Consider the following 144,179-nt stretch of genomic DNA (forward strand, 5'->3'; position numbering starts at 1 on the left):
TATTGATATTAACTGTTAATCTATCTATTAACCAACATTAAGTTTGGTTTACCGGTATTAAGTATCAAGTTTGATTAAGTTATATTTGGGTTGAAATTAATAGACAACTGATTCACCCCCCTCCCCCTCTCTCAGTTGCCTCTGGGTCCTAACACTCTGGACACAATATGCCCATTTCCATTTGATAAAAACCTCTACATGCCTTTATTTCCTTCACGAGTGGAGATTCCAAAATTTGACAAATACAATGGCAACTCAAATCCTCAAGACCATGTCAGATAATTTTGTGCTTTATGTATGGAGTTCATGCACGAACAAACATATCTCATGCGCCTTTTCCCAAAAAGTTTAGGAGGGAAAGCTATGGAATGGTTCTCAAGCCTACCTATGGGAATAAAAACTTTTGAAGAATTAATCCAATTGTTTCTACAACAATACTCCTATAACATTCGTCACCCAGTCACTAAGATAGAGCTTTACAATACCAAACAGAAAACAGGAGAGCCCTTTCTCACTTTCCTCCAACGTTGGAGAAAGATGTTCTCTCTAGATATTCACGACCTATTCCAGATTCTGAGAAGATGGATATCTTCATCAACAACTTGATCCCTGAATTTAAATACAATATCCAAATGCAAGTATACCCTTCATTCAACAAAATGGTAGACAGTGCCCTTAGAATGGAAGATGTGCTTATAAAGAAAGGAGATATCTCACTTTGGAAAGAAACACAACAAGGTTCTAGTTCCAAAAAAAGAACAAAAATTGGAAATTTGGCAAAGACAACAACAAAAATGTTGTTAATGATGGAGTGGTAGACATTGTTAAAGAAAAATCAAAATCCACGATATTTAACTTGGCTAGTGGCACACAAGCACTCAAAGCAGCTGAAACTGCAGCAGAAAATCCTTCAAATAAAGTAAAAGAGTGGTTTAAAGAGAAACCTTGGCTTTTGAAACCTAAATGCGACTTCACTCCTCTAGAAGAATCATACGAATCCGCTTTCAAAACTTTATTGGCAAATGATCTGATAACCTTACCAGACAATTCTAGTCCATATGATCCCGAAGTCAAACCAAAATGGTGGAGAGAGAACAAATACTACGAATACCATTGAAACAAAGGTCATAACACAAACAAATGCATGAAGCTCAAGCATGAAATTCAAGATCTCATTGACACTGGCAAAATTGTTGTTGGAAATCACACAACTAATGTTGATCACAAAGATTTTAAAGATCTCTTACCTGTTTATGAACAAGGTGATTCCTCAAAGTCAAAAGGAGGTGCCAAAGGTAAATTACACCTATACCAACAATGACAATGTGATCAACATGATTGAGTCTTCCCAACCTGAATATTTCAATGTGATCATAATCAAAGATAAACAAAACGAATCAAGAAATGCAAATGTTGTGACCCACGTTCAAAAGAAAGTCACTCTCCAAGGAGATAGTTCTTCAACTCCCGCTCAAACAACATCAAACCTACCAACTTCTTCGAATAGACAAACAGATACAACCATGGCTAAATCCAAACAATTGGCTTCATCATTCTCTCCTGGTTATAGCATTGTCGAACAATTGAAAAGAATGAATGCTCAAATCTCCATCTTTGAATTGCTCAAAATCTTTTCTGCTCATAAAGAGATCTTGGACAAAGTGTTTCTCACTAATAATGTCCCAAAAGATTTAGATATCGATCGGTTTCAATCTATGGTGGGTCACCTGACTTCGCCTCATTATCTCACTTTCTTTGAAGAAGATGACAACTCACTGAATCACCCACATAACCAACCATTGCACATTGAAGCTATGATCCATAAACACCAAGTTAAACGTGTTTTGATAGATGGAGGCGCTGGGTTGAATATTTGTACCTATAATCTGCTTACACAGCTAGGCTTTTCTGAAAAATGTCATTGATTTGGCCAAGAAAATAACAATTAAAGCTTATGATGAAGAAGAAAGAACCTCTAAAGGTCTAGTACTATTACCAATCAAGGTAGGACCTGTAGAAAGAGATGTTATTTTTCAGGTGCTTGATCTCCCTCTTTCATACAACATCTTACTGGGCAGGCCATGGATTCACAAAATGAAGGCATTTCCATCTACGTATCATCAGTGCTTAAAATTTCCTTATAACGGAGTTGAAGTCAATATTCCCGTTGATACAAACTCCCTCTGTAATGCATTGACAAAGAGTGTTGATACCTTTATGCCTCATAATAGAGGAGCCTCTACAGCTGAAAGTTCAGAAACCTTGATGAAGGACTTAGAAAAGAAATTGAAAATCACAAATACTGGCATTGATGGATACAAGATAGAACCAGTACTTTCACTAATCTCTCTTCCTCCATCACCAAGACAGTCCGGAAAACCATCAGAGATTATGAAGCCACAGACTTCCACTCCAAATGTCATATATGAAAGTCTCTTTGTGCAATCCTCTACTTCCCTTTCAGATGAAATAGAAGAGGGTGATGTTCTCAAATGGCTTCTAAAAGAAGATAGTGAAAACAAAGAAGTAAGACATTGTGAGATTTCCCTGACACAATATGGTCCAGGATATAAGATGATTCAATGCATGGGATATTCAGGTACTAATCCTTTGGGCAAAAATCAAGAAGGTATTATCGAACCTATTCATCTACAAACTAAGTCTACAAATGATAAAGTTGGACTGAGATACAATCCAGGAAAGACATCAGACCAGAAACATACTTCCCATCATCAGTCTAAGTGGAAGAAAAAGATACTACCTTCAACATCACATGAAGTAAACACTCAACAGACTCAAGAAGAGTATGGAAAAGAGCAAGAAGAACTAGCAATCAAGAGAGAGGAAACAATGGGTAATCAAGTTCCAATGGTATCAGCTACAACACTACAAGGAGTAGAAGTCCCAGAGGATATGAGAGAAGAGGTAGAAAGAATCAGAGAATTGTTTGCACCACTAAAAATCCCAGTTACATACACTGGTAGACAACAAGTAGATGATTCATAAACTGACTCGAACGAATATGAATGGGGTCCAGATCATCTCTCAGATACATCTAGTATAGAAACTCCACAAGAGTCCAATGATATCATAGATGACACACAAGAGCTGATATGCTTAAAACTACAAATGGAGATAGAAGAAATCAGACTAAAAAGACAAGAAGACTATGAACAAAAGCTGAAAGAAGGAAGAACATGAGAAAATTCTTCACCTACTATGTCTCCCTCTAATAGGACAAAACAAATCAGGTATGGAACTACATAAGAAGAATTAGAAGCTACAGAAACAAAACCAGTCATTAGTCTAGAAGAAGTTGAATGGAGTAGAAGACAGAAATTCACAGAACCATCAAGGTTATGTCAATAGGTATGTCAGATACAAGTGATAAATGAACCAAATCATGAAGGAACTTGCAACATCAAAGATGTAGGTGTTGACACTATACATACATTCACTCAATCACATGAAGGAGAGTTGGAAACTTCCTCTTATGACTCTGATGACTCCGACAACAGTCCTATTGATGACAACACCTATTCAACATCAAACTCTGACTCCTCTGTCACGAATGTTGAGAATCTGTCTATTAATCTTGTTACTATCGAACCACGATATGTAGTCCAGTCTGGCATAGAAAACAGTGTTACGAGTAGGTCTATTGGATTTATTCAACTAAATATTAACGTGCACTTCAATGATCACGTTGTAACTCTTCCTAGTCTCGAGACATTTACGCAAGGTAGTCTTCTAGAACTCAACTTGTTGGTCTAAAGTTATGATGATAATACTGTGAACTCCCTCAAACCTGTTCAAACTTTATCCTTGGTACATCCTGAACTAATTGACTGTAGTCTCCAAAACCAACCTATGAATGTACCTATCTTTGCCAATGACTACATGTTAGCCTACTACCTTAATGTCGTTGAACCAATGGACTCTTCCACCAGCGAACACAGTGAGAACATGACTGGAATAGATATCAAGTATCTTAGTAGCAAAAAAATAAAAAAAATAAAAAATAAAAAAATAAAAGATCTGATGACGAAAACCACATTGTGGCAGTGTCAGAATCAAAAATAGAAAAAATAAAGGACATACCTAAGGGTGAAAACCTCTTTGAGGCTCCTGAAGGTGAGATACTTGATATACTGCCAAGTCACTTCCAGGAAAGGTCTTCTATATTGATTGAACCAGCTTAGCCAGTAAATATTGGGAGTCAAGAGACACCACATATCATCCACTTAGCTCAATCATTATCAGTAGAAGAGTTAAAAGATTTCAGCAATCTATTTTTAGAAAAGAAGATCAACTTTGCATGGACATACTCTGATATGCTAGGCCTAGATCCTAATCTTATCATACACCATCTTTCTATTACACCAGGAGTTAAACCCGTCAAGCAAAAAACTCTGTAATATGCACCCTCATGTGGCACTGCTAGTTAAGACTGAGCTAGAAAAATTGCTAGAAGTTGGATTTATTGGAGCTATAGACTATGAAGAATGGATTTCAAACATAGTACCTGTATCAAAGGCAGACAAATCTATTAGGGTTTGCACAGACTTCAAGGATCTCAACAAAGCATGTCCGAAAGATGATTTTCCATTGCCTAACATTGATATGATAGTGGATATGACTGCTCGATATGAGATGTACTCATTAATGGATGGATTCTCCAGTTATAATCAGATCAAAATAGCTCTTGGGGATCAATAAAAGACAACTTTCGCTTGTGCATAGAGAACCTTCAGCTGGAATGTCATGCCATTTGGGCTAAAGAATGCAGGAACAACTTACCAAAGAGCAGTAACTACTATCTTTCATGATATGATGCATAAAAACATGAAAGATTATGTTGATGATACCTTAGTAGAGACTATGAAGAGATCCACACATATTCAAGAGCTAGGCCTCATATTAGATAGAATGGAAAAATTCAAGCTTCAGCTAAATCCTAAAAAGTGTGCATTCGGAGTAATGTCATGGAAATTACTTGGTTACATTATTTCAAAGAAAGAAATTGAGGTTGATCCTGAGAAGGTCCAAGCTATAATGTAAATTCCACCTCCAAATAATATTAGTCAAATGAGAAGTTTACAAGGACATCTCCAGTCAATCAAATGCTTTATTTCTCAGCTAGCAGATAAAGCTCAACCTTTCACAAAAGTATTAAGGAAAGGAGTAACATACAACTGGAATCAAGAATGTGAACAACACCTTCAACAAATCAAATAATACATGTCTAATCCACCTATACCGATGCCACAAATTCAAGGTAAACCATTGATTCTATACATATCAGCTATTGATTAATCATTGGGGGCACTTCTGGCACAATAGGATGAAAATAAAAAAGAAAGAGCTATATATTATATCAGCAAAACCTTGGTGTCTTATGAAATGAACTATACTATAATAGAAAAAGCATGTTTGACATTAGTCTTTGCATCACAAAAAATTGAGACACTACATGTTAGCACATTCCATTAAGCTTGTAGCTAAGATTGATCCGCTCAAATATCTTCTCAGCAAAGAAACACTTACCAGAAGATTGGCTAAATGGGTCATGGTTCTTACAGAGTTTGATATTGAATATGTAGAACACAAAGCCATCAAAGGACAAGTAATTGCAGATCAACTTGATGATGCTCCACTTGAAGACACTCAACCTTTGCATATAGAATTTCCAAATGAATCTATCATGCACCTTACTCAACAATCATGGAAGATGTTCTTTGATGGGTCTTTCACCCAACATAGTTCCGGTGCTGGAATACTTTTTATTACCCCTCAAAAATATTCAATCCTGAAGGCTTACAAGATTCTCTTCCCTTGCACAAACAACATTGCAACGTATGAAGCTTTGGTAAACAAGATCAAGCTGGCTATTGAATGGAAGGTTCTGTAATTACACATCTATGGAAATTCTCAGCTAATCATCAACCAAGTCAATAATACATATTAGACTCAAGATGAGAAACTGATGCCTTATAAGAGAATGGTGGATGATCTCAAGAAATATTTTACTTTTGTATCATTCCAACAGATTCCCTGATCTGCAAACAGAGCAACAGATGCTATGGCTACCTTGGCATCTATACCAAAGTTACAAGAATCTAATTTTCGCTTTGAATTCCTGGTGGAAGAGTTACATTACCCTACCTATGATTCTCCTGAGTCCCATATGGTTTGTTCTATTATTGGACATGACTCATCTCGCTACAACCACATTTACTCTTATCTACGAGACCAAATTATCCCAGAAAATCTTACTCGTAATGAGAAAAGGAACCTAATCCGAAATGCTTCACGGTATGTCATCATCGCTAACGATCTATTTAGGCGAGGTTTGGATAGTACTTTGCTTAGGTGTCTAAAAACTTAAGAGTCCCAACATGCATTATCTGAAGTCCATGAAGGTATTTGTGGATCTCATTCAAATGGTCTAACTTTAGCTCAGAAACTACTAAGGGTTGGCTACTACTGGCTAGACATGGAGAAAGATGCTATAATTTTTTCTAAAACTTGTGAGAAGTCTCAGCTACATGGGAATCTCATACATTCTCCAGCAAGGGATCTCATACCCTTCATTACACATTGGCCTTTTCAACAATGGGCATTTGATCTCATTGGCCAAATATATCCTGCATCATATAACAGACACAAGTTTATCATAACTGCCACTAAGTACTTCACTAAGTGGGTAGAAGTGGTTTCGCTCATCAAAGCAACCGGTAAACAAGTAGCTCTATTCATCCTTAACTATATCATCTGCAGGTATGGGATACCTTCATCCATTGCGACTGATAATGGAGGGCAATTCAAGAATAAAGATCTAGATGAGCTCTGTGAAAAATTCAAAATCAAACAACACTAGTCATCCATATACTACCCTCAAGCTAATGGACAAGCTAAAGCATCTAACAAAAATCTGCTGACTATCTTACACAGAACAGTAAATAAATCTAGGAGGGATTGGCATCTGCAGCTCAATCCTGCATTATGGGCTTATGGAACAAGTATTAGAATACCTACTGGGGCTACACCTTTTTCTTTGGTGCATGGATCCGAAGCAGTCTTACCTATTGAGGTGGAAATACCATCTTTGAGAGTTTCTTTGCAAGGTCTTGTTACTGATGAAGACTATAAAATATCTAGATTGCAAGAACTCGAGTTACTAGATGAATGTCGACAAGTGGCATTTGATCATCTGAGAGTGTATCAAAAGAGAATGTCTAAAGGATATAACAAGAAGGTTCGACAATGAGAATTTCAGGTTGGTGACCTTGTTCTGAGAAAAAATCCTAAAAATCAACAGTTTCGAGACAACAAAGGGAAGTTTGAACCTAACTGGCTGGGTCCCTACATCGTTACTGCAGTCTTTGGCTCTGGTGCCTATCAGCTCTCAACATCAGAAGGAGAACAACTCTGTGAACCGATCAACATCATCCACTTGAAAAAATTCTTCACTTAGTATTCTCTGCTCCAACAACCCGTACAACTAAAAAGTCCTAAAAAAATAAATCATAAAAATCATAAAATGTCCTGAAAAAAAAAAAAAGAAAAAAAAAGAGAGAGAAAAAGAATCTTTGCCAAGCAGGTGAAAACCTAGCAAACAGGTGCCTCTTGTACTCAAGCGCTCCATCTATCAACGCAATGTTGGCATTTCCCGCTTTCTTGCATCTTTGTTTTTGCTTGTACATATCTTTTAGTCGCTTTTGTGACATCCTGGTTCTTTTAGAACCCTCGTGGATTGAAATTGATCAATGTCCTAGTCTTAGGGTAATCGATTGAGCATCCTACGTGTCCTAAGCACTATCAACCAAGTCATCATTATGTCAGTGATACCCGGTCGTCCAATTCGAGTCAGTCACCTGTCTCCTAACTACTGAAGAGTTTTATCACTGAGTACACAAGCAAAACAACATTACTAAAAACAATCACTAAATAGTTTGAGATATGCAATAAATTTTCTTTGTGTGTTGTCTTTTATATTGGTTTTCAATTATTATTCCTTCTGAGTAACTCGAGGAAGATTATCTTGACTAAGAGAAGCAAGGATTGGGTGCATAATATTTTCTTTGTTTTCTGCTTGTAGGAATGATTCCGATGATCTGGAAACATCTAATCAGCTGGGTGTTTGTGATAAGTGCCTTCACAATAAGGTGAAATCGCCACACATACCTCGACTCTGCTTATTTGTATGCTACAAGGAGGTTGGCATCATTTCTTTGTCTATTTTGAGGGAATTTATTTAAATGTGCAATCCAGATGCATGCGTAATCTGCCCAAGGATATGAACGTAAAAAGGGTCATTGCGGACAAGACAATTAATATTGCACATGAAAAGGAAGGAACTATATTCTACCTACTATGTTTGTAAATGCTCAGTGATGAAAATTAAGCATTTTAAATCCAGTGACTAGTTTTAGTTTGCATTCATTCTGCATTTTGTGCATTTTGAGTGATTTCTATATGATAACAATGATCTCTTTATCTTTTAAAGGAGAGTTTGAAGTATCATCATTTCTTAGCTGAGTGGTCTCTTTTTCAACATTTCTCCGATTGAGTATTTGTGTATTGAGATGTTAGCTACATACGTAAGCATCTTATATAGATCCATACATATCATTATACTTGTTTGCATTCATATTATTGCATAGAAAAACTTTTTTTTTTTTTTTTGCATTACTAGTTACTCATTTTCATCATTTATTTGCATATGAAAAGAAAAAATAAATGAACATCCATATTCATCTGCATTACATACATCCATACTGAAAAGATATGCATACATATAGAATAAAGCATATAGAAAAACATCTCATAATCAATCAACACCAGTACGACGAAATCAAATCAAGATCTCCTATATATCATCATAAATATCTCAGAGTACAAATAAAAGTCTTAGGGTACAAATGATATCAACTGTCATCTACAATCTCCCATCAGAGTAAGAATCGTATGGGCTACAAAAAAATCAAGAATATAACAAAATCTAAGAGCTATAAAAATATAGCTCTCTGCCTCTCCCTCATCACCAGGTGGTGGAGGAGGTGGATCCTACTGACCAACATCCTGCCTAGGTGCCTGAGCTCTCTCAGATCGAGCCATATATTGGGAATATGGGACAACTTATTGCGCTACGGAAACTACTACGCTATAAGTTGCAACCAAATAATCCACCTGACTCGTCTGGTGCAAAACCTCTCGCTAAAGAGCATCTCGCTCCACCCTAACCTCAGCCAGCTATCGATCTCTCTTTGCCTTGACCTCAGCCAGTTGTCAATCTCTCTCTGCCCTCATCTCAGTGAGCTGATGATCATGCTCAGCTCTGACCTCCGTCAGTTATCGGTCCTGCTCTACAAGCTATGTCCGAGCCACTATCAACTATGACTACAAACCTGCTAATCTCAATCTCATAGACCGTGTTGCATCAGCTGCCCTTGCTCCCTCACGGGCTCGAACACCATCTCCACCTTGCTCATCCCTTCGTTGTCGCACCTATCTAGGAGTTGCTTGCTCCTCCTCTCCTCCACCCTCTGTTGTCCTAACACCACTAGCCCCCACACCAATAGCTCTAAGGGATCCACCCTCCCCTCTTTGTTGTTGTCTCCCCCCAGCTGGTACTCTGCTACTGCTCGCACCAGGATCACCACCTGCCTGCCTAGGGCCTGCCACTCTCCGACCCTGTGCTTGTCCCTGTACCTATGTCTGTGCAAGGTCCTCATCCTTAGCCTCCTCTATGAGAGGCATATGCTCAACTGGATCCATAAATCTAGAAAAGGGATGACTCTGAAACCAATCCCTATACTGGGGCAATACCCCCACACCTGCAATATCCTCCAAACAGTCCCATCGAAGTTGTTGCAATCCGGCAAGCACCTGTATGCTCAACGTGTATGACAACCTAGGAGCCCATCCTCATCTCTCCTCCTCCCCATAACGGGCATAGGCTATGAAATCCCCTAAGGTCTATCATACTGCCTCATAACCCAAGATACAACAAATCGCTCAATAATAGTCACAAATATGTCGATAAGAGAATGGGTCATGAACATATCTCTCCGTTGAGCTCTCCAGTCATCCCACAACTCTAGACCCCTGTAAGGTCTCCATACAACAAATATCAGATCATCAAGCTATCATTGCCAATACTCTATATTGCCCAGATGGGGCTGAGTAAAGTATCCATAATATCTATAAACAATCAGCTGGTGTGGATCTATGACATCATCCACAATAGGTCTACAAACTAGGATATGCTCCCAGGCCCAAATCTGTAGAACCAACACTCCTACTGCCATGCTCTTCTTGTCCCTGTATGCAATCTCATGCATCTCATGATACATGTGGGTTAACAAACACGATCCCCACCTTAATATCTCAGGATGAATCAATAGTCTCTCTAGCATCCTGGCCCAACCACATAAGAAGCCCTATTGTCCCTTATCTGGCATAACAAAACAACCAATGAATCCTACCAATACACATGCCAGTGGGAACTGCTCACTATACCTAGCCATCATATCATCCCAACTGATAGCCCGTACAAGGATGTCCTCGTCATGAAAAATGCGTCTCAAGGCTAAGCTACCAGGACGTTGAGCAGAATCATGGTCAACCTTATCCCCAGCAAATGGAATCCTCAAAATCCTGTAAACATCCTCTAGAGTAATGGTCATCTCTCCCACTGGGAAAGGTGTTATGCTCTGAATGGAACCGCTCAACAAGTGTAGTAAGCATCTGAGATTCACACAGATATCCAACATCTGTAAAAGGTGAGTAAAGCCACACAAATCAATATGTACTCTATCTATATCAGATAACTCGTGGACTAGCCTCATTGTAAGAGGATAGACACACCGAAACAAGACATGTGGCAATCGAACCTGCAAGTATCAAACAATAGAGCATCAGAAAGTCATTCAAATTTCGCTACAAAACAAGTTAAACTTCACACAAATCCAAATATGTAAATTGTAAAATTAAATTTTCATGTTTTGACCCTTAAAAATGCTCATTGTTTTCCATACGACATTGCACAGTCTAAGCAGAAACTCGTACAAGTCAGGAATAGAAGAAGCACGACAAAAGACTCTCATACGACACATAACATACATTCACACGATAATATGGTCTCTCAAGAAACATTTTGTATGAGACGTGGGATGACCCTAGGCGACAAAACAAATAGCCTTAAATGACAAACCACTAAAGGATAGTTTATCGCACGAGAGACAATATCGTCTTGCACGACAAAACGACACTAACCGGTTTTGAACGACATTAAAAAGCAAAAAATTCAACCAAAATTCAAAATTGATGAAATGCAAAGGCTAAAAATTGATTACTTACCGCTGGCTTGTAGTTCCGTGGTCGATTATGACGTCTCTAGCGCTTGAATCGATGCTCCTGGATCGGAATGACCATTTTTCTTCACATAGGGCTTTTCAAATTGCAAACTTGGAGAGGTTAAAATGAATTGAAAAATGACACTTGGACCCCTTATATAGCCAAAACCCTAATTTTTCAACTTGCTCTAATGGACATGAAAATTATACCCTTAACTAATTTGCTCATCCTAATTCCATTTTTGGGATCAAAATCGAAATCCGAGATCATTCTTCTAGTCAATTTCGCACAACTATGACCACTTAGCGCTTTCATCACATTCTCATTCTTTTCTTCAATTTGTGCTCAATTTCACATCAATCATCACAAAATCTTCAAATATTCCTCTGACAAAATCTTTGTGCTCAAGTCATTATCATCACCAACAATTGCCTAAAATCATGTACCCTCGTTATCTTTTGATTTCACTCCCGAGGGGGTATACTCATGACCTCATATCTTCAATGTCAAGAAAATTTTCAAATCTTCATCAAAAGTCGAGCAAAAATCTTTTTAACTAAAGAAAATCAAATAAATTCTTATCGCTAGGGGTATCTCAGCTTCATCGCTTCATATCAAGTTGAGATTTCTCGATCATATGAATCAAATGAATCGCTAGGGGCATATCAGTTTCATCGCTTCAATTCAAGCTGCTATTGCCTTCATCTGAATCAGTCTCTTAACGTTAATTAGTTTCATCACTTTTCATCAAGCCGAATATTCGTTTAAACTTAATCAAAAGTTTAAAGAGTATCTTTGATCACACGTTCAATCTAAGTAGGTGTTCAGTTTTATCGCATCAAATCAAGCTGGATAGTTTATCTTCGCTCATTGTGTCTTGATCCATCAAGTTCAAGATCGATTTTATCTTCGCTCACTGTGTCTAGTTTAATCAAGTTCTTGATCAGTAAGATCCGCTTCTTGATCAATCAAGTTCAAGTTCGGTATCTTTGCTCTTCATCGGTCCTAGTTCAATCAAGTTCGGGATCAGTATCGCTTTAATCAACTTTGTTTAGTTTCATCGCTTCAAAATAAGCTAAACACCACGCTCTTCATCTGGTTCGTGATCAATCAAGTTCAGAACTGGTATTTCCTAGACATCAACTATTCTTTGAACCAATGCGTTGCTCGCACATCAATTCAAAGAGGGGCAAATGTAATACCCTAAAAATGGTCACCTAAACGATGGGCCCCTAATCTCGACAACATCACCAAGGTCCTAACCAAAGGCAATTAAATCAACTTTGAGCACACAATTAATTAATTCTTCGATCATTAAATGGCACATGGCAAGTGAATTATTCTATATTAATTAAATATTTATTTAATTAATTAAATCATTCCAAGAAAATTATTTTAATCAATTATCCTGTTTAATTTATTAAATATCCTACCATATTTAATTAATTAATAAATCACCATTAATCATAAAAAAAAGGAATTAATTTATTACAAAAGAGGAATTAATCACAAAGCAAGAGTTAAATTGAAAATAAAATAAAATAATTGAATTGAGAGAGAAATCAAACTTGAGATATTATTTCTTCTTCATAGTTGAGATAACTTGAAATCAGAAAAACAATTAAATGAATTATTAATCATTATCTAAAATTGGAACTCAAAGCTTTTGAGAAAAGAAGTTCAGTTGCATTGAAAAGACTCTTTGCTTGAATAAATCAAAGAAATGTGCATGGAATTACCTATTTTTATCTCAAGTGCGTGGAATTAATTGAATTTTATCTCCAATACAAACTCAAACTTATAATTTGAATGCATTTCAATCAAACTATAATTGGAATCTATCTCAAGGTTAACTGAATCTGGTCTCTCAATTATTTCAATTATCCTAAATTGTGATTTTTCTTGAATAATCTCAACCACTCGTTGCTAATTGATCTTAACTGTTGATCTCTCTTGTGATTCTCTATAAATTCAGCCTTCATCTCTCAATCAAAACACCTTGGAGATCTATTGTTATTATGCAGTTTTTGCTCTGGAGTCATTGAAGATATTGTGCTTGCTTTTTTAGATTATTGCATCTTAGTTTAGCTTTTTTTTGCATGTTTAGTTCAACTATGATTGCTTGAATTCATATAGCTTAGTATTCATCCATCTAGCATAATCTTGCATCCATTTAGCCTAATATCATGCTCATATAAATTAAATCCTTCGTCCTGGTGTGGTCTAGTCACTGGTATTGCTTATATAAATATGAGAGCAAGTCTATACTCACATCTTTTAGAAGGTAATTGGTCAATTTGTTATGGTTTTATTATTCATGCTTATATCTGTCTAACTATACATGTAATGACTTCATTGAAGTGTTGTGTCTTACAACTTGCAGATACTTATTCCACTTTTCACACACACAAGTATTAGCCATGGGAATGTTGTTTGAGTAGGTAGACAAAATTCTTAGCTACAATTATATAAGTAGAAACAATAAAAATCCTTTAATCTCCATCATAAAGCATCATCATTGTATTCGCAACTATAATGTGTTGCAATTGCTTTTACTCTTGCAACAATATTTTATATCATTGTTGTCGATATGCTCTCTATCTTGGGCTTACAAACAATGTGGATTTATAGAGCTTGTAAAGAAAAAATATTCCAATGATGGTTTGCAAATGGTTTGGTTTCTAAATTACACTAGTTACCAAAGACATGAAATAGGATCAAATTGTGAATTGCAATTGCATGGACTACTATAAGTGGAGAGAGAATTCAAAGTGATATGTGCAATATGTATCCAGTATAGTGATGTTCACAAGAGAATATCAATGTTGTGTATCCAAAAGTGGTCCAAAAATTTTCCTGCATGTGTTTTTGGCTTGTCAACAAGCAATGAAATTTTGTGCTCTTGCATAAATTCAAGGATTTTTGTTTGTATTTTTGTGGTTTGTAGCATGTCAATATTGAAGTCTCTAGCAATAATCAATTTGGAATTAGATGGCAATTAGTTGATAGTGTTTTATATTAGATTCAATAGGTTAGGTATGGGTGCAATTGGTGTCAAGTACAAGTTTGTGATGTAAAAAGTACTGCCAAGATGCAATAGGTCAACAATTATTGACTCTCAGTGCTTCATTGCAAAAGTTCCAGTATTTTGCAATGAGGCTATCTTTTTGCAGCATGTTAATAGGCCATGAATACTTAGTGTAGGTGAGAAGTATGAAAATAAAGATTTAACTAACTTCTTGAACATTAAAACCCAATGCAAACTAAAATCTTATACCTTTAATACTCCAGAGATAGAGTCAAAGTGGTTACACCCCTGACCACTTGATTTGGTCTTGCCGATGTGGCATGTGGATTGCTCTCCAATTAGCATGACAAGTGATGTTCTAAGGACAGATTTTGGACTCAAAATATCAGCATAATCTTAGCATGAAAGTGTGTTATGGATATGAATGAGGAGGCTCCAATTTTTAGAATTTTGGAAGGAAAATGGAGGATGAGGATTGAAAGTTGATGGAGGGTTGGGATTGTTTTGGCTAAATTGTTTACTAGACTGTTAAGGGATAAAGCTTTGCAATGGTATTGTTCTTTCCCTCCTTATTCTATTACTTCTTTTCAACAATTGGCTAATGCTTTCATTTAACAATTTCACAATAATATTGGTCTTAAGATCACTTTGATTGATTTGATGCATTGTAAGCAAGATGTTAAAGAAAAAGTGACTGGTTTTATTGGTAGATATAAGAATTTGTATTCTCAAATTTCTTTTCATGTGCCTGATCAAGATATTCAAAGAATTTTCATTTCTAAATTGCAAAAAGATATTAGGGATAACATTCTCTTTTCAGAGTTTACTTCCTTTATGTAGTTATGCGCAGTACTTCACAATTATTAGCTTACTGTGAGTCAATTGCAACAATCATCTTCAATGACTTTGAGTGATAAAAGTAAAAGTGCTCAACAACCTTTTGCAAAGTTCAAACCGAATAAGGGATTCATCAAATCCAATGGCAACAACATCACTTAAGTAACAGTCGCAACAACAGGTGTGTCTCCTTTGTCCAAATACTTTAGAAAATAATTCACTCTTCTTAATGAATCTTTGCATAGTATTATTTTGTAATTGTTACAAAGTAATGTGTTGAAACTTCCCCTTATTAAACCAATTGATACAACTATCCTCTGCCACCTCCTTATGATGCTAAAACCTTTTTCCAATACCATCATCAACCTAGACATGACACTGAAAAGTGTTATTCCTTGAGAAGTAAGATTCATGACTTTATTGATAACAAAACCATATATGTGGCTACTGTGAATGATAAAGGAAACAAATCTATAGCTCCTCCTAATCAAAACCTTCAAATTTTTACTAGTCCTTTACCTTCCCATTCCACTGATGCGATTGAGTCTGATTGTCTTGCCTTCTCTCCCAATGATGTCGGTCTTCAGTCTAATAATGTGGTAAACCTTATAGATCAAATTGAACCTCCTAAAGACTTATGTATTACATTTGATCCTAGTGAGACTATTGAAGCACCTGATGGCCCACTTGACATAACTCCAAAAATAAAAGGTATACCCTCTCAAGGGGTGCTTATTGATCCAACTTGCATGGTTAATGTGATAATTGAAGAATTTCTTTATACTTTGCAATTGCATTAGGTGACATATGATGAAATTGACATGATAGTTAGAGTTTTTGATGACTTCTCTTTTCCTGCTATTGGTTCTATCACACTTCCTATTTATGTTGTCACTAAATGCTTAGATGTTATCTTTTCTATCATTCCCACATCCGATCAATTTCGTGTGAAGTTGGGACATCCTTAGATCTCTTCCATGAAAGCGATCACTTCTACCGTTCATAAATGTTTAAAATTTCCTCATGATGATAAAATTAAAATAACAACCGTTAATCATAGCATATATCAACCTACGATGAAGCATGGAGATATTTGTCTTGATTACTTTTGGTCCGAACAATTCCAACCTCTTCAACCTAGAAGTGAAGCTCTTTTAAAATCATATCAAAAATTAAAAAATGAGATGATTTTATCCTTGAGTAAACCTATAAATCCAACACTTAATCTTCCTTCAACTGATGATCATGTGCCTCTTCTTATAGAAAAGTATATCCTTCCTCCTAAGAAAAGTGATATTCTTTCTCCTAAGGAATAATATATTTCCTCTCCTAAGGATAAGTCTATTCTTCCTCCTAAGGATAAACAAGATCTTCCTCCCAAACATCAATATATTCCTCCTTCTAAGGCTAAAAATATTATTCCTCATAAGTATAGACCTATTCCTCCTCCTCATGATGGACCTGGTCTCCTCCTACACTTCCCATTCCTCCTTTATATGGTGTGGTTCCACCTCCTACATCTTACAAAGGGAAGCAACCAACCTCTCCTATTGTTCAACCTAAAAGATCTTCCCCTATGCATCCTTCCTTCAAAGAAGAAAGTAAGCCTATATGCGATGGACCTAAACCTTCACAACCTTCAGCTAAAACTAAACAAAATCATTGTGCAAGAGAATGTCAACATAGACATTGTACTAGAGCTCGTGAACTTACGTCTAAAACCATTTCTTCCCCTAAGACACCAACCCTTGATATAATACCATTTTCTCAACATTCTCCTAACAAAGAAATTCAACCTAATTCTCCAAGATGCAAAATGATTAAGGCAAATGATAGTTCAAGTTCTATTCTTATTAGAGCTCCTATTTTTTTTAATCTTGATTAAGAAATAGGTAAGAATGTTGTTAATGATGAAAATTTTGATTATAATATTTATGAAGATTAATATGAATATGTTAATCTTGACAATGATTTATATGAGAAATTTTCAAAAGCATTAATCCTAGCTCCTAGTGACAAACAAAGTGACTCAACATTAGAGCATGGTCCTTGTTTGGAACTTGTGATAGATCCATCTATTGTGCTCAATGTAACTCCTCTTGCGTGTTGTCCACCTTCCCGAAATAATGATTAGCAAGATCGGGGGTGATGTGCTTGATTACCTTCATTAGAACCGTAGACTCTCTCTCTCTCTCTCTCTCTCTCTCTCTCTCTCTCTCTCTCTCTCTCTCTCTCTCTCTCTCCTCTCTTGCTTGCTTGTGACCTATTTTCTCTCTCAATTCTTCTCTTTGTTGTCCCTAGTGTTGTCTACTTGAGGACGATGCAAATTGTTTAGATCTCTTTTGGTTTCTCCCACATTGACTCAAAAGACACATGTGCCCTTCTTCCATGGTGGTTTCCTTTCTCTGGAGGATGAGGATGGTTCTATGTATATATATACACATGATATACATTAGTTATCATAAAAATCATACCGACTCCAGAGTTAAGTGAAACCACCTCATTTTTTGTAATTCATTATCCTTTGATTTGTCCTCTCTTGGGGGCTTATTATTGTGATAACGTGTTTTTCCTTTTTTGGGTGTATCCTACCTTGAAGCAATTGATCCCGATAAGGCATACACAATCACTTTAATGTGGGGGCATACACTCTGCTCAATGATTTTCTCTCTTGCATATCTTGATACTTAAAGTTACTTAGCGAACTTTGCCTTTTGCTTTGAAATTTTTGGTATTCTTCTTTTTTGTGAATCATAGTAAGAGACCCTTACTAGTTTGTAGTCATGGTTCTCTGTCTCTTTGTCTAATGATGTCCCTTTTATCTTGTTATCAAAGTTGTGAGATCCTAAAGTCCACTGGGGGCTTGGTATATCTCGCCTCCTTGATGACTCGGTGAAAGTTTTTCAATGTGAACCCTTTGTACTTTACCAAGAGTATGATTGACTTCATACTCCTGCTAAAGTGGGGGATAAATGTAGCATCCTAAAATTGCACCCCTTTGCAATTTTGATCGCATTTGGGTCTTCACCTTAGTGTTTGCACCCCTTCTCCTGATTAAAGACCTTATTATGCTCATACCTCTCATAAATTCCATAAAACTTGATTTGTACCCCCTTGGGCATGTTGATCCCCTCCCTAAGTTTGGTCCCCTTTAGACCCATTTTTGCAATTAAAAAATGAGCAGGATTCCCCCCTTTGTGTCGGCTCATGTCAGAAAATTAGCCAATTTTCCCAACGGGCAAGTATATAAAGAGGATTTCCCCTCTCATTTGACATCTATCAACAATCTAAGGCATTTGGCAATCAAAGAAAGTATACATGAGATCGAGCATTTAATCATTCGACAACAATTGAGCATTTTAAGTCTTCCTTCAAGCCTTGAAGCAACAATAAAGTCAAGATTCAAGCATTGAGGAGGACATCATTCATCCTACTTTGTTGAAGACTTCATAAGCCCTAATTTCGCGTGGAGACAAATAAAAATTCACAGGAACGTATCATTATTCAATTTTAGTCATAATTCAACATCTCCCTCAAAAGGAGAATCTTTCATTATAGTCATTTCAATTATCTTTATTTCAATTTCATGGTTAATTCCAAAACTGAGGTTTGACCTAAGGCAAGCCCCTATTCCCAACCTATTTCTCCTTTTCAGTGTGCAAGAAACATGTACAAAGTTACGATCTTTAGGATAAGCTTCATTCACAGAGACTAATCAACCCTTTTTGGTGTGTGAACAAGTAAGAGGACCATGGCGATGGGCATCACGATCCCAACTTTTTAGGACCTTTTTTGAAGATCAAATCCAACTCATCTTATACTGCTTAGATCCAGGTGCACACAAAAACCCCGCATTTGTAGCTCACTGTTTTCTTAGTTTTACCTTCATTTTTCAACAATTTACCTTAATTCAACATTTCAACTTACAAAAGAGAGGAAACCCCAAAATCAAATTCATCCAAACCATTCACTATTCAATCCTTATCTATTTTGTGACTAAATCTAGTGGACTCCCTTCCCTCTTTTGAATGTAATATTTCCTAAGTGAAGATATTTAGTGGTTTTCATCTCTCCAATGGTCGAAACCCTAAATCACTTTTCCACATTATAGTAACAAACAAGATGCCTACAATCAATCCATGTTGAGTATAAGAGCCATCAATATACAACTTCTAGAGAGTAGATTACATGACAGTTATGAAAATAAACATTTAACTAACTATTTGAACATTAAAACCTAATGCAAACTAAAATCTTATACCTTCAATGCTATATGGATAGAGCCAAAGTGGTTGCACCCTTGACCATTTGATTTGGTCTTGTTGATGGGGTATGTCAATTTATCTCTAATCAGAATAACAACTGATGATCTAAGGAGGGATTTTCAACTAAAAAAGGCAACATAACTTTAGCATGAAAGTGTGTTGTGGATATGAAGGAGGAGGCTCCAATTTATAGAATTTTGGAAGGAAAATGGATGGTGAGCATTTAAAGTTGATGAAGGGATAGGATCGAAGGAGATGATATGAGTTGGATTACAAGTGTCACAAGGTGGAGGCATTGGAAAAATACTTGTCACGGGGAAGAGGGCAAGGTGTGCTCACACATGTGTGAGCACATCTTGGGAAGAACACAAGAATGACAAGTGGACATAAAAATGACAAAGTGGAAAAGGTGTAAGAAAATGGAGATGACAAATGGATGAAAGGGGAAAGTGTAGGGTGACTTTGTTGGGAAAATCATTGTCATAGATGCGTGATCACCTTTTTTTTATTTGGTCAAAAGGTGAGGTGGAAGTGGGAAAGTGACTTGTGCATTCAAGTCATTTAAGAGGGGTGCCACATGTGGACTTGGGTAGGTGTGAGGAATTAAAAATTAGGACAAATGTTAATGAGTGTAGGAATCATGGAGATTAGTTAATTAATTAAAATTAATTAACTAAACAAGATTAGGGGAATTTTGGGATATTTGGCTAAAGTGGGATTTAATTTATTAAAATAAAACAAACCTCAAGGAAAATAGTGGGATATATAATTAAATATAAAGAAGGGAGAATAATTAATTAAATATAATATAACTAATTATTTAAGAAGAATAAGAGGCAAACAAAATTAATAGGATTAATTATGCTATAAGGGGTAATTAATAAAAAAAATAAATTAATTTTAGGTGTCTATAGTAGGATATAAATTGACTGTTTCATTGAGAAATTTAACATGTCCAAACACCCTTTCTTTGGTTTCTTGGAAGCAAAGTACTTTTTATTCAAGAAAATCATGGTCATTTCTCTTTCATGTTCATTCAATGCAAAGCTGTGTGTATTTAAAGATAATATGGTAAAATGATTGGAAGGTATAGGAGCAAGGTTGTTTTGTAGTCTCCATCGTGCTAAGGTTCTAAGGCGTTGCATCTTGTTATTCACTTTCTATGATACTTTAAAATTTTGATATTGTAATTTATGCATTACGTACAATGATTCTATGTTTCTTACATGCAATAAAGCATTGTAAACAAGGCCATGCTAATAGACTTTACAAGGTTCGAAAGCAAGTGCATGCATTATGAAACCTTGTGCTCTATGAATGGTTCATGCACATGCTAATTGCAAATGGAATTATGCTCAAGTGATTATTTTTGTAGTTGTTTTGATTTTTTTGACAATCCTTGTTATAGGCATCTATGAAGGATAATAAAATTTGTGTATAGACTTTGCATTCTTTTTCAATGCAATTTTCCAACCACGAGGTCATTTAATTGAATCCAAACAATGTCTTCTTTCTTAGTTGTATGCAATATGAAAATGTCATCTACATCATTGACTAGTTCATCTTGTGTATCAAGGTTACTAGCAATCAATTCAACAAAAATATCTTCCTTTACAAAGATTATGCTAGGAGTGATGACTTTTCACCTTGGAATCGGATATTATCAATGGGCGTGTCTTTTTTATCCACTACTTCTAATACACAAAGGCCTTCTATCATTTGTTTTTGTGGTCATCAACGACTGAATTTCTATGAAACCAATATGAGAATCTTGGATTATTGGGAGGAGTCTTGCAATACATTGTATTCAAGTAGCAAATGTCTCGATTAGTTTGTTGAGAATTTTTGGCATAATTAAGTATGGAATTGAAATGTTCATTTCTTTATTTGACAATAATGTGCAATCTAAAACATTTAACATTGTCAACACGAAATACATATGGTATTTTCTCATTATTTATTGTTGGTTCTTTGAATATCCAAGCATCACAAACAAGTTGTACTTGGTAGAAATCATAAATAAATATGATATCGACATTGACAAAGGGTATTTCACTGTGTGTTTGATTTGACAAAGTCTTTTATCAATATTGTAAAGCATTATAGAGCCAATCAATGAGGTTTCATCAACAAGTATAATTTGTAATTAGTAATTTTTTTGCTTAAACTATCAAGTGTGTTTGAATCCAAGGGTAGCATTTTTAAAGAATTGTGTTAAAGATGGAACATGGAATGTGCAATGGTGGCACCTACATTCGATGAAACTTTTATTGTGGAAGCGATAATAATGCCTTTAGGCTTGTGAGGGTCACTATCTAGTTGCTTATCAAAGAATCAAATTATTGCTTCAAAAATTACATTAGCTACGAAGGTTTTGTCTATGCCAGCTCCACTTGTCAAGAACAAGTACAATGGTTTTTTGAGTGCCAACCTTTTTGTCATTAGTAAATCCTTTTATATTGATTGTCATTCTTTGTTCAATTGCCTTCATATATTGAAGTATTCTTGGTTGCTAAGTAAGAATGGATGAGCTATTTTTGAGAATAATGAGTTACAACTAGTATCTATAAACTTTGTATTTTTTGTATGCTCTAGGCCAGTTTTGATGTCATGTTTCTCTATATCATGTTGCTCTTTGTTTTCATCAATTTTATTTTCAAGGTCTATTGTTGGATAGGTTTCATTGTTAGCTTTTGTCTAGTGGCCTCTTCAATGTCACCCTATCTAGAAGCAATTTATGCAATGAACCTTTTTACAATATTTGTAATTTGTGCTTTGTTTGCATTGAATGTTGCACTCTATGTTTTATAACCAATTAGAAAGGTTTGTTCACTAGATCTAAAAGGCACACATAAAACAAGTTTATCTTTGCAATACTTTTGATAATATACAAATTGTATTTGACATAGTGTATGATCTATGAATTGCTCTTTTTTGGAGCTTCATTGAATTGTTACAATAGAAGGTTGTATATTCATTTAAAGCAACAATTTGTCAAAACATTTTGCTCATTATGTGTATTTTTATATTACAAATGCATACATAATGTTTTTATAATTATATTGTTATTTTTCCAATAGTTTAAGGCTTTTTAACATAAAAAACACTATTTCACACCATGGTGCAATATTGATGAAAATGATTTTCCTCGAGCATTTACACGATGGAAATGAGAGAATAATGTGAACAATTTGACAACTGGACATTTTTTGATAGTTAAGCAATGCCTTGCCAAGTTTTTCTATAATTTGTATCTTTCCATCATAAGAATGAGTGTGTCGATAACACAATTGGTGAAATGCAAGAGACAATGTTCAATCTTGTTTTGTCATGTATGAACTACAATAAGATGCAACAACATATGCATCTAATATAAATTGTGTCTGTATTTTCATAACATAGTGTTGGCACTTGCTTTGCAAAGGCATTTATCCAAATAAAAATTGCATCTCTTTTTAGGATCACAATTTTGTGTGACGATGTTGATTGTTGCATAGCAATGCAATTTGTTTCATTCATTTGAAATTCATGCAAGAAAATTTCAAATGCCACTTCTTTATATGTTTGCTTTCCAACAACTTGAAAAAATTTCTTACTCGATCAAGGTCGTTGATTGAATGTGGTTCATTAAACCAATGTATAACTGATTCAATTATGGACACTTCATCATCCTCAAGCATTTCATGGTGCATACTATTTGGCTCACTATGTGTTGAAAGACATTCTAGAGTGACATCGAAGACCATCATGTCCTAACCATGCTTAAAAAGTCTAAAGTCTACATTTATTTAAAAAACATTGAAACTATTAAACAATTCTTTAATAAATTAAATAAAATAAGCTTAAAAACTTTTAAAATAAAAAAATAATATAAAAAACAAAACAACTCTAAATTTATATATATGAAAATTTCTTTAGATAATTGTAATTAAATAATATAAAAAGCAAAATAACTCAATTTATATTTATGAAAATTTCTTAGATAACTCTAGTTAATATATCTATACTAGTCGTAATAATTAATTAATTTATCTAAATATTTTGATAAAAAATACTTTTTAATTCTTTAAAATTTATGATATTAAGCGTCATAATATTATGTTCTAAATTTAGGTCTTCCATGGGACCATAGCCCTAAGCTTCTAAGAAATCGCGCTGTACCGGAAATTACAAGAATTAGAAGGATAAGCCATTCGTATCTGTTTCAAGCTCTGCAATTGGAAAGGGGAGAGAGAGAGAGAGTCGAGGGATTTCATCTGAGAAAATGGCTTCTTCGAACAACTACAAGAGAAAAATGGAGGGGTCAGAAAACGGGGGAAGAAAAACGGGGTTTTCTGATGGGCCGCCTGCGATGGATGAAGTAGAAATAGCGAAACAGAGGGCTCAGGAGATTGTCGCCCGTCTCGTTAATACCGCAGAGGCCAAACGTCCTCGCATCGAGGACGAGTCCGCCCGCACAGGTTTACGACTATTTGTGTTTTTGGTTTCTGTAACTTTCTTTTATCTCAAAACTTCGAATTTTTTAGTTCACGGTGAGAATTACTGGAGGAACAGTACTTCACTACTTTTAACTCATGTTACTCTGTTATGATTGCACCTTTTTACCATTACAAATGGACTTAAAAAGTAAGATCCCCATTGAATTTGAATATTTCAAATTCGAAACAGTGAATGACCTACTTTGATAATTTATTTAGAAAGACTCAATTTTCAATACTACACAATCTCGCTCACCCACTTTTCACTGAAATACCAGCTATGTGCCATATGTTCTACGAGTTATGGCCAGTCGCCTTAGTATAATTTGTTTATCCTTGTTTTTACTTCTCTTATTTTTTCTCTTCCCGGAAAGATAATGACACACTTTTAATGGGGTTGTTGAGAATGTGAAGTCCAACAGCCATCTTACCATTCCTTTTCTCTTCTTCCTGTCTCTTCATATCTTGAAAGTTAAACATTTGTATAAAAGGATGAGCAGATTATGTATTATGTATGAGAGTAACAATAAATTAAGATATTGACCTAGTTTTCTTTGGATGTAGTCTTTAATGCTGACCCACGTAACTCGCTGTGTTATGTTTATTTCTGTTTGCCTTTATTTTTTAGTTTTATTGTTTGATATTATTTTGTCTGTTCTTTAAACTCAACAATTGGTATTAGAGTGTGGAGAAGTTGTGAAGAAATTCAGGAAAGATGGTTGAGAATTTGGAGAATTGAAAAATTCTTGGGGCAAAGCTTTGTTGATTCAGAGAAAACTCTCAAACATGTTGGAAGGCAGAGGAAAGAAGCCAACTGCAATGGCTGATGAAGAGTGGGAGAAATGGACAAGAAGGCAGTGGCGACCATAATTCTTTCCCTCTCCAACAATGTGTTGTTCACTGTTGCAACCGAGAAGATGTGAAAGGTCTATGGGATTGTTTATCAGGCATGTATAAGATAATGTTGAGGCATTTATTCTAACCACGAGAATCTTGTAATGTCCCTACTTTGAAATATAATTTAATAATAAACAATAATAATAATAAAAAAAAAGTTAAATACAAAAAAAAAATATAAAAGAATATAATTAAATATAATTTGATTAAAGTTATGAATGGTCAAAAGGCATGAAATGTAAAGGGGGAGAATTTGGAAAATGAGAAGTGCAGATCTGATTGTGGAAGGTTGTGTCCCTTTCAAAGGGCAGAAAGAATGAAGAGTTGCACTGATTTAATTATATTTTAGTCACCTATATTTAGTTCCTTGTTTAATGGTCATTTAGCTTTTTAGTTAATTAGCTTTTAAGCTTTATTTAGCATTTAGCTTTTTCTTTTTAGTTAATTAGCTTTTAAGCTTTATTTAGCATTTAGCTTTTTCTTTTTAGTTAATTAGATTTTAAGCTTTATTTAGCGTTTAGCTTTTAGTAGTTCACTTTAAACGACTTGTTCTTAATTTAAAACGTCGTCCTCGTAATCTCTTTATATACGTTTGTATATTGTTGAATAGATTATCCGATTATTGAATCATTCATTCAATTTATTTTTCATGGTATCAGAGCGGGTCGATGGGATTCTTTAAAGTTTGACGAATTTTTATTAAAAATCCATGGCCTTCTTTCTGAAATATTTTCCAAATTATCTTTTATTGATTTTGCTTTTTTGAAGGCTTTTCTAGTTCGTGGGCGAATTTCTTTGTGCTGGGCAGAAGTTCATGTTTTTTTAGGGTTTTGGAGATTTTCGGACCTGCAACCTGGAGGTTTTTTTTGTAGATTGAAAATTTTCCTAGGGTTTCTGCAATTTTCGACTAGGGTTTTGACCCTTTAGTTCAAGTCGTAATTTTATTTTGGTTGCAGATTCTTGGTGGGTTTTTCGAGACCTCAACTGGGTCATCGTCATATTTCTATGGGTGCATCGTTTTTCGTGCCTCAATTTTTGAGCCATCGGATTTTCATTCTAATTTCAGATTCTTGGTGGCTTTTTCGAGAGCTTTTCTGGGTTGGTCTCATATTTTTTTGGGTGCCTCGTTTTCCATGCCTCAAATTTTGTGTCATCGAATTTGCCTTGGAATTTAAAAACAGTTAGTGATTTCTGCTAATTTTGTGGGTGTCAGGAATTTTGGTGTCTTTTGGGCACCGTTTATGTTGTACATTCGACCTAGGGTTTCTGCCCCTATTTTTTTTTGCGTTTTTTTGGGAAAAAAAATCGTCAATATTTTTCTGGGTTTTTTACAAAAAAAATTAGAAGTATTTTTTTATTTTCTGCAAATTATTATTATTTTTTTTGATTATTTTCAAAACAAATTTCAGGTTTTAAGTTTGCAGAAAATTTTAATTTCTGGGTTTCTTCCATACCTCAAAATTTGCACCTTGGAATTCGTGTCGGAATTCTCCTCCATAGGGTTTCAATTTTCGCAGCAGCTGCTTCTATTATGATTTTCAAAAACAAAAATCAGATTCTTCTGTCTCTTGCTTTCACTCAGTTGACCTCGATCAACCTCGGTTTCTGTGATGACATTTTTGACCAGCATCATGTTGGAACACAGACAGAAGTTCAACAACTGCCACAACACTTGGAAACAATGTATGTTCACGATATTTGAATATCGTTGCCTTGATCAAATTGATTTAGGCCAGACCTTGTCCTACAGGTCCCAGGGTTTTCACATTTTTTTTCTTCAAAAATTGTTCGCAGGGTTTAGAATTTTTTCCTTAAAAATTATTATTTGTCATCTGCAAAGCTTGCGTGGGTTTTTTGATTTTTCTCCAAAAAAAAATCATGGGAGGGTTTTGCTTGATTTTTCCTCAAAAATCAGGGAGTGTTGTTGTACCACGTGATGTTTGCTATTTTGCCGCATGAGGTTTATTGTTTTACCACGTGATTTCTGCTATTTTGCCGCGTGAGGTTTGTTGTTTTACCACGTGATGTCTGATATTTTACCATGTGATGTTGTTAGGTATTTTCCTGCATGATGTCTGATGTTTTACTGCATGATGTTTGGTGTCTTAGCACGTGGTGTTTTGGGTCTTGCCATGCAAAGTTTTGAGGTTTTGTTCGATTTTTTCCACAAAAATCGTTTCAAGGGTTTTTACCATTTTTTTTCACAAAAATGATGATTTGTATCTTTAGTTTCGGAGGGTTTGCCGATTTTTCCTCAAAATCATGGTTTCAGGTTTCAGGTTTCAGTCTGGTTACCCAACGTCAAGTTGGATGGATTTTGGTATTCTTGGTCATTAACACTTTTCAGATCCAGGGAGGGTCTCCACCACAACAGAGTGTTCTTTTCATTTGTGATCAAACGACTTGCAGTGTCTTTTGTAGGGTAGTTAGTAGATAGAATGACCATTAAGGGAGGGTATTAGAATATTTAATTATATTTTAGTCACCTATATTTAGTTCGTATTAGAATATTTAATTATATTTTAGTCACTTATATTTAGTTCCTTGTTTAATGGTCATTTAGCTTTTTAGTTAATTAGCTTTTAAGCTTTATTTAGCATGTAGCTTTTTCTTTTTAGTTAATTAGCTTTTAAGCTTTATTTAGCGTTTAACTTTTAGTAGTTCACTTTAAACGACTTGTTCTTAATTTAGAACGTCGTCCTTGTAATCTCTTTATATACGCTTGTATATTGTTGAATAGATTATCCGATTATTGAATCATTCATTCAATTTATTTTTCAGAGTTGCACTCTTTCAAAGGGTGCTAATAGTGAAAGGGTGTGTCTCTTGCCAAAGGACATACATGATGAAGAGGTGTGACCTCTCCCTCACATTGAGATATATAAAGGGAAGGAATCAAAAGCATCTAGTGATATCACCATGGATCAGATCAGATAAGATTAGAACTGTTATTAAGTTACAGGTAGCAACATCCTCATTCATGGTGGTATGCATGGGAATGTGTTTAATAAGTATGCTTAATATATGAAGCCTGATAATGTTCTTATGCAGAATTAATAGTAATAATAATATGAACTACAATATGTATGGCAGTGTTGTGACCATTTCACACATCGCCCCATCGCAAATGGGGACCCCCTCTTTTTTGCTTGTTTTTGTTCGTTTTCGCTTTCGTTTTTAGGGTTTTGTTAGTCCGTTAGTTGTCTGGATTTAGGGCTAAGCCTTAGGGTTTTAAATTTTGCCTTTTCAAGCCAAAATCCAGTCGCTTTTGAGAGCTTTTTGAGCTTCTTTCCTAGAAGCAAATTTTTGAATGCAATGAATTCGCCAAAATGGTCTAATTTTCAATTGGAATGTTCATGCAGAGCTTAAACTTGTCTAAAGGATGACCGTCAATGTGAATTTTTGTCTGATTGAATATTTTGACCAAATTTTGACTTTTTGAAGTTTGATCCTGGGCATTGGAATTGATTTGTTTTCGCCTCGTGAAGTGTTAAAATGTGAAAAATCTTGTTATTTTGGCCTGTAGGAGCAAAATCGCTCCTGTCCCTCAGTGAAGGACGGGAGCTCAATTTCAAATATCTCATTGTCCTTGCAGAGCCCAGACAAATTTTACGTTTGAAGTGATGAAGAACGACGAGATCTTTTCATTGAATATAAATTGAAGATTTTCATGAGCACAGAAAGGTCTCCAGAAGGAAAATCGCTCCTGTCCCTCAGTGAAGGACCGGAGCTACAATTCAAATTTCGCCATGCCCATGCAAGATTTTGATAGCTCAGCAACTGGAGGACGTCCGAAGGAAGATACTTTGCCAAATGAATATAATTTGAGATGCAAAAAATGAAGGAAAATGACCTATATTGACCAAATCGCTCCTGTCCCTCTCCAAGGGACCAGGGCGAGGTACCTAGTAGCTCTCGTCCCTCTCCCAGGGACCAGAGCGATTCCCTCCATTTTGCAAAAACCAGACAAGGGTCAAGACAAGTTTACGTTCAAAAACGAAGGAGAACATGGGATGAACGCATTGAATATAAATTGAAGATTTTTGGACGTCCATAACAGTGCTAAATGCCTAGTTCGCTCCTGTCCCTCAGGAAGGGACCAGAGCGATTTTTGATATAATTGCTCTTCTTGCAAAGTTACAAATGATGTCAAGGCATGAACGAATGGAGGGAAGAAGGACGAGTCCGTTGAATATAAACTTAGAGCATGGCAAAGTAAGATGAAAGCCACAGGGGAAAAATCGCTCCTGTCCCTCTCCAAGGGACCAGGGCGATACAAGGGTGAAGATACGTCCCTCTCAAGTTCAAGGTCGTCCCTCCAAGGTTCAAGACCGATCCAAGCCAGGACAAAAGGTGGCGAGGACATTTCAAGGCATTTCCACCAGGCGCAAACGTTACAAAGGTCATCACATGGAAGGATTTGTACTCTAAAGACCTAGATCGCTCCTGTCCTTTGGTAAGGGACCAGAGCGATATCTACATAATGGCGTAGATTTCAAAAGGCGAACAAAGTTTCGAGCAACCAAGAAGGTCGAAAGGACGTCATTTCACGCAATGAAGTTGATTGCAAGTTGGTACAAACAAGAACAAGCATATAATGATGAACTTCGCTCCTGTCCCTCAGGAAGGGACCAGGGCGATGTTAGATGCATTGCCCATTTTATGCAAAATTTACGTAAGGACAAAACATTGCAATGTTCTGGAGGGTCCATGGTATGACAACAAGGTGATAAACAAGAGAGTTGAACGTCCAAACATCGCCAAATGGTGTAAAGGCCCCACATCGCTCCTGTCCTTTGGACAAGGACCAGGGCGATCCTATCAAAAGCGCTCATATTCCTCCAAAATCGAAACAAGGCGAGGTTAAGCAAGACAAAGGAAGGCGTTTGGAAAACATCACAATGAAGGATCGAAGGTCAAAATGCATGTTGAACGTGAAAAAATCAAGATCGCTCCTGTCCTTTGGACAAGGACCAAGGCGATGCTATTAAAACACTCCCGTCCCTTCAAAGATCAAAGCGAAGCAAGGTTAGGTAAGGTGAAGGACGACGTTTGAAGGACATTACCATGAAGATCGAAGTACAAAGTTGACAAGGCCAAGGAAAACATGTGGATCGCTCCTGTCCCTCTTCAAGGGACAAGGGCGATGATCCTTATAACATCGAAAGTACCTTGCAAAAGCAAGTGGAAATAAGCGCAAAGGACACAAGCAATGATATTTCGAAGGTCAAAGAACGCAAGGTGAATGCGAGATGGACATGAAAACAAGAAGATCGCTCCAGTCCTTTGGACAAGGACCAGGGCGATATGCACTTAAAGGACACCCATATGCGCACACAAGGCGATCAAATTCGAAGGACCATCAAGGTGATCGATTTTTAACGTGGAGATGAAGGAGTTGGACGTAAGAAATGCAAGAATCATGCCAAAGATAGTGAATCGCTCCTGTCCCTCTCCAAGGGACCAGAGCGATGAGGTACGTCCCTTTGTTTTCCAATTTTGGCGCCAAACAAACAAATTTAAATTTCCTTAAATGCTAAATCGATTAAAAAATTGAAAATCCATTTTTATTTAGCATTTAATATGGCGTTATCTTTTATTAATTATTTTTTGCCTTTATTAAAAATCGAAATTCTCATTTAAAAAAAAACGCAAGGCATTAATAATTAATTATTTAATTAATATAAAAATCGATTTGAAGCGCCCAATTAGGCAAGTCGGCCTTGTTATTTTATTGCAAATCATTTAAAAATGGTTTTATTTGTCAAAGTCGGCCTAAGAGGTGAAAGGGTATGAGCGCTATTTATAAGGGGAGTGAAACGTTCATTTTTACATAATCATTTTTACCTTCCTTCATGCGAATCAAGAAGAGGCGAATATAGTGCGAAGTGTGTTCAAAGGTGGTGCGATTTCAAACCAAAGGTGGCGCTAGTATCATCTTGTGTAGAGTGCGAATTGCGTTGAAGGCCAAAGGTGGTGCGAATTTCATTCATCCAAGGGTGGCGCGCTTAGCTATCAAAGGTGGTGCGATTCCAAACCAAAGGTGGTGCGAATTTGAAGATCACGCCTAAGGCGAATTTGCTAAAGACTTGGAGATTTATTTGTGCGAATTTGAAGATCCATTTGAGACCACGTCCAAGGCGATAAGTGAAGATCACATTCTATCCAGAGGTGGCGAAGTATATTTTGAGGGAACCATATTGAAGATTATCTTATACCTCAAATTTTGCCTAGGCGAATTTTGTTTTTGCATTCTAGAGTTAGCTCTCTATCGAGGTATGGCGATTTAATTATTATTGTTTTATTCATTCATCGTCATATTTCAATTTTTGAAATTTTGATTCTTGAATTTCTCTCAGCTCAATCGTTGTATTTTAGGAAATGATAACTCTAGGGACTTATCATGAGGTTTCCTAAAATCTATCTCTCTTATCTACGTTATTTGTTTCAAAAATCTATTTCTTATAGTGAAATGTTGTGTAGGTATGGCGACCCCAAAGGCGGGAGCATCCACCAGTCGCTCGGCCCTCATGAAAGAAGATCAGAAGACCGAAGAAGTGGAGACTAAGATCGTGTCCAAGTGGAGCAACATTGGAGATACAAGCTTGGGGAACTTTAGCACGAAGAAGTTCCGAGAGGTCCCTTACATCGGCAAGCCATCACCTGTCGCCCGGAGAATAATAGAAAGTGGCATCATTAAGGCGGCCGGTTTTCCTCCAGCTATTCAGTGCCACGAGTTGATGATCGAGTGTGCCCGTCATTACAATCCACAGTCCAGGACAATTGTGTCCAATGAGGGAAACATTTTGGCGTACCTTTCAGAGGAGGCCATAAGTGAAGCCTTTCATCTTCCAGAGCACAGGGACATGATATACAAGAGCATTGAAGGAGCCAGATCAGTGTACGATGATGATCCAGATGCTTGCCTAAGCATAATCAACAAGAACTGGCTACTTAAGAGTCGTCCCCGTCTGAGCAAAGTACCGAACACACCACACAGGATTGATTTCCAAGAGGAGTACAGAGATTTGATCACCATGCTCAACAGAGTTACAGGAGCACCTCATGCCTTCTATTTTGAGAAATGGATGTTTTACTTCATCCAGGTGATTGTTCAAGGAAAGGGTACAATACATTGGGCTAGGATAATTAGCCATTGCTTAGACGTACAGTTGAGAAGACTCAGGGCCACTAAGTCCTTCCACATGAGTTCATATGTCATCTATGCCTTAATCAGGAGCGTTGAGTACGCAGGACTACCTCACAGAGGAGTGATTGGAAGAGGACCCGGCGAGGTCAGAGTTTGTGAATCCTATACCTACTTGCATCATCCACCAGGGAAGAACTACAAGTTAATCAATGATACTTTCACGATGAACATCACCAGGACGTTGCAAGGAGGGATTCACAACAGATTATCTCAGGATGCCCAGGAGTTAATCAAGAGGTACGGTGCTTGGTTCATTCAGTTTCCTAAGTTCACTTACATTAGAGTGTATGGATGTCCTTTACCTCCATACATGTTGCCAAGATACCCGACAGACAGGATTGTGTTACTTGAAGTAACAAGGCAGTTGGCAGCATATGTGAAGGCATTCAGACACAGACATCAGAATGGAGTTCAGGTACCTATTATTTTGGGTAATTCGGTTGAGGTATGTCCCAGTGTCTCAGCCATGGATGATGCAGAGAGGGAGTTAGCCTTGTATCCTTTTTCATCTTTTGCTTGGAGGAATAGTTTTGATCCTCATGGACATTTAGAGGAGACAGTCGGTAGAAGATTTAGACATGAGTACCAGATTGAAGATTTTATGATGAATCTCCTAGATGATCTCGAAGTGAAACGTAAGATACATTCTAGATTGCCTCTGGATTTCATCAGGAAATGTAAGATTTACAGAGTAGCCGACCAAGCTCAGGACAACGGCAGGCACATCCAATCTTCATATGATAGAGAAAGCAAGACAATAAGTTTGAATTGGAATGAGCCCGAGGCCGTGGATTTAGATGGATTGATGGCACCAGTCTTGTCTTGTACTCGCAGATGGGTAGATGTTCAGCACCAGAAGTTGAGAGAACAAGGCATAGCCATGTCTTTTACTTTGGAAGAGAAACCAGCCGAAGGTGGAGCCAGCGTTAGTGAAGGCAATCCTAATCCTAGGAATTCAGGTGAAGGTAACCTTCGATGTGCCAGTGAGGGCAATCTCCATTCGAGAGGTTCAAAGAGAAAGGAAAGATCAGAAAAGAAAGAACCTTCCAAGAAAAAGCAAGGTGCCAACAAAGATCAGACACCAGGTATTTCTTCCAGGCCAGAAGATAAAACAGTTCGAGTGGAAGAATCCATGGAATCGATGGTACAGAATGACAGGCAGGAGGGAGAACAGGCACAGCATGTTTCATCCGATGGATCTCTCCAAGACTATGATTTAGAAGAAGATAATGAAGTAACATCTCCTCCCAGACAAGAAGAAGTAGTGCACAAAGAAATTCAAGTTCAAGAGACAAGATCAAATATCCCAGATTGGTTGAAGGAAAGATTGACTAAGGTGATCGTAATTGAGGACGAAGACAGTGCAATCGATCTAGAGAGCCTTGTTGGACGTTCACATATGACAACAGAGAAGAAGAAGGCTACAAAGATGTCCAAGATGATTCGAGATGAGACTGGATCTAGAAAACTGCAGGTAGCTACACCGGCAGCAGACAAATATGAGGGTGAGATCCTAGCGGAGGACTATGATATACAGACTATTGAGTTAGGACCATCCACAGCAGAGCAGACTTTAGATGATGCCACCGACACATTTGAGGCATTGAAGGACAAGTTCAGAGAAGAAGTAGAAAAGAATAGAAAGCTTGAGAAAGAGGTCGGTGCATGGAGAACATATTTCAGTCACATCAATGAACCTTTGGGACGTCAGGATCCAGTTAGATCACCATTGCAGGCATTGCCCCTTCAATCAATCAATGAAGCGGAAAGATTCAGGAATATGGTCCAGCGTACATGTAATTGGATGGATAGATCTCACACGGTGGCCATTGAGTTTATTACAAGGATGTCGAAGATCACCCACCAGGCTATCCAAGTCCTTGAGATAATCCACAGACTGATGGCAACAGTAGCTGCATTTGCCCACACCAAGGACGTTGTCATTCCTGTCTTGAAAGTTATAAGACATACATCCAGAAGAATTTTAGCACAAGAGAAGATCTTGGAAGGCGATTCTCACAGTTTGTTTCAGTGGTCAACCTTACTCCATATAAAGAGTGTTCTCTTTGAGGACATCAGTGTTAGATGTGGTCAAGTTGAGGAGGTGATCAATCCGATCCAGGACAGAGTATTTGAGGTACTTCGTACCATTCTTGGCAGAAGGATCGAGGTCGAGACAGATGTGGATTTACAAGAATTTGAAGATAGAATCAAGATCATCTTTCGCAAGGACGCAGATGTTACAGATGAGCAGTATGATCAGATGTATGCCACCATGCTCCTAATTGATAGAACTAAGGAACTTGAACCTACCTGGGACACAGCTCTTCTAGATGCATTTGATCAGGTTATCCACTTAGAAGAGAGTATCAAGAATCTTCCCGAGATTCCAAGCACAGAAATCGAAGGAATTGTGACAAAATTCATTGCATATGCTAAAAAAGAAAATTGGAAGGGGAATAAGATTCTAGATGAAAGGTTGTTACAGATGACATGACATCTTAATTCTCATTGGCTGATACCTCCTAGATTTTTGTGCCAAATTTAATATTTGGCTATGTATTTAATATTGTTCAGTAAAAAGGAGGTCATTTGTAACAAACCCTAATTAGGGTTTAGGTGTCATGATCTTGTCCATTGATTTACTTTCAATCTGGACCTTTCATTGTAACTGGGGATGCTATTTATACCCCCATTTTTCATTTCATTTATATCAGAATAGTCAATAGAGAAATAGAGAATAGAGTTGTAAGCAATTTTTATGTTGTAGCAAGATTGAGTCTTGAAGAGAGAAGTTCAAGCAATTGTTGTATATGATGACTTGGAAATCAATAAAATATTGAAGTTATGGTGTTTTGTTGCAAGTTCCTTGAGTTATCTTCATGGTTGTTGGATGTACTTGAATCACGCTCAATCAAAGTAGTTTGTTAATTAGAAAGACTAAGTGTGAGATTTGATATTTGGTAGGATTCGCAATCCAAACCACTAGCTTCTTGCTGATTGTAAGAACGCCTTGCGTGGTCGACTGGAAAACACCTTGAGTCCTTAACCTTCAAGCATTTTCGTATCTAGGATATGTACCTTCGTAGTAGTGTCCTTGATCTTTGATGCATTGAACATCATTATTACCTTAGAAGATCGCACTAATTTCAGTTGAGTTGTTATCTTATGGCAAAATTGAAATTGGTTGAGTCTTGCCAAATCTCATTCATGCTAAGTCGTTCATAGGGTTAGACTAGATTAGACCTCTCAAACCCTGTCCTTTTTCCTTTTTTTTGAAAGTTCCTTTTAGATTAGTAAAACCTTCGAACTATTGAATCCGTAAGACGCCTTGAAGGAAACAGCAAATCACATCATACCACTAAAAAAGCTTGTCCACACGTGGAGACCCCACTAAAAGAACCTTGGAGTCCACCTAACTGATCCTTTTTGCAGATCTTCAGCAGTTAGAGACTATTTTCTCAAGAGAGGATAAGATGCCTAATGGTATTTTATTCTGTGTATGATTGTGTACAAAATACACGTCAACAGAATTGGCGCTAGAAGGAGGGCCTCTTTAGTTTCAAAGTTCGAAGTCCGAAGATTTTGAAAAGATATTGCAAACATGATCATGAAGTGCGATGGTGTTGCCAGATGAAGGACGGAATCAAGTGGTGCAACCCAATTTGCAAGTAGGCAATACCCAAGAAGACATCATTTCCCAATTGAATCAAGTAGCTTGGAACGCAAGGAGAAGCCAGGTCGAATATAACAGAGTCAGAATCATCTTAGAGCAAGAGGAAGATATAGCCGAAGAACATCAAAGGGTCATAGCTAGGAATCTTCGCAATCAGAGGAATCCACAATAATCCTTGCAAGACTTCACGCTGGATCGCATTGGTTCTTTCTCGCCCGAGAAACATCAAAGATTGTTGAGGTCCACACCAGGCATCAAGGATCTAAGTGAACTTCAGTTTACTTCCAAAGCAAAGCGAGTTAAAAGAGAGGACACTCCCAAAGAGTTCGAACTAAGATTGGAAGGATCTCCTGAGTCATCACGAGTTCTCCAAGAACAAGTCCAAGCGGCGATCCAATTTAGTATCCAAGCAATTTCACAAACAAAGAGCCAAGCTAGTTCATCAAGTTCAGTTTCAAGAAATACAATGGCTCATCGTGCTCCACCACCACCTCCTCCTCCTCATGTACTCAATGGTGCGACATGGCTAGTCAACAATCCATCACCGTTGGAATTTGCAGTTTATCATGATATGCCGAAGAATCCAGAACACTTTTGTTCCAAGTTCAATGTTAGTGATTTCCATCGCACAGCAGAAGATCACATCAAGATGTTCGAGGACCTTCTTCGTAACAGACAAATTGAATATGGAGATGTGGCATGTAGGCTTTTTCCCTACTCATTGGGAGAAGAGGCATACTTTTGGTTTATTCATTTGCCTACAGGGTCCATCAGGACTTGGGACGCGATGAAAGACGCATTCATTGCAAAGTTTGGCATCCCAACTACACCAGCAGAGTTATACAGACAGTTTGTTGAGGTTCGAAGGAGAGAACATGAACCTATTACCTCCTTCAATGACAGATTTCACCGAGCATACACAATGCTACGTCCTCCTTATCTTATTGCAGATCCAAGGGAAATTTACTATGGAGCCTTAGATCATCTCACAGCCATGTTCGTAAGGACACATCCAACTCCGAATGATCTAAATGCGGCATATACAAGAGCCATTGAAGTAAGTAAGCACATGGGACAAAACATCACTGGACCACTACTACACATGGGATCCGTCGCAGCACCTAACCAGATGCAGGCAGTTGGCACGGCTTTGGCCAACCAAACTCCAGTCATGAATCCAATTCCGCAAGCGACATATCCCAACGTACAGCCGGCGAATCAGTTGGTCCTCCACCCAGGAGCTCCAATTTCTCAAGCCCCACCCGCTCAACCTGTGTACCTGCAAAATGCTACAAATTCGTCAAGGACACAAGAAGAGAAAGATGAAATGAAAGAGCTGATTGAGCAAGTCAAGAAGTTATCAACTGAGGTCACCCATTTGAGGAACCAGAATAATCAACTCCAGAGCATGCAGAGGGCCAACCACGGCCAACACGCGAACAACCAGAATTTCCAAGGCAATAATAATCAAGGATTCAGAAACAATTATCAAGGAAATAACAATCAAGGTTTCCAAAGAAGACCATGGAATACAGCTCCAAACAATGGAAATGTGGTGACGCCTTTGGACAATCCACCAAATGCGCAAAGTCAAGAGAACCCCTCTTCGGGCAAAGTGTTTTTAGCCGAAGCAGCCTTGTCTAGTTGGTGCAGACTCCACAACACGAACCAACATTCCGAGTTGCAGTGTCCTGAGTTCAAGATTGCGGCCGACATTTTCCAACAAGAGATGCGTACTACCAATCCGCCTGAAAATCCTCCCACCACAGGGTACGAAATTGTTCCAACCACGCAGTATGGTCAAGCTATGATCGTTGAAACCTGCAGATATTCACAAGAAGAAATTAGTCAAGAACAAAATGGGAGATTTCCTCCAGAATCGGCCAATGGACCGATGTTACCACCAGGATCTCAGTTTCCGCCAGCATCTGCAAATGGACCTGTAGAAGATTCAGAATACTATTTCCCACCATTGAACGACAGTGTTTTAGTAGAAGGAATCAAGGAAGTATTCCACCAAGCGTCAGGAGGTGCAAACCAAAGAGTTTATCACAGGAATCAGAGAAATCCCGAACCATTAACAACATCGATTCCTCCAAACAATTTTTCAACTCCGCCAGATCCTCAAGCCAGCAACGTCCCTGAATATCCACAAAACACTCAAGAATACAGACAAAGAAGAAATATTTCACCTCCTGCGGGAAATGAAATGAAAAGATTGGCCGCCTTGGTGTTAGATGAACTCAAGAAAGTCAAAGTAAGTTTACCACTCTACGAGTTGCTCAAAGTGTCTGAAATTAAAGAGACAGTGATCAGTAGTTTGAATGAACCTAGTGCAACGAGGTCAAATGTTCAAGCCACTATCAATGTGACTCAAGAGGAAGCCGATTCTCAAGAACAACCCGGGCAAAATGAGTGCATGGTTCAAACTATAACCTTCCCAGCTAAAAAGGAAGATATGTTAGAAGGAAAAGTATTACTCAAAAGAGGCGAAACCAAGAAAACTCAGCCTATAGTCAAAGAGAACCTCACTACTAACTTGGTTCTTCCCGAAAAGGAGGTTGCAATCAAGAAAGATGTGGTTAAAAAAGGAAAATCTGCAAACCAAGCCAGTCACTCGAAAGAGGAGAGCCTAGCGAAGGAAGATTACTCGAAGATTAATCAAGTTAAACATCAAGAACCAAGTGAAGAAAATTCAGTGCCTTCTCAAGGAAAGGACGAACCGGCCCCGTTCCTACTATCAGTCAGAATATTTGGAAAATTATTACACAATTGCCTTTATGATTCCGGAGCCTCAAGCAATGTCATGCCCTTAGCCGTTTGTCAAAGACTGGGAATAACTCCCGCACCTACCAAGAGAAAAGTCACTCAGCTTGACAAGACAGAAGTTCCAGTCATGGGAGAATTGAACAACATTCACATGCAATTGGCCGCAGATCCAAGGATCCAGAATTTTATAGATATATCAGTAGTGGATATTCCAGATTCATATGGAATGCTCCTGAGTCGAGATTGGTCCCGAAAATTGAATGGATATGTATCGACCGATTTCGCACACATGTGGCTACCATGGAGAGGAGTCCCGAACCAGATTAAAATTGATAGCACCCCAAGGTTGAGATTGATGATAACTGAATATGGAGAAGACAACGAAGTTCTATTTTTAGAATCCGACCTAGGAACATATAAACCAAAAGTAGAGGAGATCTTGATGATACAAGATATACAAGATGAAAATACCCAACAAGAGGTCATAGAGTCAACTGAGATCGTCATTGAAAGCGATCAAGGATCCGACCAAGAAGACGAAGGGATGTTTGAAAACTTCAGAAGGTTTGTACAAAGAAACATCCAGCAAAGTGTACAACTTGGCAATAGAGCATCTGTTCGAGAGTTGCTCCTTCCGAATTGGTGTAGAATTCACAATGCCGTCCACTCGGAATTATCTTGTGCTTTATGCCAGACCGCACTGGAACAAGTATACAAAAGGGTCCCACAGACACCAACTATAGAAGAAATTCAGGATTCAGAGAATGAGAGCTCTACAGACACCGAGAGTTTGGTGGAAGATGAAGTTTCATCCGATACAACAAATGAAAGTCATGAAAGTCCAGAAGCAAACAATCAAGAAAGTCAAATATGGACATTAAGATTCGACGGATCTAAGTCCAAACAAGGATCCGGAGCCGGATATGAATTAATTGGTCCTAAGGGAGAAACATACTTTGCCGCTCACAGATTGCAGTTCCCTTGCACCAACAACGTAGCGGAATATGAATCTTTGGTTCATGGATTACTGCTAGCCATCCAAAAGGGGGCAAAGATACTGCAAGTGTATGGAGACTCAGAAATCGCAGTAAGGCAAATCAGGAAGCAATATGTTTGCCATGACAAAAGGCTAACTAAGTATAGGAATCGAGTCTGGGATTTAACTGAAAGTTTCGAAGCTTTCAATATCAATTCAATTTATAGACATCAGAATCAAGTGGCCAATTCACTTGCACAGGCTGCGAGCTCATTGATTCCATTAGCGATGGAAGGGTTAAAGAAGTTTACCATCGAGTTAATATCAGTTCCTTCAGTCCCAGATAACATCACCAATTTCCAGGTTTTCGAAGACGACAAGCACATTCTAGACTTCCTAACCAGCACAGACGTCTTCTTAACACAGATCATAGATGAAGATGAAGTGGGTGAAGCCGAGTTCGATGCCGAAGGAGTCCTGAACTTAAAAACAAACACTATTCCGAAAGGAATGGTCGAATTAGAAAGGATTTTTGATCCTGACAAGTTGAAAGAAAAGAAGAATCACAGTGTAGAAGGCAATATGTGTGACGTGATCAATCTAGGTGACGAGACACAAGTTAAAAATGTTTTCATTGGAAAGTCCTGCACAGCGACTGAAAAGGATGGAATCCTGAAGAACATGAAGGACTTCCCAGATGTCATCGCATGGAGCTATGAAGATCTCAAGACCTACGACACTGCGGTTATCACTCACACAATCCCGTTGAAACCAGGAAGCAAGCCATTCAGGCAAAGACAAAGACCCGTCAATCCTTTGTTAGAACCGCTGATATACCAAGAAGTGAAAAAGTTACTCACAGCTAAAATCATCTTCCCAGTAAGACATTCGACGTGGGTCGCCAACCTGGTGCCGGTTAGAAAGAAAAATGGAGAGATCAGATTATGTGTTGATTTCAGAAATCTCAACAGAGCATCAGAGAAAGATAACTATCCGCTTCCATCATTAGATGAAGTACTGCAGATCGTCAATGGATCACAAATGATGTCCTTCCTAGACGGATATTCAGGATACAATCAAGTCCTAGTCGAACCTGAAGATCGAATAAAGACTGCTTTCACCACCAAATGGGGAACATTTGCCTATAAGAGAATGCCTTTTGGACTCATAAACGCCGGGGCCACATTCCAGAGAGCTATGGATATCGCTTTCAGAGATTTAATTGGTAAAAGCATTATTATATATATGGATGATATCACAGTTTTCTCTAGGCAGAGAGGAGATCATGTGGAAGATTTGAGAAGAGTTTTCCAAAGATGTAGAAGATACGGTGTCTCCCTTAATCCGAAGAAATGCATATTTGGAGTCACAGAAGGAAAGCTTTTAGGACATGTCATTTCAGAGAAAGGAATATCTATTGATCCTGAAAGGGTGAAGGCCATATCTACTATCAATTTGCCAGCAAGCAAGAAAGAGCTCAAATCATTTTTCGGCAAAATCAACTTCGTCCGAAAATTCATTACCGGATTTGCCGAGATTGTCAGGCCATTGAATGAAATGTTAAAGAAAGATGCAAAGGTCGAGTGGACTCCACAAGCCAGAAGAGCATTTGAAGAAATAAAGACCGCAATTATGGAGGCGCCAGTCTTGATTAGTCCTGATTATCTCAAACCATTTTATTTATATTCCTTCGCCTCCAAATACACTTGTGCCGCCATTCTCACCCAAAGAAGTGAAGAGAGGGATGAAAATCCCATTGCTTTCATGAGCACCCCGTTGAAAGACGCAGAATTAAGATATCCAAATGTTGAAAAGCAAGCATACGCATTAGTAAAGGCAGTTAAAAAATTCAGACATTACCTCCTGAGAGCCAAGATTTATGCAATAGTGCCTGATGCGGCAGTCAAGACTCTTCTCATGCAAAATGAATTAGGAGAGAGAAGAGGAAAGTGGGTCGCCATTATCCAAGAATTTGATATTGAGATACAACCCATGAAACTTGTCCGAGGACAAGCTTTGGCACAGACATTAGCGATAGATGGGCCAGGATTAGTCCAACAAATTTATGAATTAGAAGATGTCACACCTGATGAATGGTACAAAGACATTGTGACATATTTGCTTAATCACAGATGTCCTGCTCAGATGACACCTACACAAAAGAGAGCATTAAGGTTAAAGTGTCAACATTACGTGCTTCAAGGATCTGTTCTATACCGGAAAAATTATGAAGGAGTATACCTGAGGTGTGTTGGCAAAGACGAAGCAAAGCAGATAATTGAACATTTCCATTCCAAGTTTGGAACCGGACATGGAGCCAACCTCGCCACAGCTCACCAGATCCTAAGAGCAGGATATTACTGGCCTACGCTTTTTAAAGATACGTTCAATCACATTAAGACTTGCCACACATGCCAAGTCGCAGCTATAAGAGAGAGAAATCCTGCCATGCCACTGAATCCCGTGATCGAAGCCAGACCATTTGCGAAATGGGGAATGGACTTTATTGGTGTCATCAACCCCGCATCCTCAGCACAACACAAGTACATCATTACAGCTACTGATTATTGTACCAGATGGTCAGAGGCACAGGCACTTAAGGTTTGTTCTACTGAAGTTGTAATCAAGTTTCTAGAGGAGAACATAATCACAAGGTTTGGATGCCCTTATGCGTTGGTTTGCGACAATGGATCGGCATTCACATCATTGAGATTCTCAAATTGGGCTTTTGAGTACGGGATAACCCTCAAGTTTTCATCAAATTATTATCCTCAGGGTAATGGATTAGCAGAATCTACAAACAAAAATTTGCTCAGCGTAATCAAGAAATTATTAGAGAGAAGTCCAAGAGAATGGCACACCCAGCTGAGATTTGCTTTATGGGCAGACAGAATCAGAACAAAGAACGCATTAGGCATTTCGCCTTATTTCCTAGTCTATGGCCAAGACCCAGTCTTCCCCATGCAACTCAGGATTCCAACCTTGAGATTCATTCAGGAGTACATGGAAGACACTGATGCAGTGCAGGCCAGGTTGACACAGTTGATGAATTTAGAAGAGAAACGAGATCAAGCACTAGAGACCTTTGCTAAACATCAAGGAGTGGTGAAGAGATGGTTTGATCGACAAGCAAGAGTCAAGGCGTTCCGAATTTCGGATCTCGTCCTGTATTGGGACAAAGCTCATGAGAAAAGAGGAGAACATGATAAGTTTGATAAGCTTTGGAAAGGTCCTTATCAAATTTCAGAGATATTGGGAGAAAATGCATTTAGGTTGCAGACTTTAACTGGAGAGGACATTCCGTTGCCTGTCAATGGGAGATATCTCAAACACTATTTCCAATCCTAAAATGCCAAGGCCTTCCCTTGTACATAGCTAGTTTAGTTTGCTTTCGTCGTTTTCCGTTTGTTTGTTTTTCTCGCGTTGGTTTGCCTTTTGTTTTTTTCTTAGTTTAGGTGCTTTTGCTTTTAGGTTAGTTGTTTTGTCCTGAGGGGTATCCATTTGGCATTGGGTGATTTTGTTATATTACGCTCTGACTTCCTGCTAGATTGTTGGATGCATTTGGAAAATCATGAGGTCTTTTGGAATTACTAAGGGAGTTTCTTTTAATGAAGCTTTGAGTCAGGACATATTTGCATTGAAGTAGATTAGCTTATTGAACTCACGTATTTTTGTCCTTCAGTTATTATATTTTCACACACTTATAATCTCCGAGTCATTATGGTTTACAGGCGAAGCTGTGATCAGTGAAAAATCTAAAGTCTAGCTTCAGCGCCACCGCAACCCTCAAACCCTAGTGAGTTTCGTTACTCACAAGCCAAAGAATTGACAGAACTGAAAAGCAGTATCAAAAGAAAAGTTGAAAAGATGAGAAAAAATCAAAATGAGCTAAAAGGAAATATCAAATTGGCTAAAGGGAATATGCGAGTAACTCCATCGGGGCTATAGACGCCTGACTGGCAATGGAGCAATGTTCGTGAGCTTGCGGCGATAACCTCGTCGGGACTATGGACGTCTGACTGGCAGCGAGGCTCTATCCAGGATGCTTTTGGAGTTTAGACGAACCATGTAGCTTATCACAGGGGAACCTGAAGATCATGATTGTCTTGTTGAGGGGAATTAACGCATTTGCACACACATGGGTAACTGTGGATTTGATACTTTGTCTCAATATGATGGTCTCTTCTTGTAAGTGTTTCTTAACTCCTGGTTTTGTTGAGGGAGGTTTTCTGAGTCTTCCTTTAGAAGGATTGATTCCCAAATGTTTTGCAACATTTCTCAGTGGTGTCGCCAGATGTTGTGACCATTTCACACATCGCCCCATCGCAAATGGGGACCCCCTCTTTTTTGCTTGTTTTTGTTCGTTTTCGCTTTCGTTTTTAGGGTTTTGTTAGTCCGTTAGTTGTCTGGATTTAGGGCTAAGCCTTAGGGTTTTAAATTTTGCCTTTTCAAGCCAAAATCCAGTCGCTTTTGAGAGCTTTTTGAGCTTCTTTCCTAGAAGCAAATTTTTGAATGCAATGAATTCGCCAAAATGGTCTAATTTTCAATTGGAATGTTCATGCAGAGCTTAAACTTGTCTAAAGGATGACCGTCAATGTGAATTTTTGTCTGATTGAATATTTTGACCAAATTTTGACTTTTTGAAGTTTGATCCTGGGCATTGGAATTGATTTGTTTTCGCCTCGTGAAGTGTTAAAATGTGAAAAATCTTGTTATTTTGGCCTGTAGGAGCAAAATCGCTCCTGTCCCTCAGTGAAGGACGGGAGCTCAATTTCAAATATCTCATTGTCCTTGCAGAGCCCAGACAAATTTTACGTTTGAAGTGATGAAGAACGACGAGATCTTTTCATTGAATATAAATTGAAGATTTTCATGAGCACAGAAAGGTCTCCAGAAGGAAAATCGCTCCTGTCCCTCAGTGAAGGACCGGAGCTACAATTCAAATTTCGCCATGCCCATGCAAGATTTTGATAGCTCAGCAACTGGAGGACGTCCGAAGGAAGATACTTTGCCAAATGAATATAATTTGAGATGCAAAAAATGAAGGAAAATGACCTATATTGACCAAATCGCTCCTGTCCCTCTCCAAGGGACCAGGGCGAGGTACCTAGTAGCTCTCGTCCCTCTCCCAGGGACCAGAGCGATTCCCTCCATTTTGCAAAAACCAGACAAGGGTCAAGACAAGTTTACGTTCAAAAACGAAGGAGAACATGGGATGAACGCATTGAATATAAATTGAAGATTTTTGGACGTCCATAACAGTGCTAAATGCCTAGTTCGCTCCTGTCCCTCAGGAAGGGACCAGAGCGATTTTTGATATAATTGCTCTTCTTGCAAAGTTACAAATGATGTCAAGGCATGAACGAATGGAGGGAAGAAGGACGAGTCCGTTGAATATAAACTTAGAGCATGGCAAAGTAAGATGAAAGCCACAGGGGAAAAATCGCTCCTGTCCCTCTCCAAGGGACCAGGGCGATACAAGGGTGAAGATACGTCCCTCTCAAGTTCAAGGTCGTCCCTCCAAGGTTCAAGACCGATCCAAGCCAGGACAAAAGGTGGCGAGGACATTTCAAGGCATTTCCACCAGGCGCAAACGTTACAAAGGTCATCACATGGAAGGATTTGTACTCTAAAGACCTAGATCGCTCCTGTCCTTTGGTAAGGGACCAGAGCGATATCTACATAATGGCGTAGATTTCAAAAGGCGAACAAAGTTTCGAGCAACCAAGAAGGTCGAAAGGACGTCATTTCACGCAATGAAGTTGATTGCAAGTTGGTACAAACAAGAACAAGCATATAATGATGAACTTCGCTCCTGTCCCTCAGGAAGGGACCAGGGCGATGTTAGATGCATTGCCCATTTTATGCAAAATTTACGTAAGGACAAAACATTGCAATGTTCTGGAGGGTCCATGGTATGACAACAAGGTGATAAACAAGAGAGTTGAACGTCCAAACATCGCCAAATGGTGTAAAGGCCCCACATCGCTCCTGTCCTTTGGACAAGGACCAGGGCGATCCTATCAAAAGCGCTCATATTCCTCCAAAATCGAAACAAGGCGAGGTTAAGCAAGACAAAGGAAGGCGTTTGGAAAACATCACAATGAAGGATCGAAGGTCAAAATGCATGTTGAACGTGAAAAAATCAAGATCGCTCCTGTCCTTTGGACAAGGACCAAGGCGATGCTATTAAAACACTCCCGTCCCTTCAAAGATCAAAGCGAAGCAAGGTTAGGTAAGGTGAAGGACGACGTTTGAAGGACATTACCATGAAGATCGAAGTACAAAGTTGACAAGGCCAAGGAAAACATGTGGATCGCTCCTGTCCCTCTTCAAGGGACAAGGGCGATGATCCTTATAACATCGAAAGTACCTTGCAAAAGCAAGTGGAAATAAGCGCAAAGGACACAAGCAATGATATTTCGAAGGTCAAAGAACGCAAGGTGAATGCGAGATGGACATGAAAACAAGAAGATCGCTCCAGTCCTTTGGACAAGGACCAGGGCGATATGCACTTAAAGGACACCCATATGCGCACACAAGGCGATCAAATTCGAAGGACCATCAAGGTGATCGATTTTTAACGTGGAGATGAAGGAGTTGGACGTAAGAAATGCAAGAATCATGCCAAAGATAGTGAATCGCTCCTGTCCCTCTCCAAGGGACCAGAGCGATGAGGTACGTCCCTTTGTTTTCCAATTTTGGCGCCAAACAAACAAATTTAAATTTCCTTAAATGCTAAATCGATTAAAAAATTGAAAATCCATTTTTATTTAGCATTTAATATGGCGTTATCTTTTATTAATTATTTTTTGCCTTTATTAAAAATCGAAATTCTCATTTAAAAAAAAACGCAAGGCATTAATAATTAATTATTTAATTAATATAAAAATCGATTTGAAGCGCCCAATTAGGCAAGTCGGCCTTGTTATTTTATTGCAAATCATTTAAAAATGGTTTTATTTGTCAAAGTCGGCCTAAGAGGTGAAAGGGTATGAGCGCTATTTATAAGGGGAGTGAAACGTTCATTTTTACATAATCATTTTTACCTTCCTTCATGCGAATCAAGAAGAGGCGAATATAGTGCGAAGTGTGTTCAAAGGTGGTGCGATTTCAAACCAAAGGTGGCGCTAGTATCATCTTGTGTAGAGTGCGAATTGCGTTGAAGGCCAAAGGTGGTGCGAATTTCATTCATCCAAGGGTGGCGCGCTTAGCTATCAAAGGTGGTGCGATTCCAAACCAAAGGTGGTGCGAATTTGAAGATCACGCCTAAGGCGAATTTGCTAAAGACTTGGAGATTTATTTGTGCGAATTTGAAGATCCATTTGAGACCACGTCCAAGGCGATAAGTGAAGATCACATTCTATCCAGAGGTGGCGAAGTATATTTTGAGGGAACCATATTGAAGATTATCTTATACCTCAAATTTTGCCTAGGCGAATTTTGTTTTTGCATTCTAGAGTTAGCTCTCTATCGAGGTATGGCGATTTAATTATTATTGTTTTATTCATTCATCGTCATATTTCAATTTTTGAAATTTTGATTCTTGAATTTCTCTCAGCTCAATCGTTGTATTTTAGGAAATGATAACTCTAGGGACTTATCATGAGGTTTCCTAAAATCTATCTCTCTTATCTACGTTATTTGTTTCAAAAATCTATTTCTTATAGTGAAATGTTGTGTAGGTATGGCGACCCCAAAGGCGGGAGCATCCACCAGTCGCTCGGCCCTCATGAAAGAAGATCAGAAGACCGAAGAAGTGGAGACTAAGATCGTGTCCAAGTGGAGCAACATTGGAGATACAAGCTTGGGGAACTTTAGCACGAAGAAGTTCCGAGAGGTCCCTTACATCGGCAAGCCATCACCTGTCGCCCGGAGAATAATAGAAAGTGGCATCATTAAGGCGGCCGGTTTTCCTCCAGCTATTCAGTGCCACGAGTTGATGATCGAGTGTGCCCGTCATTACAATCCACAGTCCAGGACAATTGTGTCCAATGAGGGAAACATTTTGGCGTACCTTTCAGAGGAGGCCATAAGTGAAGCCTTTCATCTTCCAGAGCACAGGGACATGATATACAAGAGCATTGAAGGAGCCAGATCAGTGTACGATGATGATCCAGATGCTTGCCTAAGCATAATCAACAAGAACTGGCTACTTAAGAGTCGTCCCCGTCTGAGCAAAGTACCGAACACACCACACAGGATTGATTTCCAAGAGGAGTACAGAGATTTGATCACCATGCTCAACAGAGTTACAGGAGCACCTCATGCCTTCTATTTTGAGAAATGGATGTTTTACTTCATCCAGGTGATTGTTCAAGGAAAGGGTACAATACATTGGGCTAGGATAATTAGCCATTGCTTAGACGTACAGTTGAGAAGACTCAGGGCCACTAAGTCCTTCCACATGAGTTCATATGTCATCTATGCCTTAATCAGGAGCGTTGAGTACGCAGGACTACCTCACAGAGGAGTGATTGGAAGAGGACCCGGCGAGGTCAGAGTTTGTGAATCCTATACCTACTTGCATCATCCACCAGGGAAGAACTACAAGTTAATCAATGATACTTTCACGATGAACATCACCAGGACGTTGCAAGGAGGGATTCACAACAGATTATCTCAGGATGCCCAGGAGTTAATCAAGAGGTACGGTGCTTGGTTCATTCAGTTTCCTAAGTTCACTTACATTAGAGTGTATGGATGTCCTTTACCTCCATACATGTTGCCAAGATACCCGACAGACAGGATTGTGTTACTTGAAGTAACAAGGCAGTTGGCAGCATATGTGAAGGCATTCAGACACAGACATCAGAATGGAGTTCAGGTACCTATTATTTTGGGTAATTCGGTTGAGGTATGTCCCAGTGTCTCAGCCATGGATGATGCAGAGAGGGAGTTAGCCTTGTATCCTTTTTCATCTTTTGCTTGGAGGAATAGTTTTGATCCTCATGGACATTTAGAGGAGACAGTCGGTAGAAGATTTAGACATGAGTACCAGATTGAAGATTTTATGATGAATCTCCTAGATGATCTCGAAGTGAAACGTAAGATACATTCTAGATTGCCTCTGGATTTCATCAGGAAATGTAAGATTTACAGAGTAGCCGACCAAGCTCAGGACAACGGCAGGCACATCCAATCTTCATATGATAGAGAAAGCAAGACAATAAGTTTGAATTGGAATGAGCCCGAGGCCGTGGATTTAGATGGATTGATGGCACCAGTCTTGTCTTGTACTCGCAGATGGGTAGATGTTCAGCACCAGAAGTTGAGAGAACAAGGCATAGCCATGTCTTTTACTTTGGAAGAGAAACCAGCCGAAGGTGGAGCCAGCGTTAGTGAAGGCAATCCTAATCCTAGGAATTCAGGTGAAGGTAACCTTCGATGTGCCAGTGAGGGCAATCTCCATTCGAGAGGTTCAAAGAGAAAGGAAAGATCAGAAAAGAAAGAACCTTCCAAGAAAAAGCAAGGTGCCAACAAAGATCAGACACCAGGTATTTCTTCCAGGCCAGAAGATAAAACAGTTCGAGTGGAAGAATCCATGGAATCGATGGTACAGAATGACAGGCAGGAGGGAGAACAGGCACAGCATGTTTCATCCGATGGATCTCTCCAAGACTATGATTTAGAAGAAGATAATGAAGTAACATCTCCTCCCAGACAAGAAGAAGTAGTGCACAAAGAAATTCAAGTTCAAGAGACAAGATCAAATATCCCAGATTGGTTGAAGGAAAGATTGACTAAGGTGATCGTAATTGAGGACGAAGACAGTGCAATCGATCTAGAGAGCCTTGTTGGACGTTCACATATGACAACAGAGAAGAAGAAGGCTACAAAGATGTCCAAGATGATTCGAGATGAGACTGGATCTAGAAAACTGCAGGTAGCTACACCGGCAGCAGACAAATATGAGGGTGAGATCCTAGCGGAGGACTATGATATACAGACTATTGAGTTAGGACCATCCACAGCAGAGCAGACTTTAGATGATGCCACCGACACATTTGAGGCATTGAAGGACAAGTTCAGAGAAGAAGTAGAAAAGAATAGAAAGCTTGAGAAAGAGGTCGGTGCATGGAGAACATATTTCAGTCACATCAATGAACCTTTGGGACGTCAGGATCCAGTTAGATCACCATTGCAGGCATTGCCCCTTCAATCAATCAATGAAGCGGAAAGATTCAGGAATATGGTCCAGCGTACATGTAATTGGATGGATAGATCTCACACGGTGGCCATTGAGTTTATTACAAGGATGTCGAAGATCACCCACCAGGCTATCCAAGTCCTTGAGATAATCCACAGACTGATGGCAACAGTAGCTGCATTTGCCCACACCAAGGACGTTGTCATTCCTGTCTTGAAAGTTATAAGACATACATCCAGAAGAATTTTAGCACAAGAGAAGATCTTGGAAGGCGATTCTCACAGTTTGTTTCAGTGGTCAACCTTACTCCATATAAAGAGTGTTCTCTTTGAGGACATCAGTGTTAGATGTGGTCAAGTTGAGGAGGTGATCAATCCGATCCAGGACAGAGTATTTGAGGTACTTCGTACCATTCTTGGCAGAAGGATCGAGGTCGAGACAGATGTGGATTTACAAGAATTTGAAGATAGAATCAAGATCATCTTTCGCAAGGACGCAGATGTTACAGATGAGCAGTATGATCAGATGTATGCCACCATGCTCCTAATTGATAGAACTAAGGAACTTGAACCTACCTGGGACACAGCTCTTCTAGATGCATTTGATCAGGTTATCCACTTAGAAGAGAGTATCAAGAATCTTCCCGAGATTCCAAGCACAGAAATCGAAGGAATTGTGACAAAATTCATTGCATATGCTAAAAAAGAAAATTGGAAGGGGAATAAGATTCTAGATGAAAGGTTGTTACAGATGACATGACATCTTAATTCTCATTGGCTGATACCTCCTAGATTTTTGTGCCAAATTTAATATTTGGCTATGTATTTAATATTGTTCAGTAAAAAGGAGGTCATTTGTAACAAACCCTAATTAGGGTTTAGGTGTCATGATCTTGTCCATTGATTTACTTTCAATCTGGACCTTTCATTGTAACTGGGGATGCTATTTATACCCCCATTTTTCATTTCATTTATATCAGAATAGTCAATAGAGAAATAGAGAATAGAGTTGTAAGCAATTTTTATGTTGTAGCAAGATTGAGTCTTGAAGAGAGAAGTTCAAGCAATTGTTGTATATGATGACTTGGAAATCAATAAAATATTGAAGTTATGGTGTTTTGTTGCAAGTTCCTTGAGTTATCTTCATGGTTGTTGGATGTACTTGAATCACGCTCAATCAAAGTAGTTTGTTAATTAGAAAGACTAAGTGTGAGATTTGATATTTGGTAGGATTCGCAATCCAAACCACTAGCTTCTTGCTGATTGTAAGAACGCCTTGCGTGGTCGACTGGAAAACACCTTGAGTCCTTAACCTTCAAGCATTTTCGTATCTAGGATATGTACCTTCGTAGTAGTGTCCTTGATCTTTGATGCATTGAACATCATTATTACCTTAGAAGATCGCACTAATTTCAGTTGAGTTGTTATCTTATGGCAAAATTGAAATTGGTTGAGTCTTGCCAAATCTCATTCATGCTAAGTCGTTCATAGGGTTAGACTAGATTAGACCTCTCAAACCCTGTCCTTTTTCCTTTTTTTTGAAAGTTCCTTTTAGATTAGTAAAACCTTCGAACTATTGAATCCGTAAGACGCCTTGAAGGAAACAGCAAATCACATCATACCACTAAAAAAGCTTGTCCACACGTGGAGACCCCACTAAAAGAACCTTGGAGTCCACCTAACTGATCCTTTTTGCAGATCTTCAGCAGTTAGAGACTATTTTCTCAAGAGAGGATAAGATGCCTAATGGTATTTTATTCTGTGTATGATTGTGTACAAAATACACGTCAACAGGCAGTCATACTTAATTTCATATATATTCATAATGCATAAGAAATTAGTATACTTATGGTCTAAATCATGTTATTATTGTCAATATTTAAGAAGATGGGAATGAGAATTTCCAAAAAGGGGAATTCTAAATCCAAGCAATAGGTTAAGTCCCAAGATAGGGTGGGGATCAGCGACCCGTAAGCCTCGAGGGTATAGACCCAAGAGAGGTAAGGACTTGGATCTGTAAACTTTGAGGGAACCTATTGTAGTTGGTCTCTAAGCACTTTGGTAACATACATATCCTCCTCCTTCCTTAAAGCTGAAGTACTACCAGAGGTTGGTACATTGCATTAAGATTTATGGATTAGGGATGATATAATTAATTATCTAGATTGATAAATTGACAATTTACTCATTAATGATTGATAAATTATTTGAACCATGATAGCTTTGAATAGTGAACATTACAATCTACAATAGATTTTTGGGTGCTGGATTTAGGAGCATCATTTCGTGCCACTTGGTGCCACTTCGTGCAGGGAGTATTTCAAAAACTTTCGAAGTGACAATTTTGTTAATGTTTGTCTTGGTAATTGTAGTGTCATAAAATTGCGACCCTTGCAATTTGCGACCACATTAGGGTCTTCACGTTGGCGATTTGAATCCCCAAGCTTGATTGGAGACCCGAGACTTGCTCATCCTCGGAAATTGCACTTTTTCTGCTCTCCGCATTGCCTAAACCTGCTTCTTGTCCTAAGACAAGGGCAAGATAGGGGCGTGGCGCCCCTGTCCCCCCAAGGACAAGGGCCCCCTCTGTCCTATCCTTGCATAAAGTGGGAAAACTTTCCCTGTGTCGGCTTGTGACGAAAAATCAGTCAATTAACCCTAATTGACGAGTATATAAATCACATTCGCCCTCCCATTTGCAGAAGTTGGATAAGTGGGAATACATGAGATCACGCATTCAAGAGCATTCAAGCATTCCTTTCCAGCATTGAGCATTCTCAAGTCTCCCTTCAAGTCTAGGTGATGCATTCAAGTCAAGGATTCAACCATTGAAGAGGAGTCCCCTTTCAACGTTCAATTCAATACAAGCAAATCTACCTACATTCTATCTACAACCTCCCTTGAGGTGAATTACATTTTAGTCTTTCATTTACATTTACTTGCAAGTACTTTCTTTCATCATTTGGTTAATTCCAAAATTGGGGTTTGACCTGAAGGCAAACCCCCAATCCCAACCCCTTTTCCTCTCTTTTCTGTTTTTAGGTTGCAGGTGCGCAACCGTGTTTGCAAATTCAGACTCCATTTGCAGAGGCGGAAAAACCCTTTTCATTTCGTGGATTTTTTGGAGGACCGTGTGCACTTTCAGCATGGTCCCGACAACTTTTCCTCAAATTCGCAGGGTAGCTTCATCTCGACATGTTATAGCCAGATCCAGGTGTACAACTTCATCTCACGCTTTTATCTCAAGTTATAATCAATTATTTGCTACTTTTACACTTAATCTCACAACACATAATTCAATCATTTTCCATTCTAAAAGAGGGGTTAGCTTGTCATTTCTATCTCATTATTAGTTCATTTAGTATTCAATCTCTTTTCCAAGAGATTGGATCTATTGAATTTCCCCCCTTTTAAATGTAATGTGGATAAAGTGTTTGAATGGAAATCCGTAGTGAAACTTTCATCTCTCCTCGGAGGGAAGAAAAGTTTTCCTCTTGATCTCTCCATCATTCACCTTTTTCACCATTACAGTAATAATAAACCTTTTATTATTATTGGCAAAGGAGATATTTTGTTGAAACTAACAAATGGAAACAATTGGCTGCTGCGAGATGTTAAATATGTTCCTCAACTAAGAAACAATTTGATTTCAGCCAGGCAATTATATTTTCAAGGATGTAGAATCTCTTTCGAATCCAATAGATGGAAAGTGACAAAAGGTGCCTTGGTAATTGCTAGGGGCACCAAGTTAGGCACTTCGTATGTGTTAGAGAGTCACACTGAAGTGGGAGCTGCGAAAGCAGTTGTGGACAGTACATGGAGCTTTGGCACAAGAGACTCGGTCACATAAGCAAGCAAGCCCTTGAGATTTTGCTCATAAGGGATCATCTTCTAGGGCTGAAATTGGTAGATTTGGTGATGTGTGAGCATTTCATGTATGACAAACGAAGGAGGAACAACTTCTCTACCAAGGAACATGACAAGAAGTTACGACCATTGGAGCTATTGCATTCAATTGTTTTTGGTCCCACGGAGGTAACATCAATTGGTGGATCAAATTATTGTCTTACTCTTTTAGATGATTGCACTAGAAAAGTTTGGGTTTATACGATGAAAAGGTAAATTGAAGTTTAAAGTTTTCAAAGCATTCGTAGAAAATCAAACTAGCAACAAAATTAAATGCTCGAAAACTAACAATGGGGCTGAGTATTGTTCAAAAGAAATTGATGAGTTTTGTGCAAAGAATGGTATTCAAATTGTCCCTTTTCTATCACAAGAAAATGATGCAGCCAAAATGATGAACATGGCAATTATGTAGAGAGGTGGTAGCATGCTCTCATGTGCAAGTTTGGAAAAAGAATTTTGGGTAGAGGCAGTGAATACAATTGTGTATTTAATTAATCGAGGTCCATCCTCTTGGTTAAATTTTGAAATTTCTGAAAAAAATTTGTCAAGGAAAGAAAATCTCTTACATTCATCTACGGGTGTTTGGCTATGAAGTTTTTGCTCACAATTCATAGGACGAAAGAATGAAGGTGGAAGTGAAGTAGAAACAATGTATTTTTGTTGGACATGAAGGGGACAAATCTGGCTATAGCCTGTGGGATCTCGTCTCAAAACAACTTTCATAAAGCCGAGAGGTAATCTTTAATGAAAAAGTTGCAAGCATAGGTACATAGAGAAGCAAAGATAGTTCAGAGAGTGCAACGAAATCAGAAAATGGCACCAATTCTTCTAATCAGGAAGGGAGTGATAGCAAGAGCCCCAAATTGGCAAGGGTTCCAAACCAAATTGATCGCAAGAAACAAAAGCTGCAGTCATATTGAGAATAATGCCTTGTTTGAACTCAGTAATTTTGATTCTGAACTTGTTGGGATTGAGGAGGATAAAGAGGATAAAGAGGATAAGAGCCATGATGATGAGGCTCTTATGTTTAAAGAAATGATTAAATCTTAGGAGAAATCAGCAACTGTAGGGCTTGAAAATGAGCCATTTGTGGGTCCAGCCCTGGCTCCAAGAGCTGACAGGCATATTAACTATGGAGGTGCTCTTCGGCTTGGAGAAGGAGATGCAGTTGCACAATATGTGCAACAAGGGAAACGTATAACTCGAAGAGGAGAAGTGGGGCTGTCAACTAAGGAGATTCAGAAATTTGAATCACTAGGTTATGTAATAAGTGGAAGTAGGCATCAATGTAAGAATGCTATTCATATCAGAAAGGAAAACAAGTGTATAGTATTGAGGACAAACAAGCATTGACAATGTTCAATTACAAGGAGAAGGCAAAACGTGAGCATAAGATTATGTCAGATCTGCAACAATTGGTGCAAAGGCATATTGGACAAGATGAATGTCTTCAAAACCTGGAGATTGACCAATATGGTGTTATCAAATTGGAGGGAAAACACGTTTTTTTGTGGCATGACCACTGGCCTGTCAATGCATATGCTACAGTTTTTGCAAGTCCTATTTTGATGTACAAATTGTCTATGGAGGCTTCCAAAGTTCTGGCCAAGCTTTAGAGGGATTGGAAATTCTTTCGTCAAATATGTTGTGCAAAAAAGACCAAGCAAGGCAACTTAGGGCAAGTTATCGCTTAGAACAAGGAATGTGAAGAGTGGGCTAGCACTGAGCAAATTCGATGTGTTGCTACTCTTTGATATTTTCCTGTCTTTGCCTCCTTTAATGGGGACGAATAAAAAAATTCATCACTCTTAAGCTCATCCATCATCTTGTCTACAAGCTTGGGGGTATTGACAAGCGTGTGATTAGACCTTTTGAGAAAGAAGCGGTTGAGATGAACAAGAGTGCATTCAAGTATGCCTAGGTTCTTGAAAAGCTTAAGGTGGAGAAGGGTTGTGGTATTACTGTCGATATTGTTCTCTGGAAGTTTGAGACTACAAGATAGTATTGCACTGTTATCGATGCTCCCGAGCATAGAGATTTCATTAAGAACAGGATTATTTGTACATGATCGACCGATTGTGCTGTTCTGATCATTGACTTCACAACTGGAGGTTTTGAGGTTGGTATTTCCAAGGATGGGCAAAACGGAGAGCACACCCTTTTGGCCTTCACTCTTAGTGTGAAGTAGATGATTTGCTGTTGTAACAAGATGGATGCCACCACCCTCAAGTATTCTAAGGTCTGATATGATGAAATTGTCAAGGAAGTTTCTTCATATGTGAAGAAGGTTGGTTACAACCCTAAGAAAATCTCCTTCATGCCCATCTTTGTTTTTGTGGCAGATAACATGATTGAGCACTATTCTAACCTGGACTGGTACAAAGGACCCACCTTGTTGGAAGCACTAGACGAGGTGAATGAACACAAGAGGCCCTCAGATAAACCCCTGCGATTGCCCCTTTAGGATGTGTACAAGATTGGTGGTATTGAAACTGTGCTGGTAGGACGAGTTGAAACTAGTGTTCTTAAGCTTGGTACGGTGGTCACCTTTGGATCAATTGGACTGGCAACTGAAGGCAAGTCTGTGGAAATGCACCATAAAGCCCTGCAGGAGGCACTGGCTGGTGACAATGTGGGGATGCTGATCAAAGGTATCTAGATGGGTGATATAGAGAGGGGGTTGGGTTGGCAAAGCCTGGGACCATAACACTGCATTACAAGTTCAATACAATTGGGTATGTGCTAAAGGAGGAGGGGGGCAGACATTCTTCTTTCTTTACAGGATATAGGCCTCAATTCGTCATGAGGACAACTGATGTGACAGTGACGGTGTTTGTAATCATGAATGATAAGGATAAGTATGTCAAAGTTTGAGGCAATAAAAGTTTAGTTGCAGATGCCTGTATTCAGGCTTGCCCCAAGAATCCAGTGAGTTCCAATATGGAAAATATTCGAGTTGCTAAATATATTGAAGGGAGACTGCATGACTGCAGTCTAGTTCTGGGCATTTTACTGGAAAGTGATGCTATTGGAACCATCAAGCATGTGGTGAGAGTCAAGATTGCAGTGTTTGGTAGAAGTGTGGATACATCAGCTACAAAAACGAAGGGTACTGTTGTGATTCATAATGCTGAACAACTACTAGGTTTTATTGATTTTGACTTGGCTTGAAGAAGACTCATCCAAAGTGTTCTTGAACAGAATTTGGAGACACTTAAGTCTTGCAAAGCTTCTCTGGGCTTTATTAAAATGTAACAATAAGAGTGGAAATGCAAGCGATATCACTGTTTGTGGCTGTTTGGGTTGACTTAAAGTGGGAGATTGTTGAGAATGTGAACTCCAATGGTCATCTAACCATTCCTTTTCTCTTCGCCCTATCTCTTTATATTTGAAGAGTTAAACATTTGTATAAAAGGATGAGCAGTTTATGTATTATGTATCTGAGTAACAATGAATAAAGATATTGCCCTGGTTTCCCGTGGATGTAGCCTTTAATGTTGAACCATGCAATTCGCTGTGTTATGTCTATTTCTAATTGTTTTATTTTTTAGTTTTGTTGTTTGATATTATTTTATCTGCTCTTTAAACTCAACAGGGTTGTGAGCTAAATCTGGAATTAATATGTACACACTCTCTTCATATATTCACTTGAACTTTTTTCGGCCCTTTCGCAGTGAAGAGAATTTAGTTTCCCTATTTTTAATTACATCGACAGCGGTGTACCATGAATATGTTCATGTGAAAAAGTGAGTTATAGAAATTTAAAATAATTTAACAGTTGAAAAGCATACCACATTAAATAATGAAAGATGAGAGTATGACATTTCAAAGGCCAAGTGTTAAAGGAATGTGTTTAATGATATGTTATCAAAAAGTACTGTGTATTTATTTTGTTACCTAGTAACTACCGTTTTTAGTGTTTCAGGGAAGGGCATGGAGGTTTTAGAAGGTTTATGGACATTTCCAAGTGGATTTTGGCCAGATATGAGAATCGAGTTCTTACCAGCGTGGATATTTGGGGGATTTGTCTCGATGCAATACCTTATCATGTTTATATATATTGTGGTTTTTTAAATAACCAAAATGTAATCCAATATATTGCTTTAGTATTAGGAGGAAGGGATAAGAAGGAATATAAAATAAAAATATAATATGCGCAAGCAAAGAGAAGAGAACTAAGGTCTTTGTATTAAAAAAAATGGCGAGCGAAGCATAGAGGGATTGCGAGGTACAGAGGTTGTGCGAGGAGCAAAAGGAGTACGGAGCGCAGATAGCAGTGAAAAACACACAAAGGGTTCTTCATAATAGCCAAACACAGGATGGTGGAAAGCAGCAGGATGCGCATTCAGGGAAGGCAGAAGACCTCAATGGCGATCAAACAAAGAAACAGCCAACGGTTATTCGGTCAAAATGGCGAGTACTGGAGGGGGATTGGAACAATAACGGATCGATTCACAGGAATTATGAACAGGCGGCATTCATCGAGGTGGTTGAACCACAACCAAGATTTACCGAAGAAAGTAGCATTGACAATCCGATATCAATTAATTTAACGGATGAAGTGATGGAGGAGAAGGGTATTTGGGAAGACCTAGCGTTTATTGCCTGAATTATTGGCCCCAAACAGCCAAGGAAAAGCATCATGCCCTGGGTTGAGAAGAATTGGGGTAGCCAGGTAGTGGTAAAATACCTCCCAAAAGGCTTCTTTGTCATAATTTTTGCAGATAAAGAAGAAAGAGACAAAGCCCTAAATGCGAAAAACTGGTATTTTGAAAAGTTTCCACTATACATTCAACCCTGGACACCCAACTTTAATCCATTAAATTTGGCGATCTATGAATCACCGGTATGGATTAGATTGTTCAATCTACCAATTGAGTATTGGGGGGATCCGTGTCTTGAAATAATTGGCCGATCAATGGGCACCTTATTGGAATTAGATGAAGGCATTATTGAAAATGATTCTTATGTTTATGCGAGGATGAGAATTGCAGCCGTTAAACAGATTCCCTCTTGTTTAGATTTAATCACGACGAACGGGATTTGGAAGCAGAATATAGAAATTGAGAAAGATTTGAAGGAGTGTCAAAGGTGTGGAAGCAGATCACATCCAACCAAGAAATGCAGAATATATGTGCGAAGGGCAAAGAACAAAATATAGAAGGATGAAAAAACGGTTTGGCTGGAGAAAATGAATGCCAGGCCTCAGATGACTTAGGAGGATATGATGACACAATCCAAGGATTACATCCACACAGAGCCTATCCCTCAGCCTTGTCGGATTACATCCACACAGAGCCTATCCCTCAGCCTTGTCTGCAGGACTCTGAATTAGACAACCAAGAGCGGGAAGACACCACAAACCCAGGTATGACTCACCCTGTAGAAATTCCAGCTGCGAATGAAAATGATGATTGCAACATAGAATCCGACACTAACAACTCAGAGCCAGAAGATGACGGAGATACAATTGACATTTTAGATCCCAGATGCATTAGCCAATCCGCTAATGCTCTCCTAGGCCGAGCTAAAGGAGGTAAAGGCAGGAAAAGCAATCGGCAAATTAGGGAGGAAAAAGCTAATGAAAAAGGGATAGTCAGTGTTCGAGACTTCATAAAGAGCTCCAAGGGAGGTAGCCCCTCCCTTGGGAAGAGATGAAAATCGCCTCATGGAATGTTAGGGGACTTTCGACCCCTGACAAAAGACGCTTGATCAAAAGAGCGTTGATCAAGCTTGAGACGGACATGATCTTATTTCAGGAAACAAAATTGTGCGGTGATAAGGTACAGGAATTCATTAAGTATTGCTCAAAATGGGAAGGATTGTTCCAAGACGCCATAGGTACAACAGGGGGGCTTGGAATGCTATGGAACTCAGAAATCTTTGAGGTAAATCCAATTGCATCCAATGAATTCTGGATGGTCTGTAACATCAAACATAAAATAGAGGGCATATACTTCCCTCTTGTCAACATTTATGGGCCAATTAAAACAGACGATAAGCTGAGGGTATGGACAAAGATTTATGATCAATTACAATTTATGGAAAAACAGAAAGTTATCCTGGCAGGGGACTTCAATGCAATTCTCGATATAGATGAGAAGGCTGGTGGTCTCAGAAAGAGCACAAGAGTAATGGAGGATTTCAGAGAATTCATTTCGAAATGTCAAGTAATGGATGTGGTTCCTAAAAATGGTAAGTTTACATGGACCAACAGAAGACTCAACTTTTCTAATATTTCCGAAAGATTAGATCGTTTCTTTGTAGGTGAATGGTGGACCAATGGCAGCTTCTCCATGGACACTAACATTATCCCACAAGCGAGCTCGGATCACTTATCGGTTATACTGTCTATCAACCACGAAACGCCCAAGAACAGGAATTACTTTAAATTTCAGAGCATGTGGTGGAGAGATTCCTTTTTTCTGGATTCATTAAAGGTATGGTGGTAGGAGAGCAATTCCTACATGGGATCTCCTAGTTACCAGTTTGTCAAAAGAATCCAATAAATTAAAAACAAAATCAAACAATGGAATAAATTGACATTCAAAAATATCTTCACAGAAAAAATAAGATTGGAAGAAGAACTGGTAGAGATTAATAACAGCGTTATGTCGGTAGGTATGGACCGAGAAGATTACATGAAAGAAAAATCACTTAAGATACAATATGCGGAATTATTAAGTAGAGAAGAGCTATATTGGAGGGACAAATCAAGGGCACTATGGATTGCAGAAGGGGATTGAAACACAAAATTTTTCCATGCTTATGCTAAAGGCAGAAGAAACAAGAACAAAATAATATCGGTCCTGGATGACAATGGGATGCTGAGAAATACTGAGGCTGGTATTGAGCAAGCTGCACTAGAGCACTTCGAAAAAGTTTTGGGGAGTAGCAATTAGTCTTGGAGCGCATCAGACAACAGATTATCGGAAATTCTACATAGGATGGTATCTGAGGATGAGGCTGCAATGTTGTGCAAACCATACTCTTTGGACGAAATTAAAATAGCTACATTTGAACTGCACCGCCATAAGACCCCGGGCCCAGATGGAATGACTGCCGACTTCTATCAAAAATGCTGGGATTTTATGGGCCACGACATCTGGATGGTTGTAGAAGAATTCAGGAAAAAAGGTAAGTTTGTTAAAGAAATGAATAACACACTTATAGCATTAATTCCCAAAAAACAGGATTGCAATACAATGAATGATTTTAGACCCATATCGCTATGCAATACCATATATAAAATAATATCGAAGGCTATGGCTATCAGACTAAAGAAAATCCTACCTCACCTCATCTCGGAAAACCAAAATGGGTTTACCCCTGGAAGGGAGCTAGCAGACAACATCATTCTTGTGTCTGAAGTAATGCATTCTATACACAAGGAAAAGTTAAAAGGCATGGTCATAAAGCTTGATGTTGCAAATGCATACGACAAGGTGGTATGGCAATTCTTGGTCAAAGTATTAATTTGTTATGGCTTCCCAAAGGAGTGGATAGACTGTATTTCCTTCTGCATATCCACAGTCAATTTCTCCTTACTGGTGAACGGGGCGGTGTGTGGCTTTTTTAAAGCAACTAATGGGTTGAGGCAGGGAGACCCCCTATCCCCTACTCTTTTTGTCCTAATGGCGGAGGTGCTTGGGAAATTGATTAATTCGAAGAGAGCAGCAAGGCAGTGGAATGGCATTCGGGTCCATAGAGCTATGGAGCCCATCACACACTCGCAGTTCGCGGATGACACGATCTTGTTTGGAGAAGCTACGGTGAAGGAAGCCAAAGGAGTGAGGGAAGTATTAGAAGAATACTCTCAACTTTCGGGTCAAGAAATGAATAAGGATAAGTCACACATTTTCTTCTTTAATACAAATAGAGGGAATCAGAATCGCATCGCTCAGGTCCTGGGTTTCAGTAGTGCCGAGTTGCCTCTTAAATACCTGGGGATCAAAATTGATAAGGGTAGTAGGCAAAATCAAATATGGGATGATGTATTAAATTCATGCAAAATGAAATCGGAGCAATGGAAGAATAGGTGGCTCACTTAGGCTGGTCGACTTCTAATGATAAGGTCTGTGTTAGCAGCAGTTCCGATTTACAGCATGCAATGTTTCCACGTGTCGAATCAAGTTGGAGCCAAATTAGATGGACTTTTAAAGAAATTTGCTTGGGAAGGGGCCAAGGATCATAGAAGGATACCACTGATCAACTGGGATACCATGTGTTTGCTGAAAGAGGATGGGGGTGCAGGGTTAAGAAAAATGAATCTCCAAAATACGGCTCTTGGTGCAAAGTTGTCATGGAAAATGTATAGAAATCCGGAGAAGTTATGGTGCAGAATTTTCCAGAAGAAATATCTGGACTCTGATGCGCCAGATCGAATTTTCACAATGGTTGATTTGGAAATGGGATCTCCCACGTGGAACTTTCTATGGAGAAGCCGAGACATTATCACAAATCACATTTCCTGGAAGGTAGGCAATGGGTGTAGGGCTAAGTTCTGGCGGGATTCATGGGAGGGTGAACCGCCACTGACCGAAAGCTTCGAAGATCTGGATTGGATTAATTCCATTGAATCAGCCTTAGGCTGGCAGGTGGCTAATTATTTTGAAGAGGTCGACTGTCATGGCATTAGGACATGGAAAAGGATATCAATAGGCAACCTTGAGTTGTGTAAGAGGTTGGAGGAAATACTAAATAACAGAGCAGTCTTAGCCACGAATGAGGAGGATTGTTTATTTTGGTGTGCTGCCAAGCCAGGGGAATACAGTGTTAACTTGGGATACGAAGTACAGAGACATAGAGTGGTCAATCCAAACTGGCCTGGCAAGTTATGTTGGAATAAATGGGTGCTCCCTAAAGCAGGGGCGTTCCTATGGATCGCCCTGAACGGCCAAATTCTTACTGGGGATAGACTCAAGACAATTGGTATTCAAGGACCAAGTTGGTGCACGCTATGCAACACTGACGAAGAAACGGTGGATCATTTACTTTTCAATTGCAAGTTCGCTCAAGGGTGTTGGGATTGGTTTCTAGGTATGATGAACCTTTGCACAGTGAGGAATATGACACTGAAGGATTTTCTAGTTTCATGGCCAATTTATAGCCAATCTAAATGGGGTGCATTGTGGCTGGTAGGCCCAGCAATGATTGTCTGGCAGATTTGGAAAGAAAGGAATAAGCGTATATTCAAAGAGATATCTAATCCAATAGCGGTGGTAATTAGCAATCTTAAGGCTGACATTAAGGAAGCTCTTAGTGGTAAGTCTAAAAATGTCAGAAAGCTCAGACTCAATGATTGGGATCTGGAAATGGAAAAGATTTAGTCTTTTAAGAATGTAATAAGAAAATAGATAGGAAACAGGCTCGATGGACTAAGCCTCACTGCAACTGGGTAAAACTGAATTTTGACGGGGCCTGTAGAGGCAATCCTGGACAGGCTGGTTCTGGGGCAGTCATACGAGATGAGGTAGGGAATATTGTGGCAGGCACTTATGGGCAGATTGGACATACAACAAATAATGACGCAGAAATTAGAGTCCTCGTGGCTGGGCTGCTTCTTTGCAAAAAGAAAGGCTTAACTAATGTGCAGATTGAAGGAGATTCTCAAATTATCATAAATGGAATTATTAACTCCAGGTTCACAAATTGGCAATTGGCCAGATGGCTACCTCGGATACACAATCTGCTGCATTCAATCAAGCCCTATGAGATATCTCACATCTATAGGGAAGGTAATCGATTGGCAGATCTTCTTGCCAATCTGGGTGTCATGTCAGATAAGGTTGATGTGACAGTTGACCCTGAATCGATAAGCTCGGAGATTAAGGAGCTGAACAGAATGGATTTAATGGAAAGGAACAGAGTCGGGATCGGGTAATGTCTCCTGGGTCTAGGTCTGTGACTGTACCTGCAGCACCAGGATGCGGTGGTAGAGGAACTGTGCATTCAAAGCAGCAGTGACGGCGGAGCAAGTAACATCTGGTCAACAAAGCATTTGTAGGACAATATGGTGCGGTCTGCACGATCTTGATCTTTTTAGCAAGTGGGATTCATTTGGAAACTACTAGAAAACTCAGAATCTATAATAGACTCACCTCCCTTGGCTCGGCCTCAAGAAATTTGAGTGTGGAGCAAAATATTGGGAAGGAGAAGACTTTCTTCTAATGGCATACTTTGGTAGAATTGGCTGCATGAACTGTGAGGAAACTCTTGATGCTCAAATTCGCTCTTTGTTTATTACAGAAGAGTATGTCTATGAGGCGATCAAAGGACTGGTAGGGATAACTCTTAATTTTGAGCGGCATTGGTGCGATTCCACAGTCTATGAAGCAGTCCTAATGCCTTTAGTGGATGTCATTGAGAATAGGGAAAGGGCTGTGGAGCTGTTGTGCGGCTTTGCTAAACCTGTCAATGGGAACTGCATTGCCGATACCATTTTAAATCTGCCAGAGAATGAGTGGTTTAGCATCCTAAAAACATATTTCCAGCCGAACATGTTCCTACCCATTGAGTCTGAGGACGAAGAGGAGGAGAGTGAGGGTGAAGGGAGCGAGGCGTTGGATGACAGTGAGCGAAAGAGGACCGAGGCCAGGAGGCTGGAGATGGAAGAACTGAGAGAGCTGATGAGGACGTTCGGGGAGAATGCTTGGGAGGTTTTTAGATGTGCAGTACAGAATGGGAATATGGCTCCCTTCCGTAGGGTGACAAACATAGAGACGTGGTGGTTCTCAACTGGAGCTACAGAGACAGTGATCAGTGTGGGTGAGTACGCCGGGGTTATTATGCAAGCCCTCTATGGAGGTGCATAATGATGATAACATTTCTGTCTTTGGCCATGAGAAGGTCCCTACTTTTGGGCATACTTTTTCAGCAAATGTTTCAAGAATGTAAGGGATTCGATAGGTAGGTAATCAGGATGGGAAGTAGATTGATAATGCCAGTAGGATCAGACTTGTATTTCGGGGTGGTTAGATTAGGAGAGGGATGAAGATATCAGGCCTAGAAGCCAATCTTGTAATACTTTTTGGAAGTTAATATAAGGGTGCTATCCCCTTTAATGATAGCTCTTACCATTAAAACAATAAAAATAAAATAAAAATATAATAATAATAATTTGTACTAAAAGTTTTATTGACTTTTGTAAAGAGTTTAATGGAAATATAAAAATAATAATATATATTTTTTTCTATTAAGATAGTTTAAAAAGATGATCTTAACATATAAGAATCAATGTCACTCATTAAGATAGTTTAAAAAGATGATCTTAACATATAAGAATCAATGTCACTCTGCTGATTGAGTCTGAGAAGCAAAAAACGAAAAGTACAGATCCTAATCAGCTACCAGTGCCATTGGCATATAATGGCATTTTTACATAGCCTTTACATTACAAAAGAGATTGTAGAACACAAAAAGACTGAACATTAAAACCTTCTCAGACCGGTCATCACTAGTCCCATGACCCGACTATGTTATTACTGCATTCAGCCTGTTCCATATCAAAAGCCCCAAATGGAGGATCAACAGCAGGAGGTACATTCGTTGCCATTTCCCAGCTTGGAGCAACTGGTGTCATAGCCTCCCTGCTTGTAGCCCGTTCCTTTTCCATATCAATGCCTTTATCTTTAATAAACTGATTGAGGATATCCAGTTCTTTCTGATCAAGCATTTCCTTATATGTATTGAAGTAATGTGCTGATCTAATGTATGATTTGTAGATGATTAAAGCTCCTTCACGCACCAGGATCATGAACCTACTCTTGGGAATTTCAAGAACTGCTGAAACCTGTGACATAATGGTATAGTGTGTGAGTTTAAATTTAAACCCAGTAAATTCTCTTTTCTTGCCTCGAAAAACTTCCTCATCTCTCTGTTTCCAAAGAAACCACAAGACCTCAGCTGTAAACACAAACTAGAATTTATTCATTTTGGCATCAAAATAATCAACAAATCCAGCTAAGATTTCATTCAATCCATGACAGACCTGGCTGAGCATTCCAAGAGATAGGAGATCCAAGAAACAATGACCAGATCACAGAGGCAAACTTGCATTCAAAAAAGATATGTTCAACAGACTCGGGTACCTTACAAAGATCACAATTTAGAGGAGAAATACCAACATCAGACAAAACAGGGCCAACAACAATCTTTTCAAGCAGAAGTAACCATCTAAAGCATGCAATTTTAGGTTCAAGGTGTTGATGCTAGAGGTAGTCAAGAATAAAGTGCCATTTGGTATCCGGCCAAGATAAATCCCAACACTGGTTGATCCACTCAATAATGGAAGAGTTTTCCTTAAACATATTATAAATAAGCTTTGTAGAGGCATCCATAAACAATGTACCATCCAGCCATCTTAGTTGATTCACAAAGGAATCGCTGTTATACATTTTACCAGGGAAGAAATTACCAACTGCTTTGCCAATCAAGGTGTATGTTTTTTCTGTGATATAGGTATACCATACGACATTTGAAGTTCCTCCCATGTCGCCAGTCTGTTGTCAATCAGAACATCACTGACAGAGGATATACCCCTAGCATTCCAAAGTTTAGCAAAACAACTTTGCTTTAAGGCAAATGGTTTGTCATTCAAAGTAACCCCACACCAGATTGATCTGTCAAGAACTGAGAATGTATAAGGTCCTCCTACAGCACCTCTGGAGCATAATAGTCTCGTCACATGGGTCCATGCTTTCCATAGTGAGGCAAAAATGCTTGACCCAAACACTTTGATGTCAAATTCCCCCAATACAGTGTCATAGAATGAAATGTCCCTCTACTGTTTGCCTTTTTTGATAGAGGATCCAAGGATGTTATTTCTCATAAGAATCTTCCAAGGCTCATTGCCCTTGAAAGCCTTAATGATCCATTTTGATGCCAAGGCCACACCTTGCATCTTTAAGTCTCTGATTCCCAATCCCCCAAGTTTCCTGGGTAGACAGCACCATTTCCATTTTACATAGTGTCTTTTGATTGTAGATAAAGATCAAAATTATTTATTAGGAAGAATAATAGATGGTATGGGAGGCCAATACCTTCTGTACCACTTGAACTCTACCCGCAAGTGATAACATATGAGTCTGCCATTTCTGATGTTTCTTCTCTACATTGTTATAAACCCAATTCCACATTTCTTTAAGGGATGGTTCGACAGCAAAAGGGATCCCTAAATACCTAACAATAGTGGTAGGACCTGACCATACCCAACCCTGATTGGATATCCACTGAGTGGCCATATCAGACCAACCAAGAACTGTAGATTTGTGGGGGGCCACCTTGGCACCAGAAGCCATACAAAAGAACTGAATTCTGTTCAACATATTGTCAAAATTCTCAATGGAAAGTTTAAAAAATAAAGCAGTATCATCAGCAAAATGTGCATTAATCAATTCCTCCTTGTTAGGTAGAGTAATCCCTGTTATGTGAGGCCCCAATTCAGAAGATCTCAATATGTAAAACAATGCATCTGCAGCAATCACAAACAATGCCGGAGCAATAGGACATCCTTGTCTGATTGATCTCTTAAGGGGAATTGGGTCAGATAGTTCATCGTTTACATCAATGACAATTGAGGTGTCTTTAAACAATATGGCAATCCACTTGCAGAAGTAAGAGGGGAACCCAAAGGCTTCAAGCATACCTAACACAAAAGGCTATTCGATCCTGTCATAGGCTTTTTCAAAATCTAACAGGATCATTGCAACATTCTGACCATCATACTTGGCCCAGTGTAAGGCCTCCCAACTAGTAATCAAATTTTAAGAATATATCTTCCTTTAATAAACCCAGTCCGAGTAATTGAAATGATATGATTCAGGAGGCCAAAGATTCTTCTAGCAAGGACCTTTGCAATGATTTTATAGGATAGATTAAGGAGTGTAATTGGTCTCCAATTGGTAAGCAGAGTTTTATAACTAGATTTAGGTAATAGCTTAATTGCCTCTCTATTAATGTTCTCCCCTAGAGAGCCCTGTTCAAATACCTCTTCATACAATTCCAAAAGCTCCATGCTGATCCACTCGATGTTTTGTTTGTAGAATTCTGTCGGGAGTCTATCTAGACCAGGGGATTTCCCATTTGGTAATGCATTTATTGCTTCTTCAATTTCCACAATATTGATGTTTTGCTGCAACACCTTAGCCTCTTCTTTGGATACTTTCTTGGGGATCATATTCAGTCATTTCTTCAAAGTTTCCTTTTACCTACTATCAAGCTCAGAAGAGAACAATTTTTGGTAGAAATTAACAAAAGCATCTTTGATATCCTCCAAGTTTTTAGTATTACCTCCCTCAATCTTTATTTCTTCAATCAATTCTCTCTTTTGTTTGGCCCTAATGAGGTTAAAAAAATATTTTGACCCCTTGTTTCCCTCTTTCAACCAATTCATCTTTGCCCTAATTTTCTGCCCTTGGGACTTGTAAAAATGTAGTTTTCTAAGTTCTGATTTAGTAATCCATAGATCCTCTTCCAGTTTTGGATCATTCCTGTCAGACTGAACCATCTTCTCTAGATCATTAAGTTTTATTTGTAACTGAGATTCTTTCTGAATTCGTTCTTTAGCCTTTTTCACTCCTACCACCTGAAAGACTTTTTGCCATACCGATACAAGAGAGTCCCATTGGCTCCTGTAATCTACTCCTTTATTACATAATTTTTACAAGTGACCATCTTAATAGCCTCATTAGAGTCCTCATCTTTAAGCAGAGACACATTTAGTTTAAAGGCATTTTTGCCTTTGGGTCTGGATTCAGAAACAAACTCTTCATCAACAAGAATAGATGCCATGATAGGGGAGTGATCTGATATAGAGGCAGGGGAAACATCAATAGGAGAGCGTCCACCAAGTGAATGAAAGTTGAACAGGGATGGATTGGCATAGAACCTATCGAGTCTACAATAGATTCTCTGCTTGCCTGATTGGTTATTACACCATTTGTACCAAATCCCTGGATAAGTACCCTTCTTCCTCTCAATAGGGTCCATCAATTTGAGTCTTCTTTTACACTTGGCCCAAAAGTATTGTTCATTACCTTTCCAAGAGTGTTTGATACCACCACATTTGTCTTCTGCAAATTCTACCATGTTAAAATCCCCAACAAATATTCAATGCACCTTAGGTAGGGATGTGGCTAACCAGTCCCACAAAGCAGCCCTTTCTCGGTAATCATTAGCAGCATAAATATTACAAATGCCAATAAGTTTGTCCTTGTGTTTCAAAATAGCCCAATATGCTCTGTGACAAGGGGACTCTCCCACAGATTCAATCTTGTCTGCCCAGTTTGGCCCTATGAGTATTGCAATTCTCCCCTTACCTCTTTCGTGATTAGACACAAGGCATGTAGCTTGATCCCACAAAAAAATCATAATATTAGAAGCATGAAATCCAATTACCTTGATTTCTTGCAGGCATATGATGTCCTTTTTTTGAATTTTTTTACACCAATTTCTAACCACATATTTTCTGTCTGACATTTCCAGACCTCTAACAGTCCAACTAGCAATGTTCAACATCATAAGATTATTTTAGGGAGGGTTTTTGATTCTTATAAAGCCTATTGAAACAATCAGGCAATTCAGTACTCTTTTGTTTACTACCAGTACTCGAAGAGTTGGAAAGAGACTGTCTCTCGAAAATTTTCCTTTTCTTTTTTGAATTTTTGCTGATAACTTCTGTAAACTGAGAAACCTTTGCTTCCTTCATGTCAGTGTCAGGCGTAAAGGGTACCAATTGCTTGCTATTATCCTTTGTGACAATGAGTTCGATGGAACCATGTGCGGGGTCATTGTGCTCCAGAGGTTGCTGTTTAGCCTTCCTCAAAGTTTCAGCTCTTTCATTAATAGTTTCTAATGCAATTTGTTGTGCATTTTTCTTACCAGGGGTATGTCCATTGCCAGTGGAGGGTTGTACAGATTGACAACTGATCAGAGAGGTGGGAGGAACTGTACAATTACCACTAGCAGGGAAAACCTCAAACTCCTCTTCAAACAGAGGATTTGCTAATGATATGAACTTGGACCTGGAGGTATCTTGAACAGGCAGATCTTTAGTATTGTTTTCTTTGGAGACAGTTTCCTCTGTATTGTTGTTCTTCTCTTCAACCATTGATTTCTTATCATTCCCATTATTCATTTTAGGGTTTTTATCACCATTCAGGTTAGCATCTACATTAAAATTACCCTTTTGCAATTTTTTCAGAGATGGGCAGTCACGTCTTGTGTGGCCATTTAATTTACAATGAAAGCATGCATTGAGATTACCCAACATGGCTAATTCCCATTCAAAAATTTCTTCCTCAATTTTAAGGGAAATCCTGTCAGGAATAGAAATCTTTGGCTCAAGGGCAATTAAAATCCGAGCGTTGAGATGAGGTAGTGTGACCCGAGAGTCCTCTACCTGTAACACGAAGCCAAGAGGTTTTAGGATCTGAGGAATAAAGGGCCATAATTCTGGTTGTAACTCTTTTAGGTCCACCCAATTTGGAGAGGAACGTTCTACCACTTGTTCCAGGTTCCCCTTCGGAGACCATGGAAATGCCCTAAACAGAGATTGGCCAATACTCCAAAAACCTTTTTTTAGAACTCTTTCTTGCATATTGTGGTTCCTCAAAAATACAACGAACAGACCTTTCTGTATCATACGACAGAAACTGACATGGATGCCTAGTTTTTTGCCCCATACATTCTCCACCCAATCATCAAAAAACTTTCTAGATGGTAAAGAATTATTATCCATACAAACAAAAAAGATTGCAATATTTCTCAAATGAGATCGCTCAGATCTTATTGCCTTCACCATATCTTCATTTGGAGACAGAGAAAGTGTTTTCAAACCAGGGAAAACTTCCTCCCCCTCCAGGGTCTTTGGTTTCGGTGCTGCCTCCATCTCTACATCCCTCGGTTCCGCTTCCCAGAAATCCTCTTTGATCCACTGCAGGCTGCTCTAAGATGACTCCCTTAAAACAAGCCGACAATGCACACACGGTAACAGAGTTATCAGAGACCACAGCCTTATACGAGGGTTTTTCTTTCTTAGTATTAGTGTTTTTAGGAATGTTTCCTTCATTCTGTTTGTCTGCCTTACTACCCACTTCGTCTCCTTTATCTGCAAGTACATTTTTAATAGCTGCCATAAATGGTAAGTAGTATCAACCAGGGCTGAGAAATAAAATGGTCGAACCCCAATGGCACAGTATTCAGACAAGCAAAGAATACACACATGCGAAGAATCACAATCAAGCGGGAAACAAAGACACAAAGCAGGAAAGACCTAACCACATCAAGGCAATGAAAAAAACAACCAAGGACAAGATAATGCCATGAAAGCACACAACAGTACATCCCGATCCAGGCGCCAGCGAAGGAGGCGCATGGGCCAAGGAAGAAACGTGTCTGAACGCCTTCCAAGCCCGTACCAACATGCAGAGCACCCGAATCTCCTTCCCAAAAATAGTAATATATTAAAACATAATAATATAATCATATCTTAATAATAATTTGATATTAATAACAATATTATAATATAATAATAAATTAATATTTATTACAACATAATAATATAATAAATTTTTAAATTGAGTAATAAACAGATATGATATCTTTTGGCATATTTCACCTATATTTGTTTAAAATAGGCATGCTAGTAATTATATTAGTGTATGCAGATGGGATAATAAAAAACATGAATTTTAGAGGTAGAAATGAAATAATTGGCATTTATTATTACCCTACTAATGCATGTGCTTTGCCATTGGTTTATTAAACTAGTATACCTATATTTAAAAAATATATATATGCCGAGAGATATCTTATAATAGAAAAGAATCATTTGTAAAATAAATGTTCTTAAATACTAAACACCAAGAATACAAATCCATTAAAGTCCTACATGCAAAAAGCTGTGAATCTAGCTGGAGACAAGTGGCGAGGGTTCTATTTTATTTGGAGTAATAAAATAACACCTCCACAAAAGCTGAAACATGGCATATTTCATGCATTTACCTGTCATTTGCATGTCAAATTGTTTCAAAAATGGATTTTTGTTTACGGACATTTTGATGTCATTGTAGATGCCTCTCGGCATAATGAATTCCATAGATGTGGATATGGGGGGCTTCTGGAGGGATTTAATAAGTAGGTTGGGTATATATATGAAGGCTTTCTGCTGTACGTATTAATGCTCTGTGAAAAATTGAAGGATAATGTTTGGAAGTTTGAGCTGGACATTTTATTATACCCATTTTTAAATTTTAACAGTAGCAAAATATTTGAAGTCTAATCTAGTAGCGACTGACAAGAATGAATAAGTTTATAAATTTTATTAGTTGTTAAATAAATGAAAAATAATATAATACAAATACCAATAATGCTCATTGTTTGTTCTACTTACAAGAATACTAATGTAATAACGACAACTATATCACCTTATCGGTGTGAACCTGGCTGTAAATCTGCTGTTTATCTAGAAAACCAACACATGAATTCAGAGAATACAGGAAATTTTGACAATTGAAAATGGAATCTATTGTCATACTGTTGTGTCTGCCAAATTCCATATTTAACACATCTGAAGTCATATCTCTAATCTCAAAATTACTATATTGATTGAAGATCCATAAGAGAGTTGAAATATATTTTTCTTCTTCTTTTAGACTTTTAGTGAATGACATTTGAATACTATCACACAAGAAAAACACAGAACATGAAAACTTGACATACAAGGCTTCTGGGTGAAAAATGCACTAGCCTTATTATTTTAATTATAATGGATGATGAAAGCTTGAAGACTTCAATAAAAACGGAACTAATTTTTATCAAAATATTACATCCAATATTTTCAGTTAGTACATAATATAAGAACAACTTTTTCTGGGAAGGTTTGACTGCCAGCCAGTTAACTTCTAATGGCAGTATAAGCAGGCAAGAACTGTCCTTTTCCCTATAACTTCTTTTGAGCTGAGATAATTTTCATTCTGTGAATAAGTATGTACAATGAAGATGAATGTACAATTTATGTTTTTACCAACAAACACAAATTACAGAAGGCTGTCTAAACGCTAGTTGTGAAGAGAGTTTTTGCAAGACATCACAATAGTCTCTTATGTTAAACTGCATTGCCTCAAAGCAACTTCAGGGCTAGGCATTAAAGGACAATGTAGTACATCCAAAAATCATTTTAACAGTTTTTGTAATTCCTTTTGCCTACTAGGTTTTAGGCCTGAATGTAAACGTGCAAATATTTTTTATGGAATAGCAATAGTCAGTGAAGCATAGCTCATCTTTCACAAGTTGCTTGGAAGTCGTTTGTGTTGAGATTAGTGTATTTTCTCCTTTTTCGGATGATATGGTTTATGATTGGATTAGCCTATTATTGGTCCTCGTAGGCTAAGACTGACGGTTAGAGGGTTCCAAGCGGTAGTGCAGGAGGCCAAATTGGACTTTGTTTGGGCTCAGTTTTCGGATGATATGTTTTATAGTAAGTCAGGAGGCAATCGAGAGGGACCCTTTCTATTTTTAGTAAGTCAATGGGTTGGATAGAGGACAAAATGGTCAACTCCCTGGTGCAGACAAAATGAAGAAATATTGATTAATCACGGAGTTATGCTTATTTGATTATTAATAAAGTGATAAATTTTATTAAGAGGCCATTTAATGTTATATTATAAGTTATTATTATTTCATAAAGAAAGGGTCATTATTCATTATTAAAATAGGGCCATGTTTTAATTAATTATTGAACGCCTAGCCAAGGAGGAAATTAAATGTCATAAAGTGCAAATATAAAATTATATTATTAATGATTTATTAGAAGATTCTAGATGACCGACTTCATAAGGAGGAATTAAAAGTAAAGGAGGATTTATCCCACATTGAGTGTGGAGATTGATTTGGAGTTTGAGGAGTCTTAATAAACAAACCTTGTCTTCCTTCACGAGCATGTTATGAGATTATTTCATTGAAGCTATTTCCATTGTTGCTGGAAATCCGTGACTGGTTTGTTCCAAGGACAAATACCCTTGGATTTCTTGGTGTTGGACGGAAACCCAAGCACCATTGTGAGGTGGTTTCACTCAGGAATCACTCTGGAGTTTATTGCAGGTTCTTAATTCATGCTTTTAGCATAATGGCAGCTAGGGTCTGCACACAAATTCATATTATCAGCTGCATATTTTTCCTAGAATGTTACAGTAGGGTTTGAGAGCAAATTAAAGGTCTGCACACAAATTCATATTATCAGCTGCATATTTTTCCTAGAATGTTACAGCAGGGTTTGAGAGAAAATTAAAAGGGCAAACATTGCAGATTGAAGACTCCTTAACAAGCAGGCCTGTAGCTCTATGTTATTAGAATAATATCTTTCTCTATGTTATTAATGGTCATTTAAGTTGTTTCTAATTTTGCCTCTATTTAACGATTGTTTCTTTTAGAAACATTGTCTTTGTAACTCTATTTAAAGGAGCTTTATCTCCTTGATTAATTGAACAACATCGATTTTTTGAAATCCATATGCTTTTGCATCTCTATTATGGTATCAGAGCCTGAATAAAGAATTTGTGAATTCTTTTCTGAGATTTTTCGGGCCTCTTGGTTTTGCTGTAGATTTTTGAATTTTTTTTTGTTTTCAAAAGTCCGTTTTTTTTAAAGCTTATATTTTTTGAGGTTGTTAAGGACTATGTTCATTCCGTGTAACGGGATTCTTCCTGTTCGCGTCTGTCTGGCGAGGGTTTTCGACATTTTTCGGCGCAGTACAGACCCACCATTTTTTTTTGCAACCTGCAACTTGGTCAAACCCGTGTTTTTTGACTTTTGGCTAGGGTTTTGACCCTCCAGATTCAATCGAAATTTTTTTCTAAGCACAGATTCGTGGTGCGTTTTTTGAGATCTCAACTGGGTCGTAAGAATTTTTTGGGTGCCTCGATTTTCGTGCTAGCGGATTTCAATTCTGATTTCAAATTCTTTTTGGGTTTTTCGTAAGGATTTTTGGGTTGTCTTCAGATTTTATCGAGTCAGCCGTAAATTTTTCTCGAAATCTGTGCCAGCCGTATTTCATTTGTTTTTAAAGTTTGTACCTGTATCTACCTCTATTTTTTTCATTGGAATTTGTGCCTGGACTTGTCTCAGTGCATTGAGCCTTGTACCTTAGGTTTTGTGCACTTAGCATCTTCTCAGTACCTCGTTTTTCATGCCTTGAAAAGCGTGAAGATGGCTTATGGGCATCGATGTTTGTTTCGGTTTTTAATATTTTTTTACCTGAAAAAAATTATGATGGGTTTTAATATTTTTTTCCCTTAAAAAAAGTCTCTGGGTTTTTAAATATTGTTTGTCCCTGTAAAAAAAATCATGGGAGGGTTTATGATATTTTCCTCAAAAATTGTACTTTGCTGCAGTCTGTTTTTAGTCGCACCTGGAGTTGTTGTGCGAACATCTGCACTAGTCTCTTGTTTGCAGTCTATTTTCGAGCATCTTGCTCATCTGCAATAGTTTGGAGGGTTTGCCGATTTTTTCCTCAAAATCGTGACAGCTGTTCTTGGTGTGTCTCTGGTTACAGAGAGGGACAGTTCTCCAACATCAGCTTGGACGGTTGGTGTTGTTTTGGGTATCTCCGGAAGTTCAGCAGTTTCTGGGAGGGTCGGTGGCAGACTCATCTCAAGTGGTAGAGTTAGTGGCAGGCTCGTCTTCTGTTGCAGCATGTTCTGAGAAGAAGGGGGCAACCTTCTCTGTTATTTCCCTTGGTAATTATAACGATGACCATTAAGGGAGGGTATTAGAATAATATCTTTCTCTATGTTATTAATGGTCATTTAAGTTGTTTCTAATTTTGCCTCTATTTAACGATTGTTTCTTTTAGAAACATCGTCTTTGTAACTCTATTTAAAGGAGCTTTGTCTCCTTGATTAATTGAACAACATCGATTCTTTGAAATCCATATGCTTTTGCATCTGTATTATATGTTTGCAGCCAATAGTGAATTAAAATCCATGCATACAGCAGTTCAAACTTGTAATCAGTCCCAGCAGTGACTTGTATGCAGCAAATGAATTTGTAATCAGCTTCAGTAGTGGTTGCCTATTATCAGGTTTTGATAAAAAAACTTACTCATCCCTTTGGGAATGCATTTGGTTTGTAAGCCATTGAATAAATTGAATGAGATAGAACAGCAATGAAAGGAAGGAGAGGTTGCATGATAAATGTTTGATGTAATGCCTATGGTAATAATCTTCATAGATAGCATGACAGACTGCATGCCAACTGTTTGAATTAATGTCATTGTCATTTGGCTGTAAGTGTTTATTTGCATCAGTCATCTTTTGTCTTGGTCCTCTCTTAAGTATTTTATAATCAGGACTGCATTAAATAAATAAGCTGTGAGTTTTAAATATGCCGTAATTAGTTGTTCAAATTTGAGGATGCATGACAATTGTTTGACAAAATGTCAACTTAATGATTATCATGTTTGTATGCTTAATTAGTTGATCAATCATCCCTTAAAATCATTGCAAGCAAAACCAAGACAAACTGCATAACACGTGGTATTAAATAGCTGTCCAAAACCGCATAACATGCAGGTTATACAGTCTGAAACTAGAACAGCAGGTTATCAAATGAATTGCTCGTTAATATTCCCTACATTTTCAGTCATACAACAGCAGGGGATATTGCAATTAGCTTGTTTGGATGTGGTAGGGTATCCCTAGTGGTGATTAATTTTTGTACCACTTACCCTGCTTTTTTTGCCGAATATCTTGTTTAGCTCATCAAGGTTCATGAAAAATTAGTTTTAATGTCTTCAAACATTGTACCCCCATTTCCCTATCAGCTGCTGCAAGGATCAGATAAGAAATATACTATATTTCAGGGCTATTTGGCTGTAGGTTTAACCCCTTGACCATGTTTTGCATAATGGAATATTTTTTGTCATCAAAACCTATAAATTCTGGACTCTTTGCCTTTATGATTCTTTGATCATTATTTCTTCAGTTTCTACCAGGATCTTGCATAGATACACTTTAACCATTTCTTTTTACAAATCAATATAGTTTTCTGGAGACTACGATAGGTATTGGTACATCATTTTTCACAAATAATGAAGATAGGCACCTGGAGACGACATTTTTTTGTATGTGTAGTTTAAATTTAGAAAAGACAATCATACAATGGCTATGCAACTTTGGAAAATGTAAACTTCTTAAAAATAAAAATTGACATTTCAAATTACATAACTAGATGTCAACCATAGCAAAGATTTATTATATTTATATTGATTATAAAAAATCATGACATACATAGTTAAGTTCTAAACCACTCACCTGGAGATCGCAGATGGGGGTCAGACATGAATGCCATTATTTTTGAAAACATGGTATTGCCATACTAAAAGATGGCTATATGTTATATCAATTGATAAAAAATCATTGCAAGAAGACATTTTGCATAGACTTTTATTTAAAAGGTGATTTTTAAACATGATTTCTGGAAAGTTCCACAGGGGGTTATAAAAGAAGGTTGAAACTTGAGAAGGCTCATTTGTTTCATTCTCGATATTTTATCAAACTTTGTTTTTTTTACGAGGTTGAACGTTGTTCATCTCTTCCACCCTAGACAAAAACCTAAAGTAAGATTGGTTTCGGTGGTGAAAGATTCCTCCCTAGCCAATACTATGTGATTCCTTCAGGCTCACAGGTTGTGCAAAATGATTTAGAGGTGGATTCAGATAGAATTCACATTTGGGTTGAATATTTGCAAAATAAGGGTTTGGAACAAATTGTTTTATCTATATAGGATTTCAAGATTTGCCAGGTTTACAAGAACAAATTTATAAATGTTTTGCAAGTAAATATAAATTTGTAGTGCTGTGTGTGCGAGTGTGGGAAAGATTAGAAATCAATGTGCAGTGTGTGCAATGAAAGAAATGAATTAAAAAATTATAAATTTCAATTAATGCTGGAAATATCCTAGCCACACTATTTTATAACCCAAAAAGGGCCGTACATATTCCAAGAGGGAGTAGTGACGCAAAGGAAGGGCATATTTTCCTTGTTATTTCCCAGTGCAGCCTAATCAAGGGTCAATGCAGCATATAGAGAGGTCAACAAGATGGCATATGAATTAAAGGTGGTTGGAACAAATTAAAAAAAGGCCTGCCGTACCATTGCCAAGCTGCCGTACTACCAAGGAAGGGTGAAGGCTTATAACTTATAAGCCTTTATTACTTCTAGCGCAGCTTCTGCCAAGCTGGCCATACAACTTAAAAGGAAAGTGTAAGCTGCTGTACTTAATATTGGAAGAGCCGTACTATGGCCTGGGTGCTGTGCAACATTGAGAGGGGGTTTGGGAACATCTGAAGTTGCTGATTGATTTGCTTGGAGGTCTGCAGAAAGGTTAGCAATTCATATATCTGCAATTTTGTTGATAATAGAAGCTCTGTATTTTATTACCGTATCTAACAATCTGCTACAACAGCTCATGTACTCATCAGAAAATATTTAATATGCACGATTTTCAACAATTAATCGAGGAAAAAATATGTTATCAGCATTTGAGGTTGAGATCTTGGTTTAATGATGTTTGTTTATGACTTGTGGTTAAACAATATTGAAAAATTGAAATTATCCTTCAGCTTGGTTATAAGCAAACTGTTTGACGAAATGTCCTTGTGAGTTTAATGAACAATGCCATGATTTTGTATTGGATTTGCGATACTGAATTCTAGCAGCAGCAACTCTGCGTGTTTGCACACTCAGAAATGCCTCATATCTGATTACATGCAAAGTGTTTGACGAAATGTCTGCAATCCAAAAATCAGAAAATTTGCAAGTTTGTAACAAAATTTTTTGGTCGGGTTCTTATATGTTCTTTATCTATGTTGTTGGAATGCTGTGAAGTAGGAGCTCTTGACATTTTACTTCATTTGAGATTTTCTTCAAGACTTTGGACAGGGAGCTCTATTGAAGGCTGCTTTGATCAATTTTTGAATAGCTTATGCTTGTTGTATGGTTTTGTCAATTTACTCAAATTTTAAAGCTGTTGTATATTTTTTGAGAGGATCTTACATTACTAACAACCTTCTTGACAGATCATTCTTCAGAAAAGAAGACTAATTTTTTTAAAATCCTTTTAAAAATTGGGCACTGCCACTTGTTGCGTCATGCTTTTGAGGAATAAATTTTTGATGAGTGGGGCTCAAAATTGTGATCGAATTCTGCTTCAAAATGGTTCCAAATAATGATTTCTGTTATTTCACTGATTCCCATTTGTGATCCATCATTTTCTGCCAATCAAATATTTCTCTTTTAGCTGCATTGTGAAATGAATCCTCTAATATACTTTGACAAAATTTATTGAAAGAATGGTGATGGCTTTCCTAACCAATCCCTTGGCTTGATATCCTTATTCCTATTATCAAATTTAGGAACAACATTTTTTTCAACAACCTTTGATTATTATGGCGACCTTGTTCTTCCTTGAATAGTTTTTTTACTGTAGTTTTTGGTAAAATATTTCTGATTGTCATGTTTTATTGTAGTTATTTGAATTTCCAAAGCAATATTGGCTAATATGATGATAGTCGGTTTCCCTTCTATGATCTCACTGTTTTTTTTATGCATATTTTCTCTAACATCATTCATTTTTCTTTTAATCCATTTTTGAAGGTTGAGAACTGCCTTTATTGAACACAGGGTCTGGGTTTTCTCTTTCGTAAACACTTTTTTCTTCAAAGGGTCTAAAGACATTCTTATAGGACTTTTGGGTCCTGTTGTGACCATTTCACACATCGCCCCATTGCAAATGGGGACCCCTGCTTTTTGCTTTTCTGGGGTTTGTTTTTAGGTCTTTTAGGGTTTTGTCAGTTAGCCTTTGCGTTTTGAGTGTCTTCAAGGGGATCACCTAGATAGAAGGTCCTGCTGGAGTGAAGTCCTGATCCTGAAATTTGGCTTAGTCTGGAAAGTCCTGATCTTGAAATTTGGCTAAGTCTGGAATGTCCTGATCCTTAAATTTGACTAAGTCTGGAAACTGAAAAACCTCCAAAAACTAGATTTTGCAATATAACTCTTGGAGGTCTGAAACCACTCTCAAACATCCTGAAAGTATATATGGAATATAACTTAAAGTATAAGTGACATTTCCTTTTCTTATACTTAAATGTTATATTCCATAAAATTATCCTGACAGAGAGTTCAAAAAGTCAAATTTCGCTCCTGACCCTCAGAGAGGGCCCAGGGCGAGATTTTGATTTACTTCATTTTGCAATGGAAAAGGACTAAGTTTTGAGCATGAAGGGGAAATGAATAACTTTCTCCACCCACCTGAAGAAGTTTTGGCTAGAAATGATGAAGGACCTTGTTGAAAACAGAAAAATCGCTCCTGACCCTCAGAGAGGGCCCACAGCGAGAAATCTTATAAGGGTCATTGTTAGCCTTATTTGGTCGACTTAAGATGTCAAAAGCATGATGAAGGATAGAATGAGCATAATGAGGTATCTAGACTTGATCAAAGATGATAAATTGAAGGAGTTTTGCCCAGGAAAGGTAAAATCGCTCTCGACCCTCAGAGAGGGTCCAGAGCGATTTTCTTTGTGTGCACATTTTTGGACCTTTCTTGGACATGAATTTTTATTCATAGCAAAGAAAAAGATGACATCTCCCTTGGCAAAGTGATTTTTAGATGAAAAGTGAAACATTTTGGTCCAGGTAGCAAAAATCGCTCCTGACCCTCAGAGAGGGTCCACAGCGAGATTTTCAAATATGCATTATTCTTACAAGATCAAAGTGATTTTATGATTGGAAGGGATGAAGGAAAGCATGTTCTATCCGTTGAATATAATTTGGAGGATCAACACAAGAAGAAATCAACCCAAAATGAAAAAATCGCTCTTGACCCTCACTGAAGGCCCACAGCGAAAAATCGCTCCGGACCCTCAAAGAGGGCCCACAACGAGAAACCTAAAATGAGAACTTTTCATCCAAGTTTGAGGAAAGCTAAGGTTAGGCATGTGTTTGAAACGATGTTTGAAAAGCCTTGAAGTGAAAGGAAATCGTTGAAAATCAAAATTTTGAAGGCAATTACAAAAATCGCTCCGGACCCTCAGAGAGGGCCCATAGCGATTTTCCAATTTTCTCTCCTTTGTTTGAAGAATTGAGACAAAATCTTGCTTGGACAGGAGGAGAACGTGATGTGTTATGCCTTGGAGGTGATTTGAAGATTAAAAGATAAAGGAATTTGCCTAGAACCAAAAAATCGCTCCGGACCCTCACTGAAGGCCCACAGCTAGATTTTCAAAAAATGCATGTTTTCTTCAAAATGGTGCTAAGGCAAGGTTAGGATAAGGAGAAGAGACCTCCAAAAACATGATGAATATTGTTTTGCCTTTGAAACTTGATGATTTTGGTTAGAAAATGAAAAATCGCTCCTGACCCTCAGAGAGGGCCCATAGTGAAAAAGTCGCTCCTGACCCTCAGAGAGGGCCCAGAGCGAAATTATTGAAAATCCTCATTTTACCTTGCAACAACAAAGCGAGTTTGGATGAGATGGATAAAGGAAGGATGTTGCTTAATGACGAATGAAGTTTCAATGACAAATGATGAAGAATCAAGCCTAAAATCAAAAAGTCGCTCCTGACCCTCAGAGAGGGCCCATAGCGATTTTTCAGGATCCTCTCCTTTGTTTGAGGAATTGAGACCAGGTCTTGTGTGGATAGGAAGAAGAGATGATATTTTATGTCTTGGAAGCAATTTGGAATCCAAAAGATGAAGGATTAAGAGCAAGATTGAAAAATCGCTCCTGACCTTCACTGAAGGTCCAGGGCGAAATTGGTGATATCCTTCATTTTTACATTATTGAGCGTTGATATTCCTTAAAATTCACCAAGTTGCTAACATTGAGGCCTTTGGAAAGGCTAAATCAAATTCGCATTAAATTAAAGGCATTTTAATGTAATAAATTAATTTTTAGGCCTTGAAATAATCAAAAATCCACTTTGGAGGCATTAAAATTAATTTTCAAATTTTAAATGAAGGTGAGCGCTCAAATACATTTATTTGCTTTTACAAGCAAGTCGGCCTTCTTTTGAGGGGGATTTTATTTCATTTTCATTTCCCTTTTGGCAAGTCGGCCTTGGAGGGAATCAAGGTGAGCGCTCTATATATGGGTGATGCTTTGTTCAAGTTTAATCATTCATTCATCCTTTTTCAAGTGCAAAGTTGAAGTGCGAATTGGAGGAGCGAAATCTGGCTAGAGTGGAGCGAATTTCTACTAAGTGTTGAAGATCAAAGAGGGTGGAGTCTATTCTTTTTGAAGCTAGAGGAGGCGCAATTCATCTAAAGGAGAACTTTAATCTAGATTTTGCCTAGTGAAATCCACTTTTTCTTGCATCATTTTTCATAAGTCTTAGAGTTTAATACTCAAGAGGAGGTATGGCAAAATCATCTTGACACCCTTGTTTAAGGTTTGATTTTTGGACATTTGTTTTGGAAAATCTAAGTATTGCATAGTTAATTAGTAAATGATAACTCAAGATTTATCATGAAGTTTCCTAATTAAAGTCTTAAATCTTCCTTTTAAGTCTAATTTCTACACTTCGAGATATAATACTAATTTTGAAATGTTGTGTAGGTATCAAGATGGCGACTCCTAAGGCTGGAGTATCTACAAGTCGGCAGACTCCCATCAAAGAAGATCCGGTCCAGGACAAGGATGATCTCCTCCAACTCAGTATCATCAAGGAAGATCAAGCAAGGATAAGGGCGACCTCCTCCAGTCTAGCATCGACAAGGACGACCTTCTTCGGTCAAGCATCATCATGACTAACTTCTTCCAATCCAGCATTCCAAGGTGAGGTACATCATCATCTTGCATATCAAAGACAGAAGAAGTTAGAGCAAGGGTTCGTTGAAGAAGCAGATAGTCTCAGAAGAGTTAATTAAAGCTAGCTTCTCAGCAACATCAAATTGGCATCAACTAGGTGTCAGACGAGGTGGCATCCTAATCATCACTCCTCCAATTAGATTGGTCCACCTCAGCAAGTCCAGATTCAATGTACCTAACTAATGGGAGTTGGCACAAACTTCTATGTACCTACCCCAGCTATCCATTGGTCGAATTTTCCAGAGAAGACATGTGTCCTTAAAATGTAATTTTATCATTGGTCAAGCATTAAATGTTATGTAATGGTTGTAACAAACCCTAATTAGGGTTTTCATTATTGAATCTTGGCCATTGATCTCAAATTGATCTTAGCCATCGAATTGTATTATGGGCACTATATAAGCCCCGACTCTTAATTTGAAAAGGCTAATAGAATAGAGAATAGAAAAGAGGTAATAGAAGATAGATAGAGAGTAGTTAGAAGGTGATTAGTCAGTTGATAGAATAACAATTAGAGTAGAATAGGAGGACAAGGCAAGAAATTGTTGCCATTGATTGTAAACAAACTCCATTTTCATTGAAGTAATGGAGAAGTGTGTCGTTTCTTGCAATATGCATGGTTTCTGGTTGAATCTTCAATTCTAGATGGTAGATGATTAGATCGAATGAAGGAAATTGTTGAATGCACCTGTGTGGAATCCGTCTAATCCAAACCACTAGCCTCTTGCTGATGGTAAGTGCGCCTTGCGTGGTCAACTGGAACAAATGAGCTTAATCATAAGTCGTTACACGTCTATTGTTTCATGCATTTTCTTGAATGGTGATCATTGTCAGATGGTGTACGATTTAAACATATTAGAAGCATCCCTTAGAAGATCGCACTGAGTTGGTGTTGAATTGTTTAGCCTGATGGTGAGACCCAGCCCAGTAGGACTCCACCTAGTCATTCATCCATCTTCTCGCTTTCTAGGTAGTAGAGTAGACTTCCTGAACCTTGCATCTTTTGCCATTTGTTTGTCTTCCCGTTAGTTAGTAGGACTTGTGATTCCAGCAAATCAGACGTTCAGGTCATTGAGTGTAAGTCCCCTTGTGATTCCAGCAAATCACATCATACCATAGAGCTTATCCACACGTAGAGATCCTACAACGAAGAACCTTGAAGTCATCCTGATTGATCCTTTTCGCGATATCTTCAGCATTCAGAGACTTTATTCAAGAGAGGATAAGGTACCTTTAGGTATTTTATTCTGTGTTCGCATGTGTATAAAAAACACATCAACAGGTCCTCAAGTTATTCTCCATCTAAGTAATGCATTCATCATCCATTGTTAGTGAGCAGTGCATAATTCCAGAGAAGCACTCTGATACCCTCTATTTTGCACCAATTCTGAAAATTGTCACGAAATCTATTGTTACAGAAGAACTACAACTTAAATTTAAGAAAATTTGAAACGTAGACAATAGTAACTGAATTTTTTGGGGTACTATCATGTCTGTACTGAAATAATCAGCTATCACTTCTGCTGTTATAAGCTTAGCCACAACATTTGCCGAATTTTGAGGAAGAAATTCGAATCCGGTGAACTTCATGAAAATCTTAAAAATTTGTATAAGTTTGCCACAAATTCGTACAAAGAAGGGTGTGAAGTTTGTTTATCAGAAAATATCTTTAAAACGCAGTAAATACTCACGAGCAATTCCAGATCAGTGATTGCAGGTCACGATTGCGTCCCCTTGATTCTTCCTGTCTGCAAGCAAGTCTTCTCGTCCACTGAATAAAAGCTACGCTACTAAAAAGACCCTATTAATATATTCTAACAGTTGAATATATTTTCTTTTATAGCTGTAGGTCTTCTTTGGCCTTTTCATTTCATTTTGTTATATTTAATGGGAATGGAAGGCTATTAAAAGAGGGCCATCTTAAAACGTATCTTGTTTTATTTTGTTTTTATTTTATCTTCTTTAACATATTAATGTTATATATTAAAATTTAATATTTTATTTATTTTTAATATTTTAATTATTAATATATATAAAATATAAAATATAATATATTTATTAAAGTTTTATTTTTTTGTTAATTTTGTAGATTTTTATTTATATTAGTTAAATTTAATGTCGAATTTCTTTCTCGAAATTTTTCCCTTGCCGAACTTCATCCGAATTTTATTGTTGCCGAACACAAATTCAAATTTGAACCTTGTGACTTAGGCTCTAAGACATTAATCTTGAAATTACTATTAGAGAAAAACCCCATAGAAATGTTGAAATTTGACGTTTCTTGATGTGAAGCACAGTAAGACAAATATCATAGAAAGATAAGTTCAAAACATATAAACTGCAGTTATTGTCATCAAAGTAGTATCTCTAACTTTAAACTTATTGGGTAAAAGGGACTTCACTTTTTGGATAAGCTATGGGTACCAATTGAAGACTAGCTATGGGCATTGCATGTGGACAAGAATTTGTCTTCCACAGGCCATCCACATACATCCACTTTTGATATGTAATTTCTACCAAAACTAGTTAGAAAGTAAGAAATCAAGCAAATAAGTTACTATTTTATTTGGATATCCAAATGACTCGATCAATTGGGAGGAATTAAAGAACCAATCATCTCGAGGAATGAAGGCTGAAGTGAAAAGAAGCAACACAAACACAAGAATTTTATCTTGGGAGAATCCTTTTAAGGGGTGAAAAACCTAGTTGGTATGGGCAATTTATTTTCTGCCATAGTGCATTTTTCTTCTATCGCATTGTTTTCTCGAATGGACAAGTACAAGTGTACTATATTCTCTACCCTTCTACTTCTTAGATGTATAATCTTTTAAATTCTAATTCTTTTTGTCAAAAGGTGATTAAAATTGTAGTCTGCTAAGATTAAGGTGTCATCTACCTTGTAAATCCCATGACATGGTTCCAACATTCTTGGATAGTGTCTCAAGGCACTTAGGGTGTATTGGGAAAATAATTTGTAATATTTATTCTCACTATTGTTTGTAATACATTCATAACAAGTGATGGCTTCCACTAGCAGCAGTAAAGGTGACTTGCAAACACAATTATTTAATATTGTTTTTCTCACATTGGAACACCTAAAATGAGATAATTAATGACATAAGAAGACAAATGAGTGACCTTTGAACTTCTCCAAGTGGGCACTTGGAAAAGGAAATTGGTGTCTTTTAATATTCTACCATTTACTGCATTTAATGTAATGTTTATTTTCCATGTTTTGGCACCCAAGTTGGAGGGAAAGTTTTGGAGCCAAGATCAGTGTCCTTTCGTATTTTGTGGAGGTAATCCAAGGGTTAAGGACTTTTGGAATGAAGAGTCCTCTTTTGATGCCTTGTTTGGTGTTTTAGAGCTTTTGTCATGTCTATATAAACAACTCTGTGTATGTAGAAAGTATGAGGAATAGTTGAATGTAGAGTTACTCTGTAGGAGCAATGATAGATGGAGGCTTAAGGAGGTTGTTCACAAGTACATAGGTGCTACCATGTTGGAGGCAAAGAGGAGAATGAAAGTGAATTTATTGTAATCTCATTTATTTGTAGATAGTGCATACTCGGTCTTTCTTCTCGGTGGAGTTTTTTTCTTTTTTCCCGGTAGAGTTTCTCCACGTAAATCCTATGTTATGTGATGCTCTTATGTTGCCAATTTGTGCCTCATTGCTGCTATCTTATGGTGATATTATGCTTTGTTTATTGTTGTTATAAGTTCACATAAGGTAGTGTTAATAAACATGATATGAAGGCTGTTTTTTAGCATCATAAAGAAGATGGATCTAAATATGGTATTTCGGATTTCCACATTAAGGCAACTTAATATCAGATTTGCATATAAATTTTAGATTTTCATGTTGTAGTAGTTCAAGACTTGTATCTCATTCTTTGATTATTTGGATAGAGATTGAATTTCCCAACCTTTGTTATTAAAACCTGTATATTTCTCAACATTTGGTATTAGATTAGGTTATGTGTTTTTCTTTATTTTATGATTTTTTAGTTTGACAAGCTTGGGGGAACCATTAGAAAGAATTAAAGATTTTCGGAGGCTTATGGGCTGCAATGAATGTTCTAGGAGTTAACTTTGTTTTGCAAATGTGTGAGATTAGAAGCCATGGATATTGTCAATGTGATATGTAGGATTTGAGAAATACAAATCCACAGAACCCAAAGAAACTTGCATGCAAGAAACCTGTCACAAAGAAAGAGAGAGAACGAAACAAGGGTTTTGGCTTTGATAAAGTGAAAAGATTTATTATCAGAGAAAAATGAATCAAGAATATGACAATAATACAAGAGATCAATCCTTATAAAGGAGATCAACACCAAAAGGAAAACCTAACCCTAAGGTGAGAGCATTTAATAATTATTAATTATTAAATGACTAATATATGCATAAAGTGAAATCTTAAGAGGAGAGTAAAGTTAATTAATTACTTTACTCTAACACCCCCCCTTAAGATGAGCTACAATGCAGCTACAAACAATGCAGAAGAAAGCAAAGGAACTACAATGCAATAAAGGGTCCCGGCAACAAGGCCTGATCAGGTACCCAAATACAAGAAAATCTCTATAAAGCGGAGTAAAGGAGAAAACCCAGTGGGAAAAAACTCCTCTCCAAAAAGAGATACAGAAACATGCTGAAAAGAAAACATGAAGGAAGGAAGGCCTCACTGAGACCCCCCAAGGACAACTTCCTTCACCCCAAGCATGGAGCGCAACTGAAGATAGCGCGGAGATGCCAAAGGTTTAGTGAAGATGTCTGAAACCTTCTCCTCTGTAGGAATGTACTTCAAGATGAGAGAACCATCCTGAATCAACTGCCTGATGAAGTGCATGTGGATTTCAATGTGCTTTGTCCGCTGATGCTCCACTGGGTTGCGAGGAATGTGAATGGCACTCTGATTGTCACACCAAAGAATAGTGGGACAATCTGGAGGAAACCCAAACTTTGTCATCAACTGCCGAAGCCATAAAACCTCCTGACTGGCTAACACTGCTGCTCGGTACTCAGCCTCTGTAGATGATAATGCAATAGCAAACTGCTTCTTGCAAGACCATGTGATAGGACCAGAACCAAGGCAAAAAACAAAGCCAGAAGTAGACTTCCGATCATTGACATCACCAGCCCAATCGGAGTCAGTGAAGCCAATGATGTGAGGGGATCCTGAAGTGTAGTGAATGCCATAATGAGTGGTGCCCCGAATGTACTTCAAAATACGTTTGGCTGCTTTCCAATGGCTCTCATGAGGATCATGGGAGAACCGAGAGACAAGGCCAACCGCAAAGGAAAGATCAGGACGAGAATGTGTCAGGTACAACAAACTGCCAACCAACTGCTTGTGTAAAGTGGGGTCTACTGAAGGAGTAGAGCAAGTGGAAGACAAAACAACACCTGACTGAAATGGAGTGGGGGCAGACTTGCAATCAAGCATGCCAAATCGCTGAAGCATATCAAGAGCATACTTCTCCTGAAATATGGAAATCCCATCCGAAGACTGAATAACCTGTAGACCCAGAAAGAAGTGCAAGAGACCAAGATCTGTCATCTCAAACTGCTCCATCAAGGCTCTCTAAACACGCTGAATCATGGAGGATGAGCTACCTGTAAGGATGAGATCATCTACATATAGCACAAGAATCAAAAGATCACCCTCCTGACGTTGAATATACACTGTGTGATCGGAATGACAGCGTGTGAAGTGAGGGGAAAGCAGGAAAGAGTTCATCTTCTCATACCAAGCCCTGGGGGCTTGTTTGAGACCATACAATGAACGGTGAAGTCTGCAAACCAAAGAAGTGTCCTGCACAAATCCCTGAGGCTGCTCCATATAGATCTCCTCATGTAGGTCTCCATGCAAGAAGGCACTCTTCACATCCATCTGAAACACTGTCCATCCCTGTGAAGCTGCAAGTGAAAGTACCAGGCGTATAGAATTCATCTTGGCGACAGGAGCAAAGGTCTCAGAGTAGTCAATACCCTCTACCTGAGAAAACCCCTTCGCAACAAGACGGGCCTTATACTTATCAATAGAACCATCTGCAGCATACTTGATACGATACACCCACTTGCACCGAACCAACTTTCTTCCCTTAGGAAGAGGACAAAGATCCCAAGTATGATTCTTCATCAAAGAAGAATGCTCCTCATCCATGGCCCTATCCCACTCAAGGTGTCCTGTCGCCTCTGAAAACTTTTGAGGATCATTTGAAATGGCATGACTCAAAAGACTAGAACCAGATGTCTGAGCACGAGTGCGACGAGTATCTGAAGGATCACCTGCCAAAGAACCAGCTGCATCAACAGTATCACGAGCCCACCTCGGCAAAGATGGAGCAACTGGTGGTGGTGGAGAAGGTGGATCATCATCTACATCATCCTCAAGAGATAAGGAATCCTCAAGAGATGAAGAGGAAGGAGTAGGCAATGAGGGAGAAGCTGGTGATGGAGAATCCATCTGAGGATAGAGCTCATCAAACTAGACATCCCGCCGAAACAGGACCTCTCTGGAATCAGGATCAAACAACCTGTATGCCTTAACATCCTCACAATAGCGAACAAATATGAGTGGTTGGCTCTTCCTCTCCATGGCTTTCCGCTGAGCATCAGGAATAAATGCCCAAGCCTCACTACCAAAAACTCGGAATGTAGAAACATTAGGCTTGACATGGGTCCAAGCCTCCTCAGGAGTCATATGTCGCAATGCCTTATGAGGCATCTGATTCTGAATATAATTGGCACAATCGACTGCCTCAGCCCAAAATGAAGAACTCATAGCTCGAGATTGTATCATACAATTTGCCATCTCCCGTAAGGTTCTGTTCTTTCTCTCAGCAACACCATTCTGCTGAGGGGTGTAAGGAACTGTAAATTGATGCTGTAAACCATGCTCAGTGCAAAAATCTCTGAAAGCTTGATTAACATACTCCCCCCCATTATCTGTGCGTATCCTCCTGATAGAAAGTCCGGATTGCTTCTCCACAAATGTCTTAAAAATTCTAAATGAGTCAAAGACATCAGACTTGTACTTAAGAAAGTACACCCATGTACGTCTGGAGAAGTCATCAATAAAAGTGAGCACATAACGGGCCCTTGAAAAGGAAGGAGTCGGAAAGGACATAAGATCACTGTGTACCAACTCTAGGGCTGCCCTAGCACGAGAGGCTCGACCCTTAGGAAAAGGATCTCGATGATGTTTGCCAAGGACACAACCACGACATATACCATCAGTACAAGAAATCTGTGGAAGCCCAATCACAAGTGCCTGTGTACTCATCTGCTGTAGATATCTGTAATTGACATGGCCAAAACGCTCATGCCAAAGCCTGCTCACTGAATCTGCATGTGCTATAAGAGAGGAACCAACAGTGTCTGAACTGTCAAAGCCATCAAAACTATATAAGTGAGATGCAGAATCCACACTCCCAGTAGCCACAACCAAGTCAGGATCATGAAGATCTCGAATAACCACATCATGAGGTGAGGACTCAACTGTCTTACCAGAGCCAGAGTGGCAAATCTGATAAACGGATAGAAGGTTTGTCGAAATGTCAGGAACCAAAAGCACATCCTATAGACAACCACCATCCAATGAAACAGTACCGGAACCCTGAATGGAAAGTTGTGCTGAGTCACCAACTGCAATATGTCTAGTGCCTGTAGGGGCAAGAGCGGTGACCAAATCCTCTGTGTGTGTCATATGGTGAGAGGCACCAGAATCTAGAATCCAAGTGGATGCTGAGGACAATGCTCGTGCAGAAAGAGCATGACCTTTCCCTGTGGGCTGTGAAGGAGGCTGAGGTGCACTGATATTATGCTGCTGCATGGCTTCCTCCAAAGCCTCTAAACGTTTCCAACCCCTGGAAACGGGATGTCCTTCCTTGCCACAAAAACTGCAAGGATCACCAGATTTCTTCTTAGTCTTGGAGGAAGACTCATCAGACTTTGAAGATTTGCCCTGTTTAGAATTGGACTGTGGTTTTGAATCAAACTTAGGTGGTGGCTTGGAGGGATTCTCACTAGCCTTTGAATCTTTCTTAGGCTTCGATTTCTGCTTCTGTTTTCCTTTGGAGGACTGGGCTACCAATGCTTGGTTCTGTGAACCTGAAAGTGAATCCAACTGCTTAAGCTTAGCTTGCTCACGAGTCAGACGATCACAAAAGACCTCAAAAGAAGGCATGACATGTCGAGCACCCAAGGCATCCATGGTGGAATAGAAGGTCGAAGAGAAGATCTGAAATGGACCCCGAAGCTTGGAGAGGATCAGGAAAATGCACTCTTTATCAGTCTTAGTCTTACCACAACCCTGCAAGATAGATCTTTGCTGTTTGAACTTCATCAGAAAGTCCTCAATAGAGGGAAACGAATTAGGTACCAAGGAAGTTAACTCTGCCTCAAGCTGCAAAGCTCTGAACTCGTTGACAGTACCAAAAAGTCCATCAAACTTGGTCCAAATGGCTCGAGGAGTGAGACAACCCTCAAGATGAAACTGGAGACTGTCGGAAATGTGTAAAGCCATCAATCCCATAGCCTGATCCATATTGTTCCCGTGCTGCATAACCTCAAAGGGACGTGTCAACTAAGGTTAAACCTCATCCAAACAGGACCATAACCCTCGAGACTGGAGAAGAGTCATCATGCGACCCTTCCAAGTGTGGTAATTATGCGGTGTGAGAGATTCAATAGGTCTGTCGGCCATCCTGTGAACAGTGCCTCAACTGCTCTGAATTTTTTTAATTATTATTGAGTGGTCTTTCAGAACTAGACAGAAGATGCAGAAGGGGTTTGGTTGTTTTGTTTTGGTGTTTGTAGATTCTGGTTTTCTGATGTAAATAACAGAAAGCAAGAAAAACACCCCCCCACAATGCAAAAAACCAATCCCCAGTACAAACTGAAAGCCTGAAAATGATAGAAAGCAGTAACTGGTTGAGACAAAATTATGAGCACCTGAAGAATTTACTGATGAAATAGACTGCAGATCTGGAAAGTGCACAGAACCACCTTTCCGACGCCTATTCGCTTTCGAAAACCGGAGCAAAAACGAGCAAGTTATGCCCCTCGGAGTGCAAAAAGGCTCATCGGACTTTGACTGCGAAAAAAATGCAATCAAACTGGAGAAATATGAAAAAATTCCTGCACCATTAGAACGGGCTCGGAGTTAGCTTTCCAACGCCTATTCGTTTTCGAAAAACGGAGATCGGACGCCCGATTTTGTAAAACAGCTCCAAAAAAGGCTAGTTTGGCCCTTCTAGCCCTCAGGGGCTTAAAAAAAAGAGGCCCCTGGTCTGCTGGGCGACCAGGAGCTGGCGCAAAGGGCTGGTGGCGCGGGGGCGGCGTCGCTGGTGCTGGCGGTGGGCGGGAGGCGTGCGGGCGGTGCAGGGAGCGGCTGGCCGCTGGGCGGCGCGGCGGTGGCTGTCGAGCCGCGGCCAGTTGTTACCGCCGGCGGCGGTGGCCGGGCAGTGGCCGTCGGGCTGCACACCGGCGGTGTGCGCTTCAAACGGGCGGCGCCCGTGTTTTTAAAAAACTGCGCTGTTTTTTTGTGAATTTTTTTTTGTTTTTGCCTCGAACTGCGTGCCCTGGGGCCGTACGGCCTTGGGGCAAATTTTTTTTGCCTTTTGGAGCAACTGTGTCCGAATCGGACGAATTTTATATGAAAATAAGGGTTTTTGGGCGCTGCGAGCTCAACGGTGAGGTTCGTTTGGGCTCAAAGTGCACCAAAAAAAAGTACCCCCCTATTCCAAAATAAAAAACAGAAGACAAACACATATCTGATGCAACCAAAACGGAGATCTCAAAATCTTTCAAAAGTCTGAACAAGCTGCAGCAGATCTGGCTCTGATACCATGTAGGATTTGAGAAATACAAATCTACAGAACCCAAAGAAACCTGCATGCAAGAAACCTGTCACAGAGAGAGAGAGAACGAAACAAGGGTTTTGGCTCTGACAAAGTGAAAAGGTTTATTATCAGAGAAAAATGAATCAAGAATATGACAATAATACAAGAGATCAATCCTTATAAAGGAGATCAACACCGAAAGGAAAACCTAACCCTGAGGTGAGAGCATTTAATAATTAAATATTAATTATTAAATGGCTAATATATGCATAAAGTGAAATCTTAAGAGGAGAGTAAAGTTAATTAATTACTTTACTCTAACATGATATATGCTGGGCATCGGAAGTTCATGATTGTGGATTTTCATGGAGCTGGTTATGTTTTGGTAGTTTGGAGCTCTTGTTTGACAATATGTATGTATCCTTTTATTTGGTGGTTTTGTTCCTTTACCTTGTGGTCATGTGTAGTGAGGTGTTCATGTTGGATGGGTTCTTTTGACGTCGTGATCACATGGAGAAACATTGACTATTTGGACACAAAATGGTGGGCTAATGTCATCTTTATAGTTTTAGCCTTTGATTACATGAATGCATTGGAAGATAAGCTAGCGACCTCTTTGTAAGTTGTAGAGCTGATATGCTCATATATTATAAGCTCTTGGACAACTAGGTTTTCCTATTGGGTTGCAATTTTCTCTTTTTTTCAATTGTTGGTTTGTATATCAATGCAAATTCTATTGATGTGTGTTTTAGACACCTTACAACACAAAATAATTTACAGTGTATTCTATCCTCGAACAAAGAAACCTTATATGATGAATCACATGATCAAATAAGATTACTTCAAGGTTTACAATGCGAACTATGCGACTTAAATGCTTGGGATAGACTCAGTGTTTATGATATGATATTGTTGGGATCACAAGGGGACTTACGTTTCACTTGAACTCTACTGGAACATAGGCTCTAATTTAACATTGGAAAATAAAAGGCAAAAGGGAAAGGGTTAATAAATCTATTCTAATCTTACAAACGCTGACAAAAAAGGATTATGCTTTGATAGACAGTTTCCATAATCAAGTTTTGCTTCGCCATGCAGAAACAACATAAAACTGATGCAATCTTCTAAGGAATAACAAAGGGTTTTCATATCATGAACATTCATCCAAATGCCCAAGATTGGCACAATTCAAGCGAACATTCACAATCAAACTTGTGCTTAATGAAATTCAAACTAACCATGCACTGCAACTGACAGTCACCAAATTACAAATGGTATGAACGAGAATTCCATCAAGATATCATCATATTTCTCCATTACAATCAATGAACTTTATCTAAAGTTGAGAAGTAACAATAAACCATGCAAGATGTAGATATTACACATAGAAATCCACCATGCTTCAATGAAGATCATGTATTAAAATCAACAAGTCTTGTCAACAATTCCTTCTTTCCTCCTCCTACTCTACTCTAACTGCTAATTGCTTTTGCTATCAACTATTCACTATTGTCTATTAACCTTTACAAATGTGAGCATTGAGCCTTCTATAGAGGTCTCTTTACAATGAATGGCTCAGATTGATTCTCAAATCAATGGCCAAGATTACAAGACAAAACCCTAATTGGGGTTTGTTACAACAAACTTTTTCTTGACCAATGAAATAATTACAATGATGCGGGCACATGTCCCTCTTTGATTTCTAACCAATGAGAGATGAGGTTAGGTACATAAAATAATTTTTGATGAAGCACCATGTGTCACTTGCTCCTCTCTTGGATGAATTAGGTTCAACGAACTTGGACGTCTTGATGCGGCACAACTTGATTGGCTTGATTATGAGTAGAATGCCACCTCAACTCACACAACATGTAGATCATCACAAGATATTTGTTATGGGGCAATATCTCTCGATACTCAACATTTTCAAGCTTGATGTGATGTGATATATCATGTTTCCAAATTGCATCTTAGTGATCAAGTCCTTATTTTTGATTAACTCTTCTGAAACTATCACTTTTCTTGATCACATTTCACTTTTCTTTCTTTGTGTTTGGGAATTCACCTTATGATGTGTCTCACCTTTCAACCTTGGAATCCTTCACCTTGACTGCTCTTGACCTTGATTGTGATGATGCTGATTCTTGATCTTATGATTGACATATTTGTCTTGTGCACGGCTTGGAATGTAATCCTTGTTGAATACTCGATCCTTTTGTTAATTTTAATCAAAACACGAGAAATGAAAACAATATTACACAAAACTTATGCTTCCTAAAATCTTTTCAAATCTAGTCATTAATCTTCAAAGCTGGAACTGATTAATCTGATCGAATTTTGCTCAAATCAGAATGCCCTAGCTGGAGAAATTCACAAAAATCAGGCGTGACTGCTAATTTTCCTTGATCCTTGATGTGAAATTCGCTGTCAAGGGTTTCAGTGGTGTCTTGTCAAATTTGCAATTTGAATCTCTGTTCTGCAAATGGTGTTGCTGGCTGAATTCACTCTGCTCTTGACGTTTGATTGAACTTCACTTGTGCCGATGGAGGAATTCAGACTCTCTTGATGCTGATTGCTACCAATGGTGACCTTAATTGATGGAATTCGCTCAGGTTATTGTCTGATCTGTTATTCACTTGCCCTGCTCTAGAAGGAATTTGCTTTGTTCTCAAAGGGATTGAATTAGATTGATGAGTAAATGAAATGCTCAATCAATCTTATATAGGCGTTTGCATTTGGGTCATGACCTTTGGTGTCTCTTTTCCCAATGAAGGCTGACTTCTCACTTTCCTTTTCAAATTTAAATTTGAAATTAAAATGTTTTAGTTCTCAAGAGGGCCGATTAATGGGAGGCTGTATTAGCAAATCTGTCTAAGTGATAAATAATCTTGTCTTACCATCCCAAGGTCGTGGATTCCTTCATATCGTGGATACTTGCTAGGCGTGGATTTCAGCATCTCTTGGATAGATCCCTTCTTTCAAGTCGTGGATTTTATCATTCCAAGGACAAATCTCTCCTTCCACCTTCAAGGTCGTGGATTCTAGCATTTCGTGGATTTCACATAGTCAAAGACAAGTTGCACTCTTCACCTTCATATCGTGGATTCAGCCAAGGCAAAAATTCATCTTTCATTCCCTAAGTCGTGGATTCTTCAACCTCATGGAGATGTTGATCTTCACCTCAAGTCATGGATAAAGTTGATCATTTCAGTTCTTTCTTGTCTTGATCATTAAAAGTACTTTGCAAATTTTGAAGATTTAGGGATAAATTTGGTTAGTGCAACTTTCGCTTGACATCACCCTCAAGACCTCCAAGTCGTGGATTTTGCTTGGTTGTGGATAATATGAGGTTGTGGATTTTGTGGACATATGAATAAATTCAATCTCACCTCCTCAATTCATCAATTTCTCTAAGTGAAGGATACAATTGTTGCAAGGCTGACGTGATGTTAACTCTCTTTGTCATAGCTATTCTAAGTATTAAGTCATAAAAATTATGCATTTCGCCCAACCTTTTGAAGGATTGATCACCTCCTCTTAGGAATCAAGTCACTGAATTTGTGGATTTGTGAAGGTCATGGATAGATTGATCATTCTACCTCTCACTTGTCTTGAGCATTGAGCCTTTCAAGTCGTTGATTTGAGCAAGTTGTGGACAAATTTCTTCACCTCACCTCAAAATCGTGGATTTAATGATGCCATGGATTTCTCCACCTCATGGAATTTTTAATTGTGTCCACAATTTGTCTCATCATGATGTTGATTTTGCCTTTGGTGAGGGTTTTATCCTTGAATTTCCTTTTGGAAATCCAAGAAAAGCAACTAGTACTACACTTCTATTTCTTTCCACCATCTCTCATCCTCACTTATAATCTCTTTGACATCCATCCTTCATCCACTTAGTCTGGATCGGTTCTTGCCTCCTCATTCTACCCTTAAGGCACTCTACTTGCTTGATTGCTCGTCTATCATGGAACTCATGCCTTGACTTGACCTAAAGATTGCATTGTGAAGCTTCGCTCGATGAACACCTTTACTCTTATCCATTACTTAAGCACTAAAGCTAAGAGGATTCCAAACTATCCCTAAGGAAGATCGAATTGATGCAAAACTAAGCAATATGAGCAAAAGAACTAACCTACGAGCAAAAAGTGGGGGCCCCATTTGCAATGGGGCGATGTGTGAAAATGTCACAACATCTAACGCCACCTTGAATAAATGTTCTTGAACATTTCAAAGAAAAAAATCAATCCAAACATAGAACCATTGGAAAATCCAACCCAACCTATCAAAAGACTAAGAAACATACTCGAAAGGGAAGAAAAATCTCAAATTAGATCAAGACACTTAATCTTGAATTACCTTAGTGTGTGCAAATTCGATCATTCCAACTCACAAGAACATTGTGACCCTTAGAATCCATCGTGACAAGCTATGTAAGTACTAACTTCAAAAACATCCTGGATCGAGCCTCATTGCTAGCGAGCGTCCAAAGCCCTGACGAGGTTATTGCTGTAATCTCACGAATATTGCTCCATTGCCAATCGGGCATCCATATACTTGCATGTTCCCAATAGTCAAATACTTTGATATTTCTTTTCATTTCATTTTCTAGATTTTTCTCTTTGCTTTCTCATTTTTCTTTTTCTTCTTTCTTTTGATATTGCTCTTCTTTGCTCATATTTTCATACTTATTTCCCGCACTTTGGCTCGTAAGTAATGAAGCTTACAATGGGTTCGAGGATTATAGTGGTGCTCAAGTAGGATTTAAGATTTTTTACTAGCCATAACTTCAACTAAAAAACCACAATGACTTAGAGCAATTGATTAAGTGTGTAAAATATAGTAATCGAAAGATTTTAGTATCGGGACACAATATGTGATTCTCTTTGAGCCAAGTACAAATCCTAACCAAATGATAAAGCTAGAGACGAATAACCTCAGATTCCAAAGCACTTCATAAATAGTTATCTAGAAAATGGACTTAACATAAAATCCAAAATATGACCTTTTTCACAAATGAAGATCCTACTTAGAAACCTAAACTAAGCAAACTAACTAACTAAAGCAAACTAGACTAAAGCAAGCAAACGACTTGACCAAACTAAACTACTTGAACCATAGAACAAACATGAGCCAAATGACTCAAGCCAAATTAACAACTTGGCTCAACAAAACTAAACTAAAACACACGAAAGGAAAACCTGTCCTAGACTATATACAAGACTCCTAGAATGGGCATGATTCAATAGACATAAGTATATACAAGATCTCGTATGATTTCTCAAAATGTTCAACAAGAGCATGGCATTAGTCACCGTTCGAAGTTTTGCAAACTCATCTTTGAACTTCGAGAAGCAGTCTCTCACCTTGCAACTCTCATACTCAAACAAAACTTTACGCAAAATAATCAATTGAGGCAACTCATCAGATCCATGATCTATCTATATGCAAGTTGTTTTTCCTCAGCCCCATGGTCAAATTTATAATAATTCTCAAAACTAGGATTAAGGAAAGAGGCAACCTGACATGTTTCGTGCTCAAATGGAGATTTTCACTTGGTATCCACCAACACATCGTAGGAAGAGAGATTATCAGCTACTTCAGGAGGTTGCCATTTGTGATGTATCATCCCACGAGCATCTATGACATGCTCATTTTCACTCACTAGTTCTTGAAACAGACTTAGCACCCCTTCAAATAGCTCAATACTTTTTGCTTATGTAACAATTTCTTGTTCATCTCCTTGCATAAACCAAGCATCCTTATGAAACTCCATAAGCATATTTTTACAAATTAGTCTCTCTATAATGGGTTGAGGTTCTAAATTTTTCTCTCGTTGATCGAATACCATCTCAAGTGGTAGCTTATCCTCAAGTGGATATTGTTTATCATTCAGTAATGTGTCAGGAGGTCATAGTTGACGGTGGATCATACCTCTTGCAGCAACTTGCTTGTCTTGGAATTTTTTTGACAGTGATTCCATTTGTACTTCCTCCATGAGATCTTTCAACGCCCCTTCGAATTGTTCATCATACTTGGGCTCACTTGCGATAATTCACAATTCTTCAATCAACATGTCAATTTTTTTATCTTCCTTTCCAAGGGTGGTTGAAATTTCATGCAATTCATTCTCAATAATCTCCTTTTGTAGCATGAACAAATATTCATCAAGGAATTCCTCTTCTTGCAATGGATGTGAATCACTTTCTTCCTTGATTGCTGAATTAACAACTTGATCGTCACTTGTCTCTACTTCTTTATCTTGAACATTCTCTACCTCACTTGGACACAAGGTACGCAAATTTGTTCTCCACAATAGCAGATTGATTATCAAGCTCAATTTTACTACCTTCATTGTCCAATGATGTTGGATTGTACTCTTCTTTTATTCTTTTATACTCCCCAGCCACAAGATATGTTGTCCAAATTTTGTTTGTAATGCATTCATCTACTACGCTTGATCACTCTAGTAACCCAAACTGACTTTTAGTTGGATTGATTGCCATCTTGCATAACGAGAAACTAAATTTGGAATGAGGTGTATTGTGAAACCTACACCATAAAGGTAGCAATATGCTTTCTAAGTATAAGTCACCATCAAGACATAATTGGTTTTCGATCATTCCCCTGAACCTTGTGAATGTGTCATTACTTTTTGGAACATTGAAATTATTGACTTTGTTTGGATTTGGAATATTCCAAAGGAAGATCTTTCCTCGTAGTGCTAGCTCCACTCTTGACAAAAACGTCAAGCAATGCATTTCATCAGGTTCATCAATGTTATGAGTTCTACATTTTCCTAGCAATGCAAACTTGAACAAACTACGTGGGTGAAGTTGTGCATTCAAAGTCCACCAAAGTTGGAGGATATCAACCTGTTGATCACTTGGCGATGTGAACCATAAAATTGTTGCCCCTCCATTGAGAAACCTTTTTTTATTTTTTTATTTTTGAAATAAGAGAGATTTGACAAATCTCAAATTTAGCTTGAAAGTGCAAACTAGTTCCAGCCTATAGTAGATTTGAGCATGAACTCCTTCCTTTTGCAAGTCCGGTTGATGATCTCACATTCCTTCTTGTGGTAATTCTCTCGAGTAGAGAAGATGACTCTCCACTAATTCCCCATTGAATTGATAGGTTTTGACACTCAATTGTCCAACTATTCACATGTTCAAGATTTGTGTTCAGGCGTTGATTCTGTCGAGTGTGGAGGACAGTGAAAAGGCTTGAGATAACTCTTGCAACTTTAAATTGATAAGATTTGGAGTTCATCTGTTCACATTTGGGCCTTCCTTCTAGCGCCAATTTTGTTGATGTGTGTTTTATGACACCTTACAACACAATAAAATGCCAAGTATTCTATCATCTCTTGAACAAAGAAACCTTATATGCTGAATGACATGATCAAATAAGATTACTCCAAGGTTTACAATGCGAACTATGTGACTTAAATGCTTGGGATAGTGATAGGGAGGTTGCTAGGTAAGTGCCCAAAAGGTCAATTTGAGTCAAAAGGCCATAAAAGGAAACGAAAGGTATTGTTTATGCCTGCTCCTTATGTTTGCCAATATCAAGTTTAGTTGCAATAGTCAGGTCTCTCTACGAGTCTTCACCAACAACCTCCCTTTTTGTTGATAGCTCACACCCATGCTCAAACCTACTCCAATTTCTCATTCCACCCATCTACACATTCTCAAACCCTGTTCTTTTGGCATTCAACCCTCTGTTTCAGAGTGCATTAGGAGTCTTCAACATGGACATGCAGGGTAACAAGATTTACTCAAGGTTTTGGCAATCAAACTTAGTTTAAGCCCATAGCCTTTGGCTTGCTCAATACCCCAACCAAGGGTCAAAACCTCAAAAAGGGACTACACACTGTCCAAGGGCCTATATGTTGCTTATTTCATTGTTTTGGGAAGATCTCATGAAGTTTCTTAAGACCCCAAATCCTCCTTGCAATTGGGTTCTTGTAAAGTGTGTGTTATGCAGTCAAAGGGCTACTAGTCGTGGAGGGGTAATTGACACTTTTTTGCTTGTCCTGCTCTACGATGGGTCTCTCCTCCAACAACTTTGATTTGGATGGTAGTTTTAAGGTATATGCTAGTGTATTTTCATGGTTTAGGCCACTGTTAGTGCAAAATCATGACTGTCCACTATTTGTGGCACTTTTGAAGGGTTTGGTAGGGTTTGGACCAAAGAACATAGAAAGGTCTTCCCAACTCCACTAATCAAGCCTCCAAACTGGCTTAGGACTTTTGCCACACCAAATAAAACCTTCCCCTGTTACTGCCCTGCAAACATAATGCCAAACACTTGGCACACATCTGAGAAAGGAAGTGGAATACCACTGTCACTGTCAAAATGCTGCCTTTTACCAGTCAGCTGCTGCCACCTCTTGGGACCTGCATAATAAGGAGTTTGAACTGCAAATATACCTCAATGAGGTCTGCAAAACACTAACCAATCTTCCTATTACATTGCCTTCTTAGTTACAAGGCCTGGATGATGCTTTTGAAGCATTCCATGAGCATTTGACAAACACAATTCACAAAAATAGTGAACTCACTGTTTTGTTTACGAAGTGAGAATATTCAATAGGAATGAGCTGCTCTAACAAACCAAGGTGATTTTAAACACCCTTGGCCATATGTCTAGACCTCTGCCTCATACATTTGTTCACTCCAAATTTCTTTTGGGTGCAAATCTTGAGTTTTTGATCATGCTACTAGCCGAGGATTCACTCAAGTCCTCCTTCCAAACACAATTTTGGCATAAAGTAAAGCATATGTACATTATATACATGAGTGCCAACTTGACTAAATCCATTTTGTGGGATCCTAGACCTGGATTAGTCGAGTGGTGGCATCTTGGAACTTCAAACCCTTGACAGTGCAGTGAGCACACAGAAGTAAAATAATTCTGTACAAACAAATTACCAAAGGAAACCAGTACTACAAAAACTTGGAGAGCATTGTACAACTACTATGCACACTTTCCAAAGCTACAGTATGGACTATGAAGCTATAGTATGGACTGTTACACCAAAGGAGAAAAAAACAGTGAATAAAGCCAAAATGTCATGATTTTTATTAGGAAACTCTTGCTTGTACAATCACCAACCTTCTTCAAGGCAAAGAGAGGTCTTTTTATTGTCCAACAAGTTGGTTATCAAGCCCAGTACGGACATGAGGCTTCCACAACTTCATTTTGCGAGGAAATTAAAAAAATGACAACTTTTAAAAGCCCAAATGACAACATTTCTTGCTCCAAAAGACATTTTTGACAATCTAACCTTATCAACTTGTCTAGACAACTTAGACATGCTTAAAAACATTTATCAAACATGTTTCAATGCTTTGGAAAGCATTAGAAGACCTTTTTGGCAATTTTGCACATTTTTGCCAAAAATTGTCAACTCAAAGCCTGAAAGGCAAGACTTGATCTCTTGAGCCCAAAATGAGATCAAAACCACAAAACAAGACACATAACAACCTAAAACAACATTATCAACCTAACACAAGACATTACAAACATGTAAGCATAAAATACTCAAAAATGAGAGTTTTACTCAATTAGGTGCTCCTGCACCAGATAGACTCAGTGTTTATGATGTGATATTGCTGGAATCACAAGGGGACTTACGTTTCACTTGAACTCTACTGGAACATAGACTCTAACTTTGGGAAATAAAAGGCAAAAGGGATATGATGCTTTGATAGATGGATTCCATAATCAAGCTTTGCTTCGCCATGCAAAAACTACACAAAACTGATGCAATCTTCTAAGGAATAACGAAGGGTTTTCATATCATGAACATTTATCCAAATACCCAAGAGTAGCGCAATTCAAGTGAGCATTCACAATCGAACATGTGCTTGATGAAGTTCAGACTAACCATGCACTGCAACATACGATCGGCAAATTACAAATGGTATGAATAGGAACTCCATCAAGGTATCATCACATTTCTCCATTACAATCAATGAACTCTATCTCCTAAACTTGAGAAGTAACAAGAAACCATGCAACATGTAGAAATACACATAGAAATCCACCATGCTTCAATGAAGATCATGTATTAAAATCAATATGTCTTGGCAACAATTCCTCCTTTCCTTCTCCTACTCTATTATAACTGCTAATTGCTTTTGCTATCAACTATTCACTGTTGTCTATTAACCTTTACAAATGAGAGCATTGAACCTTATATAGAGGTCTCTTTACAATGAATGGCTTAGATTGATTCTCAAATCAACAACCAAGATTACAAGACAAAACCCTAATTAGGTTATGTTACAACAAACTCTTTTTTGACCAATGAAATAATTACAATGATGCGGGCACATGTCCCTCGTTGATTTCTAACCAATGAGAGATGAGGTTAGGTACATAAAATGATTTTTGATGAAGCGCCATGTGTCACTTGCTCCTCTCTTGGATGAATTAGGTTCAATGAACTTGGACGTCTTGATGCGGCACAACTTGATTGCTTTGATAATGAGTAGAATGCCTCCTCAACGCACACAACATGTAGATCATCATAATGTATCTATTATGGGGCAATATCTCTTGATACTCAACATTTTCAAGCTTGATGTGATGTGATGGATCATATTTCCAAATTGCATCATCTTAGTGATCAAGTCCTTAACTTAGATTAACTCTTTTGAAACTATCACTTTTCTTGATCACATTTCACTTTTCTTTCTTTGTGTTTGGGAATTCACCTTATGATGTGTCTCACCTTTCAACCTTGGAATCCTTCACCTTGACTACTCTTGACCTTGATCCTTGTATTGATGTAGGGATATCTCCATGGTACACTAGCCTTGAATCTTGGATTTTCGAAGGAAATTCAAGATAATTGCGAAATTTCCTCCTCTTCATTGCTCTATCTTGATGTTGTGAGTCCTCCATTGCATCATCGTGAAGTCCTCTTCATGCTATCCTTGAGGGTTGACTTCCTTAACATGATGTCCTCTCCTTTGTTTCTTGTGAAGTTCTCTCTTCTAGCTGCATCTCCTAAGCTCGTGATGATGCTGATTCTTGATCTTATCATTGACATATTTGTTGAGACATGGACCAGCTAGGACTCGAACCTAGGACCTTCCATACGCTGCTAGAGTGCTCTACCACTGAGCTACTGGCCCCTCTTGGACCAGTCCATCGTTGGTCCGGGTGTGGCTTATTTCCAACACCAACACCCCTCCTTAAGCCACACCTCTCTATGTGCTTGGGGCTCCTAGCTTGGACCTAGCTCTGATACCATGTTGATTTTAGGCAGTCAGATGTTAATCTAGCTACTTAAATTATAAACAGATTGAGAATAAGCAGAAATAATAATAAAAGCACACAACACAAGACACTAGTACCCTGGGGAAAACCTCCCTCTTGGAGGAAAAACCCAGCATCAAAGATTCAAATCAGTTCCTTTATTTATAAGCAGATTACATGAATCAGATTACTTATCTGATTGAGTGCCAATCTAGGGCAGAATGAACCTAGTATATGCAGTTGTAGTATGTCTTCAGAGAGAGCAGAATATTGACACCACTTGAAGAGGGAGATCATTGAAGTATAGCGCACGACCTTGCCCAGCAAGTTGTCCAATGGATTCGCTCAAGGATGAAGATATGGATTGCTCTCTACCATGCCAAATTCACTGACTGTTCTTGCATAAGGCTGACGACACTTGATAAGGATGATTGTTGTGTAGAATGAATCCTGTTTATATACAAGATTCATGTTCAAGTTTTCCAAGTCGGCTTTAACCAAATTTCCTTTATTTTACATATTTTACTTTGCACTTTGGCACCCAATTTGGGGCCTACATAACTTGCAACTTGTGACACGTTTCCTTTTGGGCCCAGCCCTATTAGACATGAATTGCTTAACCACACGTTACATTTGGGCCCAACCCTATTAGGTATAAATCGCTTAACCTTATTACAATAAGATAATATTTTAATTGCCACAAGGCAACATTAGAATATGATCCAAACTAGCTAACCATTTCAACACTCCCTCTTAGCTAGAGAGGATTCTATGAATAATCAAGTCTCAAAGTGGCTACCACCATGGCTACTCCCATGGATGAAACAAATGATACGTTCACCATAGCTACTCCCAGAGGGTGAATGAACTCATCATGGAATTTCTTCCATGATACCCACCATACCTACTCACAGAGGGTGGGACCACCATGGCTACTCCCATGGATGAAACAAATGATACGTTCACCATAGCTACTCCCAGAGGGTGAATGAACTCATCATGGAATTTCTTCCATGATACCCACCATACCTACTCACAGAGGGTGGGTCCACCATGCCTACTCGCAGAGGGTGGGTCCACCATGCCTACTCGTAGAAGGTGGAACGAGGGCTTTCACCTCAAACTTCTCCCAGAGAAGAATGCATCACCACCATGCCTACTCATAGAGGGTGGAACGAAAAACTATTACACAAAAGATGAGGCTTCCTCTGAAGCTGAAAGAAACTAGCTCCCTTTGAGCTTGACAAGCTCCTCTGAAGCTAAAGATGTCAAGCTCCCTCTAACATTTCCTCCTTTTAGAAAAGGAAGTCTTCATTTGACCTTTGCTCCTCCTGAGATGTCCCTATGCCAACGTCTGGAGGAAGCAAGAGGAGTGGACCTGAATTTGCAATCCTGAGCAAAATGACCATACTTGTCACACTTAAAGCACTGGATGTGAGATAAGTCTTTCTTCCTTTTTGACTTAGGGGCAGGATCTGAATCTTTGTCTCTATCCCACTTCCTTCCTTTGCCTTTAACCATATGTGAAGCAAGGACTTGACTGTCTACATCATAATGATCACACTCAATTCCTCTTGCTATCAATCATGACTCTTCTTGTATGCAATTTGCTCTCAAACGATCGAACTTGGGAAGATCTGGTCTTGCACTGATTCCTTGAATGTAAGACTCCCAAGATGCCTGAAGACCATTGAGGGCAAGCATGGTCAAGTCACTGTCATCAATAACCTTCCCAATGGATGAGAGCTGATCTCTCAAATCAGAAATCCTCATGAAGTATGCTATGACGGATTCACCTTTCATCATCTTGATGTGATGAAGCTGCTGCTTCAAAGCTAGGGCACGACTGGTGTTGTTGATTTCGTACATCTCTTCCAATGTCTTGAACATTTCACTGGCAGTCTTCAGCTTGGAGATGATAGGTACAATATGATCCTTCACGGAGTCAATCAGCATTCTCTGAGCTTGAAAATCTTTCTTCCTCCATGAAGTCTTTTCCTCTTCTGCCTCAGGTTCAATGGAAGATCTCTCCACAAAGTCTGCAAGATCACTTCCATTTAATGCAAGCATGATTCAAAATCTCCATGACGTGAAGTTGGATGCACCATCCAATCTATCTTCAACCCTGAGATAGTTCAACATTTCGAATGAAGAAAGAAGAGCAAAAATGGAAGGAGGAGGAACAACTACAATCAATCTGATTACCCCTAATTCAAACTTGGCTCTGATGCCATGTTGAGACATGGACCAGCTAGGACTCGAACCTAGGACCTTCCATATGCTGCTGGAGTGCTCTACCATTGAGCTACTAGCCCCTCTTGGACCAGTCCATCGTCGGTCCGGGTGTGGCTTATTTCCAACACCAACAATATTTGTCTTGTGCATGGCTTGGAATGTAATCCTTGTTGAATACTATATCGTTTTGTTACTTAGAATGTTCATCTGCTTTGTTGGGTTTGAAGTCCTTCATTTGATTCGCCTCCTCGGTGTCTTCTTCCCCTTGTGAATGTTCGATCTGATTGGGGGTTCTTTCATGTTGTAATGTCTTCTCTCCACCATTCCTCTCACTCACTCCCTGCATTAGACCTGAAAAAGAACACAATTTTAATCGAAACACCAGAAATTAGTACAATATTACACAAAACTTATGCTTCCTAAAATCTTTTCAAATCTGGTCATTAATCTGTAAAGCTGGAACTGATGTTGCTTGACTTGCAATCTGATCAAATTATGGTCAAATCAGAATGATCTAGCTGGAGAAACTCACCAAAATCAGGTCTGATTGCTAATTTTCCTTGATTTGATGTGAAATTTGCTGTCTAGGGTTTCAGTGGTGTCTTGTCATATTTGCAATTTGAATCTCCCGTCTGCAAATGGTGTTACTGGCTGAATTCACTCTTCTCTTGATGTTTGATTGAACTTCATTTGTGCTGATATATATTTACCAGTTTGGCTCTGCGTTAAGTAATTAATGTGTCAGTCGTACAATAGCACAATCTACCAGGAAAGAGAGTTCTAGTGACTAAAGAAATCTTTTTCTTCTATTGTAGCCACTGAGCCAAAGCCTCCAAGTCAGTCCATTCAAAATCTGCAGTATGGTGACTTATCTTCAATGGCACAGCAGAATCAGTCATCTAATTTTCAGGGTTCATCTCGGAAGTTTGATGTGCCAAATCCCAAGGTGATATACTCATTATATTTCAATATATATTTTTATTTTTTAATGTGTTGAAATGGAAAAATACAATTTTCAAGTGTGGTAACTTGATAACATTTTTGGCTACAGGTTGGTCTTCTCATTGGTAAAGGCGGGGAGACAATCAAGTATCTCCAGCAAAACTCTGGTTGCAAGATACAAATAACTAGAGATGCTGATGCAGATCCATTTTCTCCAACCAGAGAAATAGAATTAATAGGTCCTCTAGACCGTATTAACAAGGCTGAGCAACTTATCAAGGATATCATTGCCCAGGTCTTTGTGCTCTCTGTGATATATGTGATCAACAAGGCACACTTTTATTGTGTCTGTAAAGCACTGCAAGAATGTAATTGGTAAATTGTTAGGTTTATGTTTTTTCTCTTTTTTCTTTTTGTATTTATAGGCTGATGTAGGGGTTTCGGGCGCACAAATTGCTCGAGGATTCAATGGTTTGCAACCTGGAGGAGAGCAGATCCAAATACAGGTTCCAAACAATAAGGTGGGCATTTGGGTTTACACCCATTTTTGCAGGAAATTGTTCATTTGTACTTTATGTGTTCAGTTTTTGAAATTTGTTTTATACTTTGCAGGTGGGTTTGATCATTGGCAAGGGAGGTGAGACTATTAAAAATCTTCAAAGTAGGTCTGGAGCTCGTGTTCAGGTGGGCATGAGGCTTGATTTGAATTTCTGAAATAAATGATTAGTTGGAAAATAAGTGATAACGTCAACTCATGTATGATATGTTTGTTTCAGTTGATCCCATTGCACTTGCCCGAGGGAGATACATCTACAAGTAGAACTCTACAGTTGACTGGCAATGCTAATCAAATAGAGGCTGCTCAGGAGATGATCAAGGATATCACTAGTGAGGTGCGTCAATCAACTTGTTTTCTTGTCTCTGTTTTATGCACAGAGGTTGAGATGCACTATTTATAGGAATTCAAAATATTGAACCTTTTAGTGATTGAATTTTATCAAAGTATTGGCTCTATCTCAATAGCTAGCTGTATTAGTCATATCTATCATTATCTGTTTTATTACAACAATCCAACCAATGTGCGGGACAGTTGTATCATTAGCATGCAGTTTGTTGCTTTCTATTTGTTTGTCATGTTATTTTGGTGCACATTTCAATTTTTCACAGCTAAGAGTACCTGAAGGTATCTTTCATTATGTGGAAAACTTGTTACTTAAATATGCCTTTTATCAACTATGCATAAGAAATAGGTATCAACTTTAATATGCAGTCATTAAGATTGATAGCTCATCATTAAAATATATACTGGAATAACGGGATCTCGACCACCAGGGGACAGTTGACTTATTACCAATGTGACTAGGCAGCAGATTGGACTAGGCTGGCCCCTGACTTGTTTTTGTAACCCTGGCTATGATCTAAATTCAGATATTGTCGTGTGGGTGGACTACTTTATTCATAACTAGTGGTAATCTTCATTAGCTTGTTTAGTGCCACCCTTGTTTGGTAGGGTGCAGTGTCAGAGCTTGCTTCTGTGCTCAAAGTGCCTTGTAGAGCTCCAAATCTGTCTTTCAAATCTTGTTATGCTGTATTTTTTCTTGTCTGTGATTTAATTTCACAATCAAAATGCACTCACAACTGAAGGAGGAGGCATCCCCGCTGATGATTAGCTGCAAGGCCACAGTTCTGCCAAAAAGGTGAGTATTTTATGCAGCTTAACTTTTGCTTCATCATGCAGCAGATGAAACTCAGTTTTGGCAGTGTAGGATGGAATGTCAGTGCATCTAAAGCCTGGATGTAAAAAAATTTCTTGTCTGAAATTTCGGTGAAGTTTAAAATTGCAAGGCCTAGATTTTTTGGCTAATGATTGTAGAATGGTTTATTTCTATATCAAGTTTTCTTATTCATTATGATCATTGCATTATGACTAAGTTAATTTCTTTGCAGAATCGTTTCAAAGGCTCACCTATGATGGCGCTTCCCAATCAGCAAGGCTATGGCCCACGTGGTCCCGCTGCACAGTGGGCCCCCAGAGGGCCACCACCAGTGCAGTATCCAGGTTATGGTTATGGACATCAGCAGCAGGGAACTTTGCCCTATCCTGGGTTATCCCAGTACCAATCCCAACCATATGGCAGTTACCCATCACAGCCTCCTAATGGCACTGGACAGGATCAATGGGCTCCTGCACCTGCTCAAGCACAACAACAAACTGGAGAGTATGACTACTATGGACAACAAGTGCAGACAGGGACACCATCAACTGAGGTTAACTATGGATATGGGCAAGCACAAGGCGGAGGGTATGGAGTTCCAGGCATATATGGGCAACAAGTGGCATCTCAGCAAAGCTATGCTCAAGGATATGGGGATCAAGGGTCATCCCAGCAGGTTTACCGACAGCAAGGAAATGATGAAGGTTATGATCAGCAAGGGAATCCTCAACAAGGGTATGTTCAGCAAGGAAATCCTCAACAAGTGTATGTTCAACAAGGAAATCCTCAACAAGGGTATGTCCAGCCAGGGAATTCTGAGCAAGAGTATGCCCAGCAAGTTGGACCTCCTGGAGTCTCTGGATCAGAAGCAGTGTCACAGACGGGACCTCCCACAGGAACTTATGGAAGACAGAGTTCTTCTCAGAAAGGATTTTTTGAACAAGGCTATGGAACTCCAGGGCTTTCTCATGTGCCACATGGTTTAAAGCAAGGGTATCCACAGGAAGGGAATGGGGTGTCAGGAGTTTCTAATGATGGACATAATCAACAGTCATCTCCTAAGCCTGGGTACGAACAGAAGGGAACTCAGTCTGGGTACGGCCAACCCTTATCAGCGCACCCTTCTTATGGACAGAATATACCATCTCAATCAAGTTATGGACAGCAATCATCATCTCAGCCAGCATATGTACAGCAGAGTATAACTCAGCCAGGCTATGCTCAACAGGCCTCAGCACAGTCTGGGTACAGCCAACAGGTACCAACTCAAATTGGTACTGCACTCAAGGAATCCTCTCAAACCTATGAGCAAGAGGGATTATCTCAGCCAGTCCAAGTGAAACAAGAGTCTTCTCAGGTTGCTTCTGGACAAAATATACCCCCTTATCCTGGATATGAGCAACACAAAGCCAGTCAGAAGGCATATGAGTGATCTACAGAAGGAGGATTTGATTAGCACACATTCGGCAATTACATTACAGATGATCTCTCTGGAAATGGATTTTGTAATTGTGGTTAAAGATTGAATAGGGAAAGGACATGGGATTTGTTAGAAAGCCTTAAAAGAAACTTTCTGAGGGTAAACTTTCTTTTAGTCTGATGGTTGATAAGCTGCAGAGTTTATGGTAATGTTTATTTATGTAAGGAGGGTTCTCGACTCAAATTGCTTATTCTTGACTTGACCTTTTTTGTAGCTTGCTATTTTTGCCAAGCTTATTTGATATGATGTTCATGCAATTGAATATTGTAGAGGATTTTTTCGTGCATATTTTTAGCTTTTTATGACTTTGCTTGTATTGTTTTCCAATGAGGAAGGAATAATAATTTGTTATACATCTGCGTGGTTCCCTAAGTCTAATATTGAATATGTTTCCGGAAATGCTGATTTGTTGCAACTTACTCTTTGTCAAAATGCCATAAAATAACTTCCATTTAATATTGTAATTTTTAACTTGCTGGGCTGTATTACGTGTTAAGGTAGATATTTGACATTTAGTTTTATTATGTAATGAGGAGATTTTGCATTATTTCCAGATAAGTTCGATGGAACTTTTTTAGTCATGGATGTCAATTCTTGTATGGACTACTGGAATTGCGTATGTGGTGAAGCTTGAAAGCGTATGTCCTTACATTTAGTATCTAGGGCGGCTACGCTGGCTAGACAGATGGTAGTGTTCACAATGTATGAGCTATTTTATAAGTAATGCATTATCATTGTGTTGCAAGTTGTCTTAATTTTTTAATGAATTTTCTATGTAGTGATATTAATATAATCAACATACTTTCAGAATTGTAGTAATTATCATTAGTGGATTTTGTTGAGGCCACAGTAATGATGAAGATAGGTTTTATGCAATCATGTAGAAAATGGAAGGATGAAAATTAGCGTTTAGAATTAATCTAAGATACCTGTAGATGCAACAAGCAATCTTGTCTTTATCTGCATGGAGGAACTGATCGATGGCAATCATGGCTTTGTATTTCGGGACAAAAGATTTTATGCTTTCTAAATTTTAATTAGAGGAGGAAATTATAGACTTGTTCAACACTTACAGCGCTTGCTGCTGTTTATATAGATATCCTTTTGGATGCTTCTGCTACTATGGACAATTTGAATGGAAAGTTCTAGCTTTGCTCCGAGTAAATGGTTTTTCTTGCACACAGAAAATGTCGTCCTGTGTTCTAAAGGTAGTTTCTTGAAAGATGAAAAGCTAAAATAGAAATTCAAATCCATGATGGTGTGTGCATGATAAAGCTACCTCTTAAAGCCTAATTTGATGTATGTTTCCCTTGTGTACTCTTTATCCCATCATAAACCATTGTAAAAAATCGTTGTATATGATTATTGTAACAATGTTTCCCCTATGTACTCCTTATTCCATCATAAACCATTGTAAAATCGTTGTATATGATTGTAGCAATAATTTATTGGAGGGGTATTTATGTTTACAGAGATTCCTTGTTTTGTACAAAGCTCCAATATTTATGTTTGGCCTTTTTTGCATCATCAAATGAAACACAGGATATTATCTTTAGGGAGGTGATCTTCTCGCATGATAGTCCAAACAAGGCCTCCATTGGATGGTCTTTGTTTATAAATAATAATTTAATGGCATGTATTTCCAATAAATTTAAGTGGAAGTGTTAAACCATCTATAAATTGAGATTCTTATAAATCAATAAAATAATCAATAAAATATGAAAATAATTAATTAATTATTGTTCATCAAATATAATTACCTAGTGAAAGGGTATAGCATACCTCAATGAACAAATTTGACTCATCTAATCCTTATACCTCAAGGAATCCTTGAAGAGAAAAATATGGCGTTTCTTATATGAAATGGACAGCCTCATGTTCAGCATTTACGGTTGATATGCTATCTAAGTCAATGCAAGAGCCCTCCGTTATATCTATTCGCACTTTCATTGATTTTTGTTCGCTATTTTCATTATAAGAGACAGCCTCATGTTCAGCATTTACGGTTGATATGCTATCTAAGACAATGCAAGAGCCCTCCGTTATATCTATTCGCACTTTCATTGATTTTTGTTCGCTATTTTCATATGCCGCCGTCGATTTGTATCTGATTTTTTTTTTCAATTTTTACAGTGAAGACTGGCAGAGTTATTACTGTTCCTGTCGTGTAAAAGGATAAGATGTACCATTTTCAAAAATTTGATTTGACGTCTCCACCATTTACCTCCGTTATCATCTGTTCGCACTTTCATTGATTTTTGTTCGCTATTTTCATATGCCACCGTCGATTTGTATCTGATTTTTTTTCACGGTTTTTTACAGTCTTCGCTGCCAGAGTTATTATTGGTACTGTCGTGTAAAAGGATGATATGTACCATTTTCAAAAATTTGATTTGACGCCTCCACCATTTTTAGGTGTCTTCGCAATGCTGTTATTTCACGCTGTCAAATGTCCTCATCAAGTTCCTCTGTTAAAAACCACCAGGTGTGCGAGCTCTAAATGTCTACCTTACCCTTAGATTTCCCCGAAGGAAATATCCTCATCAAGTTCACCTGCTTCGCCATTACAGATTTGGCATTTATTTTAGTAAACATTTATCTGGATCTCATCGGATACAACATCCAAAAGTAGAGTGTTTCTTCCACCAATCTGCAACACATATGAAACAGCATACTGTTAGTGTTATCATTGTACTTAAAAAAATGCAAAGCTTACCTTTACATCATCTTATGCCACTTATCACAGATAAATTTTAATTTATTAGGGGCACAGATTCCATTACAACCTCGTATTTCAACCCTTTTCTTATTTTTAAATTCGATTTCCATTTCATTGTTATCAGAACATAAAATGGGCAATCTACAGAGACGACGAAGGATGAATTTCTGGAAAAAAAAAGAATCTTTCCTTAATTTTTATTTTTACTTGAACACGGACATTCAAAATACCTATAGAAATATATATTCTTTTTTCAAAAGGGCAAAATAACTGCCCCTCATCAACGATATACAGTGAATCCATGAATTATGGAAATCTTGATGAAGACATATTGTCTACTTGTTTTAAAACATCTTTTGTCAAATAACACAGATATTATGCCAACATCTGTTTGACATATTCTTTTCAAATCACCTGCATTCATACGAGCATTAAGGTACCCATGGTAAAATTTCTCAGTGCTACTGTTTGTCTACTCAAACAATCTAGTGATTCACAAAATCACAAATGCAATCAAAATTGAATTAATCAAAGAGCTCTACGTGCACTTGATAAAGTTTCGTAGAGAACTAACTGAAAGCTGAATTGAATAAACCTAATGCAATGGTAGCAGTATATTTAGAGTAATACCCACCATACAATGAGCTCCAATTCATTGCCTCTGAGCTTGCAGTTCGTGCCTCTTTGTAAACATTTTCTAAAAGCCCCATCAATATATTCACCTAGTGCAATGTACCAATAAAAGCCACGATAACCATGGAAAAGCTTTAATTGCTTTCCATTTACACCACCCAACGTCCAAGCATCAACCACCCGCATACAAAAGTGTCTTGCAATTGAGACTTCAATCCCTATAAACATGCCACATTTCCCACCATAGCTACAATCTATTTACCATGTGTTTGCAAAGGAGATAGGTGAAATATTTCCTTTATATCTAATAAGAGTAATTATTTTTTTGTTTTTACAAATAAAATATTTCTATAAATATGCCTTTATCAGAATCTCCCAAAATGCCTGAAGTCCATTTGAGATGTATGTGTGGTCTAAACATAATACGAATTTGCTCATTCAAAATGTTTTCACTTTGAAATCAGAAACATTAATTTTTTTATTTACTTTTATAAATCACAAGAAGAACATTGAAATTCATTTATTTTTTATTTTTTATGTTATGTGATTGGATAATATTTTAGTTATATTTCACAATATGATAATAAAAATCTTATCACCTTTAAACATTTTTATAAGTGATTTTTTTAAAATTAAAATAAAATTTTATAAAATAGAAAGAAAAAAATTAGAACTGCACAATAATTTGCACTAGAATAGACAATTTAATACCAATTTAATGAGATGAACTAGATTGATAATACGATTTGTCTACACATTATAAAAAATAGGAGATCATAGGCATCAAATGTGTTGGTCATTTACATGAGACAAAATCTAAGTTTCTCTACATGGGATTATCTAGGTTTTATTTAAGTGCAAATTAAGTTAGATAAAATACAATTTGAACATTAGCAAAATTAATAAAATCTTATTGATGATTCAACTCTAAGTATTGTTTGAGGGAAAAAGGCACAATTTGAATGTGAGCAGCCTACGATGAGATCTCTCTCTCTCTCTCTCTAGAATTTTTTTTTTTGATGAATAAACAATAATTCTATGTTTTTTAATCTTAAATAAATACATTAAAAATGTATTCCATCCTAAAAATTTTTAACATGAACACTTCAAACATCTTTTAAATATATATTTAAGATACATAATTAATGCTTATCATCAATAACAACATCTTTTAAAGATTCTACAAAATCACATGAAACGGAAACTAATTTGAAGATATTATTATATTGTGAGTGTGTCAATCTTAAAGCCAAATTTTATCAATTGACTCTACTTGTCAAACAATTTTTAAATAATAGAACACAATTATGATTATATAAAAAATAAATATTCAAAAATTTCCTTTTGTATAATAATATCTTCCTAAACCTTTATTATATTTTCCAATAAGGTTCTTGAATAAAGCTATGCACAACAATCAATTTTCAAATTTACTCATCTTCAAATCGTAACAAAGAAGAGAAAAAAAATTGCATTAAATTTTTTCACGATACAAATTAATATCATATCTATTGGTCTAATTACTAAATAATTTTACTACCCATACAAGATCTAATAATGCAAGTGAAAGTGTTGCACTTTCAATCCCTTAATAAAAGTGGAACCAAACCAATTTCATCATAGTAGTTAAATAGAGCCTCCAAGAATCCCATTTAAAAAGCTTTGTAACACAAAACAATAGAGAATAGTCTCAATTCATAACCTTCTCATGCAAAGGTAAAATCATATTGAATGCACACACAGGTCAAAAAATCACATTTTTAATGGCTATCTCTCACTATCTCCCTCTTTTAATCTTTTTTTATCCCTCTTCCTCGCTCCTTTCATCTCTCTCACTTTCCCTATCTTTCTCCATGTTATATCTACCTCTATATATGTTCTTTCTATCCCTGTCTCTACCTCTCTTTCCCCATATCACTCCCTCTTTGTGTATATCTCTCTATTTCTCTCCCTCACTCTCTATTTATGCATATACATATACATCTATACATATACATCTCTCTCTCTCTCTCTCTCTCTCTCTATATATATATATATATATATATATATATATATATATCTTATTATCTCCACCTCTCCAAATCTCTCTCTAAATTTATCTCTCTATCTCCCTCTCACTTCTCTTTTTATCTCCTTCTATCCATAAACCTCTACTTTATCTCCCTACTCTCTCTCTCTCTCTCTCTCTCTCTCTCTCTCTCTCTCTCTCTCTCTCTCTCTCTCTCTATATATATATATATATATATATATATATATTTATCTCTCCCTCTCCCTCTCTCTATATTTTATCTCTATCACGAACCCTATTTATCCATAATTATTTAATTAGGAAAATAATGGTTACTTTTCGCAAATGAAATGAAATTGAAATGAAAATTGAAAATTTTAGAGGAATTAGATGATAATGTGAAATAAATTCAAATGCAAAGAAATGATTTATATTATTTTATGTAAGTGCAATTGAATGATCGGTATTATTTTTATTATTGGGGATTGTCATTGCTAATGAGCAATTGAGTGCAAGTGAATGCAGGAGCAGGTGAACACAGATGAAGGTGAGAACAAGGTTCAGGTAGAGTTGTTTCAGTTCATGGACTTCGCTAGAATAGATGGAATCTCACACACCACTTTAGAATACTTAGGTGTGCATTTGATATATAATTAGACTTGAATTACATTAGTGATTGTGAAATATTATGCTTTATTGTTAAAAGAGATGTATTTTGTTTAATGAATTAAAAAATGAATAAATGACCATATGATTTCACGTTTTTTTGTGAAGATATGTGTGATTTAGTGAACTATATATTTATTTGCTTACTTATAGATGTACTTATAATTATACGTATTATACATATATATGAGTTCGGATAATGATTTGATCATATATATATTGTAGGCTTTTGCCAAGATCAAGGGCACAATGAAAATCATAAAAAGAGACAATAGAATGACAAGAACAAACTGTATTCTCATCAATGTGCAAATGATCAACTGGATTAACCAATACAATGAATATAGGCCTGCTTATATAGGCAAGGCCATATGGATGTATGAGCACACAAATATGACATGTGGCTTAATGAGAAACAAGGGTAGGTAAGAAATACTAAGGCTAGGTAGGAGAAATAATATAATATTCCACAAGAGGTGGATGACCCACCGAATGTGGAGTGTAACAGCAAAATAAGACTACAAAAGGTGGAATTTCTCCTACAAGCTCTATCCCTATGTGCACACTTCCCTAAGTGTCTCAAATCCAAACTACGAAGAGATGCATTATCCTAAGTTAACTTAAGTAAGTGTAATAATATCCAAAATGAATATTTATTTACACCAACACCCCCCCTTAAGTGCAACTTAGGGGAATGAAGACTCAAGTCCAAAATGCAAGATGGGTCCCGGCTACGAGGCCATGATAGGTACCCATGTACAATATGCAAATGCAAGCAAAACTATGCAATGCAATCTCTCACAAACGGAGAAAGGGAGAAAACCCAGTGGGAAAAAACTCCCCCCCAAACGAGAGATGAATGTACAAAAGATTCTCAAAGAAGAAGGACAAAACCTCAAAGAGGAAAAAGTCCCCCCCATAAGAGAGGAAGAAGAAGTCAGTTGACCCCTCCTAATGACACATCCCGCACCCCCAAGAGAGCTCGCAACTGCTGGAACTTACTCTCGGTGAAAGGTTTGGTGAATATGTCAGCAACCTGCTCTGCTATAGGACAATACTGCAAATCAATGACCTGCTCCTGGATGAGCTCTCAGATATAGTGCATATGAATCTTGATGTGTTTGGTCCGCTGGTGCTGGACCGGGTTCTTCGAGATCGCAATAGCACTCTGATTGTCACAATGTAGAACTGTCGGCCGTGGAGTGGTGAATCCAAACTCTATGAGGATCTGCTGGAGCCAAATGGTCTCAGTCACTGCGTTAACAGCGCCTCGATACTCAGCCTCAGTCGAAGAGAGAGCAATAGCATGTTGCTTCTTGCTCTGCCAACAAATGGGGCCCGAACCAAGGTGAAAACTGTAACCAAAAGTAGACTTACAATCATCAAGATTGCAAGCCCAATCGGAGTCTGTGTAACCAACCAAGCGAAGTCCGGTGCCTGCTGCATAGTGAATCCCATAGTGATGTGTACCCTGGATGTAATGAAGGATGCGTTTGGCGGCTTTCCAATGAAGCTTATGTGGTTCCTGCATGAAGCTAGAAAACCATGCCAACTGCAAATGAAATATCAGGGCGTGTATGAGTTGAGTAGATGAGACTATCCACAAGCTGACGATACAAAGTGGCATCAACTGGTGGAGAAGAACACTGAGCCTCAAGCTTGACTCCTGAAAGAAAGGGAGTCGGGGCAGGCTTAAAATCAGCCATATGAAAGTGTGCAAGTAGATCAAGAGCATACTTGGGCTGCGATAGTGTAATCCCGAAAGGTGACTGTGAAATCTCTATCCCGAGAAAGTAGTGCAAAAGACCCAAGTCAGTCATAGCAAATTTGTCATGCAAAGCAGATTTGACCCTGCTAATGATGGATGAAGTACTCCCTGTAATGATCAAGTCATCAACATAGAGCACAAGTATCAAGTGAGAGTCATCCTGTCGCAAAATGTAGACATTCGGATCAGAATGACACCTGGTGAACCCTACGGAGAGAAGAAAGGAATCCATCTTGGCGTACCAAGCCCTAGGGGCCTGCTTAAGGCCATAGAGAGATTTCCTTAGTTTGCAAACCAAGGAAGTATCCTGGATGAAACCTTGTGGCTGCTCCATATAAATCTCCTCATCAAGATCACCATGAAGAAAAGCACTCTTCACATCCATCTGATGTACAACCCAACCATGAGCTGCAGCAATAGCAAGTGTCAAACGAATGGAGTTCATTTTGGCTACGAGTGCAAAGGTCTCAATATAGTCAACACCTGCAACCTGCGAGAAACCTTTCGCAACAAGCCGAGCCTTAGACTTATCCACACTACCATCCGATGCAAACTTGGTCCGATAGATCCACTTACATCGAACCATCTTTCTCCCCTTAGGGAGATGGACTAAATCCCATGTGTTGTTCCTCATCAAGGAACTATACTCTTCCTCCATAGCTTGGTCCCACTTAGGAACCCCTGATGCTTCCCTAAATGTCTGTGGATCGGAAGTGGTATCAATGAATGCATGTGGAAGATCCTGATGTTGTGATCGAGTTCTCCGTGTATCTGAAGGATCCCCAACAAGAGAACCCGCGGACTCAAGTGTCTGTCGAGCCCAACGAGGTCTAGGTGGAGGTGGAGAACGAGGCTCCTCAACTACAAGTGGACCCTGTGGAGGTGTAACCCTGCGAGTCAGAGTTGAAGGAGTCTCATCATCTGAATCACTAACATCACTATCCACAATGGAGGAGGGTGGAGGAGGTAGAGAGGCTAAGCTAGGAGAGCTTTCCTCAAAGTGAACACTCCTCTCAATGAACACCTCATGTGTCTCTGGATCCATCAATCTGTATGCCTTAACACCCTCAAGATATCCAACAAATATGCAAGGCCAACTCTGAGGTTCCAATGCCTTGCATTTCTGCGGAGGTATGCGAGCCCATGCTGGACACCCAAAGACTACAAAATGTCTCACAATCGGTTTCCTACCAGCCCAAGCCTCAAAAGGAGTAATACCTTGCAAAGTTTTGTGAGGAACCTGATTCTGGATGTGTGTGGCACAACTGATAGCCTCTGCCCAAAAGGCGGGATCAAGAGAACGTGCATGTATCATACAGCTAGCCATTTCTTTGAGAGTTCTATTCTTGCGTTCTGCAACCCCGTTCTGCTGTGGAGTGTATGCTACAAAATGTTGAAGATCAATCCCCTCAAATGTACAAAAATCCTCAAGTCTTTTGTTCACATATTCCCTTCCATTATCTGTGCGAAGAATCTTGACCACTTTCCCTGATTGCTTCTCCACACGAGTCTTGAAGTCCTGAAATCTGTCAAATACTTCACTCTTATGAATGAGAAAGTAGACCCAAGTGAAGCGGGAGTAGTCATCAATGAAGGTAAGAACATAGCGGGCCTTACTAAATGAAGGTGCTGGAAATGGACCTGCTACATCGCTGTGAACAAGTTGAAGAACTTCCAAAGCTCTCCAAGTTTTCCCTTTATCAAACTTCTCTTCGGGATGCTTGCCCATGGAATAACCTGAACTACACCCTCTGAAAAAATGATTCGAGGTAGACCTGTGACCATGTCTTTAGTGCTTAGCTGCTGAAGATAGCGGTAGTTGAGGTGACCAAACCGCTCATGCCATAGCTTACTTTCTGAATTTGAATGAGTAAGCAAGGCCCTAGAAGGTGAACTTGGCACAAAGTGGGAGAATGAATAAAGCCTTGAGTTGTCATTGACTTGTCCCACTGCTACCAAGGCATCATCATCAAGTTCCTTTACCACAATTGAATCTAGTGTAAACTCAACCTTTTTCCCATTCCCATAGTGAGTGATTTGGTAGATGGAGAGAAGGTTGGTAGACAAGTTAGGAACATAGAGAACATTCTCAAATGTTCCATCATCCATGTCAACTGAACCTTTCCCTTCAACCTCTACTTGTGTATCATCACCTATGTAAATGTGAGGTACCTTAGATGGCTCCAATGAAGAAAACTGCTCCTTTGTAGAACCCATGTGATATGAGGCACCCGAGTCAAGTATCCATTGTTGTGAAGAACCTGTTGTAGCCACAAATGCTTGCCCTTTTCCCTTAGACTGTGAGGAAGAGGAAGGAGATGAATCCTTCTTTGTGTAGGCGGATGGCAAGTTGATGTTGTTTTTCTTAAGAAGATTGGTTAACTCATCAACTTGCTTTGCGTGGCATCGATGCTCATCATGACCATACTTCTTGCAATATGCACAAGTTGGTTTGTCCTTCTTAGGTGGTGTCCCCTTCTTGGAAGAGGATGAAAAATTGCCTTGTGATGGAGAGGATGATTGTCCTTTTTCCTGGTGTGGCTTAGACTTAGAGTGCTTCTTCTTCTTGTTGGACTCTTTGCCTTGACTTCCTTGATTCCCTTGATTAGCCACCAAAGCCTTGGACTTTGAAGACTTGAGAAACCCCATGTTCAACAACTTAGATTGTTCCAATATTAACATTTCTGTGAAAGCATCAAATGAAGGCATAACATAAGAACTCCCCACTGTCAAACGATGAGTTTGGAAGCTAGACACAAATGCTGCATATTCTGGTGCAAGCTTGTCCAACAAGTTGAATATCAACTGAGCATCCTTTTTGTCAATTCCACAATCCTTAAGCTTTGCTCTTAGCTCATTTGCTTTGGTGACATAATCTTGGATTGTATCAAAACTCTTGGGATCCAAGTTGGTGAGCTCATTGTCAATCTGATAACTTCTGATTTCATCAACTTGACCATACAATTTCTGAAACATATCCCAAGCCTCTTTGATTGTTTTACACTTCTCAATGTGAAAATTGAGGTTATCTGATACATAATTGCGTAAAGTTCCAAGAGCCATGCAATTCTTTGTGAGCCATTCTAATTGAGCATTTGGATCAGCCTTAGGATTAGGTGGTGATGTTGTTGTTCCATCTATGTAATGTGTGAGACCCTTTTCCATTAATTTACTCCATACTTTAATTTTCCATGATGCATAATTATGTGGAGTTAAAGGTGGAAATTTATTAGGACATCATTGCAACAAAAATGGAAAGAGCACAAAGAGAGGCACAATCACACAAGACACCCCCCCAAATTCACTCAATCAAAGAACCCCCCCCAAAAGTGATGATTTGGCACTTTATAAGTAGTGCGTATACAATGGGCCACTTGCAAAAAATGGCAAAGTGGAATTCTGATTTACAATTTTACAACTGCCTCAATAAGGCCAAAAGAGACTCAAACTGATAATGCAAGAGATCTAACTAAGATCCAAGCAATTTACAAGTACCTAATAGGCCAAATAAGACCAATATCTGAAAGTACAATTTCCACTCAAAATCTCTAAAATCTGATCATAGATTATGAAAGTAAGCAAAAAAATATGCACTTTCAAAAAAAATGACACCTCAAAAGGAGGTCGTATGAGCTCAAACGAGGCCTTTGAAGTTGCAGAATTGAGGATTGGACAGGTACAGCTGAGAGAATCCAAAAATTCCAAAAAACCTGTGCACCAAAATCAGAAAATAACCACACCACTGCGAAGATCACGAAATTTTAGCCCATTTCAAAAAAATTGCACCAAAGAAGGAGCAAAAATGAGCAAGATATGGCCTTTCAAAGTTGGACTGCAAAACTGAAAAGCTCAATGGAGGGGTTAAAAAATTTCAAAAAGCTTCTAATGTGGTGCTAAGGTCAGCAATTCACTGTCTTAAATTTGACGACCGTATGACCATCGTGAAAACTTCGCCTCCCTGCTAACTGGGTGTCCGTACTATACGGACTGCTGACTGTGCAGTTGACTGGGCTGTTGTACAGATGATGATGTGGCACTGTGTAGGGTGTACGGTGGTCGACCGCGGGCCAGTGGCCGCTTGCCACGTGGTGGATGCGGGTCCGTCGGTTTAGTGACCATTGGCGGAGGATGGCGTCGCCGGAGGCGGGAGAGACTAGCGGGCCGACGGCCGAGGTGGTTAGCGGGAGAGGTGAGCGGCTGGCGGTGGTGGCGGCGGGCGACGTCGGTGCGGGAGGTACACTGCAGTGGCGGCGGCGAGAGGATCTTGGCGTGCGGAGCGGCCGGCGGGAGTACGCGTCAGTGGTAGGTACGCGGCCTGCAACACCTGCGACACGCAGGTACAAGCTGCACGCGGGGGGGGGGGTTTGCGGACCCCCCAAAAATATATTTGTTTTGTTTTTTTTTTTTGATTTTTTTTTGAAAAAAATTGATCGCCCTTTTTCTGATTTTCGAATTTTATTTTTTGAATTTTTTTTTCGAAATTCGTACGATAATAGCCAAAATGGGGAAAAAAAATTTCTCACCAAAATAGGTCGACTTTATAGTCGAAATTTATGGAAACGACCTCCCGGATTCAACAATGATGTCCGAATCGCTGTATGACGCCCCCCAAAAATGAAGATCCCCAAATCCAAAAATAGAAGCCTCCAAAGTGTCTCCAAAAAACTAATCAATGAAGCCCCAATAGCTCTGATACCATGTAGGATTTTGCCAAGATCAAGGGCATAATGAAAAGCATAAAAAGAGACAATAGAATGACAAGAACAAACTTTATTCTCATCAATATGCAAATGATGAACTGGATTAAGCAATATAATGAATATAGGCCTGCTTATATAGGTAAGGCCATATGGATGTATGAGCACACAAATATGACATGTGGCTCAATGAGAAACAAGGGTAGGTAAGAAATACTAAGGGTAGGTAGGAGAAATAATATAATATTCCACAAGAGGTGGATGACCCACTGAATGTGGAGTGTAACAACAAAATAAGACCACAAAAGGTGGAATTTCTCCTACAAGCTCTATCCCTATGTGCACACTTCCCTAAGTGTCTCAAATCCAAACTACGAAGAGATGCATTATCCTAAGTTAACTTAAGTAAGTGTAATAATATCCAAAATGAATATTTATTCACACCAACACACACACACACACACATATATATAAATGTTAAATGAGGGAGGTCGATAGTAATATCGACCACTCCCCATATTTATAGGGAGGGGTCAGTATTACCACCGACCACTCCTCCCCTTTTTACTTTCTATATCGACCACGTTGCAAATTTTGTTTTCCTTTGACCACGTCGACCAAGCCATGGATAATGCAGTACATGGTGAAAGTCGTGGGTTACCAGCCCACATAAACCCACTGATATTAATATCTTTGAACAACATGTGCAGTGTGGTGTCACATAAGAAGTTAATGAATAACTTTGCATGGTGAACACATCAGTGTTTGAACCCGATCATGACTGTTATGTTACAAGGAAACAATGTGTGGTGTCATGTAGATACCAATAAATCAGTCCACCTCTATGAGAGAATTGACCCAAAAATAGGAAAGAAGGTAGATGACAATACTATATATAGACCATCGAATTGGAAGAGAAAGATACACATACAACAAAGGATTAGAGAATGGAATGTACAAGAGAAAAGCATTGGAGATTTAGGAGTATTATGACCAGTCGTAAAAGATTGGTGATGATCATCTCAGATTTAGCGTCGAATTTTAGTGGTAGGATCTTAAATGAGCATTAGTTTGTTTTATTATTAGAGAATAGAAGGGAGAGAATGCAATATTGTGAAAAAGAGATAAATTTGCAAAATATAGACAAGATAAGAAGTAAGAATAGAGAATGGAAATATAGAGTAGTAAGTAGAGAAGAGAGAGCTCATGATATAGAATAGCGTAGAGGGAAAAAGCATTGGAATCTGGACATATTGTAGATAGTTTTGGGAAAAGTTATCAGTGATCATAACAGACTTGGATCGTATTTCAGAGGTAGGCTCTATTCTAGCAAGTTTTGTTGTCGAGATCTAAAAGATAAAAGAATGTTCTATTTTGTTCAGATTTATACAATAATCAAATGAAGGAATTAGAATCATGATATTCGATTTCCTGATATGAAACCATTTTTAATTGTTTTAAAATACGTTCATGTAAATAAAGATGCAATAACGAAATATTTTCTTAAAGTTTGTTGATAAACGTAGTGTAACTCATAGAAATTAGATCACAAAATCCTCTAGAAACAGAGCAAGGGGATAGAGAGAGTTTGTGTGTTATAAACTTTGAATTTGAATCACAAAGAAGATGAAATACTAGGATACTGAATTATTAAATATTGAAGCTTATTTTGATTTCGTGAAGAAAAGAGTTACACTCCCGAATTTGATCCTTGCATTAGAAGTTAAGATGATTATTGGGTATCTCATTTGAAAAGCCATATAGGTATGCACATTATGAATTTTCATCATGTTAAATGTTGTTATGGAAAATTAGTAAAATCAGTTAGTTGAATTCATAAATCATGAAAAACCACATATTAGTATCAAACTAAATATGTTATTCGAGAAAAGAGGTAGACAAACCAAAACACATGGAAAGATAAAGAACTTAGGCGATATAAACGTGGAAATTCGAAACCATAAGAAATAGAATGCAAGTTAATGATTATGCTATTTAAATGTTATGATGAATGAATAAAAGAATTTGTACTCATTTTTTATTCAATTTTTATGTAAAGATACATACATGTGTTACACCTTCGTATTTTTAATTTTTGATTTACATGAAAAGATAGAAGTGAAAAATTGTTCTCTTTTCAGATATATATTTGTTTATCCATGAAAGATTGCTTCCTGTCAGATATGATTGGTTGTAATGAAAGATTGATTCTTTCTATTTCTATTCAATGAAAGATTGTCTTCTTTAACAGTGTATTTTTATCATGCAAGAAATAGGAAGCTAGAATTGAAAAATGAAAGATTGTCTTCTATATATATTTATTCTAGATTCATATGAACAAAGCTAGATAGGCTTGTGTTTGTGGAAAGTTACCTTCCGGGATGGGTGTCGAATGTGGAATCATAGAGAGAGAGTTTGCTTTTTGCAAACTATATTGTATTGCTATGCATGGCATTATACTCGGCCGAGTAACCAATTGACCATTGAAATAGATGGATTTATAATTTATTTATCCACTCTACCACATCCTTGATTGATCTTGTTTGTTTCTTAACGGAATTAGAATATTGAAAATGCATGTATCATTCTAGGCACGCACCAGATTCCATCTTGTCTATTGAATTCTTTTTGCTAAGCGATTCGTGCAGGGTCGGGTATTCTTGATTGACCAAGAATTCTGGGGAAGTGTAAGCTTCAAGGTTGGGTGGAAAAAGCACCTAAATCTTGTTCTTGTCTTCATTTTTAAGATTGCATTGAAGATAGCTTGGATTGCAGATCAAAGGACGCATCTCATCCTTTACTTTGTATTCTTTTGTTATTGAACTTGAGGCATTTTGAAAAACCTAAGTATTGTATGATTGAGATACTACTTATATCGATTTATTGAATGAAGAATCTTTATCTTTTTATAGAAATTTCGTGTTTATTATGATATAAATAGAATGATCAAATGAAGCTATGGAAGGAAAAGTGAAATGAAATAGACTTTTTAAAGGAAGTATGAGTTTATTTAAGAATAAAGATTATTTCATTTTATTATTGAAGTTAGAACGATTTACATCTTTACAATCTCGCTCATTCTGTCTCATTGTATCTTCATCTCTACCTCTATTTTTCTCCGTCCCCCTTTATCTCTACACATTTCTTCCTCTTTCTCCCCTTCTCCCTCTTCCAAGTCCTTTATATCTATAAATTTTTCCCCTCTATCTCTATCTCATTATTTCTCTATCTCAATACCCCTATATCCCTCCCTCTCTCAACCTCTCTTTGTGTATTACTTCACATCACTATCTTTTTCTTTCTATCTCCCCCTCTCTCATTTTTTCCCTCTATCCCTTTATATATATTTTTCTTTATATCTCCCTCTCCTTTCCATATCCCTTTCCTTCTATATCTCCATCTTAATCTCCATCTCCATCTCTATCTCTATCTCTGTCTCTATTTGTATATTCCTCTCTATCTCTATCTCCTTACCCCTCTCTCACACTCTTCCTCTCTATCTCTCCCTCTCTCTATGACTATCTCTCCCTAACATGAGCTTATTAATAATGGAGCCTAATTTTCTTCCTAATTAAAAGGTTTTGCTAAATTCCCTACCAATTTACTTCATGTATTACATCTATGTATGCAAAAAAGGACCATTTTTTCCCCATTTGACCTTCCACACCATTTCAGTATACCCATTGCATACCAAGGTGCAATTGCTAGTTTATTAGAAATCATATTCGTGTGTATGGTTTATATTTAAGACTAGTTTTGTAGTCACAAAAATGGTATTTGACAAAATAATACATTTTTATAATTTCTAATCTATTTTTGACTAATAAGCCCTATGTTTCTATAATAGTGAAAAATCACTTTGGCACATATAGTAGTATCATATTCCATATCAAACCAAGAGATAAGTGCTTATATTTATATTAATTTTGAACCTTTAATTTTAAAATATGTATAATTCCCAATTCTTATTCACATAATATATGATATTAATTATGGTTAATTATTTTCTAATATTTTTACATAGAGAAAAATATTATATCCTTAAATTTTTATGAACATAATATTCTTTGATGGCCTAGGTTTTTACCTTAGGGTTTGTGCCTTCTCCATTAGGGTTTTAAATCTTTTTTTTAAGAGCATCCAATTGACATAGGATCTGATTAAGGTTTAGATCCATCTTTGTTTGTATTTCATTATCACATCTTTCTTAGGGTTTGGGCTATTATGATGTCATACTTATGAAATCCCACTTACCCAACCTAGAATTGAGCATTTTTACTATAATTCTTACAAGTTCTCGTAGGCCATTACCTAGTGCTAGAGTAAATGCATATTATGTTGATTTTGATGTATTCTTCAGTTTGTGTTATGAGATTTCACCCTTGGTATTCTTATATCATATTCTAGAAATGACGATGCATGTTCGATGGAGATATTTTTTCATGTGGAGATTGCTTATCCTTCTCTTTTAAGTACTTTCATGTCACCTCACTTGTTCATAAACTTCAACAAGTCATCCTTTTTTCCCATGATAGGTGTTCATAATATGTATAATGACATTTTACCCTTTAGCACTCTTCACTCTCCTTTGTACTTTGCTGAGGAAGTATCATTATAAGATATTTTTCCTTATCCTATATTACATGATTATATTATTCCTTTAGGCGAAGAATTCATGCAAGATGAATTTGATGGTGCTAATGACAACTCATTATATGTCACATCATTCTTGTTAGGATTAGGTGACATTAACCATTAATCCTAAGTCATTTTAATGTGTCTCCACAATCCTTAGAATGTGTCCTTGGATGAATAATTGACATGAGGGACAAACATATTTAATATTTATTATACTATGATAAATTGTAATTGAATTCATAACAATGGATACATGTTAGGTGGCAATTATAAACCATATTTGAGGAATATTTCATTTTGGCATTCACTATGGGAGTGGGATGCAAGTGTATTTGCATGTTAGTGTATGTTGACATTTGCCATTTGCATGTTTTCCAAAGTTGGGTGCCCAATTTCCCATATTGTTGCATGTCATATTTGGTAGTCGTCAAAGCATTCAAAGAGTAATGGAACACCTGATACTAACCAAATTTGATTGGATGTGGGTTAATGTTACAAAATGGTGTCTCAACCTTGCAATAAGAAAAGGTTCTTGTTGAAAAATGAATGTAGGGGCTTGCATGGGGGGTACCCCCCTTCTAGGGTTTGGGGGGATGGCCCCCTTGATAGGTTCAGAGCCATCACCCTCAAAAGCCACAATTTATGTATAATTTATCATTGCAAATATTGACCATTTATCATTAGGTCACATTTGTCAATGGATATTGTGTGCTTTGCTTGCCTTAGAAGGAAACCCTATTTTTAAGGGCATTGTATTATGATTGTGTATTGTGATGTATTGTAAGAGTTGAATAGTTGTTGAGTTGCCTCTGGATCTCTAGTTTGTGATAATCATATGAGAAGCTTGCTCTGCAAGTATATATTTATTTGTTGATTTTTGAATTATATATCAGATACTTTTGGAGTGTTGGGTTTTTCTCTATAAAGGTTTTCCCCATGTAAATCACTATGTTTTCGTATGAATGCTATTTTATGTTATTTCGATTCAATTTTTGTAACTACTATAAAGATCTAAAATGTTTTTATGTTACCCTCTTCTCAAGATTAGTATAGGAAGTTATTCGGCAAACTTAACTTCCTTACATTAAGCATCCATGTGACACTCATGAAATTATTAATTATTATTTACTATTTTCATAGGTTGTCCAATAAGGATGGTAAAAGTTTTTTTAGGTGGTTTCCACCTATTTTTGGATGACATAGTGGTTTTCCCTCACAAATCTCTATAAATTGGGGTTAGTAGTTTCATATGTTCAATTGAAGGTATCTATATGTGCTAGATTTCTCAGATAATTATAGTGAAGTATATTGCTGTAAATATCATTCAAGGTAATAATATGGTTGTCCTCTTTCTTGTGTGGATCTTTTTCAAAATGATTTCTCCACTGAAATCTAGTGTCATCTATGAAACAAAGTTAAATTAGTGGAACAACTTCCTACACTAATCTTGAGAGGAGGGTCATGCAGAACTTTTTTAGATTTGAGAGTTCGATTGATGAACTGTTTGAAGAATTAGAAAGCTCGTGAAGTACTCTATCAAGCTATAACTAACTACATCAATTATGACCACTTTCAAGCCCTAAAAATGCCTCTAAGGCCTTCAAAATTAACTTTGAAACTTCCAAATAAAATTTTCAAAAATAAAAAATTTAATATCTTCAAATCTAGACATGATCTTGCAAATGTTTTTTACTAGCATGCTTATTTAGCCAATTCGTAGCTTTGGGGAAAATTTGGACCAATTCGTGCTCAAATGTAAATTAATGTAAAAAGTAACCTTTGTTGGAAACATGAGCTTGTATGATTGTCGTTGATGTCAAACTTGGTTGTTTGAATGGATTTTGGTTCATATATGTTCCTATTTTTGTCTTGTGTGTGGTGTTGTAGTTGAGTTTGATATTTTGGTGTTGGTTGTGGCAATATGTAGAAAATAGTTTTTAATGTATGTAGGAAACACTTTTTAATGGTTTTGGATTGCAGAAGTTAGTTGTTATTGTTCTTTGATAGTAAGGGTGTCTGTTAGACTGGTCTGGAAAGTCTTCGACGACCTTCAGATATGTTGAAGTTTATGTTTTGATTTAGTGGACAATATTATCTAGTTCGGGCAATATTTTCAGTGTGTTTCTTTAGTGGTGTTTTTGTTCCCAACAAAGCTATATTGACTTGTGTTCGGTATATTCAATTGTGTTATAATTTGATGTGTCCAGTTGGATTATCTTGTTCAATCATGTCGTTTTGGTCCAAAAATGTATTATAGGTTGAGTTGGAATGTTTCTATGGGTCTCACAATTGTGTGTGGAGATCCATGAGGAATAATTTGCATCAAAAAATTGTGTGTGGACATCCACGAGGAACAATTTTGCTCCACATCTAGCTACTTATCCATTTTGTCCATCCATTAAGCATTGTTGTTGTGTAGTGGAGAGATTTCCACATCCAACCTTGGAGCCAATCCAATCAAGTTGAGGAGGGGCGTATCCTTGACTTCACTAAAGGCTCAATCAGAGGAACAAGAGGCAACATTGTGAAGGTATAAAGGTTAACTTGGTATCTACTTATGTGTTTATGCTTATTTTGATTCAAAATAACCTTTACATCATTGCATTGTTTTCCCTTGATTCAATTTGGCACACCCTGTGGGACCCACGTCCCTAGCTACTAATAAATTTTCGGGTTTGTGAAGGATTTTCATTGCAGGTTAGCAGAACGACATTTGCATCTGCATTTTGACATCTTCGTTTTGTTGTTTCAATGTTTGCACCCAAGATCAATGTCTCTACTTTAAATTTGAAAATTTTCCTTCTCTGTTCTAAGTGCAGGTCAAAAATTAATGTCTATGTTTTCAATCGACGTCTTCGCCTTAGTTATTTTCTAATTAGTTTTTACTCTTGTTTTGTTTTAGTCATTTAAAAATCATAAAAACACTTAAACATTCAATTTAAAAAGAACAAAAACATTTAGATTAACAGATTTTGCTTCTTTGATATTTGAGAATTTGCTAGTAATTTAGATTTTTAAGCAAATTAGGCAATCTTTTATGGGCATCTGTGCTTCAGCATTTGCGCAGATGTCAAACATTTGCACCTGGTTTGACGTCTCCGTCGAGCCCATTTTCTCGCCTAGATTTAAATTTAAATTTTTGAATTTTCTGCCAACTAACTATTTTCTACAGTTGCCTGATTCAATGTATGCGCATGCGATCAATGTCTGCATCTTCATTCGGTGTGTCCATAGGTGAATTTTCTGGCCCAAAATTCAAATTTAAAAATTAAAAAAAATTATTTCCCGCTTTCTATTTTTATTTGGTTAGTCATGCCTTACTTTGGTGCTTGCGTAGAAGTTTAACGTTTGTGCTGAGGTAGTTAGGGTTTTGTGTTATTAATCAAAATTTGAGTTTTTGTAGGTTTTATTTGTAAGTCCAAGGCAATTTTCACAAACTACTAACTTGTTTTTGCAGCACGTTAGTTGAAGATAATCATTTTCCCACTAGTTTAGTTTCCTTTCATTGTATTTAGCTTAGAAAACTTTTATCATGTGGGACTAAAATAAACCATTGTTTTTTCATGTTTTGTGCACTTGCACTCGTGTAGAGCGGACCCAAATTGCTAACACACACTATCCTCTCCCCTTGATTATTGTAATCTTGGGTGCACAAGAAAAGTGTTAGCAACACTCAATTTTCCTTTTTTTAGGTAGAGAGCCTATTCCCCCAGGAAGCCCATAAGGCCATTGAGGGGAGAATGACCCAAGCGGTAATAGGCTCTTAGTCGAGTCACCTCTCAGTTGTTGTATAAACAACGTGTGATGAAATTCCTCATGACGGGTGCTAATTGCCTACCTACGATGACCTCCCCCGTACTTGTGTTTTAGAGGAAGGAGTCCTCCCGAGGGAGAGAGCGTACATGGATACCCAAAAGAGAGTCTCGTACTAAGAACCTTATTTTAGTGAGACTAAAACCCTACATTAGTGGTGCAGGGGATGAAGATTGTACCCCAAAGTTACCTCTCATGTACCCACTCAAGATGAGATAGGAATCCCTCATATGATCTCCAGATATTTGGAGTAAGAGAATCTGGTATGCCGAAGAAGTGAGTACGATGTAAGGGGGAGCCAGTACTGCCATAATCTCTATTTGTCTGCTTGTTTGAGGTATCACTTGTAGGAGAGGCCCATCTAATGGTTTTCTTTTTTGAGCCTAGGATGTATGGTTGAAGTGTCTTCATTTTGCATCTTTATCATTGGGCTAATCTAGGCCCCCAATCACTTTCACACTTGTCATAAAGCATTAAAACCTTGGCCAATGTGTTTTACGTGTTTGATATTTTCTTGCAAAGAGTAGACAAAAAATCAAACATTTTCCAAACTTGACCAAATTTGACCAACTTTCAACCAAAATTTTCACTCAAAACAATCATAATATCCTTTAGTGTCCCCGCCCCATCAAATTCTAAGTTTATGTGTCTTCGCCTTCAATGTTTCAACATCTCCGTCCTACTTCGGCGTCTCCACCTTGGTCAATTTTTTAGTTAGTTTTATTCATGCACCATAAAGTCAAGTCCCTCAAACATCCATAAAATTCAATATACCGCCAAGTCAAGAAGAAGAAGCCCAGTTATAAGCAAATCCTAAAGTGTATAAAGTTTCTATACATCAACCAAAAACTCTTGTTGAAACATAGGTCCTTTCATGGTTTCCACGATTATCTTCATGGTCACAAAAATGAGTTTTATGAGGAGTCATTGATAATTCACGTTTTCCATCAAAGATTAGGATTATTCCAAAGAATTAATAGGAGTGGTTGCATTCCTTTGTCCAATTTGCACAATCCACCAATCGCTTATTGAGTCATTAATCCATCTAAGGTAACCTTCCTTGTTTTCACATTTCTTTTCCTCAATAAATCTTCTACAATGATCATCACACTTTTCTAAGGACTTATCATAATCAAATCCAATCAACCAATCAATCATTAGCCTTAATCAATCAATCAAGATCATCTAATTTATCAATCAAACTCATCGTAAGGTTCACACTTTGTGAAAGTTTGATTTAGACCTTCATCCTTAATAAAATCATCATTTGGCTTTTGTGCTTGGGAAAGAATCCCCCCCCAAGTACTTTTTCTTAATTATTTGGGTTGATCAAATCCCCAATCCTTTTGCCTTATTTTTATTAGGAACATAAGTCCGTCCAAAGCAGAATAAGGCTTGATCAATTAATCCTATTGCAAAGGTATAATTTTACCTAGCTTGGTTGTCACCTTGCTTGTGGTCCACATCATCAATCCCTACCTGATTCCTAATCTAAGGGCTAAGGTATTATCCTAATTGAATCAATCTTGTACCAATCCATGGACCATCCAAATCAATTTCAATCCAAATCCGATCCAATCCAATCCAAATCAAATCAAGTCAAACTTGTTATGTCATTTCATCACTCTTCCTTTTCAAAATCCAAATAATTTTCAAAGTTCTTCGTCGTCTCCTTTCATCTTTTAATTTTACTCATGTATGGTTTTGACTCGCTCACAAAAAGTGAAGATGGTCGTTGAAGGCAACAACGATATGCCTGAAACCAAAAACCCTTTCAACCAAGATTCTCAACAAGAGGAGAGGGAGGAACAAATTGTTGATCAACCCAATCTTTCCCCACATGTGCAATCTTTCATAGATGATCCATATAATCAAGACATGATGAAAATATTTTTCAAACATGATCCTAATGGTCTTGTGTCTCAAATCATCATCCAAGGGGCACACTTACCCCTTGGTTTTGAGAGATCTATCCTTGATAGACCGTCAAAAGGTGACCTCGCAAACAATTCCATTCTTGACCCCCTTCTTCATCCACTACCGACGACATTTGTGCCTACAATCTCCTTACCTCCAATCTCTATCCCTCAAAACATTTCTAACCCTCTAAGGTTATCCATACCTCTTCACAATTCCACCAATTACATCAATACTAGCTTGCCCTCTATTAGCACCATTCATGGGTCACAATCTTCGAACACTTCACAACCTCCCCATTCTTATTATCAATACATTGGTGGTGGTGGTATCCCATCCTCGTCCAATCAAATTACAGGGTCTAATATGGGTCATTATGTCCCTAATATCCACAGCCAACAACCTAACCTTCTAAAAGAAATCCGGGACATGAAATACCTTATCGAAAATGTGAAGAATGGGACAAACAAAAGGCCTTACACTTTCGAGGGGATATGTCCTTATGACCCTTCAATCTCAGTTGCACCTTATCCCCCTATTTTTAAAATACCCAAATTCAATAATTATAAGGGTAAAGGTGATCCTAGAGACCATGTTTGTGAATTTTATATCTTATGCCAAGAGGTCTCTTCCAATAATATCTACCTTAGAAGAATTTTTCCTAAAAGTCTTAGAGAGGATGCCCTCACTTGATTTTCTACCTTACCCTAGGGCTCCATTAAGTCTTTCCTAGACCTAGCAATTTTTTTTGTGTCCCACTATGCCTACAATATTGAGAATGATGCTTCTATGATGGAAATATGCAATACAAAGCAAAGGTCTAGAGAAACTTTTGCCAACTTCCTTCAAAGATGGAGGCATTTCATCAAGGAGTTTCCTTGGGACATACCATAGTCATACCAAGTTGAATTATTTCAATGCAATCTGGTACCTGAACTATCTAAACCTCTGACTTATCAATGTTTGGACACTTTTGAAGAGATATCTAAGAAAGGATTAGCCTTAGAATGTGTCCTCTTGAAGGAAGGAACATTAAAACATTATAAAAAATCTAATCAAAATTCCCACTCCTACAACGACAAGCCAAAGTATTGGTCTAAGATCAAAAATGTTGTCAATGATGGAATCATCAATGCCAAGCGTGTCCAAACTGTGGCTGCCCCATCCAAACCCACCACCACCAATAAATTTTTCAACAATCAACCCAAACCTCTCAATCAATATCAACCTCACAACAACACTTCCATCCAAGGTCGACCTCCCTGCTGCAATAACTAGTCTCAACGTGAGTATACCCCGCTTGCCTAAACCATTGAGGTCATATTCCAAAAGCTTGTCAAGGCTGGCACTGTTGTTTTTTCGATGATATGCCCTTTCGATCCAAATGAACCCAAACCCCGATGGTATAATGAAAATGAATATTGTGACTACAATCGTGTCAATGGTCATGATACATGAAAGTGTATGAAATTGAAGAATTACATCCAGAACCTTATTGACAAAGGTGACATTGAGGTTGATACTGCTAAACTTGGTAACTCGAATGACAAACTTAAAATGTACTAGGACCCTTTTCCTAAACATGGTAAGGACACAACCTCATCATCTCATTCCATCAATTATGACTACACCAGTTACATATCCAGTTTTGACTCCTTGGTAGGCCACATAGAACTTGTTGATACCCATGTCAACACCATCACGATCCAAGGAGTTGATCCCCCTCCTACCCCTCATAGACGTAGGATCACTATTCAAGGTGTCCCTCCCTCACAATCATCAAACCAAGATCCTCAAGTAAAAATAGTCATTCAAGGTGCTTCACCTTCCGCTTCCTATTCTCAGAATGTCTGCAATGTTACCACCCAAAGAGGAAGAGTGACTCTCCAGGGAGCTCCTCCCCCTTCTCCAAAACCCCCCATGTCATCCACTCACTACTACGATATACTTGATCATCTTGTCAAAACACTTGCACATATCTCCAGCCTTGAGCTTCTTAAGCCATCCCCCATCCATAAAGAGATCCTTGAACAAGCCCTCCTAGAGCCCTGTGTCCCAGATGATATCAATGCAACCCAATTCCAAGCCCTCATAGGAAACCTCGCTGGCCAACATCACCTTATATTCACATCTAAGGATGCACCTACTGATGATCCATCCCACAACAAGCCCTTCCACATTAAAGCCATTGTACAAAAACTTAAAATCAAGAGAGTACTTATAGACGGTGGATCTAGCTTAAACCTTTGTACATACAAGTTGATTAAATAGATGAGAATATTTGAAGATTTGGTGGATACCTCGGGAAAGATCATAGTAAAAGCCTATGATGATGAAGAAAGTGTTTCCAAAGGCACCATAACATTGCCTCTTCAAGTGGTCCCTACAATAGTGGATACAACATGTCAAGTCTTGGATCTTGATCTCCCATATAATATCCTTCTCGGTTGTCCATGGATCCACTCCATTCAAGCTATTCTATCCTCATATTACCAATGCCTCAAATACCCATTTAATGGTAGAGAAATCAACATCCCCACTGACCCACAACCCTTCCAATATTGTAAACTTCTTGAAGGGAAGCACCCCTACCATTGCCCACTCAACTCATCGGTTACACCTTCTCCATCAGATTTGTCCAATGTTGCATCCACCTCATCCCAATCTAAGATCAAGGTCAAGATCATTGATGATGGTTGTGGAGAGTATACTCTTGAAAATGCTCTCTATGTGAGTCAACTCCCACCCTCTCCCAAGTCATATGGAGAGACAAAGGAAATTAAAATCCAAAAGAAACCCACTATGAAGTGAAAAAAAACCACCTTTCAACAATGGGGTCCACTTGATGAAGAAATTTTGGAAACTGATGTTACTTCTTGCTTATACCGAGAAGAAGACAAAGCACCAACAGGCATACCTAAACAAATGTATCCTAAGGCATACACTATAGTAGACAAGATGGGTTACAAAGGACATGGTCTTGGACCACAAGAACAAGGCATAAAAACATCCATCTCTCCAATCTCTGATAAGCATAACAGGGGCTTGGGTTACTCTCTTGTGCCTAAGATCACTGTCACTGGTACCCTATCAGACCCTCCAATGGAAGTTGAAGACTTCGATGAAGAGGAATTCCATGAAACACCTTTCGAATACCTTGATGATATATTTGACAATGTCCACATTAACACTATCACCCCTGTTATCCCTTTCACTCTATCTGAGCTTCAACTTGTACACCTTAAACTTATTGACTAGGACCAACAAGGACAACCCATTCTTGATATCTACACCGATGATGATGCCCTCCTGACATTACTTACTATGCAAAAACTTGATGATCACACATCTATAAATTGGATTCAACTTAGCCCAGAGGCATACTCTGATAGTCAAGTCAATTCCCTCAGTCACAAAAATGAAAATAACAAGAAAAGTCAAAAGTCCCTTGGTGAAAACCTCTCAGAGGCACCTTTGGACACATAAAAAAGTGAAAATAAATGACACATCTTCTAGTGAAAACCAAGATTAGGCGCTAGAAGATGGGGGTATTGACTTGCCTACCATGGTTCCCCCGCATCAGGAAAAATCACCCTTGCTCATTGAATAAATTGACACCATCAACATGGGAACAAAGGAAAAACCAAAGAATGTGCTTATTGATAAGTCCCTTACAGATCAAGAGAAACAAAATTTCACAAGCTTTCTATAGGAGACACAAATCAATTTTGACTAGTCTTCGGCTAACATACTAGGCCTTGATATGAAATTAGTAGTGCACAACCTTGTAGTCCGGCTAGATGCCAAACTTGTTAAATAGAAGCTACACAAGATACATCCACAAGTGGCCCTCTTATTCAAGGCAAAAATTCAAAAGATTTTGGTTTCATCAAACCCATAGATTATCCTGAATAGGTTTCAAATATTGTACCTGTTGGCAAAGCCTCTGGGGGCATCATAATTTGTACAAACTTCAGAGACCTTAATAAAGCATGTCCAAAAGATGACTTTCCTTTGACAAACATAGCTATGATTGTAGATATTTTATCAGGACAAGAGATGCTCTCCCTAATGGATAGTTTTTCCGGTTACAATCAGATCATAATTGCATAAGAGGACCAACATAAAACAACATTCATAACTCCTTGTGGCACCTTTTTATATCAAGTTATGCCCTTTGGTCTCAAGAATGCATGAGAAACTTATCAAAGAAAAATGACCACTATCTTCCATGACCTTTTGCACAACATAATGGAAGACTATGTAGATGATCTCCTAGGAAAATCCAAGACAAGAGAAGAACATATTCCAATCCTAAGGAAGATCTTCAAGAGACTTGAGAAATATAAGTTGTGCCTAAATCTTAAGAAATGTGTCTTTGGCGTTACATCAAGAATACTGCTAGGATCCATAGTCTCTCACAAAGGAATAAAAGTGGATCTGACTAAGGTTAAAGCAATCATGGAAATGCCCCCTCCCAAGACACTCAGACAACTTCATATTTTACAAGGAAAAATTCAATCCATCTGTTAGTTCATTACACAACTTGAAGATAAGTACCACCCGTTCGCACACCTCTTGTGAAAGGCCACTAAATTCAAGTGGAATTGCCTATGTCAGAAGGCCTTCGAAAAACTAAAAGAATACTTGGCCTCTCCTCTAGTCCTAATGCCACCTATTTCAGGACAACCTCTTCTCCTGTATATATCAACAACTACCGTGGAATTTGGGGGCATTATTAGCACAAACATATGACAAAGGCAAGGAACATAAAATTTATTACATCGGCCACACTCTTTTAGGATATGAACTCAATTATACTCCTATAGAAAGGGCTTGCCTTGCACCAGTTTTCAGCACAAAGAAGCTATGTGACTACATGCTTAACAACAAGACTAAGTTGATAGAAAAGATTGATCCTCTCAAATACTTGTTGTCTAAAGCAGCCCTCACATGTCATACAACAAAATGTGTCATGCTCGTGAGTGAATTTGATATTGAGTATGTAGACTAGAAAGTAATCAAAGGATAAGTCATAGAAGACCAATTGGTCGATGCTCCTGTTCAATGTGACCACACCCTTATAAAAAAATTTGTTGATGATGCCATTATGATCATCGCTACATCCACAAAATGACAATTATACTTTGATGGTTCTTGCACACAAAATAGATCGGGGGTAGGAATATTGTTGATCACACCTCAAGGAGACTGCATCCCTAAGTCATACAAGATAGCCTTTGCATGTACCAACAACATAATAGGGTATGAAGCACTCATAATTGGACTTCTCTTGGCTATCCAATATAAAATCACAGAGCTACACGTCTACAATGACTCTCAACTTGTCATCAAGCAAGTAAATGACAAGTATCAAACAAAGGACAACAAGCTACTTCCTTATTGGAGCATGGTTGAAGATCTCAAATAACATCTCACTATCATACAATTTGATTAGATTCCCAGAACGAATAATAGAGATGCCAATGCAATGGCCATAATTGGTTCCCTTCTACAAAAGCCTGCAAATAGTCACAAGTGTGATTTTTTGGTTGAGCAACATTTGGTGTCGGCATACGCTGTCCCTGAATCAGAAATAGTGTGTGTCCTTTTTGGTCCTCAATCCCCATGGTATTAAAAAACATTCTCCTACCTTCGAGACAATATCATCCCCTCTCACCTCACCAAAACCCAACAACAAACCTTCATTCGCTAATCTTGTCGATACACTATCCTCGGTGACACCCTATTCCGAAGGCACTTTGACATAATCATCCTAAGGCGTTGAGACAAAGAGGAGGCTAAATGGGCACTACATGAAGTACACAAATATATTTGTGGAGCACACTCGAGCGACCTCACATTGGTTAAGAAGCTCTTGCACATAGGATGCTATTGGCCTACAATGGAAGAAGATTCTTATCATTATGTGAAGAAATATATTCCTTGTCAAAAGCATCGTGATAATATTCATGCTCGTTCTTAGGATTTGTAGCCATTTATCACACCATGGCCATTTTTTTAGTGGAGACTCGATCTCATTTGAAAAATTCACCCTCCCTCATCCAATGGACATAAATTCACAATCACTGCTACAGAGTACTTCACCAAGTGGGTAGAAGCCATACCACTCATTTTTACCACTAGCAAACAAATTTCCAAGTTTATCTTGAACTACCTAATCTGCCACTATGGAGTTCTTAAGGTTATCATCACAGATAATGACAGACCCTTCAAAAATCAAGATGTTAAGGAATTATGTTAGAAGTTCTCCATCCAACATTGTTTTTCCACCCCATACTACCCACAAGGTAATTGCCAAGCTGAGGCTTCAAACAAAACTCTCATCAAGATCCCTAAGAAAACCATCAATGAAGTTGGTCATGATTGGCACTTGCAACTCCATCTCGCTCTTTGGGCCTACCACACAAGAATTTGCACTCCCATAGGAGCCACTCCATATTCCCTAGTCTTTAGTTCTGAAGTCGTCCTCCCCCTTGAGATTGAGATTCGTTCACTTCGGGTCTCAGTGTAGAACATTCTCCCTAATGAGGAATATAGAGTGGCCAGATTGCCATAGCTAGAACTGCTAGATGAAAGGTGCCTCAAGGCCTCAAATCACCTTTAGGTATATCAAAATCACCTTTGGCTAAGCTATAACAAGGAAGTTAGAACTCGAGAATTTGACATCGGTGACCTAATGCTTATGGAAAATCAGAAGAATCTTTAAGATTGTGAAAAGAAAGGCAAGTTTGAGCCTAATTGGCTTGGACCTTATGTGATCATTGCAAAATATGGCTTAGAAGCCTATCAGTTGGATAGACCTAAAGGAGATATCGTAGATGAATCTATGAACATCATGCATTTGAAGATATTCTATACATAGTCTTCAGAGGTTTCCAGTTTTAATAAATCAAAAAAGATTAAAAAAAAAAAAAAATCATTAAAAAATGAAAAAAGCAAAAAAGTAATGAAAAATCAATTCACCCATCAGTGAAAACCACTTTGTGGTGCTATGGGAAAGTAGCTTGATGAAAACCTAGTTTCAGGCGTCAAGGTAAATAAGCTAGATCCACCATCTCTTCGGATGTTCATCTCTCCCTACCCTCCCGCCCAATATCCATATTAAAACTACACATCAATTATTTAGACTTAACTAGTTGCCCACTTTGTATCCATTTTCCCTTAGTAATGTCGAGAACTAATTCACCTCGAATTCATCATCTACCAAGCCAGTTCTGCAACCATAATCTTTTTAAGTCATATGATGGGTTTGCTCCACATATGGGTATCTGTGTAGGATGATCCCATCTTGATCACTCACCCCACTCCCCCATCTTGATCACTCACCCCACTCCCCTTACACTTTGCTTCATCCTCCCTTCACGAGATGATGAGATTTTTTCCAAACTATGAATAAGGATCGTCCCATTACAATGAGCTTTTATCCCATCACACCGAGCTTCCACCCATTCTCTAATCTTTTATCCCAATAATCTGAGCTTCTTCTTGATTTGTGCATCATCCAAACATCCACCCACATGAACCTAATTGAATCCTAGCAGCCAGTTCCATATCCATGTCTATCGCTATATGCCATCTGCCTCTGTTGCCTAACCAATCTTATCAATTACCCTTTGTCCATCAGGATGCACCTTCCCATGTTTGGCTCCATTGTCCTAGTCCTAGTCTTACTCTTGGCAAGAGATGCCAGTTGGCCATATGCATATCATTTGTGTGGCTTGATCTTTTTGCTTTGATTTGCATCTTTGTGTCGTATGACTACCCCTATCAAAAGGTTTCTTGGATCATTCTATATCCTGGTATGTCTTAGGTTGGTGTATAATGGGGCATCTTTTCATTGTATTACATGTTTGAAGGTTTCTCTTGTACGATCCTGTAGTCTTGCATCTACATCATCATGATGTTAGTGAGCTTGTGTGCATAGAGATACATATTGTCTAAGAGTCTAGTCCACGCCTCAAATCCTCATAACATCCTGATTCCTATAATCAATGGTGTAGATCATCCTTGGCAATATTAAAATAGGTATGCTCGCCACATTTACACAACAACATAAAATCACTCATTCTCTCATCCATCCATTTTCACTTTCATCCCATCTCACCTCATCATGGAGACCTCAATTTATTCACCTTCCCCCGCCCCCCATTCTTCATTATTCTATGTAATCCTCTATCATTGTGTTATGGTTGGCGCATTATAAAAAATTGTGCATTTCATAATCATTGTAGTCACATTTTCACAACCATCTTGGTTATAATTATTTTAGTTCCATTATCATTTTTTACATTCATTTTAGTTGCATTTTATTACCATTTTAGTTGCATATTGCATACTTATCATTACATCCATTTATAGTGGTATAATCATTTCACTAGTTTTAGTTGCAATCATTTTAGCCTAATCATCATTACATAATCATCATCATTTTAGTTTCATTTCAATCATAATTGTATTTCACTTTTCATAATCATTATAGTTGCATTATCACTTCAATTACATTTTGCATTTTACTTGCATTTTCATCATTGCCATTTTAGTTGCACATTTAATTTATTTTTATTACCATTTTAGTTGCATTATCATTTTTAAGCACATTATCATAGTTGCATTTCATTTCATAATCATTCAATTCAATACATTTCATATGATCACATTAGGATTCTCCATTTTTATGTCATACATCATTATAAGCATCACATTATATAACACCATAGACATCATATAACAACATACATTCCATAATAAATTAGGCACAATCATGACACAATCACACACCATATAAAATCACATTCAACCATCCTACATCCACAACATGTTAGTATCATAATCATTAGAATACATATCACATAGGCCATACGCATCCCGCATCACAAATATGTCAGAATACATGCATCATCATAATAATCAATTCTAAATCATCATCCATCACATAATAAATGTCCATAAAGTGTCCATAATAAAGTACATACATAGATCGTTGCCAAAACTACATCTCATCTCATATATATATAAAATCATATTGTGTCACACTATAGTACAATGATATACCTCGAAGGCTCAAAATGTCACACGTGAATAAGAGTGATAGCCTACATTCTCCCTATCTATTGCACCACCTTTGAGCACTGGTGGTGGTGGCCCAAGAGCTCTCATCCCCACATACTCTCTTGAGGCCCATGTATGTGTGCGTGTCTATCATGAATGGGTATGCTCTACATAGGAGGGATCCCACTGATCCTGAGGCATTTCCCGCTCATATAAGCTCCTATAATACTGAGCCTCTCTCAAGTATCGATCGAATGCTCTCTGAGAATCCATGGACTATGAATAATGCCATCTGTTATCCTAGATCCAGTGCTTGCCTCACTACATTTCTCTCCCCCCCCCAATCTATCTACATCAGTCTCAACCCTGCTCAATCTATCTTGGAGGGTCTCCAGCTCGTCATCCATCTGTTGCATCTCCTCCCTCAACTGACCTATAGAACCTCCACTCCTTGTCACCTCAAGCATCTCTGAGGTCTCCTCAGCCTTTATCCTCAGACTATCCGCTGTGACATGGTAGCCTCCAAACCCCATTGCAAGGCATCCCCCTCCTCCCTCATCCTATCTACCTCTTTCGGTAGACTATCGGTTGTCTCTCTCCTAATCTACTCGCTGCCTCTCTATGGCCAGCTGATCCTTTAGGCTCTGAGCCCTAGCCCTCTCCGTGTCCTGCTCCAAAATGGCTTGGTCAAAATCGGCCTGCGGTACCTGTCCTACCTGTCCCTCCTGACCCCCCTCCCCAGCCGGTATATCCATCCACTTAGATCCCCCTTCTAAGGACCTCTCATCTCTTCTGTCGGTACTTGTACCTTTAATGGTACCACTACTACTGGTAATTGTCCCCTCTGACCTCATCTCCTCCTCTGGCCTCCCCTCCACACCTGTACCTATCCCCTAGCTCCTCTGATAACCTCCCCTCTCCTAGGCCATCCCACTCTCACCCGACTATCTTGTTAATCGAGGGTGTGAGCTCATCCTGATCCAATACCCCTAGAATAATAAGACGAATTGGATTTTTTGTATCCCACCACGCCCGGTATGCTCCGGTGCACCCGATATCGTCCACCTTAGGATGCTCTATCCACACTATTATGACCGCCTCTGTCCAACTGAGCATAATGGAAGAAGGTCCAATCATGTCTCCCTAGGTGTCATGCTCTCTAGTGATTCGAGGGTGGGTCCACTCACAACTCACTATATCTTGTTGATACCCAAACTGTCTCATCACTCTGTGTGGGAGATACTGGTCAAGGAGTTGAACTGTCCTTCTTAAGAGCTAACACTTGCTCTTTACTTGAGCAAGCATATTAAATTGCTTCCAGTACTTGCAGTCTGTAAATGGTCGCCATTTAAAATCTACCATCTCTTCAATGATCCTCCTCCAAAATCAGGTGGCCTCGACCTAAGTATAATGCAATAATCCTCTATATTTGTCAATGTATGGGTAGTTTGGCCTTTGATTCTATACCCCTAGTGGTCGTGTCATGACAATTTTCTCCCATGCCCAGATGTGCAACAATGTAACATCAATCTTGAGGTTCTTATAACCTCGATGCACACAAATATGCATATCATGGTAAAGTTGCCCAAGCATCGTAGCCCCCCATGCATACTCCACTCCATCCTCCATCATATAGTATAGACATCTGCTCCATCCTCCATGTCCGCTTAGATCCGACATCAGCCGACCACTGATCAACCCATAGATGAATAAAACCAGCTGGGGAATACCTCGACATCGCTCCATCACCTCCCATAATCTCATCATCATCTTGTCCATGGGGAGATCATCACACTCACATACCTGCCTCAAATAGTCCTCTCTTTGATCCAACCAATATTAAGGAATTACACCTCTAATGGGAACCTTTAGGATTTGTCATACATCAAGGAGGGTGATGTTGGCCTCACCTATAGGTAGGTGGAAGGAATAGGTCTTGTTGTTCCACCTCTTGACCAATGCTTTCATCATAGATGTGTGAGCTCAAATTTGAGGCCATCGCCCTATGAACCCCAGGCATAGCAAGTTCAATATAAATTTCTCATCTCCACTCAGCTGCTTGTATAATGACATCATTGGTGGCCAGTGCTCCTGAGAAGTGAAAATGTTGGGATCCTCTTGCATTCAGGAAAGCCACCTCATTATGTATTCTTCTAATCTATCTTAGCCTATTCTAGCCTCCTATACCAGAGGCATCTCATTGATATTGTATCCCCCTTGGATCCTCCCCTTCTTTCTCTTTCATCCTCTTTTTCTCTCTAGGTGTAGATGACGTTCCGCCTCAGGCGCAGACGTCGAAACCGCACCCCATGCATTGAGCAATAGAATGAAGACGTCGT

The 144,179-nt window shown here is 38.2% G+C and overlaps 1 protein-coding gene, 1 long non-coding RNA gene and 1 pseudogene across 2 annotated transcripts; 2 read left to right on the forward strand and 1 right to left on the reverse strand.

The window, feature by feature from the left end:
• The first annotated feature begins 23,605 nt into the window (after window positions 1-23,605).
• On the forward strand, window positions 23,606-110,195 carry LOC131072223 (uncharacterized). The gene is made up of 7 exons (XM_058008336.2): window positions 23,606-23,951; window positions 106,588-106,718; window positions 106,824-107,009; window positions 107,140-107,235; window positions 107,327-107,398; window positions 107,491-107,607; window positions 108,662-110,195. Exons 1-7 carry the CDS (start codon window positions 23,756-23,758, stop codon window positions 109,859-109,861), a joined length of 1,998 nt encoding a protein of 665 aa, XP_057864319.2. The 5' UTR covers window positions 23,606-23,755; the 3' UTR covers window positions 109,862-110,195.
• Window positions 55,766-56,560, forward strand: LOC131072224 (elongation factor 1-alpha-like; annotated as a pseudogene).
• A 1,442-nt stretch (window positions 110,196-111,637) lies between the features above and the next one.
• On the reverse strand, window positions 111,638-113,351 carry LOC131072187 (uncharacterized). The gene is made up of 2 exons (XR_009112669.2): window positions 113,263-113,351; window positions 111,638-112,559 (listed from the first exon to the last, which is right to left on the reverse strand). It is a non-coding gene; the product is annotated as an uncharacterized LOC131072187 (long non-coding RNA).
• Between the last annotated feature and the right edge of the window lie 30,828 nt (window positions 113,352-144,179).

This window comes from Cryptomeria japonica, chromosome 6 (assembly GCF_030272615.1).
Source record: "Cryptomeria japonica chromosome 6, Sugi_1.0, whole genome shotgun sequence".
Taxonomy (NCBI): domain Eukaryota; kingdom Viridiplantae; phylum Streptophyta; class Pinopsida; order Cupressales; family Cupressaceae; genus Cryptomeria; species Cryptomeria japonica.

Coding starts and splice junctions, on each gene's coding strand:
- LOC131072223 (XM_058008336.2), top strand. CDS start 23,756: ATGGCTTCTTCGAACAACTACAAGAGAAAAATGGAGGGGTCAGAAAAC. Junction 23,952..106,587: donor GGACGAGTCCGCCCGCACAG/GTTTACGACTAT, acceptor CTTCTATTGTAG/CCACTGAGCCAAAGCCTCCA. Junction 107,399..107,490: donor GGTCTGGAGCTCGTGTTCAG/GTGGGCATGAGG, acceptor TGTTTGTTTCAG/TTGATCCCATTGCACTTGCC.